General features: G+C 59.0%; 1 protein-coding gene, 1 long non-coding RNA gene and 1 other non-coding gene across 6 annotated transcripts; 2 read left to right on the top strand and 1 right to left on the bottom strand.

Annotated features, from left to right (window-relative positions):
• Positions 1–21691: 21691 nt before the first annotated feature.
• Positions 21692–21764, bottom strand: TRNAK-UUU (transfer RNA lysine (anticodon UUU)). Its single transcript has one exon. It is a non-coding gene; the product is annotated as a tRNA-Lys (tRNA).
• A 25747-nt stretch (positions 21765–47511) lies between these two features.
• On the top strand, positions 47512–53974 carry LOC125107698 (uncharacterized). 2 transcript variants are annotated; one of them, XR_007129637.1, is made up of 2 exons: positions 47512–47691; positions 51297–53974. It is a non-coding gene; the product is annotated as an uncharacterized LOC125107698 (long non-coding RNA). The 2 variants fall into 2 exon arrangements; XR_007129636.1 differs by lacking the exon at positions 47512–47691 and adding an exon at positions 47928–48367.
• An 18413-nt stretch (positions 53975–72387) lies between these two features.
• Positions 72388–121034, top strand: WNT7B (Wnt family member 7B). 3 transcript variants are annotated; one of them, XM_047743389.1, is made up of 4 exons: positions 72388–72855; positions 97456–97682; positions 112359–112630; positions 118574–121034. In XM_047743389.1, exons 1-4 carry the CDS (start codon positions 72785–72787, stop codon positions 119051–119053), a joined length of 1050 nt encoding a protein of 349 aa, XP_047599345.1. In that variant the 5' UTR covers positions 72388–72784; the 3' UTR covers positions 119054–121034. The 3 variants fall into 3 exon arrangements, with proteins under 3 accessions (XP_047599345.1, XP_047599344.1, XP_047599346.1); XM_047743388.1 differs by lacking the exon at positions 72388–72855 and adding an exon at positions 77141–77223; XM_047743390.1 differs by lacking the exon at positions 72388–72855 and adding an exon at positions 87567–87649.
• The last annotated feature ends 240 nt before the right edge of the window (positions 121035–121274 follow it).

The raw sequence follows: 121274 nt of genomic DNA, 5'->3' as shown, positions 1-121274 counted from the left end.
GCCCACGTGGGTGGAACAGTGACTTGGGCTGGGGCCCTAAGCCACACATGCCACTTTGATATTTTGCCTTGCTTTCTTCTTCTTTCTTCTTACACACCACCACCCACCTCTTCCTACTCATACTCACACAGGTTTATTTTACGGATAAGAACCGTTCCCAGGAAGAACAGAGCCTCATTGAAATCTGGGTCCCAGAACTGCTTAAAGCTGGCCAGCTCTGGCGGTCCCCCACCCCTGCAGCCAGATTCGGTCATCTGAGGCGTCCACCCTTCCCAACCAGGTGCATCCTGATTTCTCCCTCAAGTCTGGGCTGGGATGAGTCTACGTCCGGTGTAAAACAGTAGACACAGGTTTGCCGCTGGGGCCTCCAGAGTACTCCCGACCAAGCAGCCTCGCCTGAGCTCGGGAGTTGTGATGCTCTCTGTCCACCACCCTTCCTGCTGGGGGGAAGTGGGGGGCAGCTCCCCGAGAGCAGGATCTCCCCAGCCACGCAGGCAGGGTGGCTCTGAGCCTCACCTGAGCCTTCCCCCTGCTTTCTGCCCTCTCTGAAGCCGGCAGGCCCGTGCCAGTCATTTTGGTATAAAAGACCAAGCAGGTGACCAGGACGGCCAGGGAAAATCTCTAAGTCGCACACCAGCAAGGGCCACTGACACCTGGCTGCCTGCAGAGAGGCTCCCCGTGGTAGTTCTTTCCGGGAGGGCTGGCCCGGGACCCAGGTCCAGACATCCGCATCCTGCAGGGACACACATAACGGATCAGACGAACTAATTTACTCGTCAGAGCAGAGAAAGGACAGGTAGGGGCTGCGGCGGTGGGGGACCGACAATGAGGAAGGGGACAGTGAATGAGGAGACCGGGTTCTTTAGGAAATAGCACTAGGGACGGTGAGCCATGCAGGGCACGACTCCAGGGCCCTTCCCTCTCCAGCAGAGATCGGCACCACATATGGAAACGTACCCAGCGCTGGCCTGGCTGCCCGCTCGCCCCCAGCTCCGCTCCGTCCTCCCAGCAAAGGGGCATGGCCCACGGCTCCAGAACACCACACCTTCCCGAAGCCGGACTCTGCGTTAGAACGTTCCACCCCACAGACAGCACGCTCAGAAACACAAGCAACATTTAAAAGAGGCTCCCTAACAAAGGTGAGCGAATGCCGCTATGAGATTCAGGAGGAGTGGGGCGAACGAGAACTAGAGACCACCAGGCTCCTCTTCAAAGCAAAGCCTTCCAAGACTCCTTCCTCTTTCCTTTCTGCACCTGACTACAGGAGAAAGTGCTTTTTAAAAAAGACCAAAATCTTAAAAAAAAAAAAAAAAAAAAAGTTACAAGGAGCTGAGTCACAGAAGCTTTTTGGGGTAAAAAGTATAACGTTGCCCAGAATTTGAGGGAAAAACAAAGAACACAGAGGACACAGAATGGCCAAGGCCCGACTTCAGCGACCACCGCCTTACTAACATCTTCTCAACCCCAGCCCTCCCTAGAGCTGTCCGCAGACCCCAGAGAGGTTGTGAGGCCTGGTGCCGACAGAGCCCCTGAGCCAGAGCGGGGTCTGAAGGTCTGTTTTCCCTCACTTGGGACTGGGAATTCTGCTTCCCTGGATCTCCTTTTCTTTCCCATCTGCAGGATTCCCCGCAGAAATAAAGAGCAAGAAAGAAAAACAGGGTCCAGTGAACCTCTCGTCTCTGCACCTCCACCCAGCCTTAAGGGCCCTGCCTAGAGGTGCCTCCTGTTGGGGTCCTGGGGTCCTTCCCCCAGGGGACAGGTGCGCGCGCGGCCCTGGTGGCTGCCTACCGTCTGTCCGCGGACCAGGCTCATTGGCCAACCGGGGCTAGTCTCATGCAGCCCCCGGGGTGCCAGAGTCCGGGCTGGGCAGGGACAGGGTTGTGCCTGCAGCAGCTCGGGTGGTGGCGGGAAGGCCCGCGAGCGCCTCCACCAGGCAGCCCCCGGGCTCGCAGCGCAGGACCTCGGGCGGGGTCCTTGCGGGGCCCGGGCGGGGCCGGTCGGCAGCGGGTCTGGGGCCTGGGGCCTGGGGCCTGCGGTCCGCATGCCGCGCAGAGCAGAGCCTGAAGTCTGAGCCTGCGGCTGGGTGTACCCGGGCCGAGCATCGGGTCCGCAGGGGGCAGGACGGAGTCCGGGGTCCGAACGGAGGTCTGGAGTCGGAGTCGGAGTCCGCGGCCGGGTCTGCGAAGGGTAGAGATCGGGGTCCAAGCCGGGGTCCCGGGCCCAAGTCCGAGTCCTGAGCCGCGCAGCGGTCCGGGGTCGAGCTCTCAGTCCGCGTGCGGGTCTGGGTCCGAGTTCCCGGCCAAGCCAGGGGCCGGGATCTGGGGTGCGCGTCCGGGTCCCAGCAAGGGGCCGGGGTCTGGGGTCCGCGTCCGGGTCCGAGCAGGGGCCGGGGTCCGCAGTCGGAGCAGGGGCCGGGGTCCGCGGCGGCGGCGGCGGCGGCGGCACGCGCCCCAATTAGCCGCGGCAGGCGGTGGGGCGGCCCCACTGAGGGCGAACAAAGGGCGCGACCCCGGGGTCAGGGAGTCGCGGGCCGGCGGCCGCCACTTTGTTCGCCCGCCCTGTTTACTTTGCCGAAGTAAAGCGCACAATATATTGGCTAAAGCGGATTAGAGGGTCGCGCCCCGGAGGCCGGCGGGACCTCCCAGCCCGGCGCCTCCCAGGCCGGCCGGGCCTAGCGCGTGCAGACCCCTTCCCGCCGGCGTCCCCACCCGCAGAGACAGCCGGGGAAACTGAGGCTGCGCCCGCCAGGCCCCGCCTGGGGGGCAGGAGCGCGGGCCGGGGGCCGGCCCAGTGCCTGGAGGGGGACTCGGCGGAAGGCCGGCGCATCCTCGCGGGTCCCTGCAGGTCTGGGCTTACCTGCGCCACGTCACAGCCCGGGCCGGGTGGCTCTGAGCGCGCCCCACGGGGCCTTTTAAGCCGGCGGGGGTTGGGGGGGCATTGCGTTATTTCCCAGACCCCTGCGTTTTAAAGATTCTGCCCTTCCCATCACAGCTGGTCCTGGAAATTCATTTTACGGGGGAAAAAAATGACATTTGCTTGAAAGATACGGTATTTTAGATGGAAACGTGGACTGATTTTTCCACATCACAAAATCCTGTAGCATTGTAGTTAAAAAAGAAAATCCTTCCCTCCTGTCTTGACACGAGATGTTCCCTGCAGCTCCAGCTGTCAATCAGCAGGTGTCTTAAGATTGCAGAATAATATTTTGTGATAGGAAAGTCTTGCCAAAGTACAGCGGCTGGGGGGGGGGGGGGAGTGTTTTCTTTCTTTTTTCAAAGACAAATAATGAGTATAAGTAAACCAAGGTTTCCCCCCAAAGACCACAGTTTATCATCTGGCATTATGAACCCAAAATCTATATGCTTCTCCAGATAGGGACTTGAAGAACGTTTTAAACTGCCAAGCAGTAGAGGCAGAAAACATTAACCCGCAATCCAGAACAGGGTCTAGACCAAGTATGGGACCACGTATCCAAGAAGAACAAGAATGCCTTTTCCCTTTCCGATGCTATTGCTGAGGGGGCAAAAATATTTCTTCTTAGGTTCACACAAAATCTGAATTGAGTTTTTTATGCCCTGGTTGTGTAAACGTACATGTTTGGTTAGTAAACGCATGTAGTGTTTGATTAATAAGCTATCAAGGTATAAATCTTTCATAAGAAATGAATAATATTTACTTACTATACATATCTGTTGGTCTAACGAATATTTCTGCTACATACCATCTATCCACAACTACTGAAGGAGAATATTCCATTTGTCTATACTTCTACTCACAAGCCTTTAAAAATTTTTTCTTTTCTGCTTATAAAAATACCATGTGTTTAGAGAAGGGACAGCAAGGTCCAAAGCCTGAGTAATTTAAAGATAGATATTTAAGATAGAGATCATTTACGTAGTAAACATAAAATGCAAATAATTCAAATATAAAATACACAGAAAAAGGAAAATTCACCGATATGCCATTATTCAGAAGGAGCATTCTATTGCATTTCCTTCCCAACATTAAACACGTGCATACAATTACATCATTTACCTCCATATTTACTGTATGTGAAATGTTGTATCTGTTGGTCCCCATGCCGTTACAAACTCTTTGTCAACAGCATTGTAACAGGGACATGCTATTCCATTATTTTGTTACGTGATAATTTATGCCACCATCCCCCATTATTCCAAATTTTATTTCTTGCTAATATTTCTCTGCTGTAACTAACACGACCACCAGTGGCCTTGCCTGCGAAGTCTGTCTGCCACGTGGGTTATGAATCTATCTCTAATGGTCCGCTATTAGGGTGTTGACGGGTGCACTCTTCTTTTTTTTTTTAAAGATTTTATTTATTTATTTGACAGAGAGAAATCACAAGTAAGCAGAGAGGCAGGCAGAGAGAGAGGAGGCAGCAGGCTCCCGGCTGAGCAGAAAGCCCGACGTGGGGCTCGAACCCAGGACCTGGGATCATGACCTGAGCCGAAGGCAGCGGCTTAACCCACTGAGCCACCCAGGCGCCCCCGGGTGCACCCTTCTAAGGGGCATTCAGGCCGACCTCGTAGGCTCCATTTGTCCCATCAGAAATGAACGTGGAAATCCTAGAATTCCCCTGGATCACAGTTACCCCAGAAAGCAAGACGGGAATCAGTTTGTCCCCCTGCGGAGGCCTGACGGATTTGCGGGACCAGCCGAGGCACATACCAGATTGCGACATGGCCTTTGGCAATGGTGCCCTCGCGCTGAAGGGCTGGCCCATTTCCGCCTACCCAGCTGCTTGGCACGAACCCCCCACGGCGTGGTGGGTTTAAGTCAGGACCATAAAGCTGAACACCTTGGAAACATTATCTCAATAGTTCTAACGAAACCCTGTGTGTCTAAGAAGTGACTTGGCTCCAGCGGCGTTTTTGCCGAGAACCCAGAACTCGGGTCTGCGTTTTCACCCCTTCTCCCAGCTGCTTCTGTCCTCCCTCCCCCTTGCCCTGTCCTGCACGGAGAAGGCCTAGCCCCGCTCTCCCCGATCTCCGCGGCCTGGGCCTTGCAAGGGGCCGTGTCTGGGGCCCCTGCCCCTTTCCTCCGACACCCTGAGTCAGCCGGGACTCTGCCATGGGGCCGTATTGGCCGTCTGTCTGGCCTGCCCTGACTTGGCTCCCAGAACGGTGGGGGACAAAGCCCAGGGGCCGTGCAGCCCGAGGTCTTCTCCCCGAACACCGAGGCCGGCATGGGGGCCTGCCTGAAGGAGGCGACCTGTGGGCCAGGGAGGAGTTGCCCCTGAAGGAGAGCCGCCTGGAGAGGACCAGAGGCCACGGCAGAGAAGTCACCGAGTTCCTCCGAAAATAGGTGCCCCCAGGAACTGACACGGTGGCAGCGAAGAAAGCCTGGAGAGAAATCCTGGAAACGTGACCAAGCTGCAGGGGGGACGAGGATGAATAATTTTTCCCTTATGGGCATTTTCCTGTATTTTCCCAGTTTCACGCGATGAGCGTATATTGCTCACAAACTCAGAAAAGGATCGTATCACTGATAACACCGTATTTATTGTAAGTCAAGCAGATCTAATTCATTACCAGAATGAAACAAATTACTGTTAAACAGGTATGAGTTTAACATAAACAGTAATAATCCCACAAGGCGGGAGAAGTGACTAAGATGATAATGACATTCACGTGGTTCCAGCACTTTGCCCTTTAGAAAAACACTTTCAAACAGAAAATGAAACTGGGCAGCTTTGCTGTGCAAATATTGGCTGCCTTATTGTAGTTCTGCAATAGCCCTTGACCGTGGGCTTGGACGGACACTATTCTCCATTTAAATTTGGGAAACAGGCTTGGAGAAGCAACGAGCCCAAGGACGGGAACAGAGGCTGCAAGTCGCCCGTGTGTCCACAGCAGTTCCCACATCTCCTGGTGCCTTCCTGTGGGGGAGACATTCTCCCCTGGGATCCCCTGTGTTTCCCGTTATTCCATTTTTTTTTTCCCCCATTACCGGAGGCGGTGCCAGGGGCCAGGGTAGGACTGAAATTAGTGAAGATTTTCTTGGGTTTGTTTTAAAATACTGGTATTTGCATAGTCTATGTATCCCTTGAGAGGTATGGGGCTTCCTGGGACGCAGCTGGCTGAGGTGTGCGGGCGCGCCAGCGGGGCAAGGACTGTCTTTGTCACAGGGAGAGCCGAATGCCACGCTGTCCCCGGGAAGGAAAAAACACGGGTAGGATGACGACTCATATTCATGTCTATGGAACTTCTGAGGCCGGAGTCCACCCCAGAAGAACTCATGATGCCCGTGTGGGAACATGCATTTTGTTGTCTTATTTTTTAAAAGGGGGCCCCTTCCGGTCCCTTGATAACAACGGATGGGAACAGACCTACGAATCCGATGTATTTGATCTTAAGTCTCTTTCTTTCACAGCAAGTTAAAAGGCGAACCAGCATGCTGTCTTCTACTCTAAGAGGCAATTGCTAAATTTGGATTTTGGTGGGGGGGCGGGATTGTACTCCAGCTTGAAAATCCAATGGCTCTCGGAAAGCAAGTAAGATACACCCCTCTTTATGCCAAAATCATCTTAACTGGTTACAAATAAATCAGAACAAAATGATGTGAGCAGAACATATGCCTTCCGTCTCTTGTCTTCGGGAGGCAGCGTGGGACGAGCGGCGGCCTGTGGACCCGGGAGCCATCCGGAGAGTGGCCCGGGCCTGGGGTATGGCACGTGGTGGTTTTGAACACAGGTGTCCTCGAACCTGGGCTTTTTACATTCCAAGGACCCTCCAGTTTCAGACAAAGATTAAATTATTTAAAACAAATAATTATCATGTGTAATCCGCAGGTAAGATCAATGAATTGGAGACGTTTATTTCCTCCTGGGAAGACATCTGGCACTTGGGATTTTTAAGCTGCGAGTAGATGGGCACATTTTCCCAAGACCCTTTATTTTCACTTCTCCTCACACAGGGCACAGCAAACCATCCCTGCCTTCTAAAATAAAAACACATGCAGGGGCACCTGGGGGGCTCAGTCGGTTAAGCCTCTGCCTTCGGCTCCGGTCATGATCCCAGGGTCCTAAGACGGAGCCCCACATCAGGCTCTCTGCTCAGCGGGGAGCCTGCTCCCCCCACCCCACGCCTACCTCTCTGCTTGTGATCTCTGTCATATAAATAAATAAAATATTAAAAAAAAAAACACATGCTGCTTTAATTTAGCAAAGAAAATCCAACACGCAGAATCTCTGCACAGATAATTTTTATTTAAAAAGAGAGAGACTGCTCGCCATGCCCTCTACCTCTGGGACAGCAGTTACCTTCTCCACGTGTTAATAATTTAACTGTCAAATCACAACAAACAGCTAACTCCATCTTGGAGCCTCGAAGACTGCGACCCAGGAGGGAGGTTTCGGTCATTACCACTGAGGCACAAGTGCTGACAGAAGTCCTCCTTCCCGAGGGCCCCCAGACAGGGCTGGGACATGACTAATTTATTTTCTCTTATCCATCATCTATGCACCAGATTAAAATATTTATATCAGTCTGTTCACTTTAAGATGTGCGGAGCCGGCGTCAGCTTCCAAGCCACTCCTTGGGTGTTCAGTTTTGGCTTTTCATTGTTTCCAGCGATGCACGGCCCTTCATGGGGAGCACTCTCAAAGGCTGGTGGGATATTTGAGTGGGGACCGGCATGCACAGCTACGTACCTTGGGCACAAACCTCTCCCCCGTGCTGCCCAAATGCCGCCTAGCCACAGTGACGGGGCTGTGCCGACACGTCTCTCCCAAGAGATGCCGGTGAAATCATGCAGGCCCGAGCCCTGCTTCGAGAAGGAGCTTGCCTCTGGCCGGGCTGGCTGATGGAAACCAGACCTTAGTCAGGACGCCCCAGCCGGGCAGCCAGGTAGACAACGGGGAGCAGGGGGTTAATCAGGGAGTCGGGAGGGGTGCAAACAAAAGGCCACGGGCAGAGATGGGAAACCAGGCTGCAGGGCCCAGCCCAGCCAGGCGCAGACACAGGGAGCTCTGTGTGCCTGCCCGCTGCCCGGCACTGTGACTAACCGCCCCACTATTGTACCCTGAAGCCAGCCCTTTGTACCGTCCCCCTGGCGTCTGGGAGCACGGCCGGCCGAAGAAAACCTCTCCAGTAGTCCCCCTCATCCTGGAAGCTTGCAGCCCTACGCCCATCTCGGGGATGCTGGGGGCCTGACTCGGCCCCTTGACCCGGGCCAAGAAGGGCCACCCGTAAAAAAAAAGAAGAAGAAGCAGAAAAACCAGTCTCCCCAACTCTGGGATTGGGGGGCATGGGGCCCTGCTAAACCTGCATTGCCCTACAGCAGTCCTGCACTGTAATGCCACGTGGGGTCACTGAGCCTCTGCAACCCAGGGAACCCGTCCGCACGGAGACGCACGTGGGGACGACAATGTGGAGTTCAAAGACTCGGGATCCAGAAAAAAGGGGAAAAAACCTCATTCATAATTTCATATTAATTCTACACTGAAATGTACAACTTTGGGATATATATTCGATAAAATAAATTTTATTTTTAGAGGGAATTTCACCTGCTGGTTTCCACTTTTTAAAAAATGTGGCTGTTCGAACACGTCAAAGTCCGTGTCTACTGCACGGAGCTGGGCGAGGCCGGGAAGGGGCCTCGAAGTCTGCTCCCGGCAGGGAGACAATGGCAGGGAGATAGCACCGTGGCTCCGGGCCCAGCGACCAGCCTACACCCGGAGACCAGGCGGACCGGGCTCTCGTGGCCGCATCTGGCCTCAGCCTTGTGTTCACCGGTCTCCAGAAGTGAGTCTCACACATTCATGTGTCCGAGAATCCTTTATAAACACTCACATGTGCTTAGAAACACGCACACACTCCAAGGTCCCAGAACCTCTTCACAGCTGTCTGTGTGAACCCGGTGCCTAACGGCCCCCGGAGGCCTCCCTGGAGCCAGACATGTGACCTGTGTCCCGGGACAGACTGGACCCACCGAGGGCCCCTTTATGACTTTCACAGGCCCTAACACCTTTGCTTTCATGGCCCCTTCCTCCGTACATATGAAACAGGATATTTGATGACTGCCTTGGTATAAAGACGAATATGATCGAGGCTGAATTCTTCATTATATATTCATTATTATTATAGTTATTGTTTTCTCCTGATTTTAAAAAACGTTAAAATTAAAACATGCTCATGGGCCCTCGGCAGGCACGGTGCCTCCCGGAACCCCCATCCCACCATGCTCCTGCGACCGGTCACGCTTAGCATCCTCACTCTCCTTCTGCACTGGGCGCTGGCCCACTGTTTCTCCGAGGGCCGGATCACCTCCCTCACCCTAGAATCCCTTCCTCAAGTCCTGCCCAGAACGGACAGTGTGTGAAGCCCCCACCTGACGCCAGAAAACTTTCCATATTGTTTTTTAAACACAAAAGTTGGTCATGAGACAGGTCCAGGATCCCAGAATGGCTGAAGGCCCCAAGTCAGGGAAAAACCAAGACGCGATGTCCCCAGCGCTGTGCAGGGGCACGCCGGCTCAACACCAAGAGACAAAGCCATTTAGCCACCAAGCCCAAGTGAGGGCAGCATCGGAGGCCCCTGGGCCTGCCCGCGGGGCCCACCACGTGCCCCGTGGCCTCCAGCCCTCGCACCCGAGCAGCACCGCAGCCTGGGGCCCAGCCGCTGGCCGGGGGTGCCCAGGCGGCCTGTCTTTCCAGCGTCTCCCAGAAAACGACGCGGGGCGCCCTCCCGTTCCGCCGTCCCTCGAGGCCCCAGTGCAAGGACCGCCCGGGTGCAGGAGATGGTTAAAAGTCTGCATCCTTTTTGCATCCGCCTCCAGAGGAAGCGCTGCTTTTTTTTTTCTTTCCCTCCCAACCAGGAGGAGGGGAGAAAAACGCTGAGAGCAGCAATTCGCAGGCCTTGGGATGTTTTTCTCCTTGACAGCCCCGGGCCCCGCCTCGCGCACGCGGCCTTCCTCCGCCACGGCCACGGCCGGCCTGGCCCGTGCACACGCGCGGCCTCCCCGCCGAGCCGGCCCGCAGGGAGGGAGAGAGGAGGGAGGAGGCCGGGGCAGCGGCGGCGTCGCCTGGCACTGCCCGGCTTTGTGCCACCCCGCCCCCCCCCGTCCCCCCCCCCCCGCCGCTCTCCAGCCCCCCCCACCCCCCTGCGGTCCACTCGGACCCGCCGCCCAGTGCCCACTCTGCGTCCACCCGGGGTGCCCTCACCTTCCGGGGGCCTGGGTCCGGCTCGCGCCCGGGGCGCCCGGCCACGTCCTCGGCGCCGCCTCCGCTCGCCCCACCCGGCTGCCCGCGCTCGGCGGCGAGCCTGGCACGGGGCCAGCGGCTGGGAGCCGGGCCCGGGCAGGGGAACCTTCCGGTGAGGGTGTGTGCGGGGAGGGGTGCGGGCCCCGGCGGTGCCCGCGGAGGGAGAGGCCCAGATGCCCGGCGGCCCCCCGCCCCCGCCCCCGCCCCCGGCCCCTCTCTCGAGGCCCATAAAGGCACAGACAACACGGGCGGTTTACTCAAAACAGTCATGTGCGGGAGCCGGCGAACAAACAAAAGCCCTTATTTATTTATTTAGTTCACACACTCAGATAAGGAGACGCCTTTTGTGCGCATAATTTCACACACCCCAGACAGGAGGCGATGCCACGATGTGCCCCGCTCCCGGGCCGGACAGCCCGCCTGGCCTCGGGAGCAATTGCATCGCCGGGGCCTGGGCATTTCCATATTTAAATTGGGCAGCAGCATATGATTAATTAAGAAGGAAAAAGGCAAAAAGGAAGAAAAGCCGTGGGGGTGGAGAGCCGGACATTCTGGGCAGCTCCATGTGCCAAGGTGCCCTCGGCAGCTTAACCCCTCCCGTGCCAGGCCCAGGCCCCTGGTGGGACTGGCTCCAGCAGGCAGCCTGGAGGGAGGGAAGGCTGCCCCTGCCCTCCGTGCACTCCCGGCCTTGGGGTGCACACCGGGGCCTGCCTTTGTGTCTGGAGGGCTGCCCCAACTTCATACGCTGCCCTGGGAACATTCCCTTCCTTCCATTCTTATTCAGAGCAGCTCTGCGTTGCTCGGGTCAACACCTTGTGAGGCGTCTGGCAGGCCCTTGCTAGGACCAGGGAGAGCTGCAGCCCTTCCGGCCAGGACAGACAGACCCATCTTTTGCCATCCAGACCTTTACCCTACCCACACTCACACTGCAATGAGGCCCTTCCGCCAGGGGAGGCTCTCAGATCCCCCACGCTCACACAAGTGCCCCCTTTGCCAAGGGGCTGCCTTGAGGCCTTTCTGTCCATGAGAGCAGCCTGCCTGTTCTGGGAAAGGGACAAGAAGGCCCACCACCCTTCCGGAAAGAATCAAGGGCTGGGGTTCCGTGAGAGCCAGGGAAGTCTGTATTCCTAGAGGCAGACCCTGAGGAGCCCTGGATTTAGGGTCTAGCCATTACTGAGGGTCAGCCCTGCCTCTTGGCAGCTGTAGGGACTTAAGCAACTTATCTAGCCACTCCGGGTCTCAGTTTGCCAGCCTGTAAAATAGGGATAATAGTGCCCACTCTTCCTGCCAACCCTGTGGGTTGGAGTGAGGAAACGCAGCTCCTGATTGAGCAGAGGACCTGCCTGAGCTCCCAGAACCTTTGTCCTTGCCATAGGCAAAGGGTGCGGCCAGTAGGACCTCTGGCAGGAATCTGGCTCAACCCAGAACAGTCCGAACCCAGGTTGCAGGGGGGGATGAAGTTAAGGGCCTAGAGCTGGGACAGCATCGTGGATTATCCACTTGGGTCCAATCTAATGACATAAACCCTTAAAAATGGAGACCCTGGCCCAGCTAGGGTCAGAGAAAGAGAGATACAATGTCTTTCTTTGAAGATGGAGGAAGGGGCTAGAAGCCAAGGAAAGTGGGTGCCTCTAGAAACTGGAAAAGGCCAAGAAAAGGATTCTCTCCGGGAGCCTCATGATGGAACCAGCCCTACCAACCCCTTGACTTTAGCCCCTAGAGTCATTTCAGACTTCAGACTTCCAGCCTCCACCACTGCAGGATAATGAACTTGAAACCTGTGAGGCATCCCATCAGGGGACTTTCTTATGGCAGCAGTAGGAGACTAACACACCACCTTCCTTCCACCCCCACACGTCCAGATGCTTCTGACGGAGACTGGGGGTGTGGCCTGCCTACTAGTCACTCCACACATGTGGCTCATCAGTGGTGGGGTGTGCTGGGCTGCAGCTAGGACACCTCATTCCTGCCCTCAGGAGGCTTCCGTCCAGGGACCAGATGCCCTGCGGAGCCCTCCTGTCCTAAGGGGGCTCGAACCTCACCTCCTGGCTTCTGCTCTCCCTCCCTGTCCTCCTCCTCCCCTCCCCCACCTCCTCCTCTTCCTGCTTCTCCACACCACCGTTGACTGAGCGTTGCCCAAGAGTGGGCGCCATGAGAAGCAAGATCTATTCCGTCCCCAGCCTTCAGGCTTTGTGACTGAGGCAGCCCAGACCCCGAAATCCTGTCCACAGTTCGGGGCGGGGAGGGGCCATCTTCTGCTTCGTTACCATCAGTCCTTGGGCCAGTGTCTCCCGTCACTGGGCCCGGGGTCTTCATCTGTAAAGGGGGCCGATTCCAGCCCCTCACGGGGTGGCCGTGAAGGCGACCAGTTGTTGCTGCATGTGCCCGGGGGGCTCAGCACTGCCCAGGCAAGTCAGCTGCGGGACGACTGGGTTCTCTCTAAAAAGAACAACTAAGATGCCAGGCAGGGCTGTCCCCTCAGTAGTGCCACCTCGAGGGGGATGGCGGCTCTGGCCCTGGCCAAGGTGGAATTTCAGAGACACCCCAAGAGGCTTCTGGAAACTTCTGGAAACACTCCAGATTTGTGCACACACGCATTCCTCAAAGCTGTGTATAACAGAGAGCAGGGAATCACCTGTGTCCAATGACGGGGGATTGTTAAAAAACTGTGTCCATGAAACATTAGCCATTAAAAATCGACCGGCAGAACAGCAGCGTCTGACTTAGGAAGAGGCAGTGAAAAAATGTTTGGTAAAACAAACAGAAGATAAAACGATATGTATTCTAATAAGAAGCTCAGGTGGCGATTTTGTTTCAAAACACCGAAGTTCGAAGATGGGCAAAGTGCTCCCACTGGCTATCTCTGGTGGTTTCACGGGTGATTGGGAATATTTCTCTTCTTTTGTGAGGACTGGACGTGTTCTAGAATTAGCATGTAACCCCAGTGACGGAAGAGACCCAGTGCAGGAGGGGAGTCGTGCTCCCTGGAGGGGGCTGCTCGTGGGTCCCCTTGGGCCTCGGCACCCAGCTTAGGTACACGCCGGGTGCTCGACCAGCTTTGTGGGTTTGTGACCTCTGCCACAAAGAGCCCACGCTCAGGAGCTTAATCCTCGGTGGTCACCATCTTGAAACTCTTCCTTGTTTTGAATAAGGACCCCGTGTTTTAATTCTGCCCCATGCTCCGCAAATTATGCAGCCCGTCCTGCCAAAGGAACCCAAGGCCTCTGGATGCCTTGACTTTGCTCTCCAGTTTCCTGAGTGAGGCGGCCAGCCTTTTGTGCCATGTTTGCTTAATTTCCCACTCAGCAACTCCTTGTCTTCTCCTTGCTACATAGGCCACTGGCAAAAGTGGGAAACACGCGTCCGTCCCTTGCAGGGCTTCTTCTGGAGACTAACATCAACACCTTGCCAATTTTTTTAGGACCTTCTTACCAGGTGTGTATTTTCCCCGGTAAAACCAGGTACCTCAGACCCTGGTCCTGACAGTAAAGTTTCAGGGGTACCTACAAGAAATACCACCAGGAAGGTGGTGAGCTGCTCATCTCTGGGGTCATTCAACAAAGGCTGCAAGGCCACCAGCAGGAGCATTGTGCACGAAACACCTTCCCTGGATGGGAGTTAGCCCAGAGAACCTCCCCTGGGTGCTAAGATTGCACGGGGCAGCCAGCAGCTTCTCAAGGTACAGCCTGTGTCAGACCCGCCTCTTGATCCCCAGTGCTCAGCACAGGGCTGTAGGCACGGGGTGCGGGGGAAGCTGAAGACAGGGGACATGAGGTCAGTCTCCCAGCGCCTCCACGCAGCATGAGGCAGTGCTGGGGTTCGGGTGCAGGCCTGGCTCTCTGTATCCGGCCCTTCTGGGCAGCAACAGACCCAGGTTTTATTACCTGGAGGTTGCTCTACCACCTGGGACAGGAAGAAAGTTCAAGTTCAAGTTCGCTTTCCGCATCCTGCCCTGTGTGGCTTTGTTGCACAGCACACTTTGCCGGCACCGCCTGAGTGGGCACAGAGGCTCCTCAGAGGATTTGGAGACGGCGTAGTTCTATTACCTGGTTTAAGGGGAGATTTTAACTCCAAATCAGCTCAGTTAACCAGATCTGATCTGAAAGAGGCAAGCCGGCCCCCATTGTCCGGAGCACTCAGGCCTCGACTTCCCTGAGATGTGGGCTAAGCGGGGTGCAGACTGACTCTCCCACCTGCTCTCCAGATCCATGGAGCTTCGTCATCAGAGATGGGCTGGGGCTGGGGCACTGGGAATCCTTCTTCCCTGTAGCCCTAACTAGCTCAGGTGTTCGAGGGGTTGCAAGTGGGGTCTGCAGGCTGGGTTCAACCCAAGATATGTGATATTTTCCAATTTTGGACATTCCGTGCACAAATATGGACTTCCTTCTCCCAAAAAGTCTGAGGCTCTGGCACCAGAGGCCTTGACCCTCTTGGCAGCAACTGGCAGGCCTAGGGTCTCTGTCCCCCCCACCCCCGCCCCCGCCCCGTGCCTGATAATTCTTCACGGTGCCCCACCTGGTCTTCCTGAACCCTGCAGGTTGCCCATCCGAGGCCGCTGCTGGAACGTCCAGGGCACTGAGGGTGGCGACCTGCCCAATCCCAGCTGGCCCGGGCCTTCTCACTCCTGCATGAGCCCTCTCTACCCACGGCCCCTGCAGCCTCCCACTGAGGACTTGGGGCTCCCGGAGCCCTGGGAATGGAGATGAGGTTAACAGTGGCCTCTAGAAGGTTAGGGACCAGGCCACTGCCTAGAGCAAAGCCACGCAGGCAGTCCCTGCTATGTCTGGGGAGCTCTGAGTCAAACTCCAGGCCCAGACCCAGGGAAGAACTCTGGACATTTTCAAGCTCTGCTTCCCTATCCTGAAGGTGCCCCTCAGGGATCAGGACACTCATAGGCCCGTCTGCAGCAAAAGGACGGATGTGGAGGAATGGGCTGGAGGGACTGCTGGAACTGGGCTTGTGGGCAGAGGCCATGGGGTGGAGGAGACGCCAGAGACAAGGTCGCACGGGGCCAGACTCCCTCTCTTACACAGTCCCTGAGCACAGCTGCTATGTTTCGAACCCACCACCGGCCGTGGTGGATACCCAGGCACAAGGAGCCCAGGGCAGAGCTGATAGGGAGGTTGTGGCTGAGGGTACCGCTCAGGGGGAGGGGTCACACAGGAGAGGGCAGGGCCGCTGCTCAGGCCACTGGAGTGGATCAGGAGCAGTATCCCCCGGGGAGCCCCCAGGACCCACTCCTGTGGCAGGGCCTGCCTCTCCCGGAACTGAGGCGGGTCCCTCTTCTTGGCAGGCCCTCATGGGAGTGTGGAGCCCCTGGGCAGGCCCCCGCCTGCGTTCACACCTGAGAGGTAGACTGGATCCCTGCCCTCCCCCGCCCCCACCTTTCTTCTCTCCTCCTGGCGGGGAGCACGCTAGAAAGCAAAGGAGAGAAGAAAGCCAGAGTGGTCTTCTTTCCCCTTTAAGAGTCGGGATGGCCGCCGCCCAGACCCAGCAGCCGGGGGAGGGAACATGTCGGGAAAGATTCCTTCCGAACTTCCCCGAGGCCTTGCTGGGGAGGAGGCCGGGAGGGCACACCTCGTGGGGCCTCGGAGGGCCGCGGCTCCCGGTGCGCTCCTATGGCAGCCGCGGCGGCGCCCCCTCCCCGACGGAGACCCGGGCCCCAGCCCCCTGCCTCTCCGGGTCCCTGGACCCCGGCTGGGGACCCTTATCCCCGCGGCCGCGCTCTCGGACCCCGGCCGGCCGCAGCGCGCCTCCGGGGAGGGGGGTGGGGGCGGGAGAGCGGGCGCGCTTACCAGGTCATCCCGGGAGCCCCCGCGGTCAAGTTCACGTCCCGCCCTTGGACTCTCCGAGGTTTCCGCGCGGCCAAGCGGAACGAGGCCGCGACAGGCGGCGCCCCCGGTCATCGCCAAGCCGGGCCTTTGGGGCGCCGCTGTCACCCTGGCCTTGCGACCCCAACTTTCTGCCTAGTCGCGGAGCTGGAAGTTTCCGGGCTTTGCGGATGCTGGGCTCGGTTTCAGCAGCCGACGTCTGAGCTTGGCAACAAAGAGGGAAAGCAGGCCCGGAGAGGGGAGGAAAGAAAGAAAAACGGTGGAGAGGGGGCTGGCTACTTAGAAATCCCACAACCTGAAATTCCGCCCAGTAGCTGTTTGGGGTTGCTTTTTCTTTAGGGGTAAACACCCACCCCTCAACTCTGGAGGGGGCTCCTCTACCCTCCCTGGTCCCACTGCTATAACCCGCTCCAAAGCGCCTTGGGCAAATCCGGGGAGAGGCAGGCCGGTGGAGAGACAGGCCCAGCATGCTTCCTGGAAGGGAGTGTCACTAGGAGGCTGTCCCCAGGGTATTAGCAAGCCCCTGAGCACTGTCTCATCTTGTCCCCTCAGCAGAGGGCTTGGGTCAACCACCATGTGTTTCTGTCCTGAGAATGGAGGGACAGTTGGGACCCGTGGTGTCCAGGAGAGGACCTGGGAGAGGCCCGCCTGCTCCCACTCGGCATCGGGAGTGCATATGGGACCCTGTCCCCACAGGCAGGTGTTTCTTGTGCAAGGTCTTGAGCTGACCTGGGAGCTCTCCCTGCTCTTCTCAGCAACTTCTTGGCTGTCGCCCTCCATTTTCTGCCTTCTTGCTCTGCGTGGCTTGGAACCGTCCCAGGCAGGGTCCTGGGGACCCATCTGGGCTGGGGGAGGCAGCTGAGTAACCCTACACCTGGGAACCTGTGCACTGACGAAGCCCACTCCCTTCGAGGGCCCTGTGAGCGCTGGAACAGAAGCTGAGGGGCACAGAGCAGCTGCCAATCTGCCTTGGGATGTCCCTGTAGCTGCCCAGCTTACCGTTTGTCTGTCCGTCCCTCCTTGCAAGACATGCTTATGGAGAAAATATTCTGTCACGGGCCTGCTACTCCAGAGTGCTATGGAAAGCTGGGAGAAGTGGGGTGGATTGTTTGTTAAAGAAAAATGAGCAAGGGGTCTGTAGAGAGCAGGGTCGGGGGAGGAGTATGCTGTCTGTGGTCCTGTGAAAGTCGATGGGGCCTCACAGGGCTGAGCCTCTCTGTTAAGTGGCTATCTTCCCTTCCAAGGACTTCTCCATCGTGACCCTTGCTGTAGTTGATCCTGCATATTCACACACTGTTCATAGCAGGGGCTGCAGCCATCGAGGCACCCAGTGCTGCTGTCTATCCACCTGGAAACTGCCAGAACCCGACATGGGGCTGAGGATACGGGCATGGTGAAAGCGGCATATTGTGCGTGGGGCTGGCTGGAGTGGCGTTGTGGAGCCTGTCTTCAGAGCCACAGATCGTCCTCAACTGACATGCATAGGTGGCCAGTCTGTCCTTAGTACCCTCAGGCCTCATCTGGGGGTGGGAGGGTGGAATACACCTGCCAGTGAAGCCTGAGATCCTTTCCCAAAGCAGGTGCAATGGAGTTTCTCATTGTGTCTTTGCTGGAGCAAGCATGACCATTGGTCTGAACTCATTTCTCTCCAAGACCTAGGCTGGCCAGCCATGCAGCAAAGCCTCCAGCAAATGACTCCAGCAAAGCCATGGAAATTCTATCAAGGCTCCGGGGCAGGGTGGGGTGTTTCACAAGAACAGGCAGTAGGTATCCTTTGCTTTACAGGAAAACTCCTTGTACCGGGGCCCAGCTCTTCCCCCTGGGTGGTGGGGAGGGGGGCTCTCTCCTGGAGTTGTCCCTGGTGTCCCTTGTCCCTCTCTTCTCCTTACTTTGTATTTCCGGGACTGGAAAATGCATCAGGAACTACATATCTTCCTGAAGCTCGAAGGCATTTGTCTGGTGCTCGCTTTGGCCCCAGAGCGGATGTCCCTGTAGCTCCATTAAAACCTGTCCAGACCTTGTTGGGGCAGGCTTTGGGGGCCTGTAGACGGTGCAGGTACTCTAGGCCTGGTGCTCCATAGTCCTCATCGTAAAATTCGGAATCCTTTTTGAATAAGGGGCCCCAAGGTTCCTGGGCTCTGAACATGACGGAGCTGATCCTTAGTTTGGCCGCTGGTGGACAGTGTCAGAAAGTAAACAAAATGAATACAGAAACAAAAACAAAACTAACTGACTTTTATATTTCTTTTACTAAATTCTGTTTACAGAAGTCATTCCAGATTCTCTGTAAACAGGACAAAAATGTTCTCATCCAAGATCATTGTATTTAGGAAAAACGTTCACCTTGAAGAGGCAGGAAGCCATTAGGGAAAGAGTACAGTTCTGAGAATCAGAATCATCCCCTTCAGCCCCCAGCCTCTCCGGCAGGGCCTCGGTCCCCTGGGCTGGGGGAGGGGGGGTGGACAGCTCCCACCTGCAGGCAGTTCTGAGGAGCCAGGATGATGGGAGAGGGTAGCAGGAGATCGGGTACGTAGCAGGTACTGGAGCCAAAGTGTCCTTGATCGTCATGGTTATCTGATGGGAAGGCTCAGGGGCAGTCCCACCGCTTTTAATATAATCATATTCTACCTCCTTTATTTCTTCTTCTTTTTTTTTTCAAAATATTTTATTTATTTATTTGACAGATAGAGATCACAAGTAGGCAGAGAGGCAGGTAGAGAGAGAGAAAGAGAAACAGGCTCCCTGCTGAGCAGAGAGTCCAATGCCTGCCTTGATCCCAGGACCCTGAGATCATGACCTGAGCTGAAGGCAGAGGCTTTAACCCACTGAGCCACCCAGGCGCCCCTCCTTTATTTCTTCTTGTTATAAAAGTAATACAACTGTAGGGGCCCCTGGCCGGCTCAGTCGGTGGAGCAAGAGACTCTTAATCTCGGGGTTGTGAGTTCAAGCCCCAAGTCAGATGTAGAGATCAGCTAAAAAAATAAAATAAAATAAAATCTTAAAAAAAATTACAACTGTTACAGAAAGTTTAAAGAACATACAGGGAAGGAAGGAAGGGAGGAAGGGGAGAACATTTCCTTCCTTCCTGGTCCTTTTACTCTAAAGCATTTGGCCACTCACTTTACAGTTAATTTCTTTACAGTTCTATAAATAGACATACAAATACCTTACATTTGTTAAAATTTCTTTCTTTTACCTCATCAACTGATTTTTACTGGAAACCCTGAAGGAGGATCAGAGCAGGACCAGTGACCCCCGGCCCCCGACCCCGGCCCTACGTGAGCTAACGCTAAGCACCAGCCTCAACGCAGGTATAAGCCGTCCCCACCGCCTCCCATTCACAAGGACCATCCACCGTGACATTTACAGTTGGGAAGATGCCAAGTGATAAAAACACAACATCACAAAGTGTCCTTAACCTGCTGTTGCCTCATCTTTCCCATTTGAGATTTGGTTAAAAAAAAATTTTTTTTAACGGTTTCAGGCTCTTATTTTTAATTTCCACAGTCTGTTATAGAATCTGCTAACCAAGGGAGGGAAAAGAAACCGGATCGATCAGGCCTCCTCCTCGGAACCTTTGTGAGGCCAGCTGGCTAGAGGGAAGGGGCCTTCCATGGGGGCGGGGTTGGCGATGTGGGAAGAGGGGGGCAGCAGCTCTGAATGCAGGCAGAGCCCTGTTCTCAGAGAAGCTCACGTTTAAGTGCTGAGCCCAGCGGACCGGTCCACTGACTGTGTAGAAGACTGTAAATCGTACAGGAACCCAGAGCAGACAACAGGCATGGGAGATACACAGCCCCAGGCCCCCAAACCCACTGCATTAATGAGCTATTTGGGGCCCAGAAGCTCCTGGGAAAAGAAGCATGAATCCAGTGAGAATCCAGCCCCGGGTGGGGTCAAGTCTGAGCCCCACCCGCTACCGGCTGAGTGATGGTAGGTAATCTGCTACTTATCCTCTTGGTTTCCCCAATTTGGATTATGGTAAACGATGTCCCCAACCTCCCAGGGCCAGGGATGGGGGTGGAGGGGGGTGGGGGGGTTGGGGGCGGTGGCAAGGGTCTTCCGTCCCATCACCCCCTCCAATCCCTTCAGCACTCACAGAGAAGGACTTCCTCCAGAGGGAAAGTGGCCTGGGTGGGGGTGGGAGGTGAAGGGACTGGAACTCCCACCCCACCCCTTGCTCAAGGCAGCACAGGAGACAAGCTCTTTCAGGAGAGAAGCCAATAGGGCCCTGGCACTCCAGATGGGAGGGGCTGGCTTCCAGGCCACCGGAGCCAACACAAGGATAATGGTCCTCCCTACACCAGTGGCGCCAGTGGGCATGGCAGCCCTGGAGACTAATCCAGCACAGAAACTGGGCCAAAGGACGGGGGAAGGGGGCCCCGCCCCTCGCACCCCTAATTGTCCACTACCACCTCCCAGGGAGTTCCCCTTCACCCAACAGGCTTGTCCTTACTGTCTGTCCTAGGGCCCAGCCCCATGTCCCTGGGCTGCTACAGCAGGAAAAAGGGAAAAGAGGTATGTTTGTTCTTATTTAATGTGTTTATGAAAAGGCAAGTGTTTGTTACAGAAAATTTGGAAATACAGGAAAAGCACAAAATAGAAAACAGAAATTACCCATGAGTTAATTACTAGGTACATTTTGTTGAAAGTCCTTCTGGAAAAATCTCTGAGCCGGCTCCCTAGATGTGCTGATATATGTGTGTGTGATTATGCTCTAGGGTCATTTCAGAAATCTTTTTGTTTACTATGTTGTGGGCATTTCGTGTCATTAAATATTAATCTCTCTAGGAATTGGAAAATAAATACTAATCATTTTAAAATTAACTTTACTGGGGTACAAGTTCCTTTCAGTGAGATCCCATTCACGTGTTCAGTTCGATGAGTTTGGACAAAGGTATTCACCCACGTCCCCAGCATCACAGTCAAGAGAGAAAACACTGTCACCGCAAAATGTCCCCTGGTCCCAACTTGTAGGCAGCCCTGCCTCCTAGGCCCCAGGTTACCACCCATCTGATTCATATCACTATAGATTCATTTTACCTTCATTGACTTTAATATAAATGGGAATACAGAGTATGAGCTCTTTTTTAAAAAAAGATTTTATTTTAATTTTTTTTGGTGGGGGAGGGGCAGTGGGAGAGGGAGAGAAAGAATCCCAAGCAGGCTCCACACCCAGCATGGAGCCCCATATGGGGCTTAATCTCATAACCCTGAGACCCTGACCCCAGTCCTCTGCCTTCAGCTCAGGTCGTGATCTCAGGGTCCTGCAATGGAGCCTCCTACTGGGCTCCTGCTCAGCGGGGAGTCTGCTTCTCCCTCTTGATCTGCTCCTCCCCTCTGCCAGGTCTCTTTTTTGCGATCTCGCTAATGAATAAATAAAATATTAAAACAAAACAAAACAAATATTTGGGCGCACCTGGGTGGCTCAATTGGTTAAGTGTCTGCCTTTGGCTCAGGTCATGATCCCAGAGTCCTTAGATCGAGTCCTGGGTCCCGCTCCCTGCTCAGCGGGGAGTCTGCTTCTCCCTCTCCCTCTGCATCTCTCTCTGCTCATGCTCTCTCTCTCTCTCTCTTCAAATAAATTAATTAATTAAATATTTTTTTTAAAAAGACTTTATTTATCTTTAAGTAAGCTCTGTACCCAACATGGGTTTTGAACTCACAGCCCTGAGATCAAAAGTCCCACACTCTACCGACTGAGCCAGCCAGGTGCCCCATAGAGCATGAACTCCAGCTCAGCACACTTGACGTTCATCTATGTCACGGAGTTCTTCCACAGCTCATGCTTGCTCTTCCTGTTTTATGGCATCCCATTATATATATGCCCACCCAGGTCTTGGAGGACAACTGTTTTTTTTCTGATGTTTTGGCTATTGTGAAGTGAGCTTTGTGAATGCTGATCGATTTATTTTTTAAAAATTTTTAATGGGCAGTGTCACTAGCACCGTGTGGGCATGGCCTGTGTATCTCTTGCCTGGAGCACCCCTGAGAGCTGCAGAATAGTCCATTTTCCCCCTATTGTCAGATGTACAGTCTCTTTAAAGTTTTTGCTATTATCAGTAACACTGCTGGGAACACCTTTACACGGACATTTTAATGTATGGCTGTGCTGATTTCCCTGAGGATAAATTCCCAGAAGTGGAAGTGTTGGGTCCAAGGTTGTCCATGTCCTTAAGACCCATCACACAGGTGGCCAGGATTTCCAGCCACGTTCACATCCATTTCTTCCCCACTTGCTTCTCATATTAAGGACAGGCTTCACGATCCCCACTGCTCAGATGGGACAACAGAGGGCTGCAGAGGCCACATGGCCGGTTAGGGACAGAACTGGGAGGGAACCCCACCTCTAAGTCCTGTATGCTTCCATTCCCCTATATCAGGAACGCTTGGAATTTTCCCACAAAGATTTTCGTGAAAAACTGTGGGCTGAGATGAAAGGCAGCCTCGTGTTAATTAGTCTGGCTTTGATTTGGCTCATCTATGCAGCTTGGGTGTGTGTGACTATCTCTGTGTTTGCTCACACTCAGGCTCACTGGCGGTCTATACCCGCCAGTGTCAGTGGTGGCCGGTCCAGACGATCCAATCCAGATTTTCCATCCACACTGCCTTCACTCAGGAGCCACAGGGGCTCCTGACTTTACTACAGTCCAAGGCACATTGTGGCCCGAGACAGGGCTTGGCTTGCGCGCATTTACTCAGCAGACTTGGCCCAAAGGACGTCTGGTTATTTCCCAAAATTCAATCTCCCCTTGAGGACTGAGATCAGGCTGCTGGGCGGATTCAAAGTGATGATCCATTGAGTGGCATAGCCAGTCTGCAGGTGGCTGAGGCCTGGATCTCAGCCAGTGCCCGGCAGAGGACAAGGGACGTGGACGTGCCCCTAGGAGCCCAGGCATCTTAGATACTTGTAGAGGGCTCTGAGGTTACTCTGGGGGTACGGCAATAGCTCAGCATGGAAACTGATACGAAGTTTGACATCGTTCACTTATTAATTGGCTCCTATGTGTCCGACCAGGCCATACCCATTAATTTATTTAATCCTGGATGAGCAAATATTGTCACCCCCATTTTACAGATGTGAAACCCAAGGCTCAGAGAGGTTAAGAAACTTGCCCAAGTTCACACAGCAGCGGGCAGAGTCTCAGCATACCTACTCTTTGCAGACATAAGGGCACGGCCTCTCTTTAATGTTAGGAGAGGTCTCTGCCCCTGTGTGGGGCTAGCAGGCCCCAAGAAATGCATGTTCATCCAAAGCAAGTTCAAGTAGACCCCGAGATGATTCTCAAGTGCTTGAAGGACGTAAATGATCCAAACAGATTCTCCCTTTTCCTCCCTAAATCCTGTTCAGGTCCCCAAGGGACTACCTTTCTGGGACCACACTCCAGGCCCACAAACACCCCATTCCTGCCTCTATTTAAGAATGTGGGTGTTGTTCCGGGAGTCAGGGCAAAGAAGAATCACCTCCTCTCAGCCCTGGGTCTGAGGCCTCTCTAATCCTGAAGGCCCAGAGGGCTAAGGAGGCCTTTGTCCATGGTAGAAGAGATCAGGAAAGGAAGGTCCCATTCTCTCAGAAAACATGTGTTTTCTGTTTACAGAGGGGCCTGTCCAGTTCCATGCTTTGTTCTTTAATATGGAGCCAAAAGAAAAAAAAGAATCAAATGTGCGGCTTCCTTTCTGAGGTACATTTCGAGGCTGGAAAATCTGGATGGCTGCAGGCACACCGAGCTGGGCCTTGAGCTGGACTGGGCTGGGGCCCCTGTGTCCTATGTGCTGCCCACCTGCAGTGCCACGTGACCTTCCTATGCCACCCTGGGGAGCCATGCGGGAAGCCAAAATGCCCCCTCGGAGTCTCCCAGGGAGAGCAGTGGGTGGAGAGGAGAGGCAAGCAGCGGTGGAAGAACTGGGGCTTTGTTTTCTTCACCGTGGAGTCTGTGGCTGTATCCCGGGGTGCTCTCACCCACACTCCCCAGCCTGGTGCCACGGGCCCGTCTGACTTGCACCAACACACCAGCCGTCCTGGAATCACCCACTTTCCCACACCCTCTCTGCGCAGAGGATGTCTCTCCCCATCGCCTGAACGAAAAGGCCCCGCGTTTGGCAGGTGGGTTTTTACTTGGCACAAGATCTCCAGGCTCCCGGGGTAGAGCTCCCCGCGCCCGGCCTGCCAGGGCGGGCGGTGCGGCTCCTCTCTGGGTTGGTGGCGCTTCCTGCTGGGGATGAGGCCGCAGGAGCTACAATAAGGACCAGAGCCGGCCATTGCTATCACGGCCGGGTTTGCAGAGCGTGAACGCCTGAGATGCAGGATCGGAGGTCTGGTCCAAATGCCGGCTGTGCCCCGGCTCCGGCGAGGCCCCCGTCATGTCCCGGTGCCCCCGCCCCCACCGGCTGGGGCTGACGAGGGCGGCGCTTCCCGGCACTGTGCGGAGTCCTGAGATGCCATAAAGGCATGTGTACCCCACGCCTGTCGGCGACGTGGTTTGCAACACAGGACAGCTGCTGCTAGGTGCCGGGCCGTCGAACCTCGCAGCGGCACTGTAGCTGCGGCATCCGTCTTCCCAGCTCAGGCCGGAGTGGCGGTCGGCGGGGGCAGGGCCGAGCGCCTCACTGGGCCCGACCTCTACCCTGCGGGCAGGCGGAGCGCCGACACCGCGGCTCGGGGGCGCCGCGTCCGGCCGCTCTGTCGGGCCAGCACGGCCGGCGCGCTTTGATCCGCCCGCTGCCCCTCTGGGCCCGGCCGGCGAGCGGCTTGCGACCCCGGGTCCCGCCCCCCTTTGATCTCCGCCCCCCACCCCGCACCCGCCTCTCCCGGCCCGCGGCCTCCGCAGCCCTTGCTCCTGAGGGCGGGCGGGGCAGGAACGAGGACAGGAGGAAGTGCGCGCGGGCCCCTCCCCGAGGAGCCGCGCCCTTCCGCGGCCCCGCCTCGCGGCCTCGGCTCTGCCGGCCTTGGCCTTGGCCTTGGCCTTAGCCGCCGCCCGCCCTTCCGTCCCGTTCCGGAAGCCAGCCCCAGAGCGACAGGCGGCGCGGACTCTGCGCGGCGGCGAGGGGGCGGGGCCGGCGGAGCCCGACGTGCCTGGGGGCGGGGCCTCTGCGGGGCCGGCTCCGGAAGCCCAGGAGGAGGCGCGGCGGGCAGAGGCGCGAACGCTGCGGCGCGGCCGAGGTTGGTGAGGGGGGTGGGGGCGGGTGGGGGGGTGGGGGCGGGAGGGTCGGGGCCAAGGCGTGCTCTTGACGAGACTCGGGGCGGGGCCGCCGGGCGGCCCCGTTCGGTTGCCCCGTCCGCTGGCCGAGCGAACGTAGCGTCGCAGCCCGGTGGGCGGGGTTGAGGCGGAGCCTTACGCAGCCGTGGGCGGGGCCTGGCACGGCCCGAGCTGCGATGGTGATTCAGTTTCCGCGTCCCGCCCTTCCCGCCGTTCCCGCCCTTCCCGCCGTTCCCGCTCTTCCCGCCGTTCCCGCTCTTCCCGCCCTCCAGCCCGGCCTGGTCTTCGCTGGCGTGCCCGAGATGTTTCAGCCAAATTTCGTCTGATTCTGATTTTCATTTACTTTAGTTTTCATTTTTAAAAGTTTAACAATTTTCTGTCTTTTAACTCCCTCCCTAATCGGATAACAGAACAACCGGACAGTAGAGAGTTTGGAAAATGCTGGAGATGCCAAGTAAAAAATGGGAAAACTTTCAGAATCTCACACAGCCCAAACTATGCCCAAGAGCTGCTTTTTCTTTCTTTCCTTTTTTTTTTTTTGTAAATACATAGATTTTTACACGATCGGGAAAGCTCTGTACACATACTGATGGATGTCTTAAAAGTATTTTTTTCTGATTGTAAAAGTCACATGTTTATTGCAGAAAATTTGGAGAATTGAGAAATGCCAAAAAGAAAATAAAGATGACCTGACAGTCCAGCACACGGAGGTTACCAGTGCTAACATTTTGGCATTTTTCCTTCCTGCTTTTGCAGAATTACACCTATGTTTGAAACGTAATTGGGACTGTAGCGTAAACATTGTTTTGCAAACTTCTTTCAGATGCCGCCATATTGTAAATGTCCCCACATCCCCTGCGCATCTACAAGGTTTGTAATCACACAGCCCTGTGTTGGACGGTCCTATTTCACTTCACTTGCATGCTCTGATCAGACATCTTTATTTACAGTTCCATCGCTGACTTCCTCTTTGTACGATGAACTACTAAATAGCTAAATCTCTGCAGAGTTCAGGAAGATTCCTCCTGACAGATCCTAGATGCACGATAATCACTAATCTTTCTTGTATACTTTTTTCCTTTACATGTTTTCAGAATTAAGTAGTAAATGAACGTTTTAGCAAGGGATATGACCCAAGGATACTTTATATACAAAAACAAAAAAACACCTCTCATATCCAGAATACATTAAAAACAACTCCTAGGGGCGCCTGGGTGGCTCAGTGGGTTAAGCCGCTGCCTTCGGCTCAGGTCATGATCTCAGGGTCCTTGGATCGGGTTCTCTGCTTGGCGGGGAGCATGCTTCCCTTCCTCTCTCTCTCTGCCTGCCTCTCTGCCTACTTGTGATCTCTGTCTGTCAAATAAATAAATAACAGTCTTTAAAAAAATAAAATTAAATAATTAAAAAAAAAAGCAAACCAAACCAAAACAAAAAACAAAAGAAGCTGCATTGGTAAGGGTGTGAAGAAGCCTCATGTGTTCAGTAGGAAAGTAAAGTTGTGCAGTTGCAGTAAAGAAAAACATGCTGGTTCCTTGAGACACGAAGCATAGAATTAGGGGACCCAGCAATTCCACTCCTAGGTATACACCCAAAAGAACTGTAAACAAGGACTCTAGCAAATAGTTATACACCCACATTTACATGAACAATAGAGGAAAAGGGGAAACAAATATCCATCAGATGAATGGAGAAACATTGTATATAAATACAAGGGAGTGTTACTCAGCCTTAAGACAGAATGAAGCCTGACACCTGCTATAGCATGAATTAACTTTGAAAGCTTATATGATCAGTGAAATAAGCCAGGCACAAGTGGACAAATATTGTATGAAGCCACTTATGTGAGGTACCTACACTAGTTGAGTTCATAGGGACAGAAAGTAGACCAGTGGTTACCATGGTCTGGGTGGGAGAGAAGGATGGGGAGTTATTATTTAATGGGTGCAGAGTCTCAGTTTGGGATGATGGAAAGTTCTGGAGTGGTTGGTGGTGATGGTCCCACAACAAATTGTGAGTGTATTTAATGCCACTGAAATGGTGAGTGGTAAATTTTATGTGATATACATGTTACGAGTCAGACACACACATACAAGATATTTCGGGGTGGGGGAGAAAGTAGGAATGTATCTCTCCTGCATTCTGGTTCCAAGGATGCCTGGGTAAGACAAGGTTTGCATGTGGCCAGATCCTTATGGGTCACCCTGCCAGGTACCTTGTCAGGGACAGCCCTTCTGGGGAGCTCTGTTCTGGGGAAACAGGGACCAAGCCAGGCCTTACACATTCAGCATTTTCCATGATAATTTCCAAGCCGGGAGACAGAAACCTGCTTTGGGGAAGGAGTGAGTCACTGTGGATCTTTATCTGAACTTAGACTTTTCTTTCTGGGCCATTGAAACACACACACGCACACACGCACATATGCACACTGGCGTGCATGCCTTTTGGTCTTGATTACAAACATACGTATTTACTGTTGTCTGTTTTGCAAACACAGAAAAGCACTCATGAGAAAATAATAAATATGTGACATCCCAACTCAGAAACCTCAGCTGACTTTCGAGTGTCTGTTTGACCCAGCTTTCTTCTCTATTCATAATACATACCTAAAATCACCGTCATCATGTATCATGTTTTATAATCTGCACTTTCACTGATGCACGAGGGACAATTCACCTTGACTTTACATAAACGTCTATAGCCCACTTTTTAATGTTTGCAGAATAATCTGTTATTCAGATGTCCCGTACATAATGCCTGTAACTAATTCTCTGTTGGCTGCCAAGGTGATTTACAAATGTGCTATGACAAACATCCTCCTTGTGCATTTCCAGAAATCCCCTTTAGGCACTCCTAGGGGAAGAACTGTTAACTTCACAGAGGATTTGCCTTTTTTTTTTTTTTTTTTTTTTTTAAGTAGGCTCCATGCCCATTGTGGAGCTCAGTGCTGAGCTCGAACTCATGACCCTGAGATCAAGAGTGGGATGCTTAACCAACTGAGCCACCCAGGCACCCCGAGGATTTGCTTTTTAAAGGCTCCTACGTATATTCCCCAATGGCCCTCCAGGAGAGGTGAATGGATTATTCCAGCACCCGGAGCATATGACTATGTGCTGGTGGGTTTCTGCCTAGAGATGTCTTAGTTCTACCCAACAGGAGTCACGTCACTGCAGGAACATCACTGTCCTAGGGTGGGTCCAATGTGGACCCCGTCTTCTTACTTTTGCTGAACAAATTCCAAAGACAGGTGGGCAGGGAGGCTCTGGGTTCTGAGCTCTGGTGGGGCCATAACCCTGGACTTGAGATACCCAACTGACAAAGGTTTGACTCCCACTTGGCCCCAGATGCCACTTTGCACTGTTTGCTGGCACTGCCAGGACTGCCTGGACCATTTCCCAGGTGCGGGGTGTGGCAGGACCTCCGACTTTCCACCAGGCCGACCTGGCGCTTCGCTGTGGCAGGGTGGGTGGCATCCAACAGTCGTAGACACATCTACGACTTTGACTACTGCTTTGACGCAGGATTTCTGGATCAAGGGGTCACCACCGGGAACACCTCGCAGCCTCCCCTGCCACAGAGCAGGCTGTCCCATACACTCTCTGGTGGCCAGTGCTCTTGGTCCCATCACACAGGGGCTTAGCCCAGTACCCGGGGCTTGTATGAGGTACACTGTCTGCATGTGCCCATCTCAGTTACAAGTCAGGCCACTAGGTCCGCCAGAGTTACAGAGCCCTGGCCACCCTTTCTCTGAGGCCTCTATCCTCTGCCCAGGGCCACAGGTTCCCCACAGGCTGCCTGCCTCCTCCGGGGTGGCTGCTGGAATGGTTCCCCAAACCCTCATTACCCATCCCTAGCCTTTTTTTTTTTTTTTTTTTTTTTTTAAGATTTTATTTATTGGGACGCCTGGGTGGCTCAGTTGGTTAAGCAGCTGCCTTCGGCTCAGGTCATGATCCCAGCGTCCTGGGATCGAGTCCCACATCGGGCTCCTTGCTCGGCGGGGAGCCTGCTTCTCCCTCTCCCTCTGCCTCTGCCTGCCATTCTGTCTGCCTGTGCTTGCTCTCTCTCCCTCTCTCTCTGACAAATAAAAAAAAAAATCTTCAAAAAAAAAAAGATTTTATTTATTTATTTATCAGGGAGAGAGAAAAAAAAAGTACAAGCAGGTAGAGCACCAGGGGGAGGGATGAGCACCGGGCAGAGGGAGAGGGAGAAGCAGGCTCCCCGCTGAGCAAGGAACCTGATGCAGGACTCCATCCCAGCACCCTGGGATCATGACCCAAGTTGCAGGCAGATGCTTAACCAACTGAGCCACCTAGGTGCCTTGCCATCCCTAGCCTTCTTGAACCCCTTCAGTGCTCTGCTACCTACGGTGGTCCCTGGCTTCTCTCTCTAGCCTCACCTTCCCCCATCGTGCCTCCCCACCTTTTCGTGCCACGGAGAACTGCCTGCCTTTTCTTCCAGCTCTTTCTGCTGATGGGGATGGTCTTCCACTCATAGTTGCCTTGCTGGCTGCTCCCCTTACTCCTACTGTGAATAACAACAACTGTTGATGTTATGGAGCGTGTACCTTGTGCAAGTCTCAGCTCAGCTACCACTTCCTCCAGGAAGCTCTCTGGGATGCATCCCTTGGCTATGACAAGCAGCTCCTGTGGTGCCCGGCCCTTGCTGCCTTTGGGAACAAGCTCCATATCCTTGCCCCAGTGCCTCACTGGGCTGTGAGTTTCTGGAAAGTAAGGACTTCTGTCTTCAGTGCCCAACCCAGGGCCTGTTGCCAGTGTGAAGTCCAGGATGGCACAGCGTATGAGCACTGATACTCGGAGAGGCGCTGGTTGGAAATTAATTCAGACCCTCCTGTTTCAAACATGCCGTCATCTGGAAACAGGGAAGCTTGAAATTCACTCTTGATCAAGAAGGATTGAAAAGCAAGGGGAAGCCGGAAACAGCAGGCGACCTAGGTTCACCATGTCACCTAAAGGAGCAACTGTCTACTCTAACCCTGCTGGGTGAGTGCAGGCAAGAGCTGTCCCTGGCCGGGCACCCCCTGGTCAATACCCAGCTGCCCTCTGTGGTCACCCGCGGCCTCCTAGACAGGACACTAGGGAGTGTCACATCGGGGTCCTAAGTAATTCTCCAAGCAGTGTGGAAAATGTAGTTGTGCCCATAGATAAGGCTTGGAGGGAAGGAAGGACCAGCAGGGCCACAGAGTGAGCGAGTGCTAGGGAAGAGGTTTGAACTTGGGTCTCTCTGACTCCAAAGGGCAGACTCCTTCCCACCCAAGGGTCTGTATGGTGATGGGAGTCCCCTCTCTGGTGCCCTATGCCACCAACACACCCAGACCCTCCTTCCTGGGCCTGGGATGGCTGGGGTGGACTGGCAATGAGGCCCAACTTAGCCTTGGCTGCTAGAAGCTCCATGGAAATTCACCCCACCACCTCACCAGCCCCTGTCCCCGGACACGATGCTCCCTCTCCCCATCCTTTAGGCATCCTCTGGTGCCTGGTGGGATCAAAGATGCTGCAGAAAGGGGAGGGTCCTTGGTAGCATCAGGCTCTAGACCTCCTGGCAGGTGCCCCTGGGGGGCAGTCTTCAGCAGAGAGACAACTTTTGGGCCTCCCCAGAGGGTCAGAAGTTGGGGACACTCCTGGGGGACAGTGGAGCTCAGAGGCCCGAGAGAAGCCTGCTTCTCCCTCTGTGCCTCTTTCCAAGAACTAGAAATACCAAATGCCATTGCCTGTCCCCATTGGCCCTGGCACAGTGTAATCCACATGGCCGGGCATTCATTCATCGGAGTATGCGGTCAGTAAATTCGGCCTAGGTGCCGGGAGCTGTGGGGATAGAGCAGCTCTACCCACAAGAAGTTTGCAGTTGAGTGGGGGACAATTAGATGCCGTGTGAGTGGGGCCTTGCCTTGGGAGTGGTGACAATGCCATGCTATGACAAGGATGCTCTTGAGCCCCCCTCCCCCAAGCTGTCAGGCTCAGAGTCCTCACATCTCTGCTGACAGCAATTTACAGAAGGGTGAATGTCCCCAGGCCACCAGGCTGGAGGGCTGCAGAGGTTGTGCGAGGGCGCGGGGACCGCCTGCTGGAAGACATGTCCCAGTTCCAGATGGGCCTCTGGAGACCATGCACCGGCGGCCTGCCCCACTGTTCTGGGGAAACTGAGGGCCGGAGAGGCTGCCCCGGGCCCCACCAAGAGTCCTGTCACAGCAGCGACAGGGTCCTCGGCCGGGCTCCCTGGCCAATCGCTGACCGCGCTGTGGCCCTGCCTTTCTCAAGGGGGCAGGGGGACTCCGGCAGCTGGAGAGGAGGGGCTCCTCGGCAGGAGGGGTGGAAGGCACCTGGCAGGGGGATGGGAGTGGGGGGCCCCTGGCGGGGGACTTGGGGACCTCCTGGCAGCAGGGAAAGGCTGGGGGCCTCCTAGCTGGGAACATGGGGGGCTCCCGCCGGGCCGCCCGCCTAGACGCGCTGCCAGGCTGATTAGCATGGGCGAGGGGCGCTGGCGCGGGGGCGCCGCCGGCCGAGCTGGCACGTCCCTCGCGGGCCCAGCTGGCCCGGCCGAGACACAAAGCGCCTCAGACGGCGGCGGCGCTCGGCCATTCACGCGCAGGGGCGGCCGGGCGCGGGCGGCGAGGAATTCCCGCCGCCGGGGCGAAGAATAGCGCCTGGGCCGGGCGGGGCTCGGCCGCCCCGCGCTCCTGACCTTGAACCTTTGTGACTGGAGCTCATGCAAATCGCTGCAGGGCCGCGCCAAGCCCCGAGGGCGCTGCGCCGCCCGGGGTGTCCGGGCGAACAATGCGCCACTGTCCCCGCGCGGCGCGGCGGGCTGGGAACGGCGCGGGCACGCACCCGGCGGCGCGGCGCGGAATGCCAATGCGGGCTCGCCCGGCCCGGCCCACGGGGCTGGGGGGTGGGGGCGACCCTCGGGGCTGGGCGTCGGCGACCCTCAGCTGGGGGCCGGGGCGGGGGCGGGAGGCGGGGAGGAGCAGCGCCGCGCCCGCGCCCCGAGCGCCCCGCAGCCCGCCCCCCGCCGCGCGCACCGTCCTCTGCGGCTGTGACCCAGACCTCGGGCTCTTTTAGGTGACCGTCTCGCCCTCCCGCCCTCCTGCCTTCCCTATCTTTCTTTTATTCGTTTTATTTTGAAAATCCTCTAAGTGATCAGTATCAGAATAAATGTCGCCCCAATAACCGCCCCACCCAGAGAGGACTTGTGCTCCCCGGGCTGGGTTTCTGTCCCGGCCTCTCCCCTGGGGCATGCCCCTCCCCGTGGAGGGTGAACTCCTACAATCCAGCGTCTTGCCTTGGTCCCTGGACCTGGCTTCTCCTTTGGTCATTGATGCCTTCCACCAATGGCCCTTTTAAAGACCGAGCAGTATTTTCCTTGGCTGAGTGGCAGTCCCTGCTGGCCCCTACCCCATCGCAGAGACAACGGCTTGTCAACAGGGTCATACCAGTCCCATAAGTAGCTGTACAAAGGGGAAATGCAGGGATGGACCTCCCCATGAGGTGCCAAATTGATCCCCAGAAGGGTTGTGCCAGGCCAAATGTGGGCCCTAGGGCCTCTGTCCTCACTGTCTTCATCCCTGACTAAGGAGGCAAGAAGCAGTGCAAGGACATGGGCCAGGAAGGGCGCTTACACTGTTCTTACGTCTATGCGCCCAACTGGCAATCTAGCACTTTCTATTAATTTGACTTGAACACAGCCCCAGCCCAGAATCAGATGTCCCAGACCTGAAGATGGCTGGGGCCGCCCACTTGTCCTCCTGGGACTCAGTGTCCTCATCTGATAAGGGGTCTGTCTCCTGAGAGCCCATCTTACAGAAACAGTGGGTATAAGGGTCAGTCCCCTGGGTCCATGAGGCTGGCCAGGTGTGAGGGAGGCCCCTGTGTGTGCAGGCACGCATGTCCACTCCCACAGAGGTGCTAGGAAGCTCACTTCTGCCACAGAGTGGGCTCAGGACAGGAGTGAGAGGTTCGGAGGAAGGGACTTTGGGCAAGACACGCCCTCTTGGGCCTCAGTTTCCCCAGGTTAAACAAGAGGGTTGAAGAGAGGATTTGTAAGAACTCTTTCAGCTTTCTTAGATACACAGGTAGACCTTGAACACCACAGGTTTGAAATGCACCGGTCCACCAGTGGTTTTTGTTTTTTTTTTTTTTTTCAATAAATACAGTGCAGGACAGTCAATGTATTTTCTCTCCCCCATGATTTTCTTTTTTAAAGGATATTGGGATGCCTGTGTGGCTCAGTTGGGTAAGCGTCTGCCTTTGGCTCAGGTCATGATCCCAGGGTCCTGGGATTGAGTCCCACATTGGGCTCCTTGCTCCACAGGGAGCCTGCTTCGCCCTCTGCCTGTCACTCCCTGCCCCCCTGCTTGTGCTCTCTCTCTCTCTCTGACAAATAAATAAAACCTTAAAAAAAAAGGATTATTTATTTATCAGAGAGAGAGGGGGTGGGGAGGGAGGGGTGTAGGGAGAGACTCTCAAGCAGACTCCCCACTGAGTACAGAGCCCGATGCGGGGGCTCAGTCTCACAACCCTGAGATCTTTGCTGAAACCAAGAGTTGGACGCTTAACCTACTGAGCCACTCAGTAGGTTAACCTGCTGAGCCTGATTTTCTTAATACATTTTCTCTCTCTCTCAGTTTATTGTGAGAACACAGTATATAGCACATACGACATACAACATATTCAACAATCACCTGTAAATGAATAAGTACCACCACTTTTTAAAGAATGGGAATGGGGCACAGGGCGGCACCTTTCACAGCCAGGACTCCTCCTTTGGGTCGGACACTGGAGCAGACCCCTCAAAGGGTATAGACTCCATCCCTGTTTTGGGGGAGCTCAGAGACTGGCTGGAGGCCGGAGGGGTGGGGAGGCATGGGTGAGGAAGCAGATGGTGAATGTGCTGGAGACAAGGCATGCTGAGTGCTGGGTGTGGTGTAGGGGGAGCACAAGGGAGGCAGTGGAGGGGTCCCGGAACCCTCTTGGGAGGGAGTTGCCTGAGCTGAGTCTTAAGGAGGATGAGTAGTTTCCTATCAGAGAAGAGGAGAGTGGAGAGCGCCTCAGGCAGAGGGGAAATTGTGACAGAGGTTGCTTCTAGGACATAGGGGGCATCCTGGCAGAGGGAGCACTCCTGACACAGGGAGCACCCCCAGTGGAGGGAGTATTCTAAAAGGCAAAGGCACTGAGAATGCACTTTAGGGCAATTTAGAGAATGCACTTTAAGTCCCTTCCTCAGGCCAATTTCCCCTCTTCTTTGCATTATACACTCTGCCTCACAGGTGGCCAGCCGCCCTAGAAATACCAAAATTAAAATATAATACAGGAGGGGCGGCGCCTGGGTGGCTCAGTGGTTAAACGTCAGCCTTTCAGCTCAGGTCATGATCCCAGGGTCCTGGGACCCAGTATCAGGCTCCTTGCTCAGCCTGGAGACTGCTTCTCCCTCTTGTGTTCCCTCTCGTGCTCCCCCTGCTTGTGTTCCCTCTCTCACTATCTGTCTCCCTGTCAAATAAATAAATAAAATCTTAAAAAAACAATATAATACAAGAGCAGGCCGGGCTAACAGAAGTGGCAGGGTAGGAGAATGAGATGGGGGAGGGGCGCGGTGAGTAAAGAAGGGCCTGAGCTCCTGAGGCTTTGCAGATGGGGAGCACTCTCGGCCTCAGAGCAAAAGCACACTTCTTAGCCCCAAGATCTGGGGAGCTGCTCAGGAACAGCTATGTGCATAGGGGTGACCCTTTGATGTGGCCCCGAAAGCCAGCCCCACATCCTTGCCCCTTCCTGCTGACGGAGCAGCAAATGTCACAGACACAGCGCTAGATGCCAGGGTGGCTGCAGTCAGCTTGGGAAGTGTCTACGCGAGGGGACACATGCTGGATATGCAGGCCCCATGACTGCGGGTTGGGGCCTGGCAGGTGCCTGGGCAGGACTTGGGGAGTCAGGGAAAGCTTCCTGGAAGAGGTGATGGCAAAGGGTTGATTTGATTCTGGCTGAAAGTGGAATGGTGGCAAAAAGGTAGGAGCCTCCCAGGGCAGGCAGCTGAAGGGGCCTCCCGCTGGTCCTCAGTGACTGAAAATGTGGCTGCAAGAGGGACAAAGCTGAGACCTCCAGAGAGGGCAGCTACAGAGGGGGACCCAGTTGTGAATTCCTAAGTCCTTCGTACTCCTAGCATTACAGCATGATTTCTGAAATAAAATCGGTAAGTCATGGTTGACTGGTCTTCGCTCCCAAAAGACACATTCTGGAAACAAAACCCACAAACACTGCAAAGCCCCAGATGTCCGCTGGCTGCTGTCCTTGAAACCCCTTGGCCTCTCACCGCCACCCAGGCATCTTGGAGTCAAAACCGGATGGGATGGGGCCCTGGGCATCATGGCCCCTGGAGGCCAGCCAACCGAAGGAGAGACTGAGGCCCTGGGGGCTCTTGTCTAAAAACCACTGCAGGCCAGGGAGAGAACCAGGTCTCCCGCCTTCTAGATCTTTCCACTACTTCACCGGATTCCTCGGAAATTAGCAATGGAAAAGTGATCCCACGCTGGGGGAAGAGGCGAGTCAGATTTTCCGTCCTGGCTCCTTGTGAGCACCTGGGACGTGGTGGGTCCCCCACAGATCCTGTGCAGAGGAGCTAGGCTCTGTCACGAGAGTGGGGGCAGTGAATGAGGATGTCTTGGCGGCGCTGACATCATGGGTGGGGCTCCTGTGTGAAATGAGCTGCCGGAGCCTCAGCGGGTGCTGGACGACCTCCTCCATGGGCTGCCGCCACCCTGGGGCTGGGATCTGGGTAGAAGGGATCCCGGTGGGCAGCTGGCTGGGCTGGCCGGGGCTGGCCGGGGGTGATGGTCAGGTCTCCCAGAGCCATGCTCTTTTCGTCCTGGGGGGCCCTAGAGGCCAAGAAGTCAGTGCTGGAGCTGGCCTGCCGGGGCTTGACCCTGGCTCGGGCCTCCCTCGTGCTGTGCCCTCAGTCAGGCTGCCCTGCCTCCCCCGTCCTGTTTCATCATCCATGGAATCAGCTAGCAGCCCTAGTGTCGTGCCTGGCACATAGTAAGTGCTCAGTAAATGCCAGCATCGGCTTGGTACTTCTCCAAGTCTCTCTCTTTCCCTCTGAGTCCCAGGCCCTCTCGAAGCCCTGTCAGTTTTGTGTTTCCTCCCCCTTCCTCTGGCACCCAGACCCGAACTGCTCCGTGCGGGAGTGAGCGGGGAGCTAGAGGAAAAGGGGTCTGAGCGTCCAAGACCCATCCACGGAGTCTGAGCAAAGCTGGCTGGGCAGGGTTGTTCTGCCTGCACTGCTGAGAGAGAGGGTTAGTGCCCAAGGGGACATAAGACTCAGACCTGAAGCCCGAGGCTTCGTTGAGTGTCGTGAGGGCCACAAGGGACGTGGTAAAAGAAGGCTTTGGTCCCATTTGGATGGTCTGGAGTCACCTCTGTGCCCATGACTAAGCTACCTTCCTTCCTTCCCTTTGTCCTTCCCTCCTTTCCTCTTCCCTCCCTTCCTCCCTCCCTTGCTTTCTTGGTTCTCCTCTCTGTCCCCCAGACTCTCTCTCTCTCAATTTTATTAGTATCTGCTTCTGTCAGTCACTGAACACAGAGAGTACGGCTGAGGGCGTGCGGACTGTTGTTGTCACACTAACAACCTAGTGCGGAGTAGCCAGTATTGAGCAAGCCGTGCAGAACAGCCCTGTCCAGTGGAACTTTCTGTGACAGCCCGAATGTTCCAGATCTGAACTGCCAAGGCAGTAGCCCCTAGTCCCATGTGACTCTTGAGCACTCCAACCGTGGCTAGTACTACTGAGAAGCCGAATTTTAAATTCCATTTCATTTCATCAACTCAGACTGAAGTTTCAATAGTCACACATGGCTAGCGGCTGCTCCTTTTACAACAGAGCTCCAAGTCCCAGCAGCCCCATCCCCTCACTCTGAGTTAACACACTGTCAGAGCACTTACTGTATTTATTCAAAGTCATGAGCTTGTCTTTGGTCATCTGTCTCTCTGTGTTGGCAGGGGCCCTAATCTGGTTTCCTTGAACGCAGAGCCCAAGACGAAAGCTTGCTTGCAGGCTGCTCAGTTGGGAATGAGATCCTGGGGGAAACCAATAAAAAATGCTTTATCAGGGATACCAGAGTGGCTCAGTTGGTTAAGTGTCTGCCTTCAGCTCAGGTCATGATCCCGGGGTCTTGGGATCGAGTCCTGCATCAGGGTTCCTGCTCATCGGGGAGCCTGCTTCTCCCTCTGCCTCTGCCCCGGCTTTTGCTATCTCATTTTCAAGTTAATAAATAAAATCTAAAAAAAAAAAAAATGCTTTATCAGGTTGATTGCGGCTACTGGGAACTGGTACTCGATTCTCCGGAAACTTCTGGGGTACTTGGGAAATACATCCTAGAAATGTGTATCCAGGGGATGAACGCAGGACGAGTTTATTGCCAGCTCCTCTCACTGTTGGTGGAGGACGGCTCCATGGATGTGGGTGCAGCACTTCTGGGCCGTGTGAGTGTGAGCACAGAGTGGGTTCCTCCGGCGTCCAGGCCATATTCTCAGAGACGCACCCGGGTGGGATGAGACCGTGACTGTCGCCCATGACCTCCCACCTCCAGCGCAGGTTCCTGATAAGCTTCTCAACGGGTCTATGCTGCCTGGCTGGGAAGGGGGTCCCGGACCTTTGCCGCCGAGGGACCCAAGTCCCTGGGGGCATCACCCTTGCTAGACTGTGGTCACTGTCCTTGCCTACTCGTGTCGTCACCATCTTAGAAGTAACAAAGGCCACTCAGTGAATTCTCTGGCTCTGAGAAGTCCTCCTGCCTGCCCCTGTGGGCCCTGGTGTATGTGTGCCCCTGTAGAAACCAGGTCCCCAGCTTGAATGAATCTTGAGATCGTGGGGATGGATGGCAGAGGACACAGTCCCACTTCCTGGATCAGATCCCCTCGGTTTCTGGACCAGTGGATTCTGAATACTGGGAACACAATGGTCTGTGTATAAGTTTATCTCCCACCATCCAGCACTGAGATCACTTGCCACGTACTGGTCACTAGAACAGGAGGGGATGGGCAGTGGGTGTGTGAACAGAGCATAGTTTCCATGAAAACAGAATTCCTGCCTGTGTCCATCACTGTTGCCTATCCGGCACCTATAACGGTGTCATACTCAAAATATGAGCTCAGCAAGTGTTAGCAGAATGAAGGAATTTCAAGTGGGATTTCCTACCAGTAAAATACAAAGCAACCATTTTCAAAAAATTGTAAGACTCTCCCTGGGATGGGTGAATCAATAAACAGAATAGAAAGTCTAGAAAGAAAGAAAGGTGTGGCGCACAAGTTTCTCTGTATATGTCTACTTTTGTTTTAACCAGAGATGGGGAAGTTAGCAACCATTCTGAAAAGTGACATGACATGACGTCCATGTCTTTCTTGCACCAAAATAAACTTGAGGTACATTAATACCCTTAAATTTAGAAAAACAAAATCATAAATAAACTGAGAGAAATGATGATTGTTTACATAATTTTTGAGGTGGATAAAACTCTTTGGAGGTGGATAAAACCCACATCGGGCCATAAAGAAAAGGTTTTCGCTATATAAAAATGAGACTTTCTACATGTGGAATGCAGATTGCGGCAGACACTGTGGAGAACAGTGTGGAGGCTCTTCAAAAAATTAAAAATAGAGCTACCATATGATCCAGTAATTCCACTAGTGGGTATGCACCCGAAGAAAATGAAAACACTAATTTGAAAAGACATATGCACCCCTATGTTCACTGCAGCATTATTTACAATGGCCAAGATATGGAAGCAGCCCAAGCATCCACCGACAGATGAATGGATAAAGATGTTATATATATACATATATGTATGGATAAATGGTATAAATACGCATCATATTTTTATATATTATATTATATATATTTATGCACACACACATACATACACTATGGACTATTACTCAGCCATAAAAAAAGATATCTTGCCACTTATAACATGGACGGACCTGGAAGGTATGATGCTAAGTGAAACCAATCAGAGAAACGATACCATATGAGAAAGACAAATACCATGTGATTTCATTCACATGTGGAATTTAAGGAACAAAACAAACAGAGAAAAAAGAGGCACAAACATAAAACCCACATTCTTTTTTTTTTTTTAAGGTTTTATTTATTTATTTGACAGAGAGAGAGAGAGAGAGATCACAAGTAGGCAGAGAGGCAGGCAGAGAGAGAGGGGGAAGCAGGCTCCCTGTTCAGCAGAGAGCCTCATGCAGGACTTGATCCCAGGACCCTGAGATCATAACCTGAGCTGAAGACAGAGGCTTAACCCACTGAGCCACCCAGGAGCCCCTAAAACCCACATTCTTAAAAACAAAGAACAGACTGGTGGTTGCAGGGGCTTGGGGGGAAGTGGGTGGGGGGGGAATAGACAAAAGGGGTTAAGAGTCCACTCTTCAGGGTGCCTGGATGGCTCAGTTCACTGAGCATCAGACTCTTGATTTCGGCTTAGGTCGTGATCTCAGGGTCGTGGGATTGAGCTCCACTGACTCTGTGCCCAGCAGGGAGTCTGCTTGAGCTTCTCTCCCTCTCCCTCTTCATCTGCCCCTCCCCCTACTTTTTCTCTTTCTCAAATAAATACATTTTAAAAATAAATAAGTATTAAGCAACACAATTCCCACATGGGGGGAAACAATATAAGCAGAGTTGAAAGGTAAACTATGGCCGTGAAAAAATACAGACCCTACAAAATAGTTCTAACTCAATATTTAAAAAAATCCCTTTGCAAATTGATGAGACAAAATAAATGCAAGGGTTATGGGAGGAAAACAGAGGGGAAAGTTCAAATTTCTAATCCATCTATGGAAGAGGTTTAATCTTGAAGGCTGCAAATGAAGATAAAATTTTCAGTTCTTAGATTGAACAAGCTTCTAAAAAGATTGAAGAACGGGCTGACAAAAGATGATATGTAGCAGGAAGAGTTCAGGGAACGAACACTCTTAACGTGTTGCTGGGAGACAGCAAATTGGGAAAATGTCCTGGAGGCAAAGTGGGCAACATTCATTCATTAAACAAATATTTATGGAGCTTCTGTGTGTGCCAGGCACGTGGTAACAGGGTGCTGTTCACTCTCACTTTCATTCACCTTCCAGGGTGGTGGGGGAACAGATCGAAGGGAAGAAAGAAGAAAGAAGAAAGACACAAACAAGTTCATAGTTAGTGCAGTTGTAGCAAGTACTTAGAACTGTGTTTAACAAGGGGTCCTGTCCTGTTCAGGATGACTGGGGAGACTTCCTGAAGGGGGAACTCTTGCACAGCAGGATTCAGTGGGATGCGTGGTGAGGCAAACAGACATGGGCAGCAGAGCGACAATGTGAAATGACCTCCGGGGGCATCCGTCCCCTCCCCTCCCACCAGTGATTCCTGGCACGCTCCAGCCCCTACTGATCTCCAGCCCCTAACTGATCTCCTCTCCCTTGGCTCCCAATTCCCAAGCTTCTACAATGTATGAACTCCTATGGCCAGTTTTCGACCCCACATTTTTAGATCATTCAAGCAACAGGGACGTGAACAGGGGTGAACTCTGAGCGGGACGAACTTTCGGATTGAGCAGGCCAGTCCTTCGAAGTGGCTGCTGTAAATATATTCAGGGAATTCAAGGAAACTATGTGGAGAGGAAAATAGGTTCAATGAGTTAAATGAAAAGATGACATCAATGATTAAACAGATAGGGCCTCTCCAGGGGCGAATGGAAATTATTAGTGGAAAATCTCAAGCTGAAAATGCAAGTAATTGAAAGTGTAGAAAGGCGCTAGGTGGGCTCCAGTTCTGGATATGACAGGAGAAAGGACCAATGAACCTGGAAGACACAAAAGCAGAAAGTAGTCAGTGAAAGAGAAAAGAGAAATAAGATTGGAAAAACAGACAAACAAAAACCCCAAAACCCCGAACTTTGAAGACTTGTGGGACCATCAGGTGGTCTGAATTCATGTAATTGGAGTCCTAGAAGGAGTGGAGGGAGAGGGAGGGGGTTAAAAAAATTCTAGGAAATAATTTGTGAAAAGATCTCAATATTAACAGAAAACATTAGCTTACAGATCCAAAAAGCTCAACAAACCCCCAGCACGAGGAACACAAGAGAAGCCACTTCTGAAATCCGGAAGGAAAAGGAAAATCTTGAAATGTTTGAAACAAAAAACCCGACTTGCTCTGTGTAGGAAAATTATGATGTCATTGACATCTGGCTTCTCATTGAGAACCAAGAAGGATAAATCCAGAATTGTCCTGTATATGTAAGAAGTCCCATGAGTAGATACTAGGGAGAAGGCTAGGGAATTCATGGTTGTATACTAAGCAGGAATTCCCTACAACTGAAGGAAAATGTAAGAGCTCAGATTGGAGATGCTCAGTGAGTGCCAAGCAGGATACCAGAAAGAACACAAAGAAAAAAATCTCAAGATTCCACACGGGGGTACCTCATAATGGAATTTCAGATCATCCAGGAGAGAGGGAGGAAAATTCTAAAATTATAAAAAAAATTCACTATACTAGGATTTTTTTTACAATTATAAGCATATTATAATAGTAGGATAGAATAGTATATATTACAAAAAGTACTTTAAAAAAGCTTGTAAGTACCAGCTCCTTCGGAGTAGAAGTTGGGGAAAGTTGATTACAAGGCAGATGGAGGACTATCGTCCAGGGTTCTGCAAATTAATTCTGCACAGTAGAGACAGAGCCAGCAGCCTACTTGGGAATTAGGGGTCTCATGGTCAAGGTCAAGGTCAAGGTCTCACTGCAGCTCACTCTTTCTTCTCCATAAGTCCCCGCCCCCACCCCCTCTGTGCCCTGCAGTAACACTGCTGTGGGGCCCTGGAGTTGCAGCAGAGCTGAAGATGTGGACGTGGGAAACCTCAGTGTGCTCCGGTCCTTATAGTCTGGGGGTGGTTCAGACCAACTAAGAGGCCTGCCAGCTACCCCGCAGAGAAGGAGCGCCCAGGCCCAGGAACAGAAGCTTCCAGAAGGAGGAGTGTTGGCTGGATCACCTCCCCTTTGGCAAGAGAAAGCTCATCACAGACCCTGATGGGGGCCTTCTGGTGGAGGGTGGCCGATGGGCTTGTTGGCGGATGCAAAGGGGTTGGAGGTGGAAGGCGGGAAATGTGGCCCTGGCTGGAGGCAGGTGGGTGTGGCCCAGCGGGTGTTTTTCCCCTGCGGAGGGAGGGACTGGAGCGAGCCTGGCACTGGAGGGAAGGGAGCGGTGGGAGATGCGGCAGAGCTGGAAGGAGGCTGCCAAGGAGGCGGAGGGGACGGGCCAGGGCCTGGATGGGCAGGTGGGGACGTGGAGGGGAGGGTGTGGATGTGTGCATGGCGGGTTGGGTGTCTGGAAGGTGAGGGAAGGCCTTGGAAAAGCAGGTGGGTGAGGCAGCACCTTGCCCCAGGTCAAGGGACCGCCTCTTACCACCACAGTCCCCCACCGCCAGCACCTGGGATGAGGTCTTATCCGTGTGACAATCTGACAGGTTGGGGCAGCACCGTGGGAAGGTGGCTGCAAGGACCTCTGCGTTCAGAGCCATGCACGTTCCAACACAGAGCCCCGCCCGAGGAGCAGCGCAGGCTGCGGGCACTCAGTGCTGCAGGGCTGGGCGCTGGGGGGCCAGGGGTGGGGCCTAGCTGGTAGCCCATCGGGTGGCAGGTGGGAGGCAGAAGCTGACTCAGGCCCTGACTCAGCTCAGCTGCCACTGGGGATGTGGAGGGGGGGCGGGGGGGGCTGGTCCTGAGGGATCCCAGGCAACCTGGAGCCACCCAGCCCCGCCCCTGAAAGCCCTTTCCTGGGAAGGTTCCAAAGGGCCTCTCAGACCTCAGCCAAGGTGGCTTCTTTCTTCCTCCCAGAGTTCAAAGACATTTTCTGAGCTGGTTCCTTGGTCTCCAAGGTCATGGGGCCCCAAAGGGAACTTCAGTGTGATGCAAATTGTCCGCAGTCACACGGGTGTCAGTCCCTCCTTTATAGCTTTCCCCTCTTTCCCTCTCTCCCTTCCTCCCTTCCGTCCTTCCTTCCTCCCTCCCTCCCTCCTTCCCTTCCTTCTTCTCTCCCCTCCCTCTCTTCTTCCCTCCTTCCCTCCCTTCCTTCTTCCTTTCCTCTCTCCTTCCTTCCTTCCTTCCCTCCTCCCTTTTTCCTCTCTCCCTCCCTCTCTTCTTTTGCTCCCCTCCCTCCCTCCCTTCCTCTCTTCTCTCCTCTCCCTCCTTCCCTTCCTTCCATCCTTCTCTCCCCTCCCTTCCTCCGTCTCTCCTTCCCTCCCTCCCTCCTCCTTCCCTGTGTTCACTGAGGGCCTGCTGTGCCCCTGGACCTGTGCTGGGCACACGGAGGAGACAGACAGGGCCCTGTCCCAGAGCCCACAGGAGTTATCCTGCCTAGAGCAGCAAAGCCAGTAAGATGCTGAGAGCCCTGATTTGGGGCCAAGGGCTAGGGAAGGGCTCCCAAGGTGTCAGCTGTGAGCTAAGGGGTGACTCAGAGAAAGAGCAAGGCAGGGTTTTAGGTGACAAAGGCGGAGGTGAGCCGGAAGCAGGGTCAAGGGCTATAGGCCATGTAGGTGGCTGGGGACAGTCACAGGGTTTGGAAAGGTCGCTTGGGCTGGGGAGTGGAGGCTAGGTTTGGGGAACTCAGGCCCACAGGTAAGGGTGACGATGGAGAGGAGGGGAAGAGGCGGCGAGCCCCTGGTGGGCACCGTGGAACTCCTAGACCGGGAGTAGCAGGCACAGGAGCCTGGGGCGGTGAAGAGCTCAGCCATGGGGAGGCTGAGTGTGCGGGGTTGGCGGGATGTCCAGGGTAGCTGGACAGGAGGGAGGCACCAAGGCAGCGCCGGCCTGTGGGTGCTCTGCGCCTTCCCTTCCTCCACAGCAGGGCTCCCTCCAGCACCTGCAGCTCTGGGCCTTTGCCCCTTCAGGGTTGGCCTTGAGCTGCGTGGCTCAAGGTCAGAGCCTCTCCGGGCCGGCCACACCCAGTGATGGATGCAGGCTAGCGTTTAAGGCCGGCCAACTCAGGCCAGCTCTGGAGGCCGCCCTTGCTCTGGAGACCCTGCGCCGTCATGCCCCCGTCTGTGGCTGCATCCTTACCCCCCCCCCTTCTGCTCCCTGGGCTGTTTCTGACATCCTCCTCCCACAAGCCTGCCTCCGAGTGGCCTTCTGGCAGCCTGTGCGGTCACACAGGCCGAGCTGAGCCCAGCAGTCCTTCTCGGCCATAGTGGCTGAGATCTGTGCAGGTGAGGGCTGCAGGGAACCCCCCAAACCCAGATGGAGGGGCGTAAGGGGCTTCCATAGGCCTGCGAGCTGCTCTCGGGTGGACCCCTTGCTCTGAGCCGCTTTCCTGTAAGTGCACCCCAGCATCTCTTGGCTTATGGCTTCCGGGTCCTTCTGGCCTCAGCGCCCCTCCTTGCTGAGGCTCCCACAGCCCCCAGAGCCCGGCTCCTGGGATGATGCAGCCCTCGCCTCCTCTGTCTCTGGGCTCCAGGAGGCCCCCAGGACTGAAATGCACACAGAGACCGTCTGTGAGCTCCTGGCTTGCTCTGAGTCTCCCCAGAAGCCGGCCCTGGGGCACTGATTCACGTGAGCCCGGCTTCTTTGGGAGGGACCCCAGGAGACACCCGGAGGGAGTGGAGAAAGTGGCAGAGAGGGGACCAGACAATACAGAATGTGTCACCGACACTTTTGAGGGTAGCCAGGCCGCAGTGCCCGGCTGAGGGGTGTTTGTCCACCCGCTCCCCCATCCCTGGAGGTGGGGGGGGCTGCCTCGGGACCCCAGCATGGTCCCACTTTGTGTTTGCCTGGCTTGCAGCCAGAGATGACCTCTGTCCACGGAGTCAGCGAAAACACTTCCCACGCGGGCCGTGTTTGGTCTGTCTTTGGGGGTCCCCCTAGGAAGGGTAGGTGTGGCCCACGGCCTGTGGCAGCTGATGCCCTGGTCTGTTGGCATGTCACTCAGAGACAGAGACGGAGGGAGAATCCTACTCCTTTATCCAAGGAGCTTCTGCTGGCAGGCTTGGCAGGGAGGGAGCTGGGTAACTGCCCCCCACACCAGCCCGAGCCCCCTCGCCTCCCTGCTCTATGCCCCCAGCCACAGCCTGCTCCCCAGGGGCCCAAAGGACCATCTGGGAGCCTGGCTGCTCAGCCCTGCTGGCCTAGTCTAAGCTCCTGGACCGCCAGGCAGGCCCAGCTGGCGGCCAGGAGTGCCTAAACAGCCCAGCCTTTGTCCCTGGCAGTCACAGGCTGCTTGCTCAGTGCCCGGCTCATTTTCCCCAGGCCAGGCTGGGCAGGCAGAGGCCCCGAAGCCATGGAAACGACACAGACCATGGAAACGACACCCGCCCCAGCTCTGCTCTCGGCGTACCCAGGGCCACAGCTGGGCCGAAGAGAGCCCAGAGACTTCTAGCCGTCCAGTGCTCCTCACACACAGACTCTGAGGACCAGGCTGCCAAGGGCTCCTTCCTCTGCCACAGGCCCCCTCCCTCTTTCTCCAGCCACTTGCCCCTGGGGCCCAGGAAGGAGGCCAGCTCAGTGAAATGACTCTCCAATCAGAGCTGCCCCAAGAAGAAAGGGGCTGCCTTGAAGGGTGGTGAACTCCCCCGCACACAGCACGTGTGAGAGAGCCAGCTCCTGGAGCTGCTTGTGTAAGGGTAGCTGTTGTGGGTGTGGAGACGCGCTGCTGGAATGAACGAGCCAGGAAGGATTCACTTGCCGACCCACTCATTTGTTTAGTCAGCAACAGTGGCATCCTCGTTTTGGGCTGAGGCCCGGTGCCGGGTGCTGAGCATGAAATGTGGGATCCGGGTAGGGCCCCTCCTTCTTGGGAGGCAGAGTCTGTGGATAAGAGGATGTGAGGACGAGATACACAAGCCAACAGCTGCCCCCAGTCAGGCAGAGACACCACAGAGATCATGAGTCCAGGGCCCCATGCCATGGGTGGGGAAACTGAGGCATAGGGGAAGGGACATACGACACGGAGCGTCGATAACTCCCCAGAGCTTCTGGCCCACGAAATATCCAAGCTATGAAGGCCCATGGGAGCTCTGAGAAGGGGAGACCCTCTTCTGGGTTTGGAGAGTGACTTGGGAACGGCTCTGTGACCAGGCTGGGGTGTGGCTAGACGGGATCCACCTGTTTGAGGAAACTTCCCCGGGACGGGTTATGGATCGGGCCGGGCTGCGGATGCCTTGGGAGTCTGGGGAGACTGTTCCTGGGACCAACTGAGTTTTGGGCTCCGACCGTCTTGCTTCTGGCTCCGAGGGCCACCTCGTCTGGTCAGCTAGTGCCGTGTAACAGACGGTTCCGGAACAGCGAGAGAGAACTACGGCCATGTTATTCTGCTTATGGAATCTGCGGGTCAGGGACCCTGAAAGGCCCAGTGGGGCCGACTCACCTGGGGACGCCCTGAGTTGCTGGGGCGGGAGGGGCTGTGGCCGGTGGGGTCCCTCTTCATCCACGGGTCTGGTTCTGGGGCTAGGGGGACCTGTGGGCTGGAACTGGCAGCCAGTGGGCCTCCACGCAGGCTCTCTGGGCATCGGGGCTTCCTCACAGCCCGGAGGCCTGGGGGGACTTGAACTTCACTCTTACGCAGCGGCTTGGGGCTCTGGGATGCAAGCCATTCGGCCCTTTATGACTCAGCCTTGGAAGTCCCCCAGCAGCCCGCTGCCGCTCTGTCGGCTGAAGAAGTCACAAGCCTTCCCAGATGCGGGAGGCTCGGGCAGGACCCCACCTTTTGGTGGGAGGAGCACCAAGGACTTGGCCGCCATGTTTAGAAGCCGCTCGCTACTTCCTAGTCCCAGCCTGCGGGGTCCTCCTCTCCTCTCTTCGAGAAGTTCTACCATCCGCCGGGGCTGGGCTTAAATCCCAAGCCAGAAAACCTTCCTGCAAACTCCTGCCCCAGTAGCTCTTTCTGGATCTCCTTCTAACTAATCACGAGGACGGCCACGATCTCCTCGGCACTGTGCCCAGGTAGTCACACGTGTGTGCCGCTCCTCACGGCAACTTTGTGGGACATTTCAGAGGAGGGGGCTTCTCACCTGGAGTTTTGCAGGATGAGTAGGAGTTCCCTAGACCCAGGGAGTGGGCAAAACCTATGGTGAGCTTGGGCATGGGCGCAGTCAGTTGTGGCTGGAGGACAGTTTCACATACTCTGGGACAAGGGTTTGTTTAGTCGGGAAGTGCGTCAGACAGACCCGTGTCCTGGGAGGATCTACCCTCCCCGCCCCCCACCCCCCCCACCCCCCCCACCCCCCGCCTGCCCTGACAGTTTGTGAAGGTCAGAGCTGGTGCTTGCCCACAGGCCTCCCACAGGAGCCTGCCTGCCTGTGCCTCCTATTCTGTTTTACATGGTTTCAAGGGTCCTTTCAACCGTCCCCTGTGGCGGGTGGGTGGCCACTGTTCACCCCGTTTTACAGATGAGAAACTGAGGCTGAGAAGTTTCTCTGGCATCTAAGCTGGGTGAGAGGGCCGGGACCCGGGGTTGGGGGCTCCCTTTGCCGGCTGTGGACCCTCAAACCTCAGGAGCCACCCCAGGCAGTGCGGGAAGTTCCTCCTCTCTCCCCAGCACCCTGGCTCCCCCCTCAGCTCCCCACCCCTCTCAGCCCTGACCACATGGCCCAGAAAAGCCCATTCAGAGCCAGCTGCCTGCAGCCGGGCCTCTGCTTTATATCAGCAGGCCGCAGGGAGCACGGTCACGTGCCCACTTATGTCCAGTGCTCCTTGTGGCCGTGGGGTTGGAGGGGGGCAAGAACGAAGGGGGATGCTGGACTGGGGTGGGGGAAACTGAGGCCCAGGAGGCACTAGGGCTGGGATTCCGTAGTGAGCTAGAACCTGACCTTCCTCTCCTGCCCAGCCGTTCGTTTCCGGCTCTTGAAATAGATCCTCGGCCCGCCTGGTAGCCAGCCGGCCAAGGGCAGGGCCCCGCTGCCGGCCTGCTCCAGCCTGGCCCAGTCACCCCGAAAAGTTGACGAAAGCCAGCTGCCTTCGCAGCGGTCGCTCGGCAGGCAGACACCCGGAGGCGTGACGCCTGCCCTCGTCTGGCACCCGAGGTTGCCAGGAGGGCCCTTGGAAATCTCCTCTCCACTCCCACTCCCAGGGGCTTTGCAGCTCCTTTCCGGAGTGGCTTCCTGATGAGGTAATGCCGCTTGCAGCGCGGGAGGAGGCCACTGGGAAATGCTGCTGGCCAGGCCCCAGCTCGGCTGGAAAATGGCGGCCCGTGGCCTCCTTGCCCTGCCCGGCCTGCGGCTGCCTCCGGGGGGACCGAGGGAGCCAGGTTGGGGGAGGGGGGAGCGGGGCTCTGGGCCGAGCGCTTGGCGGCCTCCTTCCCAGGCAGCTGGGAGACCCCAGACATTGACTCATCTCCTGGCCTCGGCCCCCCGGAGCCCCAGCCTCGGCCTGCAGCCTCCCACCAACCCTGAGAGTCCCCACCCTGCAACTGTGTCACCACCCCGTGGGGACCCAGAGGCCCAGAGGGGGCGCGCTCGGCCCAGCCCCAGAGCAGGAAAGCACGCGCCCCTCGGGGGCGAGGGAGGACCCCTGCTCCTGGATCAGGGCTGGGAACTGCTCGCTGGGCCCGCACTGCCCTGCGGGGCTGCATTTCCTGGAACAGAGTCTGTTCTGGCCATGGAGCAGAGAGCGCGAGGCTGCACGGCTCCTGGTGCCTGACCGAGAGCAAACGCAGGGCCGGCGTGTGCGGAAGGCTGCCGAGGCCGTCCACCCGGTGTCCCCGCAGGGCCTCTCTGGGCCCCGTGCAAGGCAGGCTCCAGCTCCCCTTCCCGGGGCTCCTGGCCGGGGACACTGGGGTGGAGGGGTGTGGGCACTGAGCCGGGAGGGTCCCGAGGGGTGACTCACCTCCTTGCCCTGTAGCTCCCCTCTTGCTGCCAGGCTCCATACGGGGTGGCTGGGGCCACGGGCCCAGATGGCCTCTCAGCCCCCACCCTCCCAGGTGGAGGAAGGGACCCTAAGAACCAAAACGGCCACAGGGGCCTCGTGGGGCCCTTACTGGGACCTGGGAGCCAGGGGGAAGTCCCTTCTCTCAGGCTGGGCCCAGCAGGACCCCAGCCCTGGGTGGAATTTGGGACACTGGTGGTGTGCAGGGGGAGCGGGCAGGCCCGGGTGTCTATAGGCCCAGCCTATACTGTGTCTGCTCGGATTTGTTGAGTGATGGGGGCCAAGCCCCTGCTCCTGGCTGGGCCTCAATTTCCCCATCTGCAGACTGGAGGTGCCTGGGGGCTGGGGTCGGAGAGGGGGCCTCAGCTGGATGCCAGAAGCCCCCCAGGTCTGTCGGCCTAGGGCTGCAGCTGTGTGGGGGAAGCCTCTCTCCTGGCCTTGCTTCGAATTTCCGCATTGGAAGGGACCCAGGGACCACAGAGCAGCACTGGGTGCGCCGGGGAGGGCCAGGCGGGCCTGAGTGGTGAGGGAGTTAGTGGCTGGGCCAGGATCCGAGCCCAGACTCCTCTGCTGGCCCAGAGTGACCCTGCTGGGCCTCCTCCGTCTCCCTGCTGCTTTCCTTGCACAAAGCAGGGCTGGGGAGGGCCCGACTCCCGCTCCCGGAGCAGAACTGCACCCCTCTGCTGTCCTCTGGTGGCCATATGGGCACATGGAAGCCCAATCCCCAAACCCCAACCCACAAATATGGGCCCCTCTAGCCTGGCGACACCTATGGGGCGGGGGGCACCCACAGACCCAGAGGTACCCACAAGGCACCCACTAGGCACCCTGGCTGAGAGCTTTGTTCTATTGGAGCTTCTCCTCCCCCCACAGGCGGGGCATTGTCGTGAGGACCCTTTACAGATAGGTTATAGAGATCCAGAGGGTCAGTGGCCCAGACGGGCGGCCCCGCGGGAGATGATTCAGCTGGTGGCCGGTGATGTTTGCAGTCCCACCTCAATGGGAAAGGCGCCCCACCCCAGTCAGCAGCCACCTGGGGCTCGATGAGGGCGCTGACCCTCCCTATTCTGCGGGGGCGGGGGTCACCCACCTGGAGAAGAGAAGGGCTCGGCTCATGGGGACAGGAAGGTGTGCATTTGGGCCCCAGGGGCAGGGGTGGGGATGAGGTGGTGTCGCTATCCTGAGACCCTCAGCCCCGGGGCAGAGGGGAGCCAAGGGCCACACTCACCCCAGGAGCCCCCAGAACCACCGTCTGCTTTAGCCTCCAGGCCCAGGCCCTGCACTCGGCGAGTGCCCAGCATGTGCCGGCCCCTGACCGGAGGCCGTGCTGGTCACCGAGGCCTCACAGGACAGGCAGTCAGGCTCCGTGGGGTCTAGCCGCCCGCCCGAGGGTACCTGGAGGGAGTCCTGTGAATGCATCTGGGCACATGTGCTTCCAGCGGTGTCCTCGGGGTGGCGGTGGGAGGCTGATTGCTCCGTGGCTAGGATGTGCCCTTGGATCCCGTCTCTAGGGGCTTGCGCCCGTGAATGCCCCCTGGCCTCTGACGTCGGACACCCTCTACCTCCCCGGTATTCATGAAGCACCCTCAGGCCCCTTCAGCCAGACTTCACCACCGTCCCTGGCGCCCAGTCTGGGTACCCGTTGCAGTGGGCATGGTGCTGGCACCAGGCTGGGGACACGCCGGAGGTCCAGCAGAGCTGCAAGGTTTTAGAGGACGGGGCCATCCTTCAACTGAACCCAAGTGTCAAATTTCGCTGGTAGGGAAACCGAGGCCCACATAGAGGGAGGATTTGACTAGGTCTAGGACAGACCTGACACGAAGTCGGAGTGGGACCGGGGCCAGCATCTACAGGTCTGATGACCCGCCCCACATGTGTGCCACTGAGTCCCCAGGGGGACAGGGCAGGTGGAGGACAGGTGAGCCTCTCCCAAGCCCCTCCACGTCTCTCTGAATTTCCCACCAGGAAGGAGACAGGAATGGGAGTGGCAAGACTGGCTGGTGGGAGGCTTAGCCTGGTCCTGGTCGGGGACAGGGGCAGGGGCAGGGGGCAGGGGCAGGGACCAAATATCCGGCTCCTGCCCAGGCTGTCCTGGGGACACTCAGGCTCGGAGGTCAGGGCCAGAGGGCCCAGCCAGGCAGCCAGTCTTACTACCACTTCCCTTGTCATTTTAGGTGCCCTCAGCCCCCACATTCAGACGGGCCTCTGAATGCACAGATGCTCGGGAAGTGTGCGGTGGCTCCCTGGGGTCAAGACCCGGATCGGATGCTCTGATGTGGAAGGAGGGCGTGCACACAGGGGACCCAGGGGAATCGGTCTTGCTGCCTGTCACCTCGGCCTTCAAGTCAATAGAGGGAAGCAGGCCCAAGAAGGCTGTGCTGCAGACACACCCAGGGCGGGGCCAGACGCCAGGCCCTTCAGCCGCTGGACCCTGCGCAGCACCTGCCTATCTGGCTGTGTGTCGCTGGGCAGCTCACGCAACCTCTCTGTGCCCTAGAGAGGTGATGACAGTGCTCGCGGGATCTGGGGAGGAGAAAGACGTGGCCCAGCTCTGGGCGTTCTTGCGGCCGGGGGTAGCCCGGGGCAGGAGAGAGGGACTCATTCCTGGGAACCTGGGGCCTGTCAGGAGGCTGGGGAGACCAAGCGGCCCCGAAGAGGAGAGTGGGGTCTCGGAAGGATTGGGTGGGGGTGTAGGAGGCTAGGGGCACAGGGAGACGTCACTCCTGGGCCGACAGCCTCTAGGAGTCTGACCTTGCACCGAGAGTGGCCCTAGGGACAGTGGCCGGTCAGGCCATCCATTTGTCCCCTCCACAGAAGGCCACGACGCCCCCACGGGCCTAGTCGAGGGGAGCTTTGCCCCTTTGGGGCCTGGTGCAGATGGGAGGCATCCGGCTCTCATCACCCCCATGTCCCCGGGTCTCCCTTCTCGGGTCCAGGCCGGGGGTACCGAGGTGGGAGGGAAGCCGCCATGACGCCCGGCGGCCCGGCACAGCTGGCTGCAATTAGGAAAGCGGAGAAGTTGTTATTTGGGGGTTAAATCGAAATGAATCTCCTTAAGGGGAGGGCCAGGCCCCCTCCAGAAAGCATTTTCATGACGTAGCCCCTGGCCTGGAAGTGGGGTCCCTGGACTCTAGGGATGTGAGGGAAGAGGACAGGCTGGGTGACGTCACCACCGGGCCTGGCCTCGCCCGGATGGGAGGCCTGGGTGCCTCCTGCCCCACCGTCCCAATCCCAGCTCTGTCCACCTCCCACCAAGTCCCTGCCTGGCTCGGGCTGCACCCCAACTCTGGCCCTCATATGGCCCCAACAGCCTGTCCCTCCATCTGTCCGTCCCTTTTTCCTGCCGCCCGTGCCAGGGCCTGCCGTGGGACCCGGAGCTGGGACGCGGAGGGGTGGGTGGCTTCCCCGTCCATGGGACACCGCCCTGCTCTTGGCCTCGAGTGGCCTCCAGCATGGGGGACGGCCAGGCTGCAAACATGCCCGTGGCTGTTTATTCAGCTGTCGGAGTTGGCGCCCGCTCCCCTACCCAGGCCTGGTCTTTCTGGAGTTAAAACGCTCAGCCCTGTCCCCACCCCGGGCAGTGACCTCACAGCAGGATTTCTCTGGAGGAGGCCTCCAGGGCCAGCCACCGAGCGGAGGGCTGTGGGCCGGCTGTGGGCTGTGGACAGTGGGAGCCCGGGGTGGGGGGCACCCTCTCAGAGTGGACGTCTCCTCTCCCACTACAGTTCCCGTACCGGACAAGGTCCCCGTGCCGAGGAAGCAGACCGCACTCTCGGTCTGGGTCACTGGGGAGCATGTGACAAAGGGACATGTCTAGGCAGACCTGAGGAAAGGGGCAGGGAGGGAGTTTGCAGGGGAGGTAGCCAAAGGGTGTGTGTGTGTCGGGGGGAGGGGAGCAAGGGTCCCAAGCCTCGGGCCTCTTGCCAGCCCCTTCCACCAGCTGAATCCACTGTCAGTGCATGGGGAGTCTGCATGCGTCCGTCTAGGCCAGCCTGCAGGGCCGGCTAGAGCGGGAGGACAGTGGGTCTGACAACATAAAGGGCCCGTGGTCCGACAAGGCCCTGAGAAGCAAAACCGCCGTTCCAAGTGTCCCTCGGCATTCGAGAGATTGTCCTTCCCGTTGTGGAACCCAGAGAGTAGGGCCTAGAGCCAGCGATCAGCGGGAGCTCGATGGCGTTTCTTCTAGAACTTTGCCAGGCCCTGTCAGGGGGCAGCATCTTGCTCCCCTACCTCCCAGGCTAGGGGGTGGTCTAAGGCTGGAGCAGCCCCACCCTTCTGCTGGCTCCCTTCGGCGCTCCCTCTGGGGACCACCCGGTTTGGAGCAGCTGCCTGGAGGGGTCTCAGCCCACAGCAGGGAGCGGTCGGCCGACCCTCCTGCCCCCCTGCGAGGCCCCAGACTCGGTGGAGCAGAGACGAGATGTTTCCTGCTGTGCCCTGCCAAATTCTGGACCCAGAGAGTCCGTGAGCCTAAGAATATGGCCACGGTGAGGCTCCGGCTTTGGGGGCCATTGTCAGCAGCCAACAGAGCAAATGGGGCAAGCTGAAGACACAGGTTGGCCCCCGGCATCCGTGAGCAGTCTCTCCGGTCTCTCTCCGAATGACATCTTCTGACCTTCGTGGGCTCTGTGACTGCAAGCCTGCGAGGGTCTTCCATCCCCTCCCTTGTACAGTTGAAGGAGTGACAGACACAGGTCCAGGCCATTGTGAGGACGAAGCCAGGTGCGGAGGTGGGCACGTGCTGAGGGCCTGGCCGATGTGGGGGTCAGTATGTCCCAGCAGCCTGATTCGGAGTTTCCCCCAAAGCACAGCCCAAGTCTCGTCGGAGCTGCTGGTCAGAAGGTATACAGAATGGGACGCCTGAGTGGCTCAGTTGGTTAAGCCTCTGCCTTTGGCTCAGGTCACGATCCCAGCGTCCTGGGATCGAGTCCCGCATCGGGCTCCTTGCTCGGCAGGGAGCCTGCCTCTCTGCCTGCTTGTGTGTACTCTCTCTCTCTGGCAAATAAAATCTTAAAAAAAAAAAAAAAAGAATGTACACAGAATGGAAGAAAGTTCCACACTAAGTCATTGGCTTTAGGCTCTCTGGGCTTAAGGCCCCAGTCCCCATGTCACCTTCCCCAGGAGGGAAGCTTTGGCATTAAAACCTGATGCCTTCAAATTCTACCCTTGGAGTTGTCATTTGGGTAAATTGCCACTTTCTCTTTTAGCCTGGGCTGCTGGGAAGCTCTGAACTTAAGCCATGAGTACATCTCTGGCTCCACTTAGACTTAACTTCTTGTCCTCACTTTCTGTTCCTTTTTTATCTCCTGTTCTAATTACATGACTTGCGGCATCTTTGTTGCACCCCCAAATCTCTTCTGGGCAAGGCCCGACTCCTTTCTCTAGGCTTCTCAGCCCCAACAGCCCTCTGGATGCTCCCACCCCTGAGTGATATGGGAAAGCGTGGTGGCGGGGGCCCGAGACGCTCCTGCCCTGGGCTTGGGCTCAAATCCATGCTCCCCTCCTCTGTGTGGTGTGGGGACCCCCTCCACCCAGACCTGTGCTCACTCAGTGCTCAGTGCACATGGAAGCCTTCGAGGAGGAGGGGAACGCACAGGCAGAGGTTAAGCGGTACCTCTCTTCTCCATTTCTCTCTTCTCCTGTTCTGTTCCTCGGCGCGTCTCCTTCAGCCTGGCCCCGGGCTCCTGAGTTCAGCAGGCACAAAAGTGCCCCCCGTCCCCCGCCCCACACTGAGCTGCCTCTTCCCATCGGACGAGGCCCTCAGGTGGCACTCCAGGCCTCTGTCCCCAGGAGCCAAGGGGACAGGGCGATGGGGGATGGACAAAGTTCCAGGGGGCTGTGAGAGCCTGGGGGCAGGCGGGGACCATCGGGGGCGCTGCCTGCAGGAGGGAGCCTCAAATGGGAGCCAGAAGCTGAGTACAGGCAGCCAGGAGGAGGCCAGGTCGGGGAGAGCAGGTGGGAAGGAGGCTAAAGACAGATGAGATGAAGTGGATGGAGGCCCCCTGAAGCCAAGGAACCGAGAAAGTCCCTTGACCCTGACCTTGTGAGCTTACCTGCTGGGCCAGAGTGGCCTGTGTTGGCAAGGACCGGGAGGCCAGGCTCCCATGTGCCTGGGGACGAGGGAGCAGGTGGGAGGCTCAGGAGGGCTGTGCCTTCAGGGAGGCAATGGGGAGCCACAGAAGGTTATGGGGGGGCGCGTGTGCCAGGCCCTCAGATGCTCACACTGAACGCCCAATTCTGATCCGCTCATTTTCTCGGACTCTGATTCCTCGGACCGAGGGACATAACCATCCTTGCCTGCCCTGGGGGATGTGCCGCTCTCGCCCACACTGGCACGCACACCGGCCAGGCGGCCGCGGAGAGGAGGCAGATATCTCGGGGAGGGTCACAGAGATTCCTGCCAGCTCCTGACATTAAAATAGACTTTGGAAAGCAAATGGCTGAGACATTTTGAAAGAAAAACAATAAAAGAAGCTTCTAGAAGCCAGAGCCCCGGCCAACATATGTTCTTGTCCCAGACAGCGGCTGTGGGGGACTGATAAACGAGTGACCCTGAGAAGGCACTGCCGCGGGCTCGATGGGGTGAGGGGCCAGACCCGAGAAGTGTCGCGGAGCCTCAGGACAGGGCAGGGCTGGCCGACACCTGCTAGTGTCCTGGTCCTGGCCGGAGGAGCAGGTCCCCATTTCCAGACACCCTGAGGAAAACATGCCATCCCTGAGGCTTGTCTGGACAGACGGTGTCTGAGGCTGGACACCCCTGGCCGTGGTGCTGTCACAGGCAGGGGCAGCTGGAGAAGAAGCAGGACTCTGAGCTGACTCACTTTACCCTGTGGACCACCAGCATCGTGGGTCAGCAGAGCTCCATCTCCCAGGGCTGGACATGCCCATCTTTCCTCGAGGATGCTCTAGGGACAGAGTGCTCAGGGGGTGGGTCAGGCTGGGATGTGTCAGTCCCTGGAGCCCCCAGCCCAGAGTGCACCACGGGGGGCCAGTGGATGCCTGCAGGGTCCCAGGTTTGACCTGTGCACCCCCCTCCACTGATCCCCGGTCTCGGATGCAAATTCCCATGGGGCCAGGAACTGAGGCTCTGTGGCTACACTGGCTTAGTGGGAACCCAAAGCGTGGATTATTTTTCTTTGGGGAGGAGGAGGTGGCCCGTCCTGGAGACATTTCACTTGTAAATTAGGTCTTGGCATTTATCTCCCCTCTGTCTTGGCCCAGGAGTGGTCGCCATCTGCAGTTGGGATGGCAACGGTGGTTTGGTTGCCCACCCAGTTGTTGACAGGGTGGTCCTGGGGTGGGCCGAAAGGCAGGGATGGGATCTGACTCTGGGTGCCTCTGCTAGCAGGTGGGGGCCAGCCAGCCATGTCCAGCCTCCTCAACTTCAGGTTCTGGGGGGACCTGGGGGGTCACCCTCCCCCAGCCCCGATGTCCAGGCCAGGGAGTGGGGGCTGATCACAGAGAGTGGCGCCGCTAGAGGCTTCTGGGAGGACAAGGAGCCGGTCACTGGTTCACTGTCCCCACGCCCCGCCTGCCTAGAGCAGGAGCTGCTTCCGGCCTGCTGCGGCACAGACAATGCGCCAGTGGGGGAGGGGTGGCCTCGAGCCAGACCCCCCCACCCCTATCCCAGCCACACAGGAAGACAGTGTGTCCTGGAGTGAACCCGCAGCCAGGCACTGTGACTTCGGCTGCCAGATTCCCAGAGATGCTGTCTCCATTCGACTCAAACTGATTCCTTTCAGCTTTAAAATGATGAGGGGCCCTAGGACCCTGTCTGGGGGGGGCAAGTGGGGGGGCTTCAGAAAATCTCACCCTCCTCATCTGTGCCTCTTTCACAGTCGGTGCCCTTGGGTTATGCTGAACTTCTTTCTACCGCAGGGCCTTTGCATGAGCTGCGCCCTCTGCCTGACCTGCTCTCCTCCAGTCTCAGCTGCAGTGCTGCCCCATGGCTCAAGTTTGTCTCTGCCCTTGCAGTAGCGTCCCTCCCCATCAGGCTGTTCCTGTTAAATGTGCTGATGTGTTGGGCGCCTGGGTGGCTCAGTGGGTTAAGCCTCTGCCTTCAGCTCAGGTCATGATCTCAGGGTCCTGGGATTGAGGCCCGCATTGGGCTCTCTGCTCAGCCGGGAGCCTGTTTCTCCATCTCTCTGCCTGCCTCTCTGCCTGCTTGTGATCTCTCTCTGTGTCAAATAAATAAACAAAATCTTTAAAAAATTAAAAAAAAATGTGCTGATGTGTCATCCGCTACCTCATCGCCACACCAAACACGGGTTCTGAGCTGCGCTGGGACCTGTCTGTCTTGGTTCTTGCCCTAGCAGGGGGACTGCGTAAGTTCTCCCCAATCACTCCCACCCTGCCTTCCCTGCCCGAGGCCAACCTGGCAGTCCCCTCTACGCCCTGCAGGGCTCAGAGATCATGACCCCCATACCGCCCCCCCAAAGTGTGTTTGTGTCTCCACCCTGGAAATGCCCCCCGAGCCTGGGCCAAGGGAGCCGACAGACTCTCTGCAGAGTGCTCTGGGCAAGTCACCTGTGACCTCAATACAGACCAGCCCCACTCTTGGTGCAGCCCAGCAACAGGGGGCTGGTACTCTGGTGACCAGACGGGGTCCAAGCTGCTGGCCACCCCCCTCCTCTGTGACCCCAGGGCTGGCCCCTGTGATAGATGATTGCCCAGCCACCAGGCCTGTGGCCCAAGAGGCCAGCTGGCAGAGCCTGCTGGGAGCCTATGGAGCAGATGTTTACGGAGGAGCTGCCCTCCCGCCCTGAGGTCCGAGCCCCAGCCACAGTTCTGCCCAGCCTCCCTGGTCCCCTGTCAAGGACGCAGCTCTGTCCCAGGCCTCAGGCCCCGCCTGCTGCCCGCTGTCCCTTGTCTGTGGCCCTCAACCAGGTCCCCCAGCCCGCTGTGCCCATGCGCATCCCATACCCCTTGGGTTCTGCGCCCCACCCCACAGACTCAGCCAAGCAGGGCTGCCTCTGGGAAGCCCTCCGGGATCTGCCGGCTCTCTGCTCTCTCTGGCGTCCAGGACTCTTCCAGCACTGAGAAGGGGCCCGCAGCAGCTCTGACCAGCTTTCTCACCACTTAGAGTCGGCCCCATTGTTTGTTCCTCTTTTTTCCGAGGGGAAAGCGCTCCCGTTTTTGCCTCTTCTGGAATCTCCCACATCTCTTAGCATAAAGCCCGGCACACAGCACGCCGCCGGGAGGATCGTGCTCGACATACTGCTGAGTGAGGGAGCTGCGATGGGGGCGCGGTCCGTGGTCCTGAGACCGAGGGAGAGAGTGTGTGTGTACGCATGTGCGTGCACACCTGTGTGTGCAGAACGTGCGTGTGTGCAGGGTACGTGTGTGTCTCTCTCTGGTGTGTGTCTGTGTGTGGTGTGTGGAGTGTGTGGGGTGTGCACGTATGTGTGGTGTGTGTAAGGTGTGTGCGTGTGGGATGTGAGCGTGTGTCTATGTGTGTAGCTTCCGGCCCTTTCTCCCTCCCCCCCTCCAGTCTCTGCCACCATCAAGGAGGACCGTCTGTGTGTCCCCTGCTGCCCCGGTGTCCCCAGCCTCAGTAGACTCACACCTGCTCTGCTGGCCAACTCATCTTGCCCCTCACGCCTTCCAGAAACTTCCCCGAAGCACTGACTTCTCCCTGGCTCCGCGGCCCCTATCACTGCCCTAGCCACCACTGGGGACCTAGCTGGGCATCGCGTTCCCTCTCCCTCCAGACCACGAGGGAGAGCACAAGGTATTATCCGACCCCAGAAAGGCATGAAGCACAAGGAGACACTTCACATCCACTGGGAGGCTACAACAATCACGATAAAGATAAAACGCGGGGGACACTGACAAGAGAGCTCGGCGAAACCGGGGCGCTCCCGCGGGGGTGTCCAGGGCGCAGGCGCCGGGAATACAGTCTGGCAGTTCCTCCAAGACTGAAACACCGGGTGCCCGGGGGCCTCCACTGGTTAAGCGCGGGACTCCGGGCCTCGGCTCAGGTTGTGATTTCGGGGTCCTGGGATCGAGCCCCGCCCCAGTCAGGCTCCGCGCGGGGAGTCGGCCTGAGGGTCTCTCCTCTGCCCTCCCCCAGGGCTCCCGCTCGCAAACAAGTAAGTCTTAAAAAAAACAAAACAAAGAAGTGAAACAAGTGTCTGACCCGGGCCCCACGCGTGGTCAAACCCCAGGAGAGCAGAGAGCAGGGGCTTGGCCGCCCCCACGCACCCACGTCCCCCGCAGCTCCAGCCACAATGGCCCGGAGTGGACACCCCGCGGATGTGTCTGCCAGAGGAGGAAGGCAGGCGTGACACCTGAGCCATGTGCACCAATCTTCGTCAGCCATCTCGGGTGGCCTCTGGGAGTCCCGTTCCGCGCCCTCGGCCCCATGGGGGCCCCACATTCCGACACTCCACTCCTCCTGCCCACTGGGTCTCCGTGTCCCCCGTGGGGTGGGGGCGCAGCCGGAAGCTACCTGGGTCCTCGACATGTCCACCTCACAGCCCCCCACCCCCCGGCAGGCACCACCACGGAGAGGTGAATGCCGTGCGTGGGGGACACGGCTCTCTGGACGTCTGTCCCTCCAGCCGCGTCCCTGACTCACAGCCGGAGCCCACGGCCACATCCTTTCCCGGCTGCAGCGCGCCCTCTGGTGGGCACCCTGGGAGTTGGCGGGGACCCCGAGCAGAAACCAAGAAGGGGGCCGACTCCAAGGTCAAGGGCTGCCTGGGGACAAAGACTTGCAGCCGGAGTCTGGGGACAGGTCGGGAAGCACAGCGGGCAGGGTGCAAGGGGAGGCAGAGACGTCTGATTTCTCAGGCGTGAGTGCTGTGCCCCAAGGCACAGAAGGTGCTGCGAGCCCAGGAAGGGAGGTGTCACCGGGTTTGTCACCGAAGGACTCTGGGTCCGCATCTCACAGGGACCCACTTCCTTCTACTCACCTCTGTCCCCAGGCCGGGCCAGCCTTTGGGGACACTGTGGCCTAGACCTTATCCTGACTGTGCCCACGGGGGAGAGGGTGACCACACAGAAGGAAGAGGCCCCAGGCCCAGGACTGATGGGCAGAGCTGGGACGGGGGACACTGGGATTCATCATAAGAAAGAAGGAGCTGGTCCTCGGCCGTTTCTGGCAGGAGCTCCCCGGGAATTTCCCGAGTGCTCAGAACAACAGTCTTCTGTCACGGTAACGAGGAGGCTTGGTCCACACCTGAGGGTGGGGGCTGGTCCCCAGGAGACCCCACTTGGTGGTGGGTGAGGGGCTGGGGGTTTTCCGTCTCTGCCCTCCCCACCCCCTCCCTGACCCCTAGAGCAGAGTGGGGGGAGTGGAGGTCGGATGGGTCGCCAGGGGCCACTGAAGTCATCACTCAGGCCCAAGTAACTGAGTCAAGATCCCAGAGCACGTGCTGGGGGAGAGTGGGAGCAGGTGCAGGAGAGGCGTGCCCCCTCCCCACGCCCTGCCCTCTGCCTCCTTCCCTGGGGCTGCTGCTGAGCGCACCCGTGCCTGCAAGCCTGCGGTGTGGCGAGTGGGACGTTTCTTGGAGCTCTGTGAGCCCTGCTAGCAAATTCACGCAACCCAGGAGGGGGTCATGGGAACCCCTGACTTGTAACCATTGGTCAGAAGCACAGGGGACGATGGGGACTTGTGTCTGGCTTCTGAAGGTGGGGGGCAGATTTGTGGGACTGGGCCCTTAACCTGTGGGGCCCGACGCTGTCTCCTGGTGGACAGTCACAGCCAGTCCGACTGTAGGACGTCTGGCTGGTGTCCAAGGACCGCTTGGTGGGGGAAAGAACCCTCACATCAGAACTGGGTACAGAACTTTTTAGAGCATGACTGGGTCACCTAACCCTCTCCTCCAGTCACTTCCAGGGAAACTGAGACAGAAGTGGTTGCTCTTGTCCGGGGCCTAAACATGTGGGGGCAAATCCAGGTTCAAAACTGGACCCAGTGGGTGGAGAAGAGGTTTTCTTTCTTGTTATATTCTAAAATACTCCTCCACCATCCTCTCCGCCACTCCCTCCATCACTTGCCGAAGAAGGTCTCTGCACGGTCATCCCAGGCAACCCACAGTAGCCTGGCCATATGGTCATGCTTCTGTCCTTCTCCCACACACCCAGGCACCACTCTGGACTCAGGTTGCTGGGGGTAAGGCAGAGTGTGGGCGGTCACTAGCCCCAGATCTGCTCAGAGGCTTCTCTGGAAGGGACAGGGACAGTCTCTGCCCCTGCCACTTCGGGATCCAGGCTGAGATGAAGGGCAAAGGGGCTGCACAGACCAAGGGGAGGGAGCGTCTTAGGCTTACCTGGGGCAACCAGGAGGGCTCCTTGGAGGAGGTGCCAGCCACCTCAGTGGGCTGATGAGGGGCTGGGAGAGGCAATGTGCCCAAAACAGACCATGAGGGGTCACCGTACACAGTCTGTGGGGCTGGATGGGGTGGTGGGGGCTTGGGCCGGAGCCTCAGTGCAAGTGGGTTTGGTGAGGGTGGTGTGCAGGGACGGTGCTTCTGGGGACCACAGGGACGTGTCTGCAGGGACGCTATGGGGATAGGCAGTCATTATACCTTTTTAAAGATCAAAGCTTCTGAAGGAAACTTCTTGGAAGCTTCGCAGAGCTTCTGAAAGGAAGTCACTCACCAACACTGGAGGGCAACCAAGGCCCGCGTGGCCTCCCTCCTCAGCAGATGGACCTTATTCTTGTTCCCCTCCGTGTCTTTGCTCATGCTGGTCCCTAAGCCCAGAAGACTGTTCCCTGGGTGGTCCGCCTGGCTCATCGTTCAGGGCTCAGCAATGGCCACCCTCCTCCCGGAAGCCTTCCCTGAACACCCCTGTCTGGTGCAGGCCTCCTTGGGGTTCCCACAGCCCTAGGCTCGTGTCAGTTTCTGTGGCTCTCCCAGGGACCCCGCGGCTCTGGGCCCCCATCAGATGCAGCCGGTGGTCTCCCCGCTTCCTCCCAGCTGTCACTGGGGCTAGTGAATGAGCCTCTGTCCCAAATGATTGACAATGCTATGCTATCCCGGGGTTCCTCCACACTTGCCTATCCTGGACCACAGGTCCCAGAGGGAATAGTGAATATCTCGGGGCCTCAGAAAGTCTGCACCTCTATTTCTGGACTCATAAGAGGACTTCCCTGGCCACAGAAAGATACATCTGTCCCGTGGACCCTGTCAGGCAACCTGCCCCCGGGATGTATTTGCTTTACATAAGTATGTATGTGCTCTTGCTGCCGTCCTCCTGTGAAGGACTGGAGACCCGACATCATTCCATTCCAGGCCCATCTGTGCCCCCTGCAAGCTCTCATTCTAGCCACATTGGCTTGTAAGGTCTGGGTCAGGGTCAGTGTCCTCCACGGTGGGCTCTGAGGGAGGACCACGCTCAGATCTAACCAGCCAGGAACGCAGTAAACCATGTGTGTTCCAGGCACGTTTCTGCACCGGGCTCATTCCCGCCCCTGACATCCTCCCCTGGCTGTGTCCGGGCTCCGAGGAAACAGGCCCCACAAGCCCCAGCCTTTACAAAGGGAAGGAGGCGTGAGATTGAACTTGGCCTCCTGCAGTCAGGCATCTCTGTGCCCTGTGTCGGAGCCGCCACTCACCTGGCGGGGAGGGCAGAGGCACCATGAGGACAAAGGTGGGATGGAGTGAAATGCAACGGGGCGTCCGCATGGCCGGGCAGCGGGACAGGAAACAGGGCACGCTGGCTGGACCCACTTTCCCAGAGGTAGGGCTCCCCCTCTGGGAAACAAGATTTGATGGGCCAGGGCAGGTCCGTCACCCCACCAGGGCAGGTCCGTCACCCCACCCATTCATTCATTCATTCATTCATTCATTTGTTCACCAGTATGGGAATGCTGCCCAGATTTTGGGGGCGGGGGGAGTCATGGGACATTAGGGCTGGCCAAGGCCTCAGCTTCGGTAACAACCTCCCATTTCACAGCTGACCAAACTGAGGCCCAGAACTTGAGCTGCAGAGGCATTTCTTGGGCCAAGCCTGGATGCTGACAGCCTGGAAGCTGCCGTCGGGTGGCCTGTGTGTCTCAGGCTGAGAGGAGGAGTCCCCGTGGAGGGGGGCATGCTGAGGGGTGGAGTCAAGGCCCCCACCGCCCGGAGTCCCTGCACTGGGCGATGTGTGCAAGCAAGGAAATCCACGTGAAGGCCGGGGACCCCAGTCCGTGGGTAGGATGCTGGATTGGCGTGCGACAGCTAAAGGAGGGGTTATGGTGCAGGAAGCCCAGGAGGCCCCCTTGGATGCTGAGGCCAGTACACTGGGGTGTGAGTCCTGGCTTGGTCACCGGGTGACCCTGGCAGCTTTCTCCCTCCTTGGGCAGCTGCTCTCTTCCCACCCTTAGAGCACAGGCTCTGACCTGATATTGACTGTGAGTCAAGAGGGGGCATGGAGGCCACGTCCCAGGTGTCCTCACAGTCAGCGGTCAGCTCTGGGGTCATGGCTCTTGGGGCCTGAGACAAGGAACGAACACCCCATTCATTCTGGGAGGTCAACGTGGCAAGCGGGAGTATGGTTACCGTTGCAATAACATTTCAGTTAATCCAGCTTCTTAAGGGCGAGTCCCGGCTCAGTTTCCCAGTCCCCCAAATGGTCGGCCAGTCACTCCCCGCGTGGCTGGGGAAGCTGGTGACTCAGTCCTGGTTTTGAAAGACTACACCTGGTTTCGGAGGCACGGAGGGTACGGGAAGTTAGATGGAGCAGCTCACGGACGAGGAGCAGAGAACAGAAGTGCTTGCGTTAGACCACGAGCCTCTCTCCCTCACCTCCCCAGCCCTGCCTGCCTCAATGGCTTTGACTGGAGCAGCCCAGCGTGCGTCCTACTCAGCTCTCTTCTTGAGAACAGGAATGGCTGGGAGCGGGGGTGGGGTGGGGTGTCCGCCTATTCCTTTATCCTTCAGCACAGAATTCCCAGACCTGGCTGCAGGCTAGGCTGAATAATCCATATTAATAATAATAATAATAATAATCCAGGGAGGAGGTCTGAATAATCCGTTGCCCACAGGCTGGGTGGATCCAGGCAGGGGACATCTGAGTAGATCACAGGGTGGGGAGAGGTTGGTGACCATCTCCCCATCTGCCTTCATAACAGAGCTCCAATTTTAGCTGGGTGTAATACTGCTCAGATAAAAGACTACATTTCCCAGCCTGCCTTGCACCTAGAGCTAGCCATGTGACCAAGTCCTGGCCAGTGAGAAGTAAGTGGGTGTGTCCAGGAACCAGGCGAGGCATGCCCTTCTTTGGTCCTTCTTCCATCTTGCGGCCTGGAAAGTAGCTGTGATGGCAGAGCTCTAGCAGCCATCTCACACGCAGAGGTGAAGGGACACATGCTTGAGAAGGCAGAGGGAGGAGCTAGCAGGAGTCTGGGTCCCAGGTGACATGTACCACCCTTATCCTAGTCCTACTTTTCCTACTTCTCGACTTCTTTTATGAGAAAGAAAAGTACACCTGTGTCTTGCTTAAGCCCTGCTGTCAGGGTCTGAGTGGATCACGTGGTACCAGCAGGATGACTGGAGCTGGGGCCACACCCTCCAGACCCAAAGCTGGGAAAGGCCTAGCGGGGCCTAGAGGCCTAGAGCGGCCCATAGAAACACAATACGTGGTATGTTGGGGGTGGGTACGTCAGGCACTGGGTGTGGAACCTGCATCCTCCACTCAGAAAAGTCCAAGCCTTGTATCTGCCCGATCTGCCCCCACCTCCCCCAGCGGACATGGGCAATGACTGGAGACACGACTCGGGGGAAGGGTGCTACCTGGGTCTAGCAGGTGCGGGCTTCAGGACACAGCAGCGACCCCCACCACAGAGAGTGATCCAGACCCGAACGCCCATGGTGCTGTGGCTGAACACCCCCAGCTTCCTCGGGCAGCCGCATGTGTACTGTTTGGCCTTTGCCTAGGACACGGTCCAAGGTGCTGGCCTGGCTTTCAGCGTCTTTCATGGCCTGATCCCTCCTAACAGCCCGAGACGTCACTGGTCAGAGCTGGAAAGGAATTCCAGATGGGGAACAGCATGGAACAGCAGGGAAACGGCCCAGAGGTAGGGCCGCAGACTGCTGCCCCAGATTCCAGGCTGAATGGCTTTGGGGGGTGCATAGCAAGAGCCCAGAACACCCAGGGCACAAATGGCTGGCCTTGGGGGCGGGGAGGGGGTGAGGGAGAGCTGGTGAACTCCAAGTACTTCCCGTCATAGGAATGAGTCTCTGGTCCAAGGTTTCCAAGTTTCTGTTTGTGGTCTGCTTGTTTTTCTCACATTAGGAAAGGGCCTTGAATTTTTCTCAGTGTCCCGTTGGCATCTTTGGAGAGACACCTGTGGCCTTTCTTCTGTGGCCTACTGATGGAACGTGCAGCGGCAAGTTTCTGGGGCTGCACCGCCCTCCAGGCCCCGAGCCCCACCCAGTCCCCCCTGTGGCTCAGTTCCCTCCTCAGGGCTGTGCTGAGGTTGAATGAATGAATGGATCCTGTCCTATACGTTTGTGTTAAATGGAACATTTGTGATGTGTGGTGGACTCTGGTTCTCCTCTTGCCTGGCACTCACTCGCCTCCTTCCATCTTCCTCGAGGGGCCGCTGCTTCCCCTTTCTGAGTCTGTGCCTTCTGGATGAGAATGACCGCAGCCTGGGTTCCAAAACCCCATGGGACCCAGGCCCATGCTTTCTGCTGCGACCACAGTGCCCATGACCCAGGCCAGACTACACACAAGCAGTGACAGGCCATCTTGTGGTGCTGCTGGAAGGCGGGAAAGGGAGCTCTTTCCCTTGCCGTTGTGAGTGCCAAGACAGAGGCCTGAGCTGGTAGGGGCCACTGGGCAGGGTGGAAAGGGACTGCCTGAGGCTGAGGCTAACTTCTAGGTGAGCAGAACCAAGGGCAGGAGAAACAGAAATCACTGGTAACTTCATCTGAGCCCTGGATGCAGCTGTACCTGAAGCTCCCCTTGCCTTGGAAGCTCCAGTTACAAGAATCACTGGTTCTCCTTTTCCATTCCTTACAGTGTGGCTTCTGTTATCTGTGATGGCAAAAGTCTGACTAATACAGGGGTCAGCGAGCACTGGCCTGGGGTCAAATGCCCAAGCTAAGAGTGGGTTTGACGCTGTTACAGAGCTGTAAAGAAAGTGAACGTATTAGAGAAGACTGCGTGCCCGCAAAGCCAGAGCGCTTTGCTGTCTGGTCCTTTACGGAAGAAGTCTGCCGCATCCTGGATTAATACAGTTCTTATCAAAATTCTTACTCTCAGGACGTGGATCATCTTTCCTTTTGGGGTGGGAGAAAAAATTAGAGCCCGAGGAGGGCTTTGACTGCCCTCTGCAAACGTGGTGTAGGTGCCCTCAGGGTGATTTTCACTGAGGCCAGCTCCCACTCAAATACCAATATCAGCACTTTTCTTTCTTTCCACACTCTCTGCCCATCACTGCTCCCACCCTCTGTCCTGCGGGGCTTCCAAGTGTCCTGGGTCACTGAAAAGAGGGAGGGGAAGTTGTTTGCACAGGGACATCCGGGAGGGAGTGGAAATCCTGGGCCCCAGGCAGACAGATGTCTTTCTAACGGACGGTTCATGGACCATGTGCTGGCAGGTGCTGGGAACTGGTGGAAGGTTCCGGATCCGAAGCAATGAGAACAAGAGGTACTGTAGTAGGGTGACCAACGTGGCCTGGCTTTCCTAGGACTGTATGGTTTTAGAACTGGAAGTCTCTCATCCTGGGGACCCCTCTGTCCTGGGATGGTCGGTCATTCATCTGAACAGTAACTCTTTCTCCCGGGCAAGCGTACGGCATTCTCTTGAAGCGTGTCCAAGCAACACTTCGAAGGCCGGCCCCCGCTGTTCCCAAGTGTCCTCCCAGTGCTGGCCCCTAGTCCTTGCCCCCTTTCTGCCTTTCTGGTCCCAAATCCCCAGAGTCCCATGTCCTTTTGTCTCCGGCTCCGCCAGCCCGTGGCCTTTGTCCAGTAGGTGGCGCCAGTTCTCTCTCCATCGCGCGGTGATGCTGTAAACTCCTCCCTTGCTTTTCTTAGACCCTCACTTTGACTTGCAAAAGCCGGAGCGGGAAGTCTCAGAACTAAACAGGGACAGTTTGTCCTCCTTTCCCTCCCCCTGTAACAGTCCGACTTCCCTTTGGGGGCAGGTGCAGGCCTCTGATGACTGAAGGTAGATCACCTACCTACAAGCCATCCTTGACTACGGGGCTTCGCCTGGACTTTTATTTTCTGTCTTGCAGTAACTGTGTTAGCGGGCAGTGGGGGCAGCTCATTGGAAGCCACTCTAAGCTGGAAGTCTGAACAGGGGCTCTGGGCCATGTCTCCTGTCCCCGAGACCGAGTTGTTGGTTCCCTGTGTTCAAGTGGCACGTCAGGGAGAGTCAGCCTGCATTGCCAGGCAGGCGAGGTCCGCATTAGTCAGGGTAAGTCAGGCTAGCCGCTGTAACAACTTCCCCGTCATGGGGGATGATACAGTAAAGGTCCATTTCTCTCTCGAATCACAGTTCAGCCCGGGTTGGTGGGGTTCTCTCTGTGCCTCGGTCTGTCCGGCCGCTGGAATTTTAGGCGGTGACACCTACCTGATTGTTGACAGGTGGAGGACAGCCTGTCACCAAGTTAACAATGGGTGATGCTTGCCTCTGCAGGGGCCAACCTGACCCCTACCACCTTCGAGCTGAGCAGCAAGTTTGTTCCAAGGTGGCCCTGAGCCCGCCGGCAGACGCGTCACATCCCAGATCCGGAACTTCTGCGGAGGTCAAAAGTCGCAGGGTGGCCTGCACGTTCTGTTCGTGGTGACAGACACTGGCTCCAAGCGCTCACTCCTTCTAGTTCTCGGGGCCCCTGGGCACCCATGCAGTCCTGTGAAGCTCCAGGACTTGTCTGGGGAAGGGGGTCCTCATTTTCCACCACCACCCTGGGGAAAGGGGGAAGCTCGGTCTGCCCTTCTCCAGGGGAGCCCTCCGCGGCACACTGGGGTTGTCAGGAAGGCTCCTGGGAAGGCTCTCTCAGGCTTACGCTGGAGCTCATCTGTCTCTCACAGCCTCTTCTCCCAGATGGGCTCTGGTTCCCACTCACCAGAAGGTGCTCTGCCCTCCCACCAAGGGGGGCTCCTCCCCACAACCGCCACCCCCCCGACAGGGGCTCTTGAAAACCTCATGTACAGAGAGGATCTGGGATGTGGGCTCAGAATGTTCAACTGTTTCTGTATTTGTCCAATAGGAGTGTTCCCCAAATGTGCTGATCTCCGGAGTCACCTGAGTGTTTACTAAACACGCAGGTTCCCAGACCCCTTCCCCAGGACCAACCTGCAGAAGTAGGTCTGGAGTCATCCTAGGGGTTGGCTGCTCAGGCAAGCTGGGGACACTCCATTCAGGCCCACTTTGAGTGGGTCTCTCTCCCTTGTGAATCTTCAATAGCTCCCCAGTGCCCTTGAAATTGAGTCCATGTTCCTCGGCATGGCATTCGGGCTTCTCTGTCTGAGCCCCTGTCTCCTTCTGGTTTCATCTTTTACTTTGCTCCACGACTTCCCAGCACCCAGCAGCCCTTGCTCATACAGTTCGATCATTTGGATTTCTGTTTCCCTATCTCTGCATGTCCAAATTGTACTGTATTGATTTCATGCTGCTGTGTGGTCAATCGCCACAAGTGTAGCAGCTTAAAACTACATGCATTTGTGACCCCACAGTTCTGTGCTCAGAAGTCCGGCGAGGTGTGGCTGATTCTCTGCTCCGGGTTTCACAACATGGAAACCCACATGTGGACAGGGCAGGAGCTCAGCTGGTGGCTTAGGGGCAGAATTAGGTCCTGTGACTGTAGGCCCGAGTTCCCCAGTCCATTGCAGCTGTCAGCCAGGGGCTGCTCTGAGCTCCCAGAAGCCATCTGCATTCCTTGCCATGAGGCCACGAGAATATTCTCTGCTTTTAAGGGCAGGTAGGATTAGGTCAGGTGCGCTGGGATGATCCTTTTTGATGAACTCAAAGTCAACTGATTAGTAACCTTATCACACCTTTGCCATGTACAGGAATGGGTGTGATATGTTGTCATATTCCTGGTCCCAGGGATTAGGGCAGGACATTTTTGGGGGCCATTAGAAATTCCACTACCACAAATCTGTTCCTTTCCAGGTCCTTCTCATGTACCTCACTACCCCAGGGGTTTGCCCAGTGCCGCTGGGACCTTCCTCCGGGCCTGCTGTCCTCGGGCCTCGTCCCACACTCTGCTCCCTCACTGAACTGGGGATTCCCCACATCAGGATGGGGGCAGTGTGCCCCGTATCTTCCACTCCATGGGGCACAGGCCGCGTCTCCCTGGTGGTTGAGACGTGCAGTGGAAGGAGCCCAGTGTCTGGGCCTGATGGGCCTGGGTTCGAGTTCCAGCTTCACCAACCGTGTGACCTTGGCCAAGCACTTCGTTCTCTATCTTGGTTCCTCATTTTGTGCAATAAGTGTGATAACTCCGTTGCACAAGGCTGTGTGAGGTCCCATAGTTGGGGACCCGCTCCTTGTCTAGACTGTGCCCAACACACAGCCCGAGTTGTGGGGGCTCAAGAAACACTTGTCAGTGAAGCAGGAGAAAGGCAGCAAGAACGGGGTGTGGCCAATGCTGGAGAGGGTGCTTGAGCCCCATCTCAAGGTTGAAAGGACTCGATATCCCGTCCCTGCTCTCCATGGCTTGTAACATTATGGGTTGTGGATGTCGGCTGCTTCCTGGAAAATCATCTGTTCCTTTGACAATTGCTTGTTGAACACTTGACTGAGCGAGAACCAAAGCAGATGTGAAGATGGCCCCCATGGAGCTTATAGGCTAGTGATAGGGAGCAAGTAATGGCATATTGTCTTCAGTGTCACAAAGGGAACAGCAGATTGTTAGGATAGAGAATACCAGTGAATATGTTTGGGAAGAGGAATGTGTGGGCCCCTCCAATTTGTGATATTTACTCTGGGGTCACAAAGAACCTGGGGAAGAGCACTGTGCTAGAAGGGACGGTCAGTGCATAGGCTCTGGGGCAGGAACTAGTTTGGTGTTTTGGTATGTACGTGAGGGTGTGCACCCGTCCACACACACAAACACACACGGGAAGGGGATTCGCAGAGCTCTCCCCACCCCAGATTCCCCCAACCTTGAAGCTATTCAGAGACTCCCCTGGAGACAGGGAGGAGGAATCACAGACTGTTGAGGAAGCGACTCAGAGGTCTTGAACCCAGCCCCGCCATACCCGCCCTCCCGACGTTTGCCCCGCGCCTCCTGCCAGACGCGGCCAGCAGGGGGCGGCACGACGCAGCGACACAGTCCCTCCGCCTGCTCTACGTCCGGCCCTCGCGGGGAAACTGAGGCACAGAGAGACAGGTCGAGACCAAGCGAACTCAGGGGTCCCGCCCGCTCGCCCGCTCGCCCGCCGCAACTCTCTTCTCCCCACCCTACCGCACCCTGCCCGGCTGCTTCCGGAGCCAACTCGACCCGAGGCCGGGATCGGACCGGGGTGGGCGGCGGTGGGCGCGGCGCGGTCGCTAGACCTGAGCAGGGAAGCCCGCCGGCGCCCCACAGCTCCTGAGGATCGCCGCATGGACCGACGCTGGGACCGGGGCTGTGGGGCCGCGGGGTGGTCCGCGGACTCTAACAGGGTCGGGGACACCGCTCGCCTCGCAGCCTGGCGTCCGGCCTGGCCCGGCGGCCCGCGACGCGGGGCCCCGCAGTGCTGGCTCGGACGCACCATCCGAGCGTCCGCGGTGTCGCCGCCGGGTGGCAGCATCCGCCCGCGCGCCCGACTCCTCCCGCCGCTCCCCACCCCCAGCGGGCCCCGCTCCTGCCGCCGGCGGGTAGGGCTCCTCGCCTCCCTCCGGTTCCAGCGCTCCGTTTCCCATTCTCACTGAACGGGATGTCCGGGGCGCAAGGAACACTTTGGGCGAGGTTGACACGGTCCCTCGACGTCTCTCTGTGCCTCAGTTTCCCTGCCCGTGATTACTCACCAACGTTTCCACCTGGGAACCCTCCCCATCCGCCTGGCCTCCAGTCGAGGGGCGGAGGAATGGCCTGCGCAAAGGTTTAGGGACTTGAGAAGGATTAAGAGGGAGTGGGGCAGGGAGTTGAGCCGGAACGCAGGGGTGCAGGTAAGTAGGTTCTGAGTTAGGCTTCCCCCCACTGGGGCTTGGCGAGGTGGGACTCAGGGTGGCTGGAAACAATTGCCCCTGCCCTACGCCCACCACAGCGAGTCTCCCTCTCACTGGCCCTCAGGAATTAAGCGCTTCCCAGTTCCATCCACTCCCCCAAGAGTGGCATGCTTGAAGGAGTCCAGGGCTGAGATCTCGCGGAGCAGCAGAGGAACCTGGCCAGGACAGCCGTTAGGTGGCTGGCCCTGGCCCCTCAGGAAAGACAGAGCTCTGTTGGGACAGGGTCTGCCGGCCGGCCACCCACTTGCCCAGGGCTGTGCCGAGCAGGACCGCTGGGGGTGTGCAAGGTGCGGCAGCCAGGTAGACCCCGAGCTCTCGGCTCTGAACGTGGACACTGAGCCCGACACTGCAGAGGAGACTGAGCAGAGGCAGTGGGAGAGGCGAAGCAGGGAACCCCTGGGGGTGGGGAGCCTCTCCCAAAGCCAAGGGGGTCCCTCAACATCCTCCTATCCACCCCCATCATGGTGCTTAGTCCTACGGCTTCTACAGGATTCTTGGCGAGCCATCCGCCTGCATCCGTCTAGGCCTGTCTGTCCCTTCCCTGTCCCCTCTGGGGTAGTCTCTCCAGCAGCAGTGCTGACAGGTGGGGGTGACCCTGGGTGCTGGGGGAGGGCTCCATGGAGGTCTGCAAGGGAGCTAGCGATACTTGGGCTAAGGGTGTGGCCCAGGAGGACCCCAAGAGTGTAATTGCTGGGGGGAGGGGAAGCGCCGCCAAGAACGCCTATGGGGGTGGGTGGTATCGGCCTCCCCCCCCCCCCACTAGAGATTGGAAGAGAGTGGGCACTGCGATCTGCACCAGACGTTCACCTGCGTCCCACCCCCACCTCCTTGCCAGCATAGAGGCCAGGGCCACCGCAGGTGTCTCTTCCGAGATGTACCCTCCCCTGCGGCCCCCCCCCCAACTCCGCACACACAATTCCCCTCCTCCTGACCAGTCCCAGGAGACCGATCCGAAGGGAGCGGGCCTGGGGAGGGGTGTGTGTGTTGGGGGGGGGATGTGTTTGTGTGTCACGGGGGAGGGAGGAGAAAAGGGAGGGGAGAGCCCGGGAGCGAGGGAGAGAGAGCGCGCGGCGAGCGAGGAGGGCGGGCGGGAGGCGGATCCTCCTACCTGGGGCGCGCTCGTTCTCTCGCAGCTCGCTTGCCGGGGCCGCGAGTCACCTGGGGAGGCGGACAAGTGCGGACACATTGGCCGCGGCGGCGCTCGGCGAGGCGCGCACGGCCCCAGGCGGCTGCGCCCAGTAGAGGCAGCGCCCGCCCGCCCGCAGAGCTCGGGCCCGGTCCCCGCCGGCGCTGGTCTTGTCCTGCGATCTCTCAGCCCGGCTCCGAGGTCGCGGTTCCCGGCCCAGGTCACTACCCGGGCGCACGCGGCGGCGGCGGCAGCGGCGCCCCGGGCTCACCATGGTGGCAGCGCGCGCCGAGTGCTCGCGCGTCGCCGGCCGCCCGAGCCGCAGCGCTGGCTGAGAGCGGTTCACCGAAGCCCCCTGCCCTTGCCGGTTCCCCGCCCCGCCCGCGCGTCCCTTCCGGCCGCCGCTGTCTATGGCGCAGCCCCCCTCCCTGGATCATGCACAGAAACTTTCGCAAGTGGATTTTCTATGTGTTTCTCTGCTTTGGCGTCCTCTACGTGAAGCTCGGGTGAGTATCCCCGCGGGCAGGGGCCGTAGCCCCGGGTAGGGGCAGCCAGGAGGAACCGGTTCCAGAGGGTCCCGGCGGAGACCTAGGGCCTGAGGAAGTACAGGAGGCTCTTGGGGATCCGGGGCTGGCCTGCGTGTCGGACCCTCGCCCCGGCCCAGCAGAGACGCCCCCAAACCCCACCAACGGCAGGTACTCCCGAAGTGCCCCGAGTCCCGGGCCGGTGGAAGGGGAGCGGGGCGCGCAGGCGGCGGCGGCCAGGCTCGCGGGTAGCGGCGAGCGTGCCCGGCGCGTACTTTCACCTGTTTGGGCTCCAGGCCCTGGGGGTGGGACGCGCCTTCCCTCCCCCGGGCTGCGCTGGGCGCCGAGCCCGGGCCGAGCGCTCGCCGTCTGGAGGGCGCGCCGGGGCCAGGAGCCGGGGGCGTCGGGCGGCCGGGGAGGCCTGGGCGGGCGGGGGGCGAGCACCCGGGCCGCGAGCCCGCGGGGCCGGGGCACCTGCCGGGGCCCTTCGACCCTATCCATCACCCGGACGTGTTGAAATTGCCTTGACAACTCGTCCGGCTGGCTCAGGATGGGCCGCGCGGCGGGCCCGGCGCCTCGGGCTCGGTCCGGGGCCCGAGCCCCCGCCCGCCCTGGGCCCTCGGCCCGGCCCCCTCTCGCCGCGCTCCCCCTCGCGCGGCCCGGCGGGCGGGCGGGCGCCCGGCGGGCCGCGCTCACTGCTCGCTGCAGTAGGTGCTCCGAGTCGTATTTCCACATTCCTGAACCCAGCCGAGTCCTTACCTGTTGGGCTGCGATCTCCTTTAGACAGAAGCTGTCTCGGCCCTGCTCGAAGTGGGGGTGGGGGGGCGATGTGACCGTGAAGGGGGTGCGGTGCACCTCGCTGGGGGGGGGGGGGGTCGCCCACGGCCCAGGCCCAGCCGCGCTGTGCGCCCCTACTGTGCACCAGTGGCGGCCTCTGGCCGGAGCACAGGCGGTGAACAGGCCGTGGGGAGGCGGAGACGCGGCGTCCCAGGCTGAGAGGTTAGAAGCACCACCTGAGAATCATCACCTCCGTCTATCGCCGGTCCCTCTGTCGCCCCCCTCCACCATTTTATTGATGGGGAAACTGAGGCCCAGCGAGCAGGGACTGAGGCCTGGGACTGCAGAGGCAGGGCGGGAAGACCCCCTCTAGCCTCAGTTCAGCAGGCCTGGGCTGGTGAGCCTAGGGCTGCTGGTGGCTCTGTTTACTGTTGGTCTGTGCAGGCTGTGTTCTTGGGTGTTCCATATGGAGGTGAGGGAGCCGCACTGTCCCCCAGGGGCTGGGGGATGGGAGGGAGGCACTGTGTCCCGAACCCAGCAGCACTGCAGTGTCTCTCCCTAAAGCCCCCAAAGTCATGGGCATATTGAGGCTCTCCCTGGTCCTCAGCACCAAGGCCTTGTCCGCTCCTGGCCATCCTAGAGTTAGGTCCCCGTTTTAAGGATCAGGAAACTGAGCAAGGGAGGCCAAGTCACTTGTCCCCAAGAGTAAGAGGCAGAGCTGGGACTGGCTCTGGCCTCCACCGCTGACCCCTCCTCCTAGCACCGGCACCCATTTCTTGACAGGAGTCATCCAAAAGAACAGCCCTCCGCCCCCCAGCTTGTGGGAAGCGCTCTAGGACCTTTCCCTCCCCACCCCAGGCAGCAAAAGGGGCTCAAGGTGGTGCCTATCCTGGGCTCCCAGGGCTGGTTGCGGAGCTGAGAGACCTATGTGATGGACCTACTGACCTCCAGACACAAAGCAGCTTCCCTCTCCGGTCTGTAAATGGGACTGCGGCTCTGGCCATCCTGAACACGGTGGTGGCCTGTGTCTGACTAGAGAGAGACAAGCGAGGGAGACCCAGCCTGTGTGCAGGCCTCTCTGGGAGCCAGCAAGAGAGCCAGATGCTGCCTTCTGCCTCCACTCAGGGACCCCAGGGGGCAGCTCTTCCCCCTGCTGTGCTGCCTAAAACACATGCTCCTGGGGAGCAGAGGAGAAAACCAAGGCTCCAAACACCCTGCGGAACCACGTCTGGGAAAGCTAGGGAGCCACTGGGATCCACTGAGGAGAGCGGACTCCACCTGGGTCACTACACAGCCCCTGGCGGCCCACCTTGCTGGGTGGGCGTGGGGCGAGTGTGGCTTGCTGTCTTTGCAAGCCATCTTGGTTGCACAAGGGGGGGGGCAGTTGGGCCCAGATGTGACTAGAGGGGTAATGACTTGGGAGTGAAGTACATCCAGAATAAGGTTTGGGCTTCATTCCTCCCCCTCACTCCTCATTGGCGGCTTTGGATGGGTGCTTTAATCTCCCAGTCTGCCTCCCTCATCCAAAAAGTGGGGCCCCAGTAGCACGTCCTTCTAGTCCTTCTCGTCCTTCTCGGGGTACTGCAAAGGAACGTCTGTCCTGGGTGCCTGTGCCCTGGGGGGAGAGGTGAGGCCCCAGTAAACTCCTGTGCTCACCAGCCCAGCTGCCGTCTCTGTTAATGACCTTGGTATCACCACCCTGGGGACTCCTCCAGGTGGTGGATTTTAGGGCCACAGCAGTTCCAAGCCAATGTCAGAGATGCATGCACTGGGGCATGCACTGGGGGATACTCTGTGATCACGCCCTCCCCCCACCCAACCCACACGTGTGTGTGCATGTCTGTGAAGGCACACCGGGAACCTCCCCCACTTGTGCACAAGCAGCCAGCACACAGATGTGGAGCCCCTGGGGGAAGCTTCCAGACCAGCAGGGAGGGAGAACTGGGGCCTCACCACACCTTTGGGGATCAGGGCCCCAAGAGGAGGTTTGCCTCGGGTTTTGAGCAATTTCAAAACAAATGGCTTTGGGGAGTCACGGTTCCTCACTTTTGGACTGAACAGCCTCCAGCCCTCGGGGAGGCCAAGCCAGGGCTGGGACAAGCCGTTGGGAATCCAGGCACTCTCCGCCCACTGGAATTGGAGCAGGGGGATCAGCCCTGCTCCATTCCCACCCTGGGAGAGGCAGAGGGGTCCCGAGGGATGAAGGTGAAGGGGGCAGCCCCCTGCTTCTGGATGCTGGGCGTGAATCTCCAGGCCAGGTCTAGAAGGTAGGAAATGCCCCATCGCTGGACCACGGGCATATCCGCGCAGACCTCTGGTCATCATCCCTGCCTTGTGCTCCGCTGCCGCGGACAGGGTCGGCACTGTCTCTGCAAGATCATCCATATATAGCTAGGCTTGGCACACAGCAGGAGGTGGGACTCAAAACCTCTAAATAAGAAGTGGGTTTCTAGCTTTTAAAAAAATCACGGGAAGGAGGATTGTTTAGGAAGTGGGTCCTTGTGAATCTGCTCCTCCCTACACCTACCCCAGCCGACCCGACAAAGGAGAGCAAAAGAAGCGAGGGGGGAGCCAAATTTGGGGGTCTCCGTGAACCAATTAGGGGTGCCCTTTCACTGCCTCTCCAAAGAGGCGCCGAGGCAGAACCCTACAGAGACACCAGTGCGCATGTGCACAGGTGAGCCCTGCCCGGCCCGGCCTGGTTGGCTGGGGTGAGCGTGTGCGGCTCGCAGCCCTCCTAACCGAACCCAGGGGCGCACGCGGGCGAAGGTGCAGCACCCACAGTTCGTCTGTGCGCACACACCTGCGTCCTCACAGACGCGCCCACGCTCCCGTGGGCACACGCAGGTACATGCAGGCACATGCATGTGAACGCGAGAACAGATTGCCGAGCACAGCCCCCATAGGGGGAGCGCACGCCCCCGCGAAGTTACGCGGAGGTTCCTCCCCCCCAGGTGCACCTTCCAGAGCAGGCAGGAGCAGTGTGGTTCGCTGAAGCTGGGCGGGGAGGTGGGGGGATACGGGCCAAGGCAGTTTGGGCAAGCCCTGGGGGCGGCTCCTGTCGCACGCTCTGGTCAGCCTCCCCTTTAAAAAACCCGCCCGCAGAGGAGGCGGATGTAGGGGCGGCCCGTCCAATGGCAGCTGCGCGCCTCGAGAGACTTGGAGACTTGAGCCAGAGCGAGCGACAGAGCCGGTTCCGACCGATCGACGGACGGAGGGCCAGACAGCCGCCGAGGCGCACCCGCTGCCCGTCCCCTCGCTCCGCGCTCCAGCCCCAGCGCCAGCTGCGGCCCCAGCCCCAGCCCCAGCGCGATGCTCGGCCCTGGCGGCGGGGCACGGACGAATCCTGCGCTGGGGCCCGCGCGCCGGGGTCCCTAGCGCCTGGCGTCGTCGCCCCACCTTAGGGAGGGCCGCGGAGACCCCGGCCTCAACTGGCTCCGGTGCCCTGCCCGCGGGGCCCGCCAAGCCCTTCCAGGAGCGCCGGCCCACCATGCTCCTGCTGTCGCCGCGCGGCGCGCTCCTCTCCGTGTACTGCCCTCAGATCTTTCTCATCCTGTCCAGCGGCAGCTACCTGTGAGTGCCGCGGGCCGCGCGCGGGGCGGGCGCGGGTGGAGGAAGCCCTCTCCTCGGCCTCCCGCGCAGGAGCCGGGCGGGTAGGAAACTCGGCAGTGGAGTCTCTGGGCGGGGCACCGGGTGCCCGACGCGCTCGGTAGGCTGGGACTTTGGGTCTCTTCGTCTGCCTAAAGCGCCGAGGGGGAGGACTTGGGGGCGGCTGCAGCAGTGAGAAGTTACGGCTTTGGGGTCAGAGAGAACGTGGCTCGCCAGAGGCCCTTCTGCTCGGGTGGACCAGACTGCGCGCACCGAGCGCGACGGCGGGAGGGCGCGCGGCGGCGCGGGGATTCCCTGCGCTGTCCCACCGGAGTCCCGAACCAGCGGGATTCCCTTCCCTTTATAAATTCGCGGGGCCGGCCCGCCTGGGCCGCCCTCGAGAGAGAGCCGCACGCACATACCCGCTCCCCCGCGTACACACTGGCGCACACGTGCACTCTGCGCCCCACCAGACAGCGCCCGAGCTGTCCTTGGTAGTGGCTGCGGCTTCTCGCGCCTTCCCGCGGCGCTGAGCCGCCCGCCCCAGCCACTGCCCACTCCTCACCTGGCGGCGAGGGGGACGCGCGCAGCGAGCCTGCGGTCGGCCGAGGTGCGCCCGGGTGTACCCGCCAAGGCAGCGCGCGGAGCGTGGGCACGCGTGTGCGTCGCGACCGGCAGCGCCCACCGGGCTCCGGGAAGCTCCAGGCAGAGCCCGACCGGGCCCAGGGAGCCGAGGGGGCGCGTCGGCGCTGCAGTGGCTTCGCCCGATTCCTAATGGGACGCATATGCTCTGGCCTCCGATTTAAAAAGAAGTTTGATTTATGGAACCGCCGTTTGGGGGGAATTTAAGCTGGATGCTACTGATTAAACCTCAGAGCTAGCTCTCCCTCCCCTTCTCTCCTCCCCTCCTCCTCCCCCTCCTTTACACGCGGGCCACGTCCGGGGTCGCCTAACGCGGCCAGAGGGGGCAGGCGCTGCCTTCGCGCTCCCTGAGCCACCCCCACCTCCCACGCGGCCGCAGTCCTAATAAATCGCCGTGCCCCCACCCCCTTTTAATAGAGGCGCAGCCAATTTCTCCTCCAACTCCTAGGAAATTACTATCCTACCAGTTTTCCTTCTATAAATAGTCGCGCATCTTGAAACAAAAGTTCGCAACCGCAGCCAGATGCTGCGAGGCCCGCGGTTTCCCGGGCTGTGGGACATAATTACAAGGTCCGGGCGCAGAGAGTGCTCCAGGCCCGGCGGGCAGCCCGGCTGCAGAGGGATCGCCTGGGGAAGGTGGGAGGGGGGAGGACAGGCGGCCCCAGGCAGGGAGAGGGGCCGGATTGGGACCGACTGATATTTGGGGAAATCAGGCTAGGAAAGCTCCAGGCCAGAGAGTCCTGCTTCTGGCATCCCTCCTGGGAAATGAATCAACCAAGGGGGGCTTGGAATCCCAGCCTCTAGTTCTCAGAGGTCAGAGGTGGAAAGACTCCCCCTCCTGTGAACACCCCCTCCCATCTCAATCTTAAGCTAGACAATCAGCAGCTACTAAGCCTAAAGAAATCATTTTTGGAGCCAGCTGGCCGCGGTTTGGCCTTAATGGGGAGGTGTTCAGGGGTAGGACACCAGGAGAACTCTGGGGCTTGTCTAGAGTGGGTATCTGAGAGTAGGAGCTGGGGCACGGGCTCAGGAGCTGCAGAGAATGGCAGCGGCAGCCGTGAGGGGCTCTGGAGCAGGTGGTGGGCAGTGTGCATGTGTAGACCCCAGGGTTTCCTTCCCGGTTGGCTCCCCCATCCAGGGCTGCCGCGATGCCCATCTGTGCCCCCATGGGCTTGCTCCCTGGGTGTTCATTGCCAGCTTTGCTGGGAGAAATTCTCCAAAGGCGACGGTTTTCCAAATGTTCCTGGGCCAGTGCTGGGTTCCAGGGTAGGGGGTTGGGGGCAGCAAAGCAGACCCTGCTCCCCGCCTTGCCTTCGGTGACCCCTGCTCAGCACCAGCCCACCTGACCTTCAGCCCCCGCCCCGGGGGGGGGAAGCCCTGATGCCAGGCTTTCCTGAGTGGAGATTCAGTTCGCTGTTCCCAGGAGCCAGGGTGGGAGCTCTGGGGTTTCGCCTGCCCCGTTTGGTGGGTACTGGGCTGGCCTGGAGGAGGCCACAGGTGGGAGCAGGGCCCCCGGGATACAGATGACAATGAGAATGGCGGGCAGACCCTGGTGGGCGGCTCTGCGCTGGTGCCCAGATGCCGTTGAGGGGGCCCGTGCAAAAGGGCTTTGAGAACTGTTGGGGGTCAACAGTAACCCCACCTCACTACCGGCGGGAATACTTAGGAAGGTTGGCCCTGTGGGATCGGAGGATGCCAGGGGCAGGAGGAGCCCTGGGCGGAGGTTTCTTTCTGCTCCAGAGAACTTTCCAGAAGGCATCCCACTGCTGGGATCACAGACACTGGTGGACAATTGATCCTGCCCTTTTCATCTGGGCTGCTCTCCCAGCTCCCTGTCTTGGGCTGTGGTCCGTGCATAGTGAATCCCAGATGCATGCCTGGGCCCCTGCCACTGATTGGGTCGGACGGGTGTGCTGGCCTGGAAGGGCGCTGAGCCCCCGCCTGACGCTGAGCTTGGCTGGCCCTTGTGAGGCAGCTCCGGCCGGCCTTACCCTTCTCTGTGCTACTGTTGTCAGAACAGAAGCTTCTGGGGCCAGGGGGGGTGGGGTGGGGTGGGTCAATGAGGGCCTCAGGGAGGGCAGGTGGGGGCCACAGGCCCAGAAGAGGGCTGCAGTGCTGGTCAGCTGGGCTGGGGCCCTCGTGCCAGGACCAGGCTGCCCTCCTGTCCTGGGCAGGTCCCTTCCGGTCTTGGCCTCCCCCTCCCAGATGTGGAGGTTGGCTACTGTGATCCCCCCAGGTCTTCCGGTACGAGCCTCTCATGGTGACCGCCCGCTCTGGGGAGCTGAGTGAGTCATGGGTGACGGGGCGGTTACTCACCGACCACCTGGCTCTGGGGGGTGGTGGGGGGCGCTCACCACGGCCCTGCCAAGGCTGGGCCTCTTCCCGGCTCGGCCACTGTGGCTTTGTTGGTGGTGCCAACCGCAGGCCCAGAAACGCTGTGGGCATGACCCCGGGCGGTGGGCGTTGCTGAATCAGGCCCCCTCCCCGGGCAGTGAAGCCTGTGTGGCCGCAGAGCCGGGCCGCCCAGCTTAGCCTGCATCGGTTTCCACCAGGAGGAGCAGCTCCTAGCCTGCATCTGTCCAGGTGTGGGAGGTGCTCTGCTGTGTGGCCTCGGGCAGGTCCAGGAGCTTCTCTGGGCTGCGGCCTCCTCATCGGTGGCTGGGAGATGGAGATACTTCCTCTCCGCCGGCGCACGCGGGGCCTGCAAGCCATGTGGACTCCAAGGCGCATGTGGCTCTGTGCAGCGGTGGGCACCGCGGGTGAGCACCGGGAACTTCCGGGGACCCCTGTCCTGGCCTGCAGGAGTGGAGTTTCTCCCTCACAAAATGCTCCCGGAGCCCCACAATCAAAGGGGGGATGGTGCGCTCTGGGGATGACTTCTTTTGACCCTGTGTGTGTGGGAGTGTGCGCTTGAGTGCAGAGGAAGGGCCTGGAGGGGAAGGTGGTCCTCCTGGGCTTCCTCCAGGCCCCGCTGTGCCCCGCAGCTGCCCTGAGGCCCCACGGTGGGGAAAGGCTCATTTTCTGACCTAGTTTCCCTTGAGTCCTCTCTGCTCCAGGTTCCCATCCCTGCTCCTCCCCTAGCTGCCTGGGCGCATTCTGGAACTCGGCTTTGCCCTGGAGCTGCCAGGACTAGGGGGACTGAAACTTCTGTAGCTGTGAGGACTCGGTGAGCAAATGCAGAGACGTGGCCCGGAGGGTGCTTGGTATACAGTAAGTGCTCAGGAGATGGGGTCACTCTCAGCAGTTAGGTGCAGGGAGGCCGGCCACCTGGGATGCAAAGGGAGGCCTGGCGGCTGTAATTGTTCAGGGAAGAGTGTTGAACTCTCTGGGGGTGATCTCAGAGGGCTTCCTGGAGGAAGTGGCATGTTGATGAGCAGAGAGGCCCTCTCGAGGTCATAACCGCCCTCCTGGCTCTGGAACTAGTTCTGCCACTGCCTCTGAGAAGCAATTCGCCCTGTGGTGGTCCAGCAGAGAAGGGAGTCCCCAGGGCCCTGTGGCCTCCTGGGGTGATCTGGGCAGGTATGTGGTGCTCTGCAGGAAGGGAACCACCATGAAGGGAGGTGACTTTTGAGGCCCTGACTACACAGTGTTTCCACACTTGGGTCCTCTAGGGACGCTGTGGACACTGACAAATCACACACCATGTTCCTCAGAGCCTCAGGCCGGCCTCGGGGCGGGGGGGGGGGGACGGGCCGCATAGCCTATGGAGAACCCAGAACTCCTCCTGGGGGTTTGGGCCAAGGCTCTGTCGTCGGGCTAGCCTGGGCAGCACCCCATGGGTGGTGGCAGCAGGGCAATAGGATGGGGTGGGTGCAGTTCCTGGTTGTAGAGACGTAAGAGCCAGACCCTCCGGCAGCTCAGGTCTGGGGGTACCCAGAACAGGGCCCTTTTCTGTGCAGCCCATGGCCAGTCACTTAACCTCTGGAGGCCTCCCCCTGCCTGGGGCAGATGGAGGGACTTCGGCTAGTTGCCTCGGAGCTTCCAGTTCGCATGGCCCTGGGTCTGGCTCAGATAGTGTTTAGCCCCCCCACACCCCCCACCCTCTGACTCCCCCAGCAAGGGACAAGGGGCCGGGAGCTCTCTCTTGTCAGATGAAACCTCGACCCAGGGCTCCCTCAGCCTGATGAAAGGGTCATTGTGTGGTGCGGGCCGCCCGCTGGCCAAGGACAAAACCTCCGTTTGTCCTCCTTCCCTGGCGCGGGGCTGGGGCCTCCCCTTGGGCTGGCTAACGGGGTGGGGGTGGGCACAGGTGCGCTCTGTCCTCCCTTTCTCCATCTTTCCTGTCTCCATCACAGAGCTGCTCAGCCTGCTCAGGCGCCCTCCCGGTCCTGCCCTCAACACAGGGTGTCTTCAGCCTCCGAGTGGTGGGGGGAAGCCCCAGGCCTGGGCCACTGGGCCCTCCTGTGGTTGGCAGGGGAGCAGTGAGCTCTCCAACCCTGGAGGCATACAAGCCGATACAGGACTGAGGGCCCGGGATGCTGGGCAAGGGCTCTGCCTGGAAGGAAGCCAGCACTCACGGGTCCTCTGTGCAAGGCAGCCACGGGCTGTGGTTGGCCCGCTCTGTGACCGAGGATACGGAGGCCCTGGGAAGGTCAGCCCACAGCCTCCCGCCCGAGCAGGTAGCTTCTGAGCGTGGATGATGCCACGAAGCCCTCAGTCAGAGGATGTGAATGCAGCTCACTAGAACTGTGCAGCCCAGGTGGCCGTCCTCCTGCAGACCCCAAAGCCAGCGAGGTGCCCGGTCCAGGACGGGGAGGACACCAGCCTCACTGGCAAGCAGCCTCCCAGGCATCCGCCGCAGTACAGAAGGGCCCGAGTCAGCATCTCCTCGCAGTCCCATCCCGATAAGACGGGGGGCCGGCAGCCCTTTTCAGACCTCAGCCCCTCCAAGGCCACCCCTGTTCCAGACCCTCCTCCACAGCCTCCCAGACCAGAAGTGCTCCTTGTGCAGGAGTCCGTGCATGTGCTCAGCCGGAGCTGCGAATGGGACAAGGGTGGGCGGTGTCTCAGCTTGCCCCCATCCCGAAGCAGGCCTTGGGGCTCTGGGGGTGTGAGGGGTCCAAAGCTGAGACTTAGGCCCTCACTGTCCCAAGTGGCAAAGGGACGAAAAGCCCTTTTTTTTTTTTTTTAAAGATTTTATTTATTTATTTGACAGAGAGAAATCACAAGTAGACAGAGAGGCAGGCAGAGAGAGAGAGGGAAGCAGGCCTCCTGCTGAGCAGAGAGCCCGATGCGGGACTCGATCCCAGGACCCTGAGATCATGACCTGAGCCGAAGGCAGTGGCTTAACCCACTGAGCCACCCAGGCGCCCCCAAAAAGCCCTTTTGAACGGGAGTTCGTCCAGAAGGAATTGCCTGCCCACCAGACAGACCCCTGACCCGGGGAGCGGGGAGGGGGCCCAGGGCTCCACGTTCCACTTCTGGAAGACTCAGGTCTCTTGGAGAGGCCTTCTGTCACGGGGCTGATGGGCGCCCACCAGCTGGGCTCTGCTGTGACTTTGCTTCCCCCCCCCCCCGGCTTCCAGAAAAGGGGAGCTAAGCAAGGGGCACCCACGTGGGGGGTGGCGAGGTGAGGAGCGTGAGGGGCAGAGTCCTGGGGACTCCTGAGGTCACACTCAAGGTGGAGGAGCTCATATTGGAGCCCAGGCGTGTCTGCCTTCTCATCTGCTGTCTGTGAGAGACCGACCACACCTGTTCCTTACGGATGCTGAGTGACCAGGAGTCACGAGGCTCTGATCGAGGGCTCACTCTGTCTCTCTGTCTCTCTGTCTCTCTCTGTCTCTGTCTCTGTCTCTCTCTCTCTCTCGCTCTTCCCTGCCCCCACCTCCACACCTTTAGACTTGGAACCAGAGGGACCCTTGTCCCTCCAGGTGTGTGAGGGGACCAGGAGGCCCTCAGATTTCTGCTCCCGGGTCCCTCCCTGCCTTGGGCTCCAACCCAAGGAGCTCTGAGACTGGCTTGAGCAGGGAGAGAGGAGGTGGTCCAGACTGGCCAGCTCCTGACCTTCAAACTGGGGCCGGCAGGTACATAGTTGCCGCGTACCATGGACTTGGGGCAAGCCTCCCCTTTTCTGGCTGGGGCTGTCCCTGTGGGTGGTGGTCTCGGTGCCTCAGAGCCCTTCTGTCCCCGCCTCCCCTTTCTGCCAGGCCTCATCACTACTTGGGGCTTGCCCTTCTTAGCGACAGCAGCCCCGAGCCAGGCAAAAGAAGCCGCCCGTGTATGAGGCTGTAACTGGGAAGCTCCCCTCCTTCCCCATCATGTACGCAAAGCCCCATGGGGTCCTAGAGAACAGGAACCCCCAACCCATCTGCAGGGAGGGTGGATCCTGGGAGACCTTCGACTGACCCAGGCCCTAAAGAATGTGCTGGGGACAGTGGAGTTCTTGGCCGAGGGACAGCCGTGGGGCAGGGAGGGGGCACTGGGAGCGGGCGTCTGCCCACCAGAATTGGCTGGGGCAGTGGGAGGCGAGGTCAGGGTGGCGGAGGGCAGCCCCAGGCCCGGGGAGCCCCGGGGAAGCAAGTGTCAAGCAGGACAGGGATGGGCAGCTTCACCCTGAGCTAAGGGAGGCCCCTGGGTGTGACGGGGACTGGTTTCGCCGAGGCAGGGCCCACAGGGTGGATAGGGGCTGACTGGGGCAGACGGGCGCTGTGAGCACACTCGGAGGCTGGGCCAGTGGTAGTAGCTGCAAGTTGACCACTGTGCCCTGTCCCCCACCCCCCACCATCTAGCACCCAGTGCAGCGCGAAGTTCATGCTGAGTTAGGGCCCAGTCGACCCCCTCTGGGACGGTCAGGTGGCTGCTTCTGCGTCTGGGTCCCAGCGAGGCCCGTCGGCCTGGTCAGGACCCACTTGCCCAGGGGATGGCCCCGGTGTGCGGCCCCCGTGCGTGTGGGTGGCCACAGGGGTGGTCTGGGGGGCTGGGTGCCTTCCTGGCTCCTTGACTTAGGTCTCCTCGGGGACTTCTCTGCTGGCGGGAGTACTGGGAATTTCCAGGTGCTGGTGGCACGCCCCCCCCACACCTTGGAGGAGCCCACGTCTGTCCTGGGGACCATCCACCTGTGCCAGGAGCCACAAGGCCAGGAGTGCATTTGCTGGGGACGTCCTCCTTGTTGTCCAGCATCTGCCACCTCCTGCCCACCCCCACCCCCACCCCGGGACCTGGGCCATAGGTTGTTTGGCAGTCCCTTCTAGGGGGGAGGGAGAGCCCAGGGTTGCAGGCGAGTCTGAGTGTGAGCCCAGAGCGACCCCTGGCTCCCTCTCACTGCCTTTCTTCCAGAGGTGGAAATTCCTGCAGGGGGAGGAGGAGGAGAAGAGGCGAGGTTGAAGGGAAACAGGTCCTTAGGGCCTGGGGCAGAGAGCCCAGAAGTGGAGGGAAAAGCTGCAGGGCTGGTCCCGCTCTGGGCGCTGATCTAAAATCCCTGCCAGGTGTCTGTGTGGCCTTGGATGAGAGCTGGAAGCTGGTTGCGGAAGGCAGGGGTGGTGCTCAGGACTCGGGGCCACTCATGGCATGGGGTGGGAGGGGGATTGCCGAGCCCAGGGAGGGGTTCTGAAGGTGCAAGCCCCATTGTGTGGGTCATCACAGCCGCCTGATGAGGGGGGAGTGGACTACTCCTTGGTGGGGGGGGGGAGTGAGCACCCTGTGCCGTAAAGCATCCAAGCCGAGGCAGTGGGCTGGGGTTCCCCGATGGTCCAGAAATTCTCAGAGGGAGCAGCAGGGTGCTTAAAAAGTGAGGTGAGTGCTGAAGGAGCCTTGCCCGGGGTGCTCTGGCCCAGAGGAACTGCCAGGTTTGGTGAGAGCAGGGGGCAGGGCCATAGAACTGGGGACAGCCTGGGTGGGGCTGGGCTCTGCTCTGAGGGGTCCTGTGGCCCAGGCAGGCCCCCACCTCCAACGGTTCCCAGAAGCACCCCGCCCCCCAGGATGGCGCCCGAGGCCGGGTCTCAGGACCAGGAGCTCAGCCCTGCCCCGCATTCTGCACAGAGGTGACAGCCCAGTGTCCCCTGCCTACAGGGACAAAGGCCCCTGAACCCACTACTCAGACCATGTCCAGACTAGCCCAGAAGGCTGAGGTGCTGGCCGAACCATCAGACGCCTAGACTCCTGGCCTGGCCCTGGGCCAGACGCCCTGCCAGCTTCCTCCCACCTGTCCCCCTCACCTGTCTGTCCCTCCATCAGTCCTGTGGTTTCAGGTTGACCTCCTGGTCTCCCAGGCCTGCAGGGTGCCCCAGTGTCTGACAGAGCTGGGGCACTGGGCCTAGGCCAAGACCAAGGCTAGGGGTCTCACCCTGCTCAGGTCTCAGCTCACTATGCGGGCTCAGCTGCCATGAGCCACGAGGTTTCAGTGTCCCCCACTCCCCCGACCCCCCGTACCACAGGAATTGAGGGTAAAGCCTGGGAAGGTCCAGAATATAGCAGAAAGTGCAGGAAGTAGGTCCAAGGCCTGAACCTCAGCCCCTGGCAGCCTCCTCTGGAGGCCGGCTTAGCTGTGACCATGCGGGGACGGAGGACAGAGGGCAGACTAGTGGCAGGCTTCTCGGAGGAAGAGGCATCAAACTGGGCCTGGAGTCTTGCCAGACTGCTGAAGAGGTCTGGTCGCCTCTCGCCTTGCCGGTCAGTGTGGCCTGAACCCGGGAGGGTCATGTTGGGTCCTGGATGCCCAACAGAGGTCTGGAAGTTTCTGAGGTCAGAAGTCAATGACCCATTGTGGTCACAGTGAGGGGACGAGGTTCTGATTTCGTTGACTTAACAGATGTGGGGGCTGGATGGACCCGGCGGCCCCGGGGCCGCCTCATCTGCGGCTCCCCATGCCCCAGGTTGTGCTTGCCCCCCTCTAGCAGCCTCAGCCCTGCCCGAGACCCCTGTCCGCTGCCTGCTTCCTCCCAGGATTGCCTGGTTTCCCTCCAGGGTGGGGTCCCAGAATGCCAGGCCAGGAATGCCAGCTATGTGGGGAGGGCGGGCGGGCAAGTGCCCGCGGGGGGCGCGAGGGAGCAGCCGGACGCTGTGCTCTCTTCCCCAGGAACACCGCGGGCAGTGAGCTGAGCCGGGCAGTGGGCTGGAAAGATTGCAGCAGGCAGGACCGGTGGTGGAGGGAGCCAGGCCGCAGGAGCCCCACCTGCAAACTGGGGCTGTCCTCCCCATTGGACAGATGTGCAAGCTGAGGCCAGTGAGAGTCAGTGGCCGAGCAGACCTTGAGCACAGGACCCCAAGCCCCGAGAATCTGCCCTAGGATACAGCCACAGGTATCACTTCCATCCCTCACGCAGATGGGAAACTGAGGCCTGGGCAGGGCAGGGAGGGCTAGAGGGATGGCTTCATTTCCCAGCTGGGCCCCTTCCTGCCTCCACCCTCTCTGCACCTCCCCTGCCCACCGCCCATGCAGCTCCCTTTGTGTGTTCTCTGAGAGCCCCGTTCCTCCTCTGTAAGGTTAGGCCGTCAAGACCCACCCTGAGGAGCTGCGGCGGGGGGGGGGCAGGGTGGGGGGCGGGGGGGGATGCCACTCAGGAAGGTTGGTCATTTCGGTAGGTCCCTCCCTCCAGGGCATCCCCTCTCCCCCAAGTTCTCCCCCTCTAGGCCAGTAGGGGGAAAAGCCATTGGCTCAAACAGGGCAGATCATCTTTATTTTCAGATGGGAAGACTGAGGCTCAGAACAGACCTTAAGGGCGGCCTTCCCAAGGTCCGGGGCTGTCCCCAAGGCCCATGCTGCCCACTGAACAGGGCCAAGAGTCCCAGCAGGGAAGGAGATGAGCAGACTTGAGGAACGCCCCGAGGACAGGTGGGTGGAGTGCCCCCGGGCCTTTGCAGTAGTTTTGTCCGGCTCTGCCCCAGCTGTTCCCTGTCATCCTGTTCCACCCCACGGAGGAGGGCTGCGGGGACCCCCTGGGTGCCAAGCTCTGGCACTGTGATGGTGGCTTGGGGGTTCTGCAGAGTGACCCCAGACCAGGAAGATATTCTTATCCCCATTTGACAGGGAGGAGCACCGAGGCCACCACCAGCTGTGCCCCCCCCCCGCCACGACTGCTGCTGGCTCTGGAGCTCGGGAAAGAGCCTCTTGCCACCTGCCTATGGCTGGGAAGTTCTGGGCTGACCCTTGTCCACCTGATGGAGACAATGGGGGGACATGGGGTGGGTGGGCGTGGGGGCCAGCTGCCATCTTCCCAGGTATAAATGGAGTTACTTCCTGGACAAGTGGACCCAGGCCCGCCTCTCTGGCTGATCGCAGATAATTAGAACATTCTTCAAATATTTTGCCGGAGGATGCCCGAGAAGGAAGAATTAGAAAGCGCCCCGGGCCAGGAGCGTGGGCCGCAGGAGCTCTGGGAAGCTGGGCAGCCGGGAGCAGGGCCGGGGATGGGGCCTCAGAGGGAGACAGGGCATCTGGCCCAGGCCTGGCCAGGCTGTCCCCACCTCCCAGGGAGCTGGGGCTGGGTTGGGCGTTCAAGTCCAAGGCTAGCTCAGGGCTGGGGTGGGTGCTGGGCTGCATTGAGGATTCCTGCCCTGGGGAACTCTCAGCTTGTGGCTGTGGATAAGCCTTACCTCGAAGGGCTTTAGGAAAGGCCTGAGGGGGTCGAGCACAGAGTCCTGGCCCCCTGGTGGGCAGGTGGGCGAAAGGTGTCTGGGAGGAAGGGCTCTGCCATGGGGAGGTCAGTGGGTCTGGGAGGAGAGCAAAGGTGCGGGGGTGGAGTGATGTAGGAGGAACGATAAGGGGGTGCCTGGGGCTGACCTCATGGGTGGTCCCAGCAGCCCTGATGGCTCAGGGAGGGGTGGGGGCCTGGCTCAGGCTCCGGGCCTGCCATCCTGCTCTGTGGGGCAGGGAGGTGGGTGGCCCAGAGGGCAGAGGGGGCATGGGGAAGCCCTTTCACATCACTGCCAACCTTCCTAGAAGTGGTAGTCACCCCCTGAGCAGGGGGAGGGGGCCCCAGGGAGGGACAGCTATCCCCTGTGGCTTGTGGGGGAGGGGTCAGGGCTGTTGAGGTCCAGCAGGCTCCATCATGAGGTCTGAGTTCTGGGAAGCGCTTGGATATGTGTCTCCCCCATGGAGGGCTGCCCCGGTCCTAGCCTAGGGAACATTCCCAGGATTCTGTGGTTGGTTCAGGGCAGGGGCTGCCCCAGCTCAGAAGCCTGGGAGTGGGGTGGGGGAGCTGCATTATGGCTGGCGCTCTGTCCAGAGAGCGGGTGCGGAAGAGGAGCTCAGGCCGGGCCGGGTAGGGGTCCCTGCTGTCGGTGGGGGGGCCGTCCCCCTCTACCGGGGCATCTTTATCCCGGGCTGTGGTTTGTGGGGTCGGTTGCTGGGGAATTTGTAAGGGAAACAGGATACTGAGGTGGGGGTACCTGGGTCCCATGGCCTCCTCAGGACGCAAGGCCATGTCGTTGCCCGTCATCTTAGGGCCCTGCGCACAGATCAGAGCTCGAAGCTTCCTCGGGGTCTGAGAGGTTGGTCGGCCACGTGGTCCCGTTTCTCTCTGGCTCTTCAAATAAAAAAGGCACAGCTTGTCCTGTCCCTGGTAATACCAATGGATCAAAGCCCTCTCGAGGGCTACTTTGGGGCAGCCTTATCCCCACAGGCCTGGACTCACTCTGCCCACCTCCTGCCACTTGACGCGCTAGGCCTTCACGTGTGGAAGGCTGTTTTCTCGGTCATACGTAGATTGGGAACAAAAGCTAATTTTTAAGTTAACCTGTAGCGGTCTAAGTGAAAACGCGGGTATGCCATGAGTCCCCCCGCTGCCTGCTCACCCAGCCTGCACCACCCCCCACCCCACCCCACTAAGGATGTCTCAACTGCCTCTTGCTCCCTGTGGAAGCTGGGGGTCGCTGTCCCCAGCAGGGCCCCCCTCAGCGGGTGTGAACGCTTCCATTCACGCATTCCACTCATTCCCTCTGCCCTCTTTCATTCACTCGCTCCGTGATGACCACTGAGGGTCTGTGCCCGGCACAGCGCCCAGTGAGGGAATGAGACCCCTGACATCCCGGGACCAGCAGCAGGGCGGAAGGCCGGACTGTTTGGAGAGAGTTTGTGACTCAGCCCCTGGCACAGATTGGGGTCCTCCTTCAGGAACCACTTGGTGAAGGCTCCCAGAGCGGGTTGGCCCCCGTGCAGCCTCCTGCCGCCCCCCCGGGAACCAGTGCGGGAGGATGGCTCTCCAGACGAACAAGCGAGCAGCACCCCAATATCTTTATGGGTCAGGGACAGGGGTGAGGTGGCACGGGCCAGTCTGGGGGCACAAAGTGTGGGTCCCAAACCCTGTTCCCTACCCTCCCTCCCTCAGCTACTCAGCAGGTGGGTGGCTGGGCCTTTCTGGACCTCTGGTTCCTGTTCTGAGAGAGTAACATAATAATAATAATAACAATACTGATAATGATAATAATAATAATAATAATAATAATAATAATAATAAATACCTTCCCACAGAGGGACGCTCTTAGCCCAGAATCTAACGCCCGGGAGGTGTCCTCTCTGCCCTGAGACACTAACTCTGAACAGCCTGAGGCATTTAGGTTAGACGCTTGGCTCCTGGGGCAGGATTTGGAAGGTCGTGACCTCCCAAATGAAGCAGGGGTGTCCTGTGTGGAGACAGGGGAGGGCAGCGTGGCTCTAGTCCTCGGCGGAGGGGGGACACTGGCTCCCCCATCCTTCTCCTCTCTGGGCTTCGGAGTCCCTGAGTATGAGGTGGCCCAGATATTGTTCCCCAAGGACGTCAGCAGAGGGGGACCGCCCCAAGGAGCCCCCCAGCCTGGGCTTTGGTCAGAGTGGGGCTTGACCTAGACGGGGTCTTAACGGGATTTGGGCCGCACTCTGGCCCAGCCCGCCACTGCCTAGAGGGGGTGGCTAGCCCGGCCCACAGCAGCCTTCAGAGCACCTGCTGAGGGAGACTTTAGCAGTGCCCCCTCCCGCCCCCTCCCATGGCCGCCGGCGTACACAGACAAGGCACAAGGGCGTGATCGGCACCGTTCCTACTGTATTTCTCAAGCGTACTTTCCTTACTTTAACTTTTGTAAGAAAATGTGAGTTTTCATTCTGATTTTGCCAGCCCTAAGAAGTTTTGTATCGCAATATTTGGCTTTTCTGTCGAGATGTAACTTACATAAAGTACAGAAATCTCGAGTGGACATCCTGAAGCGTTTTTGCGGTGTGGGCATGCACGGAAACGATTTCTCAGCTTGGGTTAGAGAACATTCAGTCTGGAACCCAGCAGGCTCCCCGGGGCCCCCTCCCAGTCTGTGCGGCCGAGCTAAGGGTAGCTTCTGACTTCTGGAGCTTTTATGTTCTCCTGTCCGGCAGTGTGTGTGTGGGGGGGGTGTCTCGCACGTTGTCACACACATACACTGTTTGCCCTTTGTCACTGCTGTCACCTCCTGCTGCGTGAAGACGCCAGCTGTGGTCCTCCTGCTGATGGACACCTGAGTGGTGGTTCTCAGTGCGTGCTGGAGACACCTGTGTGCGCCCTTGGTGAACGTGAGCACTTGTTTCCCTGGGGTATCTAGACCCCGGACTACATCTGATCCAGGAATGAACCCAATCATGGTGTGTGCGGTGACGGGTATTGCTGGTGTACACGTTGGTCCTCATGATGAACACAGCTGGTCCCTGATTCCCACAGGGACTGGATCCTGGGGGCTCAGTGAATGGAGGTTAGTGATGGGTCCCCAGGGAGGGTTAATAATGCCCAAGGTTGATGACGTCTCCTCACTGGCTGGCATCATGGACTCCGCCCAGCGACGCTATCAGGATTCCCACTTTGCGGATGTGGAAGCCGAGGCACAGAAAGGTTAAGAAACTGACCTAAGGTCTCACAGCCCGGGGGAGGCAGAGCCAGGGTTCCATCCAAGCTGGCAGGCACCAGTGCTCACATTCCCAGCCTCTGCCCCACAGGACTGCCTGGTGGGTGACATGGTACCCGACTAATGTCATGGCAAGGGTCTCACCCTCTTGGCCTCTTCTGCACCACCTGTCACCTGGTCGTGTTCATCTCGCCCCTCACCCCCTGGGATCCCCTAGTCCTAGAGGCAGGATCCCTGGCCCCTTGGGAGCTCTGGCAGGTAGGACGAGCCTCCTCTTGTCTCTCGGCAGCCCTGCCTGGTGACCCGTGCCCGGTGCCAGGAAATAGGCAGTGCCTGCGGCTTCGGCACCTCTGGTGGGAGACCAGGGGCCCGTCCGCAGTCCCCGGGGACAAGGCAGAAACCCCTTGTCCCGCAGGCTCCCTTTATGGGGCTGGCCCAGGCCGGGGCTGAGGAACGTTTCCGGACTTTCCGTGTGCCCACTCCTCCTGCCGTCTTACCTTTGTCCCAAGGCTGAGAGGAGTCTGGAGCAGAACTTTCCATGGGGAAAGTCAGCGACTGAAACCGGAGCGGCCAGCATGGCGTCTCTGTGCTCAGGGCCACTCGGCACCTTCCTGCCGGCTCTCCCGGGGCACCTGGGCGGGCGGCTGCGGGACGAGAAGTCCCCCGGGGTGGGGTCTTGCTGCTTGGGGTGCCAGTCATTCCAGGGTGTGACCTGCATTCGCCCTCCTCTCCCCTGATGCTCCTCTCCCCTCCTCCCCACTCCTCTCCCTATGTCCTCTTCCTCTCCCCCTCTTCCCCCCCATTCTTCCATCCTCCTTGCCCCTCCTTGAGGTCACCAATTTCTAGTTACCATGCATTTTTGGCCCTTTCCTCTCTGGCAGATTCCCTAACAAGGATTCCCATAACCGCAGCCCCTGCCCCTCCAGGTGGAAGAAAGAGTGTAGCCAAGGCTGGGGTGGGCCAGGCCTTCTCAGGGAGGGCGGTGGGCAGACTCCCTGCGAATGAACCGACGTACGGGCTGCAGGGGAGGGAAGGGGCGGGGTGGTCGGACTCCGGCCGTGGAAGCTGTCCATCGACCTGGACTGAAGGAATGAGTGACCTGGGAGGATTTTAAGCAAGAGAAGGAGTTAAAGCCGTGTTTAGAGACTAAGAAGAGGGCATAGTTTCCGGCTCTCGGCTCTGGTACTTGTAATGCACCTGCCATGGGCCTCTGCCTGCATTCTGGAAGCAGAGACCGGGCTCTGAGCCTGGCTGTGCAGCCCCAGGCACACGCCCTAGCCTCTCTCAGCTGCGGTCTGCACAGCTCTGACACGAGGATGTAAGGAGAGAGGACTGAGCCCGGCAGAGGCCCTTGTGGTCCGCATATCTCATTACATGAGTGGATAAACCCCCACATTTTAAAGAAGACAATTGCAAAATGATTTTGAATTAGCAGTTGTATCTGAGTATTTATGTTTCTGGCACAAAATACTGCTTGACTATCTTCCCTGATGTCTTCACCTCACCTCTGACCCGTGCTCTGGGTACTGGGGGCTGCCGGAGGCTCCTTTGCCCCCAGCTTCATCAGCTCCACACGTCCTGGGAAGCCTACAAGCAGGGCTCGGCCGGGCAAGGACCCTCTTGTCCCCTCCTGCCGAGCCCACCGATGTCCAAGGGTGCAGAAGTCCTGTGCATAGATAGACTTTTTAAAAATTGGGTTTGAAATACACATAACACAGAATTTGCCACTTTAACTGTTGGAAAGTGTGTCACGCAGAGGCGTATCGCACTCCCCATCACCTCTTTTGGGCTCCATGACTTTGCCATCATGCCTGCCAGCCCGCTCTCCCCGTGCCTCCTCCCTGCAGCCCCGGGCGACCGCGGGCCCACTTTCTGTCCTTCCCCAGACACTTTGTGCAAATGCAGGCATACAATGCACAGTCTGGGTGTCTGTATGCCCAGCATACTGGATTTGAGGTCCCTCCCTGGAGGGTCGATCGTTCGGATGGACCACGGTCTGTCTGCCCGTTCAGCCCCTGGTGGACATCTGGGTTCTTTCCTCCTTCTGGCTCTTGGGGACAGCAATGCTATGAACATCCACCTTTGTTGAACACCTGTCTTCACCTGTCTTCAGTTCTGGGCATAGACCAAGGAATGGAATTGCTGGCCCCTATGATAATTCTATGTTTCACTTTTTGAGGAACTTCCTGACTGTCGTCCACAGTGGCTGCCCTGTTTTGCATTCCTGCTGGCGATGCACGAGGGCTCCAATGTCCCCACCGCAGGCCGACACCTGGCACTTCCTGTTGTTCTTTTTAAAATTAATTATTTTTATTAATTTATTTATTAAATTTATTTTATTCTTTTAAATTGATTTTATTATTTACCAGTGAATAAATTTCACTTATCAATTAATTTTATCAATTAATCAATTTTACTTATTAATTTTATTAATTAACTTAATTGATGGTTTTTATTAATGAATTTTATTAACATATAATGTATTATTTGCCCCAGGGGTACAGGTCTGTGAATTGTCAGGGTTACACACTTCACAGCACTCACCATAGCACATACCCTCCCCAATGTCCATCACCAAACCACGCTCTCCCGACCCCATCTTCCCCAAGCAACCCTCAGGCTTTCTGTTGTTCTGACGGGAGGCATCTTGTGGGGGGGCGCGAGGTGGCATCTTGCTGGTTTTGATTTGCACTTCCCTCAGGAGTGCTATTCAGAGCCTTTTCACTTCTTGGTTGGCCATTTACCGCTCTTGGGAGAAATAGCTCTTCAAGTCCTTGGGCCATTTTAATTTTTTAAAAATTTCTTTATTATTTTTTAAAATTTAAAAATTTTTTAAAGATTTTATTTATGTATTTGACAGACAGAGATCACAAGTAGGCAGAGAGGCAGGCAGAGAGAGAGGAGGAAGCAGGCTCCTTGCTGAGCGGAAAGCCCGATGCAGGGCTCGATCCCAGGACCCTGAGATCATGACCTGAGCGGAAGGCAGAGGCTTTACCCACTGAGCCCCCCAGGCGCCCCCCTTGGGCCATCTTCAAGCCGGGTTGTCTTTCGTCACCATCATTTGTGAATATTTACTCACTCATGCACTGATTCAGCCAGTCCGCACTCATGGGCACCCACGGGGTCAGCCCCGGGAACCCCAGATTTAGCCGGGACCTGGCCCTGCGCTCAGGAGCTTGTGGTCTGCTGGGAAGGCTGTGGAAAGAGCCACAGTGAGAGCCCACGGCTGAGGTTGGTACTTGAGAGACAAGTGCCCACTGTGTGTTTCCTCGGATGCCTGGGGGCCAAGGCATCTGAGCTCAGGGGACTTGTGCTTGGGCACAGGCAGGTAGACTTTGCCAAACAGAAGAAGGGAGAAGGAAGGCACCCCAGGAAGAGGGACCAGCGCAAGCAAAGATGGTGGGGTGCTAGGAGGCCAGATCCTGGAGGCCTCCGATTCCACGCCAAGGCACCTGGGGAGCTATGGATGGACTTTGAGCAGGGGAGTGACACGGTCAGACCTGGGTCCTGGAAGAGGGCTGGGGGGTCTGCTTGGAGGTGGGAGACCAGGGTTGCGATGATCTGTTTCGACCCCTGGGGTCCATCCTCAGTCCACTGGGGTCCCCCTGTTCAGAACCCATTTGTCCAAGCTCCCACCCCCAGCAGGGTTCTTGTCCCAGGCAGTGGGGGGCTCTGCAGCCTGGAGATGGCTGGAAGAATTTGGGAATGTGAAGCCTGCTTTCAGTGTCCGGGATCCAAAGCGGGCTTCTTCCCGAGGCCTGGAGGCTGGTTCCCATCCATCTCAGTTCCCTGGGTCGGTTTTCTGAGCATCTACAATTACTTTGGGCTGAATTCCCCAGATTCCAGCCCGCTCCCAGCCCAGCCCGCCCAGATGCTCTTCTTCCGCGCCAGCCTCGAGCATTTCTGCCCATTGTGCCCGTGGGAGACCCAGGGGGGTCTTGGCCAGATTAGTGAGTGGGGTGGGCAGGCCGTGGGGATTGAGTGTCGCAGGGGGGCCCAGCCTGAGGCACGTGCTGTGGGCTCACGTCACACGGGGACTTTCCCAGCTGGCTGTGGGTGCTTGGCTGCCCTGGAAAAACACGGACTTGTTTCTCTCTGGCCAGTGGGCAGGAGGAGGGAGCTCAGGGTGCTGGGAGGCCAGGGCACGGACGTCAGCTTTGGGGAGCCCCTGGCTGTCTCCCTCATTCCCACACTTTGTCCCTCACTAAGCCAGTCTGGTCTCTGGTTTGGAAGCCGGGTGGCACTCTGAAACTCAGCTGTTGTCCATAGGTCTGCCCAAACCAGCCCCCAACTCCTTCCGGCTTGCTGTCCTCCCCCCGCACCCCCTTGGGTGCTCAGAAACAAATAAGGGGTTCTGCTTCTGTGGAGGACAGTTTGGTGGGTCCTCAAAAGCCGACCATATGACCCAGCAATTCCACTCCTCAGAATACGCCCCCGCCAAACTGAAAACAGGGACTCAAACAAAACCTTACATGCCCATGTTCGTAGCAGCACCATTTCCAAGGGCCCAGAGCCGCCCAGCGGCCGCTAGCCGATGCGTGGATACACGCAAGGGGTTTGCTGCGCACGATGGAATATTACTCAGCTCCAGAAAGGATGGAAGCACGGACACCTGCCACAGTGGGGCCGAACTCGGGAAACATGACACCAAGTGAGAGCAGCCAGACACGGAAGGGCACAGATTATGTGACCTCATCTCTCCAAAAAGTCTAGAATCGCAGATTCGTGGTTGCAGTGCCTGGGGGAGGGAAGGGGATAGGGAGTGTCTGCTGAGGGGAATGGTGTTTCATTTTGGGTGTGGGGAAAATATGTTGGGACATGACTGAGTGCTGCAGACCCGAACCCTTTAAAATGGTTACCTGTACAGGAGGGGAATGTCCTCTCTGAAAAGAAACATGCCGGGGACACCTCATGTGAACAGCGGGAGCCTGGCAAGTGCCCTCCAGTGTCCAGAGAGCTCCAGATTAATGACATGGCTCCCCCAGGGGGCCACTCTGAGAATACAATGTTGCAAAGAGGACCCTGTCCAGCCCAGCACATACTAGGTGCTCAATTCACATCTGCTCCTAGTTCTTCCCAAATCTAGCCAGTCATCCAGAAACGAGTGAATGACAACAGTAGCCGTCCCCGTGGATGCAGCCTTTCTCCCTGCAGTTGTCTGGTCTGAGCCTATGTGGTAGTAGTGGTGCTGGGCGTGGGGGGGGGGGGCAGATGTGTTACACTCCCATTTCACGGATGTGAATACTGAGGCTCAGAGAGGCAGAGCGCCTTCCCAAGATTACAGATGTGCTGCAAGGGGAGTCAGGACTCTGTGGGTTTGGCTCCCAGCAGGACCAGCCAGCTCAGCAGTCCTGCCTGGGCCAGGAGCTGCTAGTGTTGGGAAGCCCAGTGGTCAGGCGTTGGGGGTGTACTCTCGGGGGTGGCTGGGTGAATCCTAGGCATGAAGTCCTCTGACCCGAAGGGTCTGTGTGTCTGACTTAGAGGCATGGGGAGCTGGGGTTCTTGCATTCCGTGGGACTGTTGACTCCCGGGACTTGTGACCCATGGCTCTGGCCGTGCGGAGGCTGAGAAGGCGCAGGGATGAGTACCTTTGTAGGCTGGGATCACGTGTTTTGGTCCAGGGGAGATGGATTCTCTAGGACAGGGGTCTGTGTTTTGTTCCCTGATGGCAGAGCTTGGCACGTAGGGCGCCTGGAGCCCACCAGCTGACCGAGAGACTGAGCGAGGCAGGATGGCAGGCAGAGGGCGAGGTGCCCCGCGCCACCACTCACCTCCCCGTGTCCTCTCCCTTCTCCACAGAGCGCTGTCGTCCGTCGTGGCCCTGGGAGCCAACATCATCTGCAACAAGATCCCTGGGTTGGCCCCGCGGCAGCGCGCCATCTGCCAGAGCCGGCCCGATGCCATCATCGTGATTGGGGAGGGGGCGCAGATGGGCATCAACGAGTGCCAGTACCAGTTCCGCTTCGGACGCTGGAACTGCTCCGCCCTCGGCGAGAAAACCGTCTTCGGGCAAGAGCTCCGAGTAGGTAAGGGCGCCTCCGGGCTTGCAGGGTCCCAGCCACGGTCGGGGCCCCGGGAGCCAGGCACGACCCCCCCACCCCTCAGGAAGCTGCGCAGGGCAGCCCACCCTCCCTGGGCTGCACCAGCCCCGGTGTCTCTCCGAGCCTGGCCTGGAGGGGAGCAGCTCCCCAGGGAGATCCCACTTGTGTGAGTGGCCGAGGGGTGTCTTGCTGGGCCATGGGGCTGGAGGACTTGGCCCTTTGGTGAGGCTGTGAGCCCCTGGGTGGCCAGCGGGTAGCACAGTGTGGCGTTAGAGACACACGCAGGGCTCGGTGGCTGTGTGGAAGGAGGCACACCACTTCGAACCTCCCTGCCTTCATCTGTATCTGGAAATGGGAGAAGAGCAGGAGTTTCTGCAGGGGGCTTTGGGGTGTGGGGGCTGGAGGCGACGGGTGCCCTTTATGGGGAAGCTTTCCAGGCAGAGGGAGCTCGCAAGCAGAGACTCGTGGGGTGCTGTGCGCACACGTTTGCGAGCACCGAGGAATCCAACAGGCTGGCGGGCAGGGCGGGGGGCAGGGGGTGCAGGGAGAGTGGGGCTGGGGAGGGGGCTGGGCCTCCGATGCTCTGGGCAGTGGCAGCTACTGCAGGGTGCCAAGCAGGGGTGGCTGGCTGTGTCCCACCGTGCCATGCCCTGTTCTTAGGTCACATGCTCCATCTCCGTGTCCTCACACAGCCCCGACGGAGGCTCCCTGGTGCCCATTTTACAGGGAATGGGATTGAGTCCTACCTAGTTGGGGAGAGCTTACAAGGCAAAGTGGGACTTGCAGAGCCTCACCTCGATTGGAACCCAGCTCCGTGACCCTGGGCATGGCCCTTGGGGCCACTCAGGGCCTCCGGTCCTCAGCTATGAGCTCTGAGCGAGCAGGCCATCATCTGGGCCCCCAGTGCCTCTCCCGGGCCTACACACAGTAGGTTCGCGATAAACTGCTGTTGAGCTGGTGGGGGTGGGAGGAGATGCGACCTGCCCTTCCAGGAGGGTCAGACGGGGGCGCAGTCACTTGGAGGCACCGTGCCAGGCTTGTGGGGTGCCCTGCTATTTCAGACCCCCACCTGCAGGCAGAGCACGTCCTTCCGGTCCCAGGGGGCCAAGGAGCCACAGCTGCTGGGACCCAGGCCAGAGCCAAGCTCTGCAGGGCTTGGAACGCCTGGCATAGGGCTGGGGTGGCGCAGGGGAAAGCCCCTGGGGCCCCTTTGTGGTGAGCAGCCCGTGGGTGGCACCTGGCACAGGCGGGAGGGTGGCCCCACCCCCTCCCGGGGGCCCCACCACCCAAGTGCAGCTCCCTCCCTGCAGTGCCCACGGGGGAGGGCGGGGCTCCCTGCTCCTTCGTCTGCAGGGGGGAGAGGGGAGGGCGTCAGCACCGGTGCCTGGTGCCTGCTCACTGCCTGCTCCCTGCCAGGGGTCCGCTTGCCTTGCTGGCCCCTCGCTCCCGACACTCTGGGCTCTGAGGCCACTGCGAGCACCCCCACGGCGCCGCTGAGTCGGGAGGTCACCTGTGGCTGCAAGGTTCACGGACTGGGGCTCCGATCCCGGTCCCCATCTCCCACCCTGTGGGTTAACATTGCTTCTTCACCATGCGGAGAGACGCGCAGCGGACATGGTCCTGTGGCTGGGCAGGGTGGTGGGCGCTCGGTCTTGATTCGGGACTGAGAGACAAAGGCAGTGAGGGAGCCGTGGCCACTCAGAGACCCTCTCAGGGTAGGGTCCCAGGCAGGGGGAGGCTCACATGTGGTCCACAATAAATGCCAATTAAAAGGCCAAGTGGAGAGGTTTTGGCCCCAGCCCATGACCCGTGCCGGCCCCCCCATAGTGGACACTACCAGTGCCCACCCACATTACCTTTACTGGCCGGGATCACGGCTAACAGCTCCCAGCTGTTCCTTCTGGGAGCCCAGTCCTGGGCCCAGCAGGAGCCCAGGAAGGTCTGCAGCTTGGCCTCGCAGGGAGGGTCGGCTGCAGCCGCAGACAGACTGACTCTGGGGGGCTCAATTCTGCCCTTGCGTGGGTGGGGCGCCCTTCTCTTCGTGGCTTGGGCTCCCCTTGGGAATACGCGTGCGTCTCGGGCTCTGCTTCCAGGGAGCTGACCTGAGGCGCCTCCTCTCCCTTCCACGAGCATTTCAGAGACATTTTCCGGCAGCGCTCTCTGCTCCCAACGCGCGCTCTCCATCCCACACCTTCTTGTTCCCGCCACCCCTGTCCAGGCTGTTAATGACCTCCGTGTGGGCGACTGCGCCCCTCTGCCGCATCTGGGCTCCGCTCACCGGGACTTCCTCTTGTCACTTCGGCTGTGTCTCCTGACCCCTGAGCCCGGCCCTAGTCATTTCTCCCCTGCGGCCAAGACCAGTGTGGCTGCTCCCTGGGGAGCACTCAGTAAGCTTCACCCGAGGGGACCTCTGGCTCAACAGACTCAGCCTCTTGTTGCCTAAATCTGCCATCCTTGCCTCCCCCTGACCTGAGCACCTGTTGCCTCAGCAGAAACCTGTGTCTCCCTGCCCATCCCTCCACCCTGCCCCACAGCCCCTGCAGGGCCTGCCTCTCTGTCCCTCCCCGGGCAGCTGTCCGTGCCTCCTCCTGCCCCCCGTCCAGTCCTGGTCATGCCGTGTCACTCCCTTCCTCCAAAACCTGCAGTAGCTCCCTATTACCCCAGGATAAAGTTAACTCCTTCACCCGGAGTCTGGGTAATCCCTGTCACGCCTCACCCCACCTCCCTTCCTCCCTTCTGGAAACCAGAGCGTCACCCTGGCTGACTTCCTCCTCTCCCCAGAGCGTGCCAACCCTTGGCTCCTCTGTGGCTTTGCCCCCACTGCCTGCAGCCCTGGGAGGCCCGTCCCCTCTGCTCTGCTTGTTCACAGCTCGTTTCCCCGGAGAAGGCTCTTTCCCCCTTCCTGGCTCTTCCTGTCCACAGCCAGGTCAGGCACATCCGGGAGCTTCGTCCTCCAGGTCCCTGAGCCCCGGGCTGGCTCAGCCCCGGCCTCCCTTCACTCTGCTCCGGGGGGTGGGAGGGGTGGGCTCCCTACCACCTGGGCCGAGGCCTCCTGCCCTGCCGAAGCCCTCCCTGGCTCCAGGCCGGCCCCTGTGAGGGAAGGCCCGGTTCCCATTTTAGCCAGGAGGGCTCTGTCTTCAGGGGTCCTGTGGGCACCGTGACAGGGGTCCGAGCGGGCACCTGTCCCTCCCAGGACTGAGCTGCTGGGAGTCACGAGCAGGAAGTGGGGCCAAGTGGCACAGCCCGCCCCTGTCAGAGGCATGAGGCCGCCCCGGGCACGAGACGGGAGACGGGCCATGAGCTGGCAGGCAGCCGGGGGCACTCGTGGGAGCCACCGCTCAGGCGGTGCTGATTAATGATTGGCCCCAAGTGGGGGGATGGCCTGGGTGGCAGGAGGGCCCCCTTCAGGCCTTGCCTGTGACCTTGGGCCATACCTCAATCTTGAGAGCTGAAGGGAAAGCCCTCAATGGGCAAATGAACCCCTGGCCAAGGTTCCAGTCCCTTTTCCAGCAGCTGGTGCTATTCTTTATATACCTCCAGGAACGGGGAGCTCACTATGCCACACGAGAGAGATCTTTCTAATGCTGCTGCACTGGCTTTGCCCTGAGGCGCACCCCCCCCACCCCCAGGAGCCACTTGCTCTGCTCCCTTCAGGGAGTCAAGACCCACACACGGTGTCACCTCATGTCTGGCGGCAACCCCCTCCCCGTCCCCGGCAACATGAGCACCCCTCAGGCCTATCTCCTGGCTTAGCGAGGATGCTTGTGACCAGGCTTCTCCCGACTCAGCTCTTCTGTTAGCTGGCAGTGAGCTTGGGGAGGGGGTGACCGCGTCCCCAGCTCTTCCGCCCTGGGGTAGGGGGCACGACACGAGAGCCGGGTGGTAAATTTGTTTCCCAGGGATGCTTGTTAGAAACTTGGGCCCCTGGGGACCCAGAACAAGGCAGAGCATCTCTTACAGGCACAGTCATTGGGTTGGAATTGTCGACTGGGGCTTCCCTGACGGGGTGATGCATGAGGTGGGACCCAAGAGAGAATCCGAGTGACCCAGCCCAGCCTAGGGTGAGTGTAAGGAAGCAGGTTCCAGGCAGAGGGGACAAGTGCCAAGGCCCAGAGGCCAGAAAGTGGCTGGTATTTTCTAGGAACTGCGGGAGGGTGACCCAGGGAGCTGGGAGCTGGGAGCCCGGAGGAGGGGGCAGAGCTGGGGCTCAGGGACCCCGAGGACACCACAGAAGGCAGGGGAGTTTCTGAGCAGGAGAGGGACTTCTCTCGAACACTGGCACCCTCCAGCTACTGCCCCACCCCTGCCTGAGCCCTGAGCCCTGTGGGACCCACTGGCAGTGGACATGGGGGCTGTGGCTTCAGCTCTCACCCGCACCCCTGCTACCAGGGAACACTGAGTCCCACCCATCATGTGCAGTCTCAGACATGACCAGGCCTAGGGGCCACCCCTAATCCTGGCTCATGTGGCTGCCTGGGGCTGGCGGCTGGCTCTGCGGCAGGAGCTCAGCAAAGGCCATCGGGTCCTGGACAGTCCGAGGGGGCAGAGTGACTTACCTCTGAGTGTCTGAGAGAGGAGGGTCTCGAGACTTCCAAATCAGCCACGGGCAGGATCCTTGGAGGAGGCGGCCAAACCTGTGCCCGGGCGCCTTGCCTGGGGTTTTGCTGTCTGGGGCCCATGGGAGGCGTGACATGGGTCTCCGGGAGGGACGAGGGCTCCAGGGCCACTGTTGGCCCATGTGCACACATGGACAAGTGCCCTAAGTGTCAGGTACACGACAGATTTTGAAAACTTCCAAAGGAAAAGAGCAAGTAAATATCCCTTTGCTGACCTTTACGACAGTCCCACATTGACGTGGTAATGTTGGGATACCGGCTAATTAAACGAGCTTACCAAGTCCCCCTGCTCATTCTCCCTCTCCTTAAATGACATATGGGGCTCACGTGGGACTTCTGCTGGGTGGCGCTGTTCTCAGGGGCGCGGCCTGGGCAGGGCCGGTGCAGACACTTGTACCCAGATCCAGCTGTCTCCACCCCGGGGCGATGACGCTCCGGCTCGGGGCGCAGCAGATGGAGGGGACAAAGGGTCACTTGCGGGCTGCTTCCTGGGGCAGGGCAGGAGTGGGAGGGTGAGAGCCTGCATGCATTGAGTGCCTGCTGTATGTCAGTCCTGGGGGAAGGGGCCGGGAGGCAGAGTGAAGGCCACCCTGGGAGTGAGAGTGTGGAGAGCCAGCGAACCAGCTGCCCCAGGCCCCCGCTGTGTACCTTAGGCACAAGCTCGCGCTCTCCCCGTCTGTGTACCCACCCATACCGGGGGCTGAGGCTGGGGCCAGGACTCAGCTGGAACTTGGGGTCTGTCCTCAGGATGGGGGCAACTACGAAGGCCCTCCACTTCCTCAGCACCCACTCTGGGGTTCTGCCCAAGGCTCTCATGGACAAGGGGTCCAGGGCTCCGGGCTCTGGTCTACAGAGGCAGGACACAGATTACAGGGTGGGCGGGCCTTACCCTTGGCCTTTGAGGGTCAAGACCTGGCCGGACCTCGGCCGTTCTCCCAGCCTGACTCCTTCGGTGTTAAAAGAATCACTTCTGTTATGCCTGCAGCCCCTCCAAGCCCAGCTGCGCGTGGGCCCTTTCCTTGGGCTCGTCCCAGCTCTACTGTCCACACATCAGAGACGGTGAGACGGAGGCTCATGACCCACCCAAGGTCACGAACCGCTAGGGCCTCGAGGGTTGAACCTGGCAGGCCAGCCCCGTGTCCCAGCAGAACTCCTGGCACCAAGGGCCAGGATAGACTTGGGGAGAAAGGGGTTCTGATGCCACCGTGTCCCCACACAGCTGCGGTCATTTGCTGCAAGCTGGGATGAGGCACCGTTCATAAGGGCAGGCTGTCCGAGGCTGACCTCCCTGCTGGACGGTCACAAGAGGGGCTGCCGGAAGCTAGGGCTACACCAGGGGCCTTCCCAGCCCCCCCCCCCCCCACCAGAGCTCCAGGGAAGGGTGCCAGCTCCTGGAAGGCCATCCCAGCTTGGGACACAGATCCCGAGACTCTGGCTTGGGGTGCCCCTCGCAATGTGGCGCTAAGCCAGGCTCTGCCCCCTCTGGGCCTGGGGACCCCCGTGCCCAGCTGGAGCGCGGCCCACGACGAGGGCAGCTGCGTGGCATGTGGGGGCCTCCCTGGGTCAGAACAAAGGCCTCGGGCGCTCGGGGGCTGCTGGCATGTTTGGACCTGGCGTGGCTTTTTCCAGGGCTCTGTTTGTGACAGGAGCAGGCAAAGCTTAGCGTGGAGACCATGACTAAACCACAGGTGAGCTGGGGTGGGGGCCTGGGGCCCGGGGCTCTGGGCTCCATCCTTCAGTTGCACAAACAGGGATTTGGGATGTTGCTGGGCTTGGACGTGTCTCTGGGGCCACCGAATTCCCATTGTCCCCTGCCTCGTGCTGGGGTCCCCGAGCCTGAGCCCCACGTGTGCAGTGGGAGTTGTGAGCCCGGGGCCGGTGACTGAGCCCTGTCTGGGGCCAAGGGGCCAGGAAACCTCACTGGCCCCACCCTGGCTCCCTGGGCATCGCCCCCCAGCTCCTGTGCTCCCTGACACCTGGACGTGGGCACTGCGCCTGCTTGCCTGGGTGACGCATGAGCGGCTGACCTGGCCTGGGTATCGCCTGCCTCCCTCACCTCAATCTCTCCACCTGTAAACTGGGGGTGGGGACAGTATTCCCAGACACTTCTAGGCTTGGGAGAGGCTGGGTGCCTGGGACGGCATAGGTGTGGGGGCTCAGACGGACTCACCAGCGGGCAGGGTCCCACTGGCCAGGCCTCAGGCCTGGAGGACTCGGGTCCACTCCATCCCTTGTCCCTACCCCACCCCAGCCCCGGCTTCTCTGTTCTGACCTGCTTCCCAGGAAGATCCAAAATCTCCCAGCTAAAGAGGGTTAGAACCCACGGCACTGGCCTCACTCCCATGCTACATGGGGAAACTGAGGCTCAGGGGAGTCAAAGGCCGGGTGGCCCCCGGTTCCACCTGGGTTGGCCCCCGTGATGGTGAACAGCAGGGTCAGAGGCCCCCCAGGCAGGGCTTCAGTGCCCAGCTTCCCCTGCTTCCGCTGCGTCCTGGGTGCCCCAATCTGCCTGTGGCCAAGGCAGCTCCTTGATTTCCCCCAAAACTAAACCTCTGTACCCCAGTCTCGGCGACAGCCCCACCATCTGCCCAAGCCCCCCTTCAGGAGACTTCTGGACTCATCTTTCCCTAAACCCTCACCCAGTCCACCTGCTGGTCTCACTGCTTCCACGCATAGACTGTGTCCCAGGCCTGGCCTTCCTCACTTCCTCCGCCTGGCCGGCCACGAGTGTTTCTTACCCAGACCTGTATGCCCTGCTCCTACTGCGCTGCCCACAGCCAGCCAGAGGGGCCCTTTCAATGTCAGTCACAGTGGCACCCTTAAAGTCCAGCCCCCTCCCCATAGGCTCCCCAAGTCGACGTGGTATGGCCCATTTCATGTTTCACCCTCTCCCCGGGGTCAGACCGCTCACACCCATCTTGTTCCCTTCTCAGGGCTTAGCCTTGCAGTATCCTCTGCCTGCACACTCTTCCCTGCACTCGTGCATGACTTATATCTCATCCTGCAAGATGTCCCCAGGAGAGGCCCTCCCTGGTCACCCCCCAGCCATCTGCCTGTGCTCTCGGGGAACCCCCTCCCGACCGTGTGCTTGGCCCTGACCTGACCTGGCGGCCTCACCCCTGGGGGCTCTGGGGGTTTGGCCAGGAGGGTGGGCTGTGCTCGGTATTGGGGGTACCGGCCAGCCCAGGTCGCAAGTCACGGTCATCGGGATGGGAGGTAGGACAGCGTGCTTTCCCTGTCCGTCACGTGGGGAGCGGTCTGAGCGTGACTCTGGGATCCCGGGTCACATCCCAGCTCTGTGGCTGGCCTGCTGTGTGACCTTGGACCAGTCACCTGCCTCCTCTGAGCCCAGCATCCTAACCATTACTGTTTAAATAGAGGAGAAGTTGTGAGCAACCACTAAAAATCATCAAATACTGTATGTTTTTAAGACAGCTTGTTGAGGGAGAATCCACATAACCCAAACTCATCTGTTCCAGTGCCCAATTCTGTGGTTTCTCATCTCTTCACGGAGTTGTGCACCCAACACCGCCTTAATTTTAGAACACTGTCCTCACTGCAGAGAGAAACCCCACACCCCTTGGCTATCACCCTCCAAGCTCCCAGCCTCTGACTACGCTCATCTGCTTCCTGTCCCTACGGGTGCCCCTATTCTGGGAATTTCACCTCAGTGGGATCGTACACCAGATGGCCTGTTGTGGCTGCTGTCTGTCACTCCATACGTGTTGTCGAGCGTGTTGCCCTCCATGGCGTGGCGTGTGTCCATGTTTGAGTCCTTCCTGTGGTGGGGAACCGTCCCCTTTCTTGGCCCGCCCACCTCTTGCTGACCCGCTCGTTGCGACGGACGCGGGCTACTGCCAACGCCGCTGCCGGGTCTACCTCGCAGTTCCCGCACGGACACACGTGTTCAGGTCTCCTGGGGCCACACCCTGCGGGGGATTTCTTCTTTTTTTTTTTTTTTTCCAGAGCATAGCAAGATTTTTATTATTATTTATTTATTTATTTTTTTCTGAAGGGGATTTCTGAGTCCTGTAGTAATTCTATGAGAAGCTGCCCCAGTGTTTCCAAAATGGCTGTGGCAGTTTCCATCCCCTCCCCCCAGGAGCCTGTGAGGGTTCTGGTGTCCCGTGTCCGCGCTGACACTTACTATCGTCTGTCTGTCTTGTTTTACTCATCCCGGAGGGGCTGGAGTGGCGGCCTACTGTGGTTTCAATCGGCATTTCCTTGATGGCTCGGGACATCAAACATCTTTCCTGTGCTCGGGCTGTATTTGTATCGTCTCGGGAGAAATGTCTTTTCAGATCCTTTGCCCATTTCTCATTGGGTTATTTGCCTTCTCATTATTGAATTGTAGAAAATGTCGTATTGGGGCGCCTGGGTGGCTCAGACAGTTAAGCGTCTGCCTGCGGCTCAGGTCATGATCCCAGGTCATGGGATTGAGCCCTACATGGGGTTCCCTGCTCAGCGGGGATCCTGCTTCTCCCTCTGCCCCTCCCCGACTAGTTCTCTCTCTCTTGCTCCCTCTAGATCCCTCTCTCTCTCAAATAAATAAAATCTTTAAAACAAAAAGAAGAAGAAAATGCCATATTTAAGAGAGGCCAGTACAGGTTGGCAGAGAGGCAAGGGGAGCTGAAGGGTGCTGGGCCCCTGCCCGAGATGTGAGCAGGTGCCTGTGTGCTCTCACGCTCCTAGAGCCATGTGCATGTGGAAGCCCGGGTACATGCCCGGGGCCACACGTGTGTGTGCACATGCAGAGGGACACCTGCAAAGACCCCGCATGTGGCATGTCACTTGTGGGGTCAGGCATGCTTCCAGGCCTTCTGGCACAGCCCCTTGGCCGTATCGGAGCTGTTAGCCACATTGGCAGGTGGGGAGATGGAGAAATGAAAGGGCCCCTTGACTGGTCCAAGGTCACTCAACTGGCCAATGTCAGGTCTAGGCTTGAACTCCCCCTGTCAGACTCTGACCTCCCCTCCAGACATGTGCGTGGCCCCAGACCTTTGAGGCTCCTGCTTGGGGACAGAGGGACGGCCCTGGATGGCCCTTAGCTCTGAGCTCCCAGATTCCTGACTCGCCTTCTAAGAGCGAACCACGTGCCTTTCCCACCACTGCCTCCCCGCAGTGAATCAGGTTATATGAGCTCAGTTATGGCCTTCTAGAAATAGTATGCCACATCCCCAAGTGGCAGGCTTTGAGTAGAGAGCGAGGGGAGCATCTGGGGTGTGGGGAGGGTGGGCTCAGGCCCCAGCTCTGTCCCAGGAGAGAAGGGGGAGCTCAGTTCTGCCCCACTTTGCTCAGCATTTGTCCCTTCCAGCAGCTGCTCAAAATGACCTCCTGGTGCCAAGTGTCCTCCTTTGGGTCAGGGTGGGGGGACGACAGGAGGGACAGGTCCTGCTGTCCTGGGCAGGAACCTCACTCGGGACATCGAGGCCTGGCTGGCACCGTGACGGCATGGAGCCAGCAAGGGGCTGCCTCCTCTCTCTCTCTGAACATGTCATCCGGCAGGGTCAGTGAGGGCTTGACTTGGAACAACCTATAGGAGAGAAGGAATAGAGCTCGGTGGCCCCTCGAGGAGGCCTGGTTCCTCAGTTTACCCATGTGGCAGTGGTTTCTGAAGGTTCTTCTTCTCCAGATGTTTTGGGTTTATGCAGAATATGCGGAGAGGGGGTAGCGGGGCAGGGCCGAGCGGGTCGGCCCTGGGAGGAAGCAGAGTGATTGTTCTGGGCTTGTTCTGGGCCCCTGTGAACCCCGGAGGCTCCAGGCTGGCTCCCCAGGTGGGGATGGTGAGGGCAATGCCCATCTGTTCTGTTTGCTCTCGGAGCTTCTCCTGGGGCAGTGGAGCCCCAGGAGAGAATCGTGAGTCCACTTGACAAATGTGGATTCAGGCTCAGAGAAGGTGTGTGAGTTGCCCGGAGCCACAGAGCAGGGAGCAGCAGCATCTCCGCTGTGCCAGGAGGGCAGAGAGCTGCGGACACGTGGACCTGGGCAGCAGCGGGCCAGCGCCCACCTGGGCGAGCATCAGGGAACCAGGCCGCTCCTCTGTTCAAGGCTAGGGTGTGTCAGGGGGAGGCAGTTGCCTCTGCTCCCCCCCCGCCCCCCCCTCCAGTGAGCCTGGCCAAGCTAGGCTGCGAGGGGAATGGTAGGTGGAGATGGGTGAGGTCAGGGTCCAGGGGCTTGAGGTCATCTCAGAGGCCTGGAGGGCCACCTGCTGTCACTGAGCAAGGCCCAGAGGTTCGAGGGGCTTCTGCCTAAACCCAGCACCCACTCGTTCTCCTCTGGGGGCAGGCAAAGGGCCCGGGAGTGATTGTGGGTGGGGGGACTGTCCCCGACACCCCGTGCAGTATCCAGCTCTGTGGGTTGGCACAGTGACGCTCCCACCCTGTGAGGCTGTCATGGGAATGACATGAGGTATGTGTGCGGACAGCGGGGCCGTGAAACCCCCGATCTAAGACCTAACGTCGCCTTTCGCGAATCTCCCCAAACTGCCACTCGCTCCCCGATCACCTCCCCCTTGTCTTCATGGCCAGACGGAGGGTTTGGCTCATTAAAACCAAATAAAAAAGGAGTTAGTGGGAGTGGCCGCCCTGTGAGTAACCGATGAGTAACCGGGAGTTGGTGCTGGGCTTGGGTATAAACTGGGGGGTGCCGGGAGCTCTCACAAAGGACAGAGGGAGAACTGTCCTCCGAGCGCACGGAACTCTGGACCTGCTTGCCTGCCTGCCAGCTTTGGGACAGCGGGACGCGGGAGGCGCCAGGTTGAATTTTGGGCAGAGGAGGGCTGGGTGGCCGGTCCCAGGGCCTCCGAGGGAACGCCCACTCCGTCCTAGCTCAGGCCGGGCTTGGTCGTGGGACTTGTAACTCCACGGGCCAGCCTCTGGGTGTGATTGCACAATCCTGTGAGATCTCTACCCCACCTCCAAGGCGCTGAGCTTGGGACGTGCCCTCTCTGAGGCCGGCTCCCACCTGTGCTCCCCTGCCGACCGGTCGCTGAGCCCCAAGGTCCACAGAGGGTCCAAAAAGCGGCATCTCCGCAACATGGGGGGTTGAGGGGGTAGGAGAAGAGTAAATGAAACAAGATGGGATTGGGAGGGAGACAAACCATAAGTGACTCTTAATCTCACAAAACAAACTGAGGGTTGCTGGGGGGAGGGGGGTTGGGAGAGGGGGTGGGGTTATGGACATTGGGGAGGGTATGTGCTATGGTGAGTGCTGTGAAGTGTGTAAGCCTGGTGATTCACAGACCTGTACCCGTGGGGATTAAAATATATTATAGGTTTATAAAAAATAAAAAAAAATAAAAACATAAAAAGCAGCATCTCCTTCCCAAAGTCCCCTGTAGGTGCCTCCTCTCCCCTTCTCTTCTGCATGAAGTCGCTGAGCTGCAGAGACACCCTCCCTCGGCCTCTCTGGGCTTTGATGCCACTTGCCTGGGTTCTGATCCTGCTCCGGCCACTAACCCCGAGTTTGACAGGCTCACCTGGGCTGGAACAGTGATGAGGCTGCCTCCCACGACTGTCTGAGTGCTCGGGGAGAACCGACGTCCTCCCCGGTGCACCGGGAGAGACGGCAAGTGAGAGCGCTGTGGGATCCGTAGCCCTGGTCAGAAAGCACCGTGTGCTTCAGGGGTGTCTCTGGCCGCCCATGACTGGCTCCTCCTGATCCCGATAGCCTCTTTCCTTCCTACGCTTGAGCTCATACTTCTAACACCAGATAAGCAACCTGTTTCACACCTTGGCACCTTTGCTCCTGCCGTGCCCCCTGCCAGGAGCACACACACCCGCTGCACACGGCCACGGGCCACACAGACACTCCAGAAACACACGCCATACACGTACACGCTCACACGCCACATACACACACTCCTATGCACTCGCAGGGAGTGAAGTCTAACTTCTTGTTAAGATTCCCTTTACTAAAGGTGTCGCCTCCTTCAGGATGCCTTCCTGCACTCTGCCCCTCACAGAGGCAGGTGGGGACATCTTCGAGGTTCTTTGACCCCTCAGCCTTTCTCGAAGAGCTCCGTGGCCACCTCCTATCCTGGAACCCCTGACGCAGTTTACTGCACACTCTCTTGTGGTGTGCGCCTTACGGGTCCATGTGGGTGAGCTTGTCAGCAGATCCTGCCAGGCTGGGGCAACAGCAGGGAGCTCGGTAACCCGATGCCCTTCCTTTCAGATCACCTTGACCTAACTTGAATCCAGGGAGGGCGAGGCCCCATATTCTCCCTGGGAGCTCCCAGCCAGCCCACCTCGACAGTGCCCGGCCGGGGGCCTCGGTGCTTCTCAAAAGGCATCTGTGCTGGGAGATTCTTCTCACAGGAGGGGTGCCAGGGGCACAGAACCCAAGCTGTTGGTCAGCAGGTCCTGGGGGGTCGTGCACTGACCCCAGGCAGGGTGGGGGCAGGGGTGGGCAGCAAGGGCCCCCGGGGCAGCACTATGTCCTTTGCAGACCAGGATCCCTGACACCACTCTCCCTTAGCTCTTTTCAGAGGAAGGAAGTTTCCAGGGAGCCGTCGCCCCTCTTTGGCAGCAGAGGTGAACCAAATCCTCCTCCACACTGGGCCTCCAAGACCAGCAGGTCCTACCCTGGTCCTCAGTCCAGATGGGAGAAACCCCAGGGAACAGGAACTCCACAGAGGGAGAACCCCAGGGGAAGCTCCCCACAGAGGGCTGGTAGGTGAGGAGGCAGACCCTAGAGCACATACCCAAGGCCGATCATGGCGGGCAAGTCAGTGGTGCTTCATGGATGTTCATGGAAAGGACATGACTTGAACTTCAACCCTCTTCATCTGGGGGTGATCACTCTCGCCGCAGTAATGGGGATAGTGGTGGTCACAGGTACAGGGCCTGTGCAAGCACGGGGATGTCCCTGATTTCCACGCCCATGGTGCCGGCTACTGAGGGCCACACAGACCTGCCACGTGGCCCGCAGAGAGCCTTGGAGCTCATGGGCAAGAGGGTCTGGGCCAAGGTGTCCGGATGCCCAGGGCCCAGCCAGAGCCCATGGAGAATAAAGACTGGATTAGTGCTGAAGCCCTCCAGCGGGGAGCCCATAGGCCCTTGTGGAGCCAGGACGGCTCAGCGACAGAGCTATGGACAGAGTCATGATGAGCAATGAGGAGCCAGATTTGGGACTGAGGGGAAGGAGTCAGCCAGGGCCCCCTGCTGGCTGGCAGTCTGGAAAGGCTACCTGGAAGAGGAGGCATTGGACCTGGCCTTGGAAGGTCATTAGGATTTGAGAAGGGGAAGGAAATTCCCTTCAAAAGACCAGGAGATGCCCCGGAGCATATGAGACGCACTGGAAGGAAAGAGTCGTTGTTTGGGGCAGAGAATGGGGAGGCGGGACAGGGAAGCCAGCTGGCCTTGGGCCCTTCCCAGCTCAGGCAGAGGAGGAGCAAAGCAGGTATAGAACAGAGGAGCCCAAAGTGCACTGTGGGCCCCCGGGCTGGTGGCTGGGGCGTGAGGGAGCTGGGGAGGACTGGATCCCAAGGTCTGGGCAGTTCTGGGGGGCCTCAGAGCCAGGCAGGGAGGCTGGAAGAGTGGAAAGGTACAGGAAGCTGGAGCCTAGTGATGGGGTGACAGTCAGTGGTCAGAGACAGGAAGGCGGCCACACAGAGCCTGGAATTGGGGCGCTCTGAGATGTGTGGATTCTGCCTGGTTCTTGGCTGCTGGGTGAGGGCGCCACGGAGATCAGAGATCGGCGCGAGGGGCGCCTGGAGGCAGGCAGAGGGGAGGGGGGCAGGGCCTGCCAGGGATCTCTCCCAGGTTTGGGGAAAATGCACCCCCCCCCCCCCCGCGCAGTCTAGGCTCTTGGGACAGGAGAGATGACAGTGGTTGCTGGTGGCGGGGCCAGGGTCTGCACCGAGTGCCCACGGAACCCCAGGCACCGTCCTCACCATGGCCTGAGACCCAGGATCTGCCACCCCCTGAGCCGAGTCGGCAGCCCAGAGAGGGCCAGCCCCGAGGCGGGGGGCGCACCACGGGCCAACAGCGGGACGGGGCCGAGCCCCGCGGGGCCTCACCATGTGCACGCCATCCCCCTGCAGGGAGCCGCGAGGCCGCCTTCACCTATGCCATCACCGCGGCTGGCGTGGCGCACGCCGTCACGGCCGCCTGCAGCCAGGGGAACCTGAGCAACTGCGGGTGTGACCGTGAGAAGCAGGGTTACTACAACCAGGCCGAGGGCTGGAAGTGGGGCGGGTGCTCCGCCGACGTGCGCTACGGCATCGACTTCTCCCGGCGCTTCGTGGACGCCCGCGAGATCAAGAAGAACGCACGGCGCCTCATGAACCTGCACAACAATGAGGCCGGCAGGAAGGTAGGGCGGGCGGCCCGGGTTGGTGGGGGGCGGGGGCGCGGCTGCGGCCTCACCTGGGTTCTCCTCCACCTGGGGGGTGCTTGGGGGCCTGGACCCTGGAGGTATGTGGTGGTGGGCACTGGGCACGACGACCCGTCTGACCCTCCTGGCAGCTCTAAGGTTCCCATTCCAGAGGTCTGAAGACTGAGGCTGGGGGTGGGACTCTGGTTCCCAGTGGCGGGTGGCAAGGCTGAGACCAGGACTGAGTGTGGGGGTGGCCTCTGGGGCCATAGTTCCGTGTCCCTGCCCTGGTACCAGACGGGTCGTACCAGCACACCGGGAAAGCTTCCTGGAGGAGGCCACCTTTGGTTCAGACTGCCTGCGGGACTGAAGGAAGGGATGTTCCCAGGAGGCAGGAGCAGCCTGAGGAAGGGCGGAAACCCCAGGAGCCGCCAGCCTCACACCCGGGGCGGAGCAGCACGGTGGGGCAGTAACGGAGGAGGTCGGGCAGGACCACACTGGGGCAGAAGTCAGGGCGAGCCCGGCCCGCCTCAGGGAGATGAGGGCCCCAGATACTGGGCTGGGAGGAGCGGCCGCCATGGCGGCAAGATGGCCCGAGATAGGGCGCCAGCCGAGCGGAACGCCTCTCCAGGTCTGGCTCCCCAGCCCCAGGGGCTGCACCCCGGGCACCAGGCCCTGCGGGTCTCTGCAGGCGCGGGACAGACTTGCCTGCCTCTGCCCCAGGGACCACAGTGAGCCAGTTGCACACTCGTTCGCTCAACAAACACTCCTTGTCCCTTCTCTGGGCCAGGCGTTAGCTGGGCCGGGCACAGGAGAGGAGGCGGAGGAAGACGCAGCACAAGCCTGGTCCACATGAGGGCTGCAGAGGACGGTACCCTGGGGCAGTGAGAGCAGGGAGACCCTGGGGGGAGGGAGCAGAAGCTTTCTGGGGGTGGTGATGTCCAAGCAGAGCCTTGAAGAACCCACCAGCGCTGAGAAGAGCCCAGGCAGGAGTGGGTGCTCGGGGCAGGGGCTGCCCAAGGAGTAAGCGAAGCCCGGCCTGGGACAGCCTTGAATGCCAGGCCAAGGGGTCGACTATCTTGTAGACATAAGCAGCCAGTTGTTATTAAATGATTGTGAAACGAATGGACAGACAGACAGATAAAAGAAGGAGTAACACAGTCTGTGCCTCCAAGGAGCTCACAGGCAGCTTGTGGGCACAGTCAGGTCTCCACCTGTGCCGGGAGAGGCGGAGGAAGGCAAGGCATGAGGAGGGCTCCCCGGAGGAGGAGGTGTGCGGAGCCCTGGGTGGGACCGCTGGCCCTTGAGCCTCTGCAGTAGCTTAGGTCCCAACGCAGGGTTTTCTAACACCCCTGGGAAGGAGGTCTCACCATCTCATTTCACACATGAGGACGCGGAGGCCCATAGTGGGCAGCCGAAGCCCTGACGGCTCCCGTGGCCTGAGCTCTGATAAGTGCTTGGTGGGAAGAGTCTGAGGAAGCCGCAGAGATGTGGGGAAGCACCCTCCAGGCGGAGGGAGCAGCACCAGCGAGGCAGGGTTGGGGAGCCGGGGTGGGTGGGGTGGGGGCATGCCTCGGGTCGTGTGTACGGTGCAGGGGGGCTGCTGGCCCAGCTCAGGGCGTCCGGGCAGGCTAGCAGGCTGGTGCGTGGATAGGCCTCCCGGTGCAGGGGGCCAAGGCAACGCTGGATTCTGGCTGGATTCTGGGCCGTAGGCGTCATGGCAGGGGGCCTGGGTGCGGGAGGGTCAGCATGTCAGGTTTTGAACCGCGAAGCTGTGAACTGAGATGGGGAGTAGGGGAGAGGCGGGTTGTGGGGAGAGGACCCAGCAGGGCAGGGAGGCTGCAGGAAGGGGCTCTACTGGGGTCAGCAGCCAGGATTCTGGGGCTAGCACCACCCCTCCCTGTCTGCGAGTCCCCTCCTGCCTCAGTCTGCTCATCTGCACAGTGGACATGATACACCTTGTCCTCCTCCCCGAGGGCCTTCCTGCCACCCCCGAGCCCGAGCTGTGGAGCACACGTGCGGCCTGAGCCCTTGGCAAAGGACACTGGTGGTGGCAGCCATGACCCTGCAGGGCAGGGGGCCTTTGGCTCCCCACAGCACTGATCATGGTGGGGTGGGGGCAATGGCTTTTGAGGTTTCCATAAGAGCTGAGTCTGGACCTTCTTTCTGGTCCCATCAGAGTGTGTCCCAGCTACGTCTGACTCTCTGGAGGCAGAGTTCAGCAAGTTGGGTGGGAAGCAAGCTCACCGGGGCCACTTGAAGTCCCATGGCCTGGATGGTTCAAAGCAACAGAAATTTATTCTCATAGTTCTGGAGCCAGAAGTCCTAAATCCAGGGGTCAGCAGGGCCGTGCCCTCTGATGGCTCCAGGGGAGAACCCTGCCTGCCTTTTGGTGGCTCCTTGTCTTGTGGCTTCATAATTCTGTCTGCTCCCATCTGCACATGGTCTCCAGCTTTGGGTCTGATTTCTTTTCTGTCCCTTACAAGGACACCTGTCCTTGGGGTTAGGACACACCCTGATCCAGGATAACCTCCTCTCGAACCTTAATTACACCTGCAAAGGCTTATTTCCAAACAAGGTCGAATCCTGAGGTTCCTAATGGGGAGATACTGTTCAGCTCACCAGGTCCCTGGTGGGCTAGGGTCAGACAGTCTGAGCAGGAGACCCACGTACCACCAGCTTCTGCGAGATTGACACCAGGGCCGCCCTGCCCAGGCCTCCTCTGGACAGCGTGGCCTTTACTGAGCAGTTACCCTGCTGTGTGGTCCCGATGGGATGGGCGGGAGCAGTTGGGTGCAGAGGGAGGCCATGCCGGAGCAGCAGATCTTTGCGTCTACTGCCCTGTAAGGCAGGAGCCTGCCTAGCTGGGGAGGTCTGCTGTTGGGATGTCCCCGGGCTCTTCCTGTGGGTGACAGAGGTCTAAAGCCATCGCTGAGGAGGGTCCCAAGCCCTGGGAGCTCATGCAGGACCCCCATTAGGGGGCCACAGCCCTAACCTGACCTCATCTTGGGTCCAAGCTGGTCCTGCCCCAGGGGGCACACCATTCTGGATGAAAACCCAGGGTCCAGGAGGGGTGACTTATGCAAAGTCCCTGGTAGAGAAGCTGCTGGCCACACTGGGCCCCCAGGTGGGGGAAGGGGGCACCTGACTCCCTCTCTCCCTTGCTTGGTGCCCACTCCCAGCTCACACTGTGGCCTGGGCAAGAGGGTGAAGCCGACGTGGGCCTTGCCATCCCCCCACCCCAGGCCTCACACACCCAGGTCAGGGTCAGAGGGTCAGGCCACTACTGAGGCCCCACAAACAAATGTGTGAGGTGTTTGTGCTGCTTCCATCCCTCCTGACCGAGGCCAGTGCCCAAGTGGCGGGTCATGTGCCTTCTGTGGACGAGAGGATACTGTGACCACCGCGCCCCCACCCCTTCAGCCTGGCCACAACTGAGCACTGTTCCCAGAGCCTGGGCCACGCCCTTATTCCAGAAAGAACACCAGGTTGGCCTTTTCCTGGAGGCCCCTGTTCCACCCCTGACACACCTGGGTCAGGGGAAACCGAGGCCCCACTTCTCTGGGCGAGGTTGGGTCATGCTGCGCCCTCCCAGGTAGTCTCCTGGGGCAGCAGGGCTGGCGCCACCATCACTGTCACTCTTATCTCGAGGGCGCTGGAGACGGAAACGGCACATTCTTGAATCCTGTGATCACTTCCCAGGACAGGCTCGGTCCCCGGGGACCCAGCCAAGCGAGGATGCGGCTCCCCGCTTGCAGACAGCTGCCCAATCGGCTTCATCGGCCCACTGTCCCAGCCTGGCCGCGCGCGGTCTGAATGTGCCTGGGCGGGCAGTGGGGGTGGGGCCGCCTGGCCTTGGTGAGGACAGGGAGATGGGGGCAGGGTGGGGGCGGGGGTAGCCTGGGCCACTTGGCCTGGACAGCCCTGGTGGGTCTCAGGCCATCACAGCCTGTCGGAGGAGGCATCTCCTGGGCCAGCAGCCCAGTGCACTGGGGACTCTGAGAAGGCCATCCATCGGGTCAGCTCTTGGCCTGAGGGTCGTATGTGGCAGGCAGTGTGGTCAGGGCAAGAAAAGCTTGCTGGCCTTGAAGGGTGGGTTGGTGGGGGAAGGGTCTTTCTGGGGAGGGGAGGGTTGAAGCAAAGATGAACATGGGGTATGGGTGAGGAAGGGGAAAGGATGGACAGGAGGGCAGGGAGAGGGGCAGGAGGCAGACAGGATGTGCTATCCCCCAGAGGGGGTCTCCCCCTCCATAGACCCCCAGGGCAGACTTCTGGTCCATGCCTCAACCCAGACATCCCATGGCTCTGTAATTCCAGCTTGGAATATTCCTTCCTCTTGACAGTGGGGGCCCTCCCCTGCTCAGTCCTCCCCATCAGCCTCCCCTCCTTCCCCTCATCCCAGCCTCCCAGGTCTCCCCGCCAGGACATCATCCACAGGATGCTGGACCAGGCAATCCCACCCACCCCCACCCCCCTCACATCAGGACACCATCCTCAGGGGCCACCCAGCACCCACGAGACGCTTATGTGGGCTGAAGCTCTCCTCCACAGACCTTGTCTGCCCCACACCCCTCCTGAAGCATTGTCCTCTCTGCCCAAATTAGCAGCTCGTCTTCCTCCATCCACACTCCATGCAGGCACCCCTCCTGCGGGAAGCCCCTTACCACAGCAGGGGCCGGCCCCCGGAGCCCCCACCCTGGATGGTTTGCGTAGGCTGCTTCTTCCGTTCCCCGTGCTGGACTGTGGGTCCCCGAGGTCCTTGCCCAAGACCAGGGCCCCATGACGGCAGGGCAGGGAAAGTGATCAGGATAGTGGCGGGCCCTGTGGGATGTTCCTCTCATTCATTCATTCATTCATTCTCTGTGGGTCTCCTCGTCTGGGCCAGGGCTGGGGTTCTGGCCCAGGAGGCGGGGGGTGGCCAAGTTCCCTCCGGGTGGGGCTGCCCAAGTGAGGCCCGAGGGGCCGAGACAGCTGACAAATGGTCCTTCTTCAGCCGCTGGCCGGTGGCTAATGATTCCGCATCTTTAATCAGGTCTGCTGGCAGGGCCCTTTCGATCCAGGTAAATGAGTACCTGGGGTCAGGGCTGGCTCTGGGAATCGGCCTTCCGGGACCATGGAGGGAGGCCCAAGGAAAACACACGGCTGCGCCCATTGCGGGCCCTCGGGGAGCTGGGAAGAAAGAACAACACTGTCGGGGGCCGGCTTCCCAGCAGGCGGCACGCCTGGGCCTCGCTGACCCGTGCCCTCACCCCCCGCTTGTGCCCCACTCTGTCCTTCAGCAGACACGCACAGAGCTCCGTGCAAATACCATGTTTTCACTGAACAGCCCTTTATTAAGCAGCAACTACATGCCGGGCCCTACCCTGGGCAGGAGGGCGGGAAGTACGGAGAAAGGAGAGGTGGGGACTGGCACGTCGTAAGAACCTACTGTAGCTGGGTGGGGCCCACCGCAGGGCACCTGCACCCCACCTGGCTGGGCGCAAGCCCCCGCTTCTCCACGTGCTGCCCTGCGATGTGCAGCAAGCCGCGCGCCGCGTACCGCTGGGCCTCAGTTTCCACATCGGCGCGTTGACCTGAAGGATTGTGAGAACTTAGTGAACCACATTTGATAAACATACACTGAGCTCTGTCGCATCCCGGATATTCTCACTGGACCCTCACGAGGTCCTCTGCAGGGGGACCTACGGTCAGCAGCCCCATTACGTGGATGAGAAGAGGGAGGCTTGGGAGGGGAGGCACTGAGGCGGGATCCTGCAGCTGGAAGTCCGGGGTGCCGGAGCCCGCTAGGCTGGAGGCAAGGGAGGGCAGGGGCGGGGTGCCCAGGCCAGGGCCACCCATGCACACTGAGCTCCTGCCCTGTCGCCCACAGGTCCTGGAGGGGTGGGGGTGGGGCGGGGTAGCCCAGGCCCGGGGGCCACGCACACTGAGCCCTGCCGCCCGCAGGTCCTGGAGGAGCGTATGAAGCTGGAGTGCAAATGCCACGGCGTGTCGGGCTCGTGCACCACCAAGACGTGCTGGACCACACTGCCCAAGTTCCGCGAGGTGGGCCACATGCTCAAGGAGAAGTACAACGCGGCCGTGCAGGTGGAGGTGGTGCGGGCCAGCCGCCTGCGGCAGCCGACCTTCCTGCGCATCAAGCAGCTGCGCAGCTACCAGAAGCCCATGGAGACGGACCTGGTGTACATCGAGAAGTCGCCCAACTACTGCGAGGAGGACGCGGCCACGGGCAGCGTGGGCACGCAGGGCCGCCTATGCAACCGCACGTCTCCGGGCGCGGACGGCTGCGACACCATGTGCTGCGGCCGCGGCTACAACACGCACCAGTACACCAAGGTGTGGCAGTGCAACTGCAAGTTCCACTGGTGCTGCTTCGTCAAGTGCAACACGTGCAGCGAGCGCACCGAGGTCTTCACCTGCAAGTGAGCGCCCCGCCGCCACGCATGCGCACACCGCTCGGCGCGCCGCTGCCCCCCACTGTGGGGGGCTCCTTTCAGCCCCGCTGGTCACTTCCTGTGGCCGAGCCTTGTCCCGGACCAGCCGAGAGGTGTCCCTCTGGGGCCTAGGGAGTTCCTACTTTTCTCTGGGGAAGCGAACCCTCCGGGACTCGAGCGTCTCCTCCCCCGCCTGGTGGCACGGACGACGTGGAAATGCCATCGGGCCGGCCGACGCCACGCGGGACCCACGCGGGACTGTCCCCCTGGCCGCACCCGCTGCCCGGGGCCTCGGGGTGGCCCGGGCAGATGTTGACCAAGTTTATTTATGTGTCGTTAGTATCAGAGAAGAGTAGCACTAAGGCATAGCCAGTCCTAACTGTATCCCGTGTGAGTGCAGCCCCTGGGGCCCCGCTTGCTCCCCCGTCTCTGGACCCGAGGGAGCATCCCCTGTGCACAGCACCCTCTGGCCCTGCCCCGAGAGGGCCTCTGAGGAGAGCCACGGACAGGGGCCCTTCTTGAAAATCGTATCACACAAATCAAAATGTCACCCACGTCAGGCTCCAGGAGTGCTGTGTCCCCTCCCTAATGCTGTCCCCCCCCCCAGCGCCCCTGCCAGCCCAGCAGCCTCAGTTTACAGAGCCCACTCCCGCCTGGAGCCAGCCAGAAGCCTTGGACAGCCCTGCACTGGCTGGCGGTGGCCTGGCGGGGTGGGGGGCGGTTCAGGGGTGTCTGCCTTCTTTGTCAGATGCAGACACTGAGTCCCTAAAGGGCTCCAGAATGAGCCAGAGACCCTGAAGTGATGAGCGGAGGCTCCTGCCTTGGCTCAGGCATCCTAACCCTGGGCAACATGCTCTGGGGACACCCAGGGTGGCTTGAGACTGCCCCCATGTTTTGAGAAATCTGGCTGTACCCCTCCTTCCCTGCCGCCAGCCGCACAGGGACCTGTACCCCCAGAGATGCCTGCTGGGGCTTCTCTATGGCCTCTGTGTCCAGTCCTACTCCTTGGGCCCCGACTCCAATGCTGAGAAAGCTCAGAGCCAGCCTGCTATCCGGCTGTCCCAGCAGGTGTCTGCCCTCCAGACTCCTCCCCCAGGGTACCTACCTGCACACCCTCCCCTGAAGTTCAACTCACCCTCAAACTTGAGAGGGGGCCCTGCTCAGGTCTCATGTGCGGGGTGGGCAGAGACCAGAACCCTGGGACTCGGGGCTGACGTGTCCTCTGCGAACACGTCCACCCTCCCTTGGGGAGTGGCTTGCCGGCAAGGGTGGTGTGCGGCTGGCTTCTGGTGTGTTGCCCTCCGCTGCTCGTGTGTCCACCCTCCGCCCCCAATTTAGGGTATTTTCAGGCAGAAACCTGTGGAAATGTGTCCTCAGGCAGCTGACAAGCCAAGTGGGCCCGACATTAGCCTGGGGTGAGTGACACTCTCTGGGCCCTGGCCCTGGCATCTACCCCGTGGTGACGCCAGGACTCTCCATCAGCTGCTGTTCCCGGCACCTCCAGGCCACGGTGAATGCCCCGCCCCGGTCCCCCTCCTCTCCGGGTCCCAGGACACTCCTCCGAGTCCACAGGCCCGGTTAACTTATATTGTTATATAGCGTCAAAATGTCTATCGTGTCTTTTAAATTATTGTGACCTACACTGGGTACTGGAGGGAGGGGACAGCCTCATGCAGTGCCCCGAGCCAGGCTCCTCCTTCTGCTTGAAATGGACTCTTGGGGCCCCGGATGCCATCGAGTCACACGTATTATCCAGGCGCCTCTGCTGAAACCCTCCTCAAGAGCCTGTCAGCGGCAGCCCCTCCCTCAAGTGAAAGGGGGTCAGTGTGGCCTGGGTGGGGCGGGGGCGGTCGGGGCACTGCGTGTCCCCAAGGCCCTCCCACTTGAAGAGAGCTGGTGGGTTTTGGATGGGCTGTGTCCTGCCTTCCCCGGAGGGGAGCGTCCGGTCCCAATAAAGCTGGAATCAGAAGTGAGTGTGTGTGGAGCCCACGCGACGCCCTTGCAGCTCTCCCTCCTGGGGGTGGGGACGAAAGTGCTGTCCACGGGGAGCCCTGAGGCTCAAGCCCCCTTGGCCCTCAGGGGCCTCACCTTTCTGACTTCCTTTCCCCTCTGTGCAGGCTGAGTAGGCACTGTGCCCATGCACCTCTGTCCTCACACGTTGCCCAGGTTCCAGGGGAGGCCTTGAGTCATACAAGCCTTCAGGCACCTTTGGG

This window comes from Lutra lutra, chromosome 8 (assembly GCF_902655055.1).
Source record: "Lutra lutra chromosome 8, mLutLut1.2, whole genome shotgun sequence".
Lineage (NCBI taxonomy): Eukaryota > Metazoa > Chordata > Mammalia > Carnivora > Mustelidae > Lutra > Lutra lutra.
This window is presented reverse-complemented; position numbering and strand designations above follow the sequence as displayed.

Coding starts and splice junctions, on each gene's coding strand:
- WNT7B (XM_047743388.1), top strand. CDS start 77,141: ATGCTCCTGCTGTCGCCGCGCGGCGCGCTCCTCTCCGTGTACTGCCCT. Junction 77,224..97,455: donor CTGTCCAGCGGCAGCTACCT/GTGAGTGCCGCG, acceptor CCTTCTCCACAG/AGCGCTGTCGTCCGTCGTGG. Junction 97,683..112,358: donor CGGGCAAGAGCTCCGAGTAG/GTAAGGGCGCCT, acceptor ATCCCCCTGCAG/GGAGCCGCGAGGCCGCCTTC.